The following is a 141935-nucleotide window of genomic DNA, read 5'->3' as shown; positions in this document are numbered from 1 at the left end:
ACAACATATTAGGCAGGTGGTCATAATGTTTTTGCTCATCAGTGCAAGGCTACATAAAACTATTTGAAATGGCCTGTTACAAAACTTATTTTGTTAAATCAATAAAAAAAATAAAAAAAATACACATACTGGGTCCTTTGTTCACTCAGGAAACACTTAAATTTTTGGTAGATGATCTGAGAACGTTGTGACAAATACAGTTCCCTCCACTAACATTGGCAGCCTTAGTAAATACGAGCAAAACTGCTGTGAAAAAAGTATTTATTGTTTAACTTTTTGCTTTTACATTCAAAAAATCTAACCTTTAATACAAGAACAAATATAAAAAAGGAAATTAAATATTCTTCTCCAAAACATGTCATAATTATTGGCACCCCTAGACATTATTATGAATAAAATCTGAAGTATTTTCCCATTCCCATTATTTTACAGTTAAGTGGCAAGCTATGACTTCTCGTTTCACTGGGGTATAAATATGCGGTGACACATGCCAAATTCCCATAGTGGTTCATCACCAGAGAATACAGTAATGATGTGCAACAGAAGGTTGTTCAGCTGCACAAATCAGGAAATGGCTATGAGTCAGTTGCTCTACTGTAATATACGGGGTAATATACGCTAGATCACAAGAGTAGGGGTTTCCACAATTCTCTCATCTTTTCACTTGACGTGTTTTTCAGTCTTCATCACCTACAGTGCGGCAAAAAATTATTTAGTCAGCCCCCAATTGTGCAAGTTCTCCCACTTAAAAAGATGAGAGGCCTGTCATTTTCATCATAGGTACACTTCAACTATGAGAGACAAAATGAAAAAAGAAATCGAGAAAATCACATTGTAGGATATTGGTAAATTCCTCTGTAAAATAAGTATTTAGTCACCTACAAACAAGCAAGATATGGCTCTCACAGACCTGTAACTTCTTCTTTAAGAGGCTCCTCTGTCCTCCACTCGTTACCTGTATTAATGGCACCTGTTTGAACTTGTTATCAGTATAAAAGACACCTGTCCACAACCTCAAACAGTCACACTCCAAACTCCACTATGGCCAAGACCAAAGAGCTGTCAAAGGACACCAGAAACAAAATTGTAGACCTACACCAGGCTGGGAAGACTGAATCTGCAATAGGTAAGCAGCTTGGTGTGAAGAAATCAACTGTGGGAGCAATTATAAGAAAATGGAAGACATACAAGACCACTGATAATCTCCCTCGATCCGTGGCTCCACGCAAGATCTCACCTTGTGGGGTCAAAATGATCATAAAAACGGTGAGCAAAAATCCCAGAACCACACGGGGGGACCGAGTGAATGACCTGCAGAGAGCTGGGACCAAAGTAACAAAGGGTACCATCAGTAACACACTACGCCGCCAGGGACTCAAATCCTGCAGTGCCAGACATGTCCCCACTGCTTAATGTCCAGGCCCGTCTGAGGTTTGCCAGAGAGCATTTGGATGGTCCAGAAGAGGATTGGGAGAATGTCATATGGTCAGATGAAACCAAAATAGAACTTTTTGGAAAAAACTCAACTGGTCGTGTTTGGAGGAGAAAGAATGCTGAGTTGCATCCAAAAAACACCATACCTACTGTGAAGCATGGGGGTGGAAACATCATGCTTTGGGGCTGTTTTTCTGCAAAGGGACCAGGACGACTGATCCGTGTAAAGGAAAGAATGAATGGGGCCATGTATCGTGAGATTTTGAGTGGAAACCTCCTTCCATCAGCAAGGGCATTGAGGATGAAACATGGCTGGGTCTTTCAGCATGACAATGATCCCAAACACACCACCCGGCAATGAAGGAGTGGCTTCTTAAGAAGCATTTCAAGGTCCCGGAGTGGCCTAGCCAGTCACCAGATCTCAACCCCATAGAAAATCTTTGGAGGGAGTTGAAAGTCTGTGTTGCCCAGCGACAGCCCCAAAACATCACTGCTCTAGAGGAGATCTGCATGGAGGAATGGGCCATAATACCAGCAACAGTGTCTGAAAACCTTGTGAAGACTTACAGAAAACACTTGACCTCTGTCATTGCCAACAAAGGGTATATAACAAAGTATTGATATTCACTTTTGTTATTGACCAAAAACTTATTTTCCACCATAATTTACCAATAAATTCAATGTGATTTTCTGGATTATTTTTCTCATTTTGTCTCTCATAGTTGAAGTGTACCTATGATGAAAATTACAGGCCTCTCTAATCTTTTTAAGTGGGAGAACTTGCACAATTGGTGGCTGACTAAATACTTTTTTGCCCCACTGTATATTGATAGTAATTGTATCATTGTCATTCACGAATGAAAGAAAAATGAACGTTGTTGTGCCATAAAGTGAAATAGCTTTGGTAGTGTAAATTTCATCTTCAGTCTCATTAGCAATTGCTTAATTATTTTGACTATTCCAAGTAGTAAGTTAGTAGATACTCGTAAGCCTTTTACTGGCTAATAAGTTGTTAAAATGGCCAGTGACAAAAGCCATACAGTTCATAGATGCTATTTGTGGTGGAGGTAAACTTAATAAGAAACGTTAGTCAGTTTAGCACAATGCTTAATGGTGTCTAGCAAAGTATTCAAACTTGGCGTAAGGTGTGACATTATGAGCTATTGTCGAGATGCTGTACCGACACTCGGCAAACGTGTAGTTCCGTGGCGTAGTTGTTAAAGACGCAGCTTCTCGTGTGGGATACCCAGGTTTGAATCCAGGGCAAAATAATTCATCACTTCTAATTGCGGTTTGGCTGAACTAGGCTTGCCTGGTTCCTTTAAAAATATATACTTTTATTAAGGGTTCAATATTTGTTAATATTTTGAATGAAAGATAAATTACATAATAAAAACATTTTCACAGCCCGTTTTGCTCATTTTTACCAAAGGTGCCCATATTAGTGGAGGGGAACTGTATACACAAATTTAGAAAATTTGGAGCTAAAATACTTTTTCATTGGGTTATTTGAAATGGTAATTTGATTCAGTTTTGCAGTAGCTCAGTGGTAGTTTTAATGAAATTAAAATCAAGACTATTTTCCTATGGGTAGCTTTAGTTAAACTTTTTTAACTGTGAAATAATTAGTAGCTTGGGAAACTATTATTCCAAAGTAGCTCACCCAGAACTGGATTTGTATTGAATGCAGCTATCATATCAAATACTAAGCATTCATGGTAATGATTGATACCATCAGTGTAACACGGCTGTTAGTGTGTTCAAACGCTCATGCTGTTATCTATCTCAACAGATCTGGGGGCTGCACTGCACAGACTGCAGCATTTTTCAATGTGAGCACTAATTGGCATTAAATGCGGGTGAATTCAGCCAAAGCCAACTGTCTTCTCAGCTTTAGCACACATCCCCAATCTGTCGGTCTAATGGAGAGGACTAAAACCACTCAAAACAATTACCCCCTTTACAATGTCAATTAACATCCCGTATAAATTATGAACTGCAAAGCACATGATGTCGATTGTTACCCATCGACAGATATTAATTCTAGAGCTGTTACCTATAAACAACATATTTATATCTCTGGAGGGAATTCTGGGGTCACAGGTCCATGGTTGATTCAGCATTTTTCTATTAAATTGATACAGAGTTACAGTATCGCTCACACACATTCAAAATCCACCAAGAGCAAACTAACAGTGCTGTGTTATTATTTTGACAAAACGCAAACTGCATTTGTGTTGGATTAAGTCGTCCTGAGCCTTGTGAGTAGTCTGAGAAACAATGTTTTGTTCCTGGGAAAAATCTAGATGATTACTGGTATTATTTACAGTAATTTATCTTCTGCTTCATTAACAGGGTTGATGGCATTAGATAATTGTTTGTCACCATTAAGTTAACACATTTTTTTATATATATTGTCATCTTACAGCATATTGCTCCTTTCATAGCATAACTATGTCATGTACATCTTCAAGGAGGATTGTGTCTACATGTTGAAGTATGCAATTAGTGGAGTGACTTGTGTGCTAATGTGATGGGTGACAATATTGAACATGCCTGACCGTGTGCACAGATTCTCATTACCATGCCAGCTGATGCACAGACCACTCATCTACACCACACTCCATTTACCACAAGACAAATAGCCCACAATGTTTTTTTTAGGATAGTATTTTTTGCTAATTCCTTTGCATGTGCATTTCAACAAACAACAACAATGAGGGAAGTGCTGCTTCAAATACGTGAACTGTATTTAATCGCTGAAGGCTGTATTTCTGTACAAAGAGAACACAGTACCGAAAAATGACTTTTTTCCAGGCTATTCTATTTGCTGTGCAGGGTGTGTGAAGAGAAAATAATGAATCGCACCCATCCCATATCTTAATTTGAACCTGTTTCACACAGCAGGGGAAGGAACCCTGCAGCAGCTGGAAATGTGAACCGTTATGTGGGTTATAATAAATGGATGTATTTTTGGTAGGGGGATAATTTTTTTCATTTTAAAATCTTGGACACACTACAAATTTTGAATTTTCTGCTGTTCAGGAAAGATCTTGCTAGAACCAGATGATCATATTAAGATATGGGATCTGTTACGGAACAAGCTGTGGGCGTCCAAACCTGTGGGTGCTCTGTAATGTCATGGTTAATACCACTGATTCAGTATACTTCTGAGGTCTTGTGAGCTGCTGTGGAATTTTCCTGCCTGCTTGTACATTCACTGTTCCACTCTGATCGATGGGGCTCAGCTCTCTATGTGGGCAGTGCTGTGTGACTTAAGAACTAAATGTGGAGTCATTTGAAAACGGAGGAGCAAAGAAACATGGATGTAAAGTGCCACGTAGTCTGAGGCGGTATCTGCGGATTATTCACTTCTCTGATGGTGTGCCAGTCAGATGTCATTGTTTTCACCACACCCTGCAAGAGAATAATTCATTAATTAGCTTGCCTGAGAGTCATATACTGCCACTGAAACCAACACGCATATTTAAGGTCAGAACTTGGCAGTATTTTTACCTCTTAGTCTAGCCTGGGGAGACAGGGAGGAGAACAGAGCCCCTGGCAATGCCCACACAGGATGAATTTTGAAGAGTTTCAGTTTGGCTCATTTCTGTCAATGGACAGCTAGCGCTTTTGATATCAGCTGCTGTGAACCCAACTGCTGAATGCTGGAGTGTCTTCCACTGTTCCGGAGTGTTTGGTTAAGAGGTTGATTGGAAATCTAGCACAGTGTGCAGTAATTAGTGAGGTTTGATTTTCTTTTCATGCAGCACTATTTTCACTAGATTTCACAAGATATAATTTCAATTGTGACATGAGCCCAAGGAGTAAAGATAAAACAGACCTAGGTGCAGCTCTAACCTACAGATAAGATTGTCATAGCAAGAGTAAGGAAGTTCACAGAGGTGTGAATAGATCTGCTGTGGCCTCTCAAACTACACGACTGAACTATACTGTATAATTCAGGATAATTCACAGAAGCTAAGCCAAACCAACCAGAGTGAACATAAAGTTAAAAAATGTTAAAAACAATGACAAAATGTATAGAGCCCTCCAGAAATACTTAGTGTTGCACTCAAAACATGAGTGACTAAACATTAATCGAAGTCAAATTGGTTGAATCTTGGGATCACAAACACTTCAATATTTCTGTACCCACCATCTAGTTGGGCATCCTGCCAGGAGAAAGCCTCTGCACTCATCAAGACAAAGATATGCCCCAGGAGTTTTCTAAACATCATTGGAACTGTAATAATGATAGAGCTTTTAGACTACAAACACCAGATGTGGAATTGTCTTCAAAAAGGGATGGTCATGCAGAAATTAACCAAATCCCTACTGTAAAGTGCTGGATATGTGATTTCGTGTTGCTGTTTAACTTCCAAAAGCCCATGGAACCTGGTAATCATACATGGTATCATGGACACTGTCATGTACCAGGAGATTCTTGGGAGGCTATGACTGGGTTTTTGTTGTATCTTCCAACAGAATAATGGTCCAACACATTGCTAAAAAGGCAAACAAAAATAACTTACCATAAAATCAAGCTTTTGCAATGACCAACCCAGTCACCAGACTTAAACATCTTTAAAAAGCTCATACAGACCAAACTAGAATTTGAGCTTTTGAGATCAAGAGAGTTCTATGAGGTTTTACAAGATTATCTTTCACCAGGCAATTTTTTTTGAATCAACACATTTCCACATTATTTCAACCAACATATTGTATTAGCAAAAATTGAAATGTGTTTTTTATCCAACAACATGACTTGTTGATTTTTAAATTCATTTTAAAGTAAATGAAAACTAGATTACCGTGGAGAGAACTATGAGTCTAAGAAAAAAAGGGATCTGTTGTCGATGACTGTGTCCCGAGAGTGCATTAAGAATGACAATGACTGTCCAAACATCGAAATGACATTACTTTGAGTAATTGGTTTGTGTCCATCCAGGCTCAAGTGAGTCCTATATGCTTTCACGTGATTGTGTAGAGCATCAGACCAAGTAATATAATACATTTCAGCAGGCCAACAAGATTCAACTATCCTCATGTTGTCAACCTAAAGTTAAGTTATTCACCATTATTTTTCCTAGATTATCAATTTACAGAGAACAACATAGCTGTCCAAATTAAGGAGCATGTGCAGAAGTCTAGCAACCATTTCACTATGTTTGTGTGCGCGTATACTTGTAATGAATTACCAGTTAGAACTAGGTTTGTTCAAAAGTCCTATTAAAAACTGACGAGTTAGGATCTTTTCTCTGGTCCTCATTTTAAGAAAGGAAATGTTTGTGTTAGGGTTAGGTCAAGATCTAGAGTGGAATAGGGTTCAAGTTATACAGTTAGGACTAAGGGTTCAGTTTAGGGTTAGGAGTTAGGATTAAGTTTAGGTTTAATTCAGGGTTAGAGGCTAAGGAAAATAGAATTGTCACTGTAAATCAGTTGTTACTCCCCTAGTAGGTTGTCATTAGCGATCCACTGCAAGTGTTTGTGTTTGCATATGTGTTGCAGATGTGAAGATGTGCACCGACACTGACTGCTGTTAATTCTGAAGCAGGCGCTGAAAGACTTCCACGCAGAATACATTTTAATTAATAGGAAGATGCTTGTTCACTATAGCTAAGACTTGATGGTAGATGGGGAACAGAAAGAGAGAGAGAGAGAGAGAGAGAGGATGGAGAGGAAGAGGAATCCACCAGCAGCACCGTGCAAAATGGTAATCTCCCGCTCGGCTATGTGTGACTCGTCCACAATTCCTACCCCAGGGATGCGGTTTCACACAGCCTGTCAACTGTCTGACAAAGATGGCCGTGGTCTTTAGTCAGATTCTGTTCAGAGCTGTCAACAGTTACTCTAATTTTTACACTAGTACTCCCCCTCAGAGAGATGAGTTTTTCTAAGTACTTACCTCTCTAATTGTCACCTAGTATTGGGTTTATTTTCCATCCACAGAACTCTGTGTGGTGCATGCAACACGGACAGTGAAGTATGACTGAGGATTGTATCTTAGAAATGCTAAAGATGCCTGAATGGTGTTCCAACTACCTACCGTTAACACAATAAAGAACTCATAACAGCGCATCGTTGATTTTTAGCACATGGCTTGTTTTGAGGGTAGATTCATAGTGGGTTTAGTTCAACGGTCTCAGGTGTGGAACCACAGGTGTGACTTCAAAGCACCCCTGAGGAGCACAGATGGATAGAGAGACTAGAATTGGAACGTTAAACTGCACAATACAACACAGAAGCACTTTATGTCTCTGGATGGGTAACAGATGTTGACACATTAGTCTTTTCATGATCCATACTGAAATACAACTGTGTCTGTCAGTGCGTGGTTCTGTGTGCTATGTGTATGAGGAGCGATAGGCGCCAAAAATAATCCTCAGCGAGCTACGCATGCGACTCCCTATGCCTGCGTGCGTTTGTGCATATTGTGTATGTGTGTTGGTGAATTTCCTGTGAAATCACCCGAAAGATTCCATGGTTTGTGTACATTGCAGCACGTTGCAATTATCCCTTCTGAGTCTGGTCCTGACAATACACATTAAGGAATTGAATAGACAAAACAAAGCATCTGACATCGATAAAAACAGTTTCACGTATTACCGAACCCGATATACCTGATCCGTCCTTAGAACTTTAAACATTGTGTCTACTGATTGGATGGCAGGAAGAGGAGGTGGAGAGGGGAGGAAGAAAAAAAAACATGATGTGTGATCATTTGTTCTGTGCTGCGCAGTGGTAGATCAGCAGCATGATGGCACCGTAGCACAGCTCCTAGTTTGATTGATTATATGATTTGAAAATAAGGAACATTGCTCTTCATGTCTGTCCATCTCTATCCATTTTCTATTCCTCTGCAGTACATTTCTGTGGTTCATTTTTGGCCTTTAACAAGTCATACGGGGGTAAGGTAAGGAGATTCATTAGTGGGTTAATAATCTTCACATCCAAACGCTCAGTCACAGACCGGCGCTGTTTAATTGTGTTCTGGCCTTTGAAAAGGTCGAGGGCAGGCCAAGTGCTCCGTCCCTGTTTGAAAAAAAGCACAATTTGCCAAAGCCTGCCTAAAAACATGCATAAAAGACCCGTTTAGCATCCTGTAGTGTTTTTAAAATGAGAGGAACTACAGGCTGGTTTAAGAGAGGTTTACTGGTCAATTTGCATTGATGACGGCCCTTGTATCTCAGCAGTTATGGATGTACTGAAAACTCAGAGGATTCCCACAGAGACACTGCATTATAACTACAACGGTAACCCATTTTTCCTCCAACGCAATCTGGCTTGTATTTTCTGCACAAATGCATTTGGTTTAAAACGTTTCATTGACCTCCTGCATATGTAATATGCACGCCAACTCAAGCGTGTTAGAAATAGAAAAGGAAAAAAACGATCCTACCATCCACCCTGGAGTCCCGTCCCTAGTTTGATTATGGAGATCCAGTGTTTACTAGGATTGACAAATCTTACGGAAAACTTACCTGATGCAGATTTTCTACATTCTCTTCTACATTGTCTTTTTCTTTTGTGTTTTTTACCCGCCACTGTGATTACATCTAGGTTGTTTTTGGAATAGTGATTAGAGCGGTCTTGTTCCAGTCGATCGGTGTATTATCCAATATTCATGGTCAGTGACTTTGGGTCCAAGAAAAGGCTCTCGGCACCCATCATGGGGCAGGAAAGCCTAATCAGGATCAGAGATCAGCGTCAGTGTCTCCATGCCAATACTCCTCTTTACTTAGGGGGGGGGGGAAACAACAGCCCAGCTTATTATCCAGGAGGTTTTCTCTGGATCCTTCTCTCTGTGCTGAAGTGGTCCGCTCTGTTACCCTGCTCTACGCTTCTCTCCCCCCACACAGCTTGCCGCGCTCCGCTCACTCCCCCCTGATTGGTGTAGCTGCGGGGCCGGGGGCTCGCCGTGCTTTTGCCGCGGTTGTCATGGTGTCGAGCGGAGTGTGATCGCGGCGGCGGCGGCGTTGGCAGCGGGTGCCCTTCTGCAACCCCGTTCTGTCTGGATGCGTCGTCAACACTGCCAGCTCTTCTGCTCCTCACATCAGAATCCCCGCTTTCTGCTCTCTCTCTTTCTCTCTCCCCTTTCTCCGCCCTCCCTCACTTTCCTTCCCCCTCCCCCCGTCTCCCCCGCTTTATCTCGTGCACAAGCCTCCTCCGTCCCATGTTCCCGGTGTCTGCCTGTTTGGTTGCTGCGAACGTCAGCTCTTTCCCTCTCTCGCTCCCCAAATTGCAGGTGTTATTCGTCATCCAAGGCTAATCAAGCATCAGGGGATTTGACAGAGCTCCCTCCCGCCCGCTGCCTCCAAATCCTGCAGAGCTTTGGCTATATTGCTGCGGCTTTCAATTCCCATGTGTAATCAATACATGGACCTGCACAGAGCACTGCGTAACCTTGTGCTGCGTTTAACCAAACCTAATTGTCTTAGTAGAAAGAGGTATTCTCTACACATGGATCCAGTCTCACACAGGGCAGTGAGAGGAGCACCGTTGGAATGACGAGATGAGAGGGGATGCGTGCCGGCGGTGGGCTCAGCCTTGTGGCCTCATTCTTCTCAGACAGATGGCATTATATACCCAGTATGGCAGTCTTGTGGCACTGCAGACGACACACACACACACCGTAGACAAGGAATGCCTTTGGCAAGCACACGCGTCCGCACACGAACACGCACCGTCACGGACACATGTCGGCACAGGCTCATGCACACTCATGGAAGAATCTGGTTTAATGCCAGTACGAAAGAAAATAACAGGTCAATTCAGTTGCAGTTGGCTGCTGGTCATTATCAGTCTCTACTGTTGAAATACATGATCAGTCTTCTAGAAGAATCCAAATGAGCTGCCAGCAGGTATTCACAACATGAAAAGATCTAAGGACATTGCCTAAAGCCGTGGTTGATTACCCTATATTTACCATTATCATTGAATATCTATATTATATGATAATCCTGAAATAACAAACATAATGCTATACATTCACTGCCTTAGTGATAGGCTCCCTTGATTCTGTAAATAAATAAATAATTGTATATAATAAATAATTCAATTACTGAGCTATATAGTATGCTCAACTAATTGGGAAAATGCTGATTTGTTCTAATAACGGAATTGCTTATGGAGTGTAATTTTGTTTAACAAGTAAACCCTCCCCTTTCAAGAAAAATGACTTCAAGCAATTTTATAACGTTTTATTAGTTGGAGAACACACTGGAAGGGATTTTATAAAATTCCTTTGTACAGAATCTTTCCAGATCCTTGATTTTTTTTTCTGTTATTATGGATTATGGATAATCTTTAATTCAAAAACAGATTTTAAAAGATGACCAGGAACTGAGATAGCCATAGCTATATGTTGAAATTGTTGTAAATTAACTATTTATTGGTGCATTTGGGGTACTGTCTTGCTGGAAGATCCCCTGGGAAGTTTCAACCCTGAATTTTCTCATGATGTCATCTGACCCTAACTAGGGCCCTAGAACCAATAACAGCAAAACATCAAACCATATTTTAGAGTTGGTATGAAGTTCAGTTTAACATATGTACTTGTATTGTCAATGCTAACCCCAGTACTGGTGTGTCTTCTCGAATAAATCTTTCATGTCATTTGACAAAAGCAGTATTTCCAAGTACCAATGCCAGTTGGCAAATATCCGCCAGTTCTATGATCAGATAGAACACATCAAAATCCACATTTTAAAATGTCTATCTCAGTCTGCATTAAACCAGCAACCAGGCAAGCCTAGTTCAGCTGGCCCGCAATAAAAGGTGTTGTCCTCTCGAGATACAAACCTGGGTCGCCCACATGAAATGCAGTATCGTTAACCACTACACCACGGAACTAAACACTTTGCGGTTGTCAGTATAGTCTTTTGTGTTTATCGTGTACAAATCATTGATACAGTTAAACTGACTAACTTTTCTTAATAAGTTTACCTCCGCCGTTTTAACAGCGTATTAGCCAGTAATAGGCTTTACTGGTATCTACTAACTTACTGGAATAGTCATAAGCATTCAGCAATTACTAGTGAGTCTGCCAAAGCTATTTCATTTCATGTCATAAGAACATATTTTTTCTTTCATGGCATAACAAAGTACTTTTTTCTTTCATTCGTGAATGACATTTATACAGTAACTATCAATAAATGCGACGATAACTAACCTTATCATCAAGTAAAAAGACAAGAGAATCGTGGAATCCACTGGAAATAATTAATAAATGTCGTTGCTCTCAACAGATTTGAACATATGTCTTCCACATGAGAAACACTGTCCTTAACCACTACGCCACTACACGTTTTAGCAGTTGCTAGACTCCTTTGAGGATTGTGTTAATCTGACTAACATTTCTTATTATGTTCATCTCTAACATAGCGTCTGTGGACTGTATTGCTTTTGTCACTGGATGTTTTAACAGCTTATTAGCCAGTAATTGGCATACCAGTATCCACTAACTTCCTAGGAATAATCATAAGAATTGAGCAATTGCTAGCGAGACTGAAGATGAACTTTTCCATGCCAGAAACAGTTGCAATATGTGTATATATTTTGTAGCCAGCAAATGTGTTTGTCTATTCTGACCCAAAATGCATGCACGGATGCGTACTTTGAAAATCCACCAGAAACAGTCGCAATATAACCGTAAACTGTTTTATTAAAGGGTTACTATAATGTACATACTGACGGTTTTAGCCAGCAAAGTTTTCGTCTATAGGGAATAAATCATAACACCTACTTCGCTTTGCCTGCGAGGAGATACGAACATACGAAATCTAATTCCTTAACCACTACGCTATTTAAGAAGGGACAGTTGGGTGGTCGGCCGGTCAGTCAGGCGGGTGAGCAAGCGAGTGACATTCGCTCATCTTGGCCGTGCAGTGTCCAATTTTTCCAGGTGAAAAATTCTATACAGAGGAATGTTCTACGATGCCACCAAATTGATTCTCTAATCTCAAACATTCTACGTGTATATGTTTAAATCTGACCTACTGCTCTTTCAGCAGAAACTTTACTCTAGAGCCATTTTAACATCAGCAGTTGTCACAAAGTGCATTTACAAACACCCTGCTCAAAACCCCAAAGAGCAAGCAACAACAGGGTTAATGTACAGTGGCTAGCAAAAATCCTTAATAGGGTCAGAACTTAGGAAGAAACCTAGAGAAGAACCAGACTCTTAGGGTTGGCCAGTCCTCTTCTGGCAGTGCCGGGTGAAGATTTTAAGTGGACAAATGGAAATAATTAATAAATGCATGTGGGATGTGTCCAGAGTCTGTAAAACATAATCCAAATCAGCTGCTTGACCAGGTGAACAAGGACTGGACGATTCAGGCGGGGTGAGAGGAGTGGCAGCCAGAATCGTCAGGCAGCATCTTGATCTGCAACACAACCAGGAGGACTTTGGACAGGGACAGCTACTAGTCATTCGGGCCTGGTAGTCCTGAGGTATGGTTCAAGGGTACATGTCCTCCTAAGTTTAAACAGAACCGGCCACAAGGAAAATTAGACACCCTACTCACCCTGCACAATAATATAGCAGTGTAAAAACCTTGGGGCTGAGACAGGGTTGTCCAGTGACACTTTGGTTCTATCCGAGCATAACCCTGGACAGTGCCCAACAGACGGGAAGTAACTCCACCCATTTTGCCAAGCATCTAGTCATTTTTGGTCATCTATCAATATTGGTGGTTAGCAAGCAATCCAGCCTACCTCACCCAGTCAATAGATTAATGATGAATTTAATAATTTTTTGATTTTGAAAATTAGGAATAGGAGATGTTGTTTAATTATCAAAACAACATGCACCCTGCCTTGTGGAAAAGCTATCTTCCCACTGGTGCTTTTTTCTAATGAATATCTGCTGCTTGACGGCTTGTGGGTTTGGACATTCATAATGTATGGGTCTGTTCTGTAATTGTATTCCTGTAGCAATAAATCCTGCATGATGTGACTTTCAGTAACTCTGTTTGTCTGAAGCAGGAAAGAAGTGATTTGATAGTAAACGCCTTTGTTTCTGTTGTTTCTTCAACTTCCGCATGTTTTAATTATACACATTTGATTATTTTATTAGTTTAATAGTTACATGAACTTGTAACAAGATGGAATTTATATATACAGTATTTCACAAAAGTGAGTACACCCCTCACATTTTTGTAAATATTTGATTATATCTTTTCATATAACAACACTGAAGAAATGACACTTTACTAGTGAGTGTAGTGAGTGTACAGCTTGTATAACAGTGTACATTTGCTGTCCCCTCAAAATAACTCTACGCACAGCCATTCATGTCTAAACTGCTGGCAACAAAAGTGTCAATATTTTGTGTGGCCTCCATTATTTTCCAGCACTGCCTTAACCCTCTTGGGCATGGAGTTCACCAGAGCTTCACAGGTTGCCAGTGGAGTCCTCTTTCACTCCTCCATGACGACATCACAGAGCTGGTGGATGTTAGAGACCTTGTGCACCTCCAACTTGTGTTTGATGATGCCCAACAGATGCTCAATAGGGTTTAGGTCTGGAGACATGCTTGGCCAGTCCCTACCTTTACCCTCAGCTTCTTTAACAAGGCAGTGGTGTGTTTGGGATCGTTATCCTGTTGGAACACTGTCCTGCGGCCCAGTCTCTGAAGGGAGGGGATCATGCTCTGCTTCAGTATGTCACAGTACATGTTGGCATTCATGGTTCCCATAATTAACTGTAGCTCCCCAATGCCGGCAGCACTCATGCAGCCCCAGACCATGACACTCCCACCACCATGCTTGACTGTAGGCAAAAACACACTTGTCTTTGTACTCCTCACCTGGTTGCCGCCACACACGCTTGACACCATCTGAACCAAATAAGTTTATCTTGCTCTCATCAGACCACAGGACACGGTTCCAGTAATCCATGTCCTTAGTCTGCTTGTATTCAGCAAACTGTTTGCAGGCTTTCTTGTGCATCATCTTTAGAAGAGGCTTCCTTCTGGGATGACAGCCATGCAGACCAATTTGACGCAGTGTGCGGCGTATGGTCTGAGCACTGACAGGCTGAACCCCCACCCCTTCAACCTCTGCAGCAATGCTGGTAGCACTCATACGTCTCTTTCCCAAAGACAACCTCTGGATATCACGCTGAGCATGTGCACTCAACTTCTGTGGTTGTCCTTGGCGAGGCCTGTTCTGAGTGGAACCTGTCCTGTTAAACCGCTGTATGGTCTTGGCCAACGTGCTGCAGTTCAGTTTCAGGGTCTTTGCTATCTTCTTATAGCCTAGGCCATCTTTATGTAGAGTAACAATTATTTTTTTCAGATCCTCAGCGAGTTCTTTGCCATGAGGTGCCATGTTGAACTTCCAGTGACCAGTATGAGGGAGTGTGAGAGCGATAAAACCAAATTTAACACACCTACTCCCCATTCCCACCTGAGTCCTTGTAACAAGAACGAGTCACATGAGGGAAAATTGCTAATTCGGCCCAATTTGGACATTTTCACTTAGGGGTGTACTCACTTTTGTTGCCAGCAGGTTTACACATTAATGGCTTTGTGTTGAGTTATTTTGAGGGGACAGCAAATTTACACTGTTATACAAGCTGTACACTCACAACTTTACATTGTAGCAAAGTGTCATTTCTTCAGTGTTGTCACATGAAAAGATCAAATCTAATATTTGCTAAAATGTGAGGGGTGTACTCACTTTTGTGAGATACTGTATATATATTCTCAGTAAAATATAAAGACAGGTATTTAAATTAGCACCAATTATTTGGGGAATGAAATAGAGAAGGACAAAAAAACTGGCGAGATAGAGGGAGAAAAGAGGAAAAGAGCAAGGGCTCTGTTTAGTTTAAATGGGTGTGTGTTTGGAGGGTGGGGGGGGGCAAATGATCTAACTGTGACATACTGCGACAATTGGCTTATGCTGTCATGGCTGCATAAAGGCTTTCCGCTTCTCTGCCTTCCCTCTATTCTACCCGTGTTTAGAGTAGTTGGTGTATCTGAGAATATTAAGCAGCTTCTGGCTCAGAGCAGAACACTCACACACAGATTTGAGACAGATTAAATTAAAGGATAACTCCACCCAAACCCACCCCCATCCTCCAGTCACTTTTTCAATGATAACTTACTTCATATCTTGGACAAAGAGCTCTATGTTAATGGTGACCTAGCATGGCTTAGTCTGAAACCATTAGGTTTATAAGTTCTGTCCCCATGTGTGAGCATTGTACATTTAACTACACCCCGACAAAGAGCAGCATTTCCATGAAGTCATATGTGTGATGTAACCATATACAATATAAATGCGCTAGGTAGGTCACAGCACTGCCACTGGCTAAATATATGCGAGAACATTCCACCTGACACTCCATCTTGTTGATTTATGATCAACCGATTCGAGGGTGCTCTTTTAGAGCCTGCTGATATAATAAAATTGTGAAGGTAGTGATGAAGGATTTCGGGGGCTGGAGGAGCAGAGGGGGTTCAACGGGGAGGAAATAAATTGAAACAGAATGGCGGGAATGATGGTTCTGTTTGGTTTGTAGTTGTATTTGTGTTCTGCAGCAACTAACTGCTGTGATGACATGCAGTGAAGCAAATGGACAATGACTGTGCCATTCAGCAGCACTTGTCCCCTCACTGTAGAGCCTTTGTTGTCGAGATACTATACTTCCGACCCCATATTCAACGCAAAGTCGCTGGTGCTCGCTATGACACGTCCTCTTGAAGGACCTGGCCATGCCATGGAAAAGTGATGCTTTTGCATATTGGCTTGAAGCCAAAATCAACAGACCTGAACAGTCACAGTGAAGGTTCAAAATGGCATTTGAAGTGTGATGTGCAGTGGTTACCCTACTTAAAAATACAACGGGAACAACTGTAACATGTGGCTCTGCATTCTGTACAGTATAAGCATTTTCTCCTAGAGTGTGTTAAAGAACCCAAACTTCTCGTGTCAAAGCACGCAATTCTATGTCTCGTTGCAGTCAGTAAAAGCAGCCTACCAAGAGAGTTCAACTTGATTCCAGGTCCTTTACTCACAATGTCCTTTAGAAATGGTGTAGTATTGCTTTGGGGATTGTGTTGTGCAAGTGTTTGTATGCGCCATATAGTTCGGTAGATACATGACTGTGTACTCACCCAATAGGCCCTCAAGGAGTACGGAAGGATACCCAGGCAATCTGGGACGATAATGACCGAGGCAAGGCAGCGACACCGGACTAGAAATCAATAAAGCCATTACACAGCCAGGGCAGCAGCTAGCGGAGTGCAGCTGTCTAACTCTGACCGCCTCAGGGCACAAGCATCTAACGAAACAGCAACGGCTTTCAGAAATCGTCAGTATGTTTAGATATTATCCGACCTGATGGCGTGGGTCGAGAGAAGAGAAAATTGATTACTAAGGTCTGCTTTTGGGTGTGGGGGGGGGGTCTTTTGTTCAAGTTTTGTCATCTGATGGTCGAAATAGGCTTTTGATAAAAGTAGTTTTAATTATGTCATATTTAATACATCTCATCTTTAGAGGGGTCATATTTCATATAAGTGACCCTGAATACTGTCTGAACAAACAAAGTCTATTACAGCTTTTCTTGATTGCTTGAGTTCTTTTTGGCAAAGCAGAATTTAAGTTTAAAAAAAATAACACGTCAAAATTGAAGCGTTGCATTCCAAAATGTCATTTCAGATCTTCCATCCATTCATAGACACTCAAAACATAAATACATTACTCTGAATATAAAACATATATACATTACTCAAAATACAAAACATTAATACATTACTCAGAATCGAGCACTTACATGAAAACTTACATATTATTGAATTAAAATTATTTGTAATAAATACCAAATAAATACTAACTACAAATACAAACATACCCTAATATGATGAAACATATTTTATATTTATGTGCCAGGCTGTACTTATTCTCCCTGAACATTTTACTGAAGACCAGTGAAAAATGTCACTGAAGAACATAAATATCCAGAAAGCCTTTTCAGTTTTCTCTTTTCCAAATTAAATTATGCAACAGAAAAGAAAAAGAAAATACACCAAGCTAACAAATCACTGCAAAATCAAATGACATTTTATACACATATATTGTACTCAATACTGTGTAGTATTGCAATGTAATTTATCTATTGTCATTCTTTAGTATTCTTTCAAGTGATGCCACAGTTTGACTGGATCCACTGCCCATCCACTATTATAGAAAGGCTATGATTTGACTGGGTCCGCTGCCCATCCACTATCATAGAAAGGTCAATAATTGTGGCCCAAATGTAATTTTAAACTAGTTCTTGGTATTCTACTTTGAGCTGCTCCACCACCAGACATCTGAACCCCACTTCCCTTCCCCATGCTTTGTCCATTATTGCTAATAGCAACTAATGTGACCTCTTTTATCAATGATTAAGGACTTATTGTTGATTGAAGGATTAAAGCAAAAAACTTTCAGTTGTTTGTATGAGCTGTGACCTGATTTTTCTTTCAGATGATTTACTCAACTGGGTTTTGCTTCTTCGAGATCTGATCATTACAGGCCTAAACTAAACGAGAAGCTTTGTCACACAACCAAATCATTGCAAATACATAAAGTTTTGTGTTATATAATGTTTTACATTTTGTGTGGACACCAGGAAGAGGAGAGCCGAATGAGATCCTAACTGTTGGGTAAATTTTTAAGAAAATAAGCATTTCATTCCATAGTCACCACCAGTGACCAATCACCATTTGTTACAGTAACAATGCTCTGTCCCAACCTGCTCACAATGTGTGCAGCATCTTATCGAACTGGTGGTTAGATCAAATTGGATTATTTAACACATTCTTGAGAATGTCATCAAAGTTCTCCTCAGAGTCCCAATCTGGATGATGTGTTATCCTAATACACTTTCCAGTAGTCAGTTTATTGTAACAGAGAGACATTTTGTCCCCTTAAATGGAGGCAGGGCTTATCAGCCTGTAAAAGTTATTTTTGCTTTGTTAGGCCATTAGTGACACGGCTAGAGGTGACACACAGATCCTTGAGAGAACAGTGAACACTGTCAGGTATGGTTTGTCATTGTTTAACTCTGATATTAATTTATTAAGGTGCTGAAGCACTGAAGACGTAAACTAGTTTCTACCCTCCATAAGATCTGTATCACTGAAGTGTTTTCTTGTAGCTTTAGGCTACTTCTCCTATCACAGAAAAATACTTACCAAGCCTCTGGTTTATCAATTTCCAAGAAACGTTTCCCGCCACTGAAGGCAAATCTATCATTCAGAATTATTGAGGCATTCCAGATTATAGATTAATATTTGGTGACGTGAAACTTTCTGGGAATTAGGCAAACTAAAAGGCTGTTCTTTTTTGGGATATGAAGTAGCCTTGAGCAACAGGAGAGATATTTCATGCTAAAAATGTTGCGGACAAAAAGATACAGAACTACTTTGGGACTATTTACTAAACGATACATGAATTTAAAGATGCAGTCCAGGACTTAGGAAAATAAACTTTTAATGTAATCCTGCCAGAGGGTTGGATGTGTAACATGTTGTTAATATGTGCATTATCTATTAACATAATCACTATCATATCTTTTTCCTGAAATAGAGAGTGGTTTTGATGACATTGCACATATACAGTTGTGCTCTTAAGTTTGCATACCCTGGCAGAAATGTTGGCATTGATTTTGAAAATATGACTGATCATGCAAAAGGATAGTGACTGATCTTTTTTTAAGGATAGTGATCATATGAAGCCATTTATTAACACATAGTTGTTTGGCTCCTATTTAAATCATAATGATACAGAAATCACCCAAATTGCCCTGATCAAAAGTTTACATCCCCTTGAATGTTTGGCCTTGTTACAGGTTACACACAGGTGAAAATGGCAATTAAAGGTGAATTTCCAATTTAAATTGCAATTAGTGTATAAATAGTCAATGAGTTTGCTAGCTCTCACGTGGATGCACTGAGCAGGGGAGCAGAAATGACTGTCAAAAGACCTGCGTAACAGGTCTTTTAATGGAACTTTAAAAAGCTGGAAAAGGACATAAAAAGATAACCAAAGCCTTGCAAATGCCAGTCAGTACTGTTCAATCACTTATTAAGAAGTGGAAAATGTGGGGATCTCTTGATACCAAGCCAAGGTTAGGTCTGGTACACCAAGAAAGATTTTAGCCAATACTGCCAGAATCATTGTTTGGGATAGAAAGAAAAACCCACAGGTAACCTCAGGAGAAAAACAAGCTGTTCTGGAAAAAGACTGTGTGGTTGTTTCAAGGAGCACAATACAACGATACTTAAACCAAAATGAGCTGCATGGTCGAGTTGCCAGAAAGAAGCCTTTCTTCTGCATTGCCAATGCCAAGTTGATCCTCCAGTGGTTACAGCATAAAAAGGTGTAGGTTCTGGAGTGGCCATCACAGTCTCCTGACCTTAATATCATTGAGCCACTCTGGGGAGATCTCAAATGTGCAGACGACCAAAGACTTCATATGGCCTGGAGGCATTTTGCCCAGACGAATGGGCAGCTATACCACCTGCAAGAATACCACGGCGCCTCATAGACAACTATTACAAAATACTGCAAGCTGTCATTGATGCTAAAGGGATCAATACACAGTATTAAGAACTAAGGGTATGCAGACTTTTGAGCAGGGGTCAGTTTTTTTTTTCTTTGTGCCATGTTTTGTTTTATGATCATGCCATTCTGTTATGACCTACAGTTGAATGTGAATCCCATAAGAAATAAAAGACGTGTTTTGCCTGCTCACTCATGTTTTCTTTACAAATGGTACATATATTACAAATTATCCAAGGGTATGCAATATTTTGAGCGCAACTGTATTGGCACATTAAACGTTATGTGAGCTGCACTGGTTAGCATCATCCCTAAGCCAAATAGCATCATCATTAATTAAGAATGCTGTCTTTTAATCCTTGTTGGTCCGCAAAGTCTTTGTCGGTGCAACATGTTCCCTTTGCAATTGTACAAAGGAAAGTGTATTTACATACTATGTTAGTGTTATTTTAATTGATACGTTATCTAGGTAAATGTTGTTAGCGTGAATAGGCAATTTGAGTCGAGAGCATCATGTCTTATAATTCCTATCAAAAACATCTCTAATTGGGAAAAGCTTCCCCCACTAAATGATGACATGCATGAATATTTTAATACATAATGATATGAGCAAAAGGCATCTGGGAGGTTGACGTGACATGGCTTTTTTTAGACCTGACATTTAAATGTATCAAAAAACCTTTTATACTGTTCGGAAAATGCTTCTTTATGTGAGAATACTGAACATCTGTATGTGGTAGTGACATGGAACAGGTGTACGTAATACTGAGTGAGTCCGAGTGATGCTGAGTATGGCATTGCATAGGAGTGTCTGGGGAGCTGAACAGGCAAAAGAGTGTTGAATATGACTTGCCCGAGAGACTGGTGGTTAGTAGACCAGGGAGCATGACTTTCTTGCAAAATCAAATGAGAACGTTCCAGACGTGAAAACATTCAAGCAATCCATCACCTTTTCTAGAAATTTCAAGCAAACATGAAAAACCCATATGGTCTGACTGTCCCAAGCGTTTCACAAAGTTTAAACTTGAATAAAACGAAGGAAAATAAATACAACTGTCCTTAATAAAGTACAGAATGAAAACACAGATGTCTATTTGTTAGTCCGATATTTTCAGACTTCAGGCATACTATTTTGAGTCAGCTATGATCAAAAAGATTTTGTTCCAGAAAAGGATATCATATGGTGTGATACTATATTGGGATGTTTAAATGGTCAACTATTCGTAGACCTTTGTGGAGGAGGGATCTTTGTTCAACCAGGAAGTACAGAAAACCTCTCCATAGGACATGGAAGGGTTGCAAAGTGAGTTGTCTCTTGTCATTTTTTCAATAAATATTATCATTTAGGCACTCCCACATACGTACTTTTATGTTAATATTACTTTTAAAACTATGTTACCATGTTGCAATGGGTATGCTGCTTGGATGCTAGCGCCTAACCACATGAAAGGGAACTAGGCTGAAGCCTAGTTTTATTGCTGGGCCGGCCTTGAATGCCTTGCTAATCTCATCCAATCATCATTTATTTGTGATATTCAGTTGTTGTTTAACTAATATACTAACATGGACATATGCCCTGTATTCATTTAATGTTTTCAATGAATGATTATGAAATCAGAAATAACCTCACTCAAATAACCTAACCTTGTTTTATATGACAGATTTACTTAGTTAGTAGTTAGGGTAGTTATGGGTAGTTATGAGAAATCAATACACTGCCTGGCCAAAAAAACTGTTGCGCACACAAATATATTTTTGGATTGCCTTTAGCTTTGATTATGGTGTGCAATTGCCGTGGCATTGTTACAACCACCTTAGGCAACATCACAACATTGATTTCCTTCCAGAGTTGCTTTAATTTTTGGGCGAGATCTTTGACGATGGGAGAGTCAAATCACTCCGTCAAGTCTTCTCCAGCACATCCCAAAAACTATCATTGGGGCTCTGTGGTGGCCAATTCATGTGTGAAAATGATTATACCACATTTGCACAATTTGAGCCCGATGAATCCTGGCATTGTTGTCCTGGAATACACCTGTGCCAAGAAAAAGTCCATTGACGGTTGACCTGGTGACTTCATTTTATTGCCATATAATGTTGCTGAGCCTAGACCCAATTGAAGCAACCCCAGATCATAACACTGCCTCCTGAGGCTTGTACAGTGGGCACTATGCATGATGGGGGCATTGCTTCATGCACTTCCCTCATTACCCTGACGCACCCATTGCTCTGGAACTGGGTAAAGATTGGACTAAAGATTGGAAAAGGGTAATGTGGTCTGATGAGTCCAGATTTACCTAGAAAAATGTAAGGAAACAAGTGGTCCTTGTGGTCTCACAGATGTTTAATCCCAATCCTGTGACTTCTCATTGCATTGTGCTCTTACTTTCTCTATTAAACATGGCCATGAGTTCTACTGTAATATTTTTACAATTCACCAAGCGTTTAAGTGATCTCTGATTCAAGATTTGTTTTCCGATCACATTTATTCTGGAAAGTTGACGACTCACCACTGTCCTTCCATGTTTTAGTAATGCGTTGGACAGTTCTTAACCCAATTCCAGTAATTTCAGCAATCTCCTTGGTTGTTTTCTTTGCTTAATGCAGGCCAATAATTTCACCCTTCTGGAACACAGTAGTGCTTCGAGTAAGGGAACATGTAATCACAGTATAACACCAAGTCAGTTAACCTTCAGGGATATTAATTTGTCTAGTTAGGAAGCATAAGCGATTGTCACCTGTTTTGGTGCAAATGAAAGTGACAACAGGTGCACTGGAGGTGCAACATCAAGACAACCCTGAAAAAGGGAATGGTTTTGCAGGTGGTGTCAATTGCTCTTTCCTTATCATTCCTGACTGATTCTTCTTTAGTTTTGCATTTTGCTAGTGTGCTTGTCACAACTGGTACCATGAGGCGGTACCTGCAGCCCATTCAGTTTGCACAGGTAGTCCTGCTCCTCCAGGATAGCAGATCCATACGTCGCAAGAAGGTTTGCTGTGTCTCCGAGAACTGTCTCAAGAGCATGGAGGAGATACCAGGAGATGGGCCGTTACACACGGAGAGCTGAACAGAAGGAGCACTGCCAGAGCCCTACAAAATGACCTCCAGCAGGTTACTGCTGTGCATGTTTCTGACCAAACTGTGAGAAACAGACTCCACGAGGGTGGCATGAGAGCCCGATGTCCTCTAGTGGGACCTGTGCTCACAGCCCAGCACAGTGCAGCTCGATTGGCATTCGCCAGAGAACACCAGAGTTGTCAGGTCTGCCATTGGTGCCCTGTTCTCTTCACAGATGACAGCAGGTTCACACTGAGCACGTGACAGACGTGAAAGAGTCTGGAGATGCTGTGGTGATGCCTGCAACATCATCCAGCATGACCGGTTTGGTGATGGGTCAGTGATGGTCTGGGGAGGTATATCCTTGGAGGGTCGCACAGACCCCCACATGCTAGCAAACGGTACCCTGACTGCTGTTAGGTGCTAGGATGAAATCCTCAGAACTTACGCTGGTGCAGTGGGTCCTGGGTTCCTTCTGGTGCAGGACAATGCCCAGCCTCATGTGGCCACAGTGTGTAGGCAGTTCCTGGATGACAAAGGTATTGATGCCATTGACTGGCCCTCACATTTCCCAGACCTGAATCCAATTGAGAACCTCTGGAATGTTATATATCGGTGGATCTGACGCTGTCAAGTAGTGCCACAGAAACTGGACACAACCTACAGAAGGTGGGACCAGAAACATAGAGGTGGCTACAAAAACACACAGGCAGGACTAAGAACAAGAACCTCACCATTTGCTTATATAGATCCAAACATTTACTATTTATGGCCAGGCAGTGTACTTACAAGTAATTAATATTCAACAGGCTTAAATGTAAACAATGACTCGTGATTGTTAGCTTCTGTCCACTTTTGATCCATGAACAGTCTTTAAACAAACAAGTCAGGGGAGAATCTTTCATGAGCATGAGTCCAGATGTGTTAATCTGGATACTCATGCTCTTTTAACTGACTTGTTCTTTCAGATCTGGTTTGACTCACCATCAGATTGCAAATTCCAACTATCCGTACTCACAGCACCATGTAAGAATACTTTTGTTTAATGATGTAGTTATACGACTCACTGTTCAGTTGTTTTCAGCAACCAATACTACTTCTTTGCAATTTCAAAATGAGCCCCTTAGCTCTAAAGTCATTTTTTTAAAAGAAATTTCGCAATTGCAAAATGAGCCGCTTAGCTCTACAGTATTTTCAGCAAAATCAGTAAAACCTATCCATCCGAGTTGCAGCACCATGTTAGCTTCTGTCCACTTTTGATCCGTGAACAGAGTCTTTAAACAAACAAGTCAGGGGAGAATCTTTCATGAGTCCAAAATGTTGATCTTCCATAGTTCTTCCATGTTCTCCAATAATTACAAAGTTAACAGTCTTTTATACCAGGACACATACAGTGGGGAGAACAAGTATTTGATACACTGGTTTTCCCACTTACAAAACATGTAAAAGTCTGTAATTTATCATAGGTACTCTTCAACTGTGAGTGACTGAATCTAAAACAAAAATTCTGAATCACATTGTATGATTTATTGCATGACATAAGTATTTGATACATCAGAAAAGCAGAACTTAATATTTGGTACAGAAACCTTTGTTTGCAATTACAGAGATCATACATTTCCTGTAGTTCTTGACCAGGTTTGCACACACTGCAGCAGGGATTTTGGCCCACTCCTCCATACAGACCTTCTCCAGATCCTTCAGGTTTCAGGTCTGGAGACTGGCTAGGCCACTCCAGGACCTTGAGATGCTTCTTACTGAGCCACTCTTTAGTTGCCCTGGCTATGTGTTTCGGGTCGTTGTCATGCTGGAAGACCCAGCCACGAGGGAAGGAGGTTGTTGGCCAAGATCTTGCGATACATGGCCCCATCCATCCTCCCCTCAATACGGTGCAGTCGTCCTGTCCCCTTTGCAGAAAAGCATCCCCAAAGAATTGTTTCCACCTCCATGCTTCACGGTTGGGATGGTGTTCTTGGGGTTGTATTCATCCTTCTTCTTCCCCCAAACATGGCGAGGGGAGTTTAAGTTCAAACAGGTGCAGTTAATACAGGTAATGAGTGGAGAACAGGAGGGCTTCTTAAAGAAAAACTAACAGGTCTGTGAGAGCCGGAATTCTTACTGGTTGGTAGGTGATCAAATACTTATGTCATGCAATAAAATGCAAATTAATTATTTAAATATCATACAATGTGATTTTCTGGATTTTTGATTTTTTCTGTCTCTCACAGTTGAAGTGTACTGATGATAAAAATGACAGACCTCTCTACATGCTTTGTTAGTAGGAAAACCTGCAAAATCGGCAGTGTATCAAATACTTGTTCTCCCCACTGTACGAGGTGGTCAGTGTTCATAGCCAACCATTACACCGACTATTATAAGAAATAGTTTATCCTACAAAATACCCTTGTATGGTATATTCCAACCTATGACCCAAGGGTCTATTCAGGGAGTCCTATGGCAGTCACATACACAGTTCCTAGCAGGTGGTATGGACAGGGTGTTTGGGACCCATCAGTAATGGGGCATTACATTTCCTACCTAGTGTCCTTCGTACAGAGATTGTTGGTACTCTAATACAGTGTGTCAAGCTTAATTCAGTTTCTTTTTATGCCCAACATCTATCATGACAATTGTTTATTAGTGTGTTCCTCACTAGAAATATGTTTCTTAACTAGTCCAAGTGGTATGCAATGTTTAGTTGCACAATGTTTCACACCTTTGTGTGACTGTTCTTAAACAGTTTTTGTTTGAATGTTAAATGCATATAATACATATTTTTAATATTGACAAATTGTAGTGTTATGTGGTTCATCCTATGATGTGACAATATAATTTGGTGTGACATACAGAATTGTGACAAAAAATGCTTTGTTAGTGATGAATCATAAAAATCTCAATGGAACACGTAAAATTGTATCAGCCACATACACAAGCATTTTGTTAGATTTATAACAGGGTTTGTCAGAATTTATCTAAAATACATTGAAAGATTGAGAATAAATGTCTGACTTTGGTTGTTGATTATGAATAATAATACAAGATGTAATGTAAAGAAATGCTGGTTCTCAAGATTGTAATGATGAAGAATTATGATAAGTGAGTTGTTTAAGAAAAGTATACCACATTTTCATTTTATATACAATAACCTTCATGTCACACCATATGACAATTTTAGCCACTAATACAACATATTGGTGAATAAATTCAGATTCCAATAGAAAATCTTAAAGACCACATTTATGTTTGGAAATCTAAGAGTGAGTATAACACAACTCAATAGTTTTCATGCCTAATATTTGAAGTAAAAAAAATGCAGGCTTATATGTCAACCACCCATGTACAGAGATTAGAATGAATCTATTGGGGTAAGGTGAATGACTTGGACACTGTCTGCTGCTGGGTTGTTGATTGATCAGAACGTATTAATTCTCTCTGGAAACTGCTCAGCATGTAGTCTGCAGACAAGTGCTGTAATCGGTAATCACAATCCAAACCTCAAAGTATAATATTCTACACACTTTCATCGTCTTAAAATTAAAAAGCCTAAAAGTCTGGTCTGTGCAAAGCAATTCTGAGTTTGTGTTTCTGTCCCAACCCGTTTCCCCTTTCAAATAGAAATGTTAATAGGCTGCTGTGATGGATTATGGTATCATATTTAATGCACTGTGAATTTTCAGCATCACAGACCAAGATTTTCATGTTGTATTGTTCTTATCACAAAATGGAAACAATGCCATCACTGTCACCCGGGATGCCAATAAGTTTTGCAATACTTTGTTGTTTTGCTAGTGTAATCTTCAAGAGCAACATTTAAATGATTTCCAATCTCACAATGATTCAATGCAAACTGACCTGGCAGTCCCTGGCTGACAAATATAGAATAGTCTCTGTTATGGTGGAGCAGAGAATATCACCAGCTTTATATTCATAACCTTCCCTCCTACATGAACCAGCTATCCTTTTCACAGGTGAGAAAGTCATTTCTAAGTGTATCAATGAGACTTTCTTCATACAACTTCTGTTAGGTAAAAGATCACATTGGCACCGCCAAGGCTCTGTGGCTGAGTATCCCAAGGGCACAAACAGTTTATACTGCTGAACAATGGAGGGGGAGACATTTGCAGCAGAGGTGATAAGGAAGCCCATTAAGGGATGTGGTCATGAGCTACGGCCTGGATCAAAGAGGATTTTTTAATACAATAACTTAAGACTTGGGAATATGGACCAGAATAAGTATTGTACGTCTCCTATCATTAATAGTTTAATTGTCTAGTACTCATTACCAATTTCACTGTAAGATTAGGTATTATTTCATGGATGACAGTAAAAACAAAGCAACTCAATGTTCACAAATTCCTATGCCTACCTGTCAGTTTTCAAGAATAGCCTTAATGTTGAGTGTCATGCACAACTCGTATCACTCCTTCTCTCGTCACATAATCACATTGAAGCTTTTGGGCAGCATTAACCTCCCTCTGCCTTTTCCAGGCCCTCTCGCTTCGACATGGAGAATGAACATGACATCAAGCTTATGTAATACACCGCATAATTTGCCTGTCTCTCCGGAGCTGCAGCAGACTACAACATGGCTCTGACTTTGGGCTGCAGTCTGCCGGGGCAGCTCGGACACCCTCTGTCCTGGTGCAGTCATATCAATTCAACTGACACAACCTGACAATGGTATATTATATGCATATATGTTATCTTTTAATGAAGCCCATGTCTAATTTTTGCAATTACTACTAAAACATTGTCTGGCTGACAGTGGACATTGATGTCATATCCCACCTTTCCTTGTGCTAAAACAATAAAATTGAGTTCACCCAGAGGATGACTTTCTTTTCCATTTAGCATTGAATAGTTTAATATGGGCGACAGTATAAAGTGCTGTATTTGAACAGTGACCCACGCTTTGTCTTTTAGGCCGAGTATTCCTACACTTTGCTGATACAGTGACAGTGGGGTGAAAAGTCAGACTGTCAGCTTTAATTTAACAGCATATTCTATATCTATATCAAATTTACCTTTTTGAAATAAAAGCATGTTTTGTTTGCACGTTATGTACGCAGTACACAATAGTATTATGATCGTTGGCTTCACATCTGTGTCCTGTAAGTCTGGTGTGTTTGTTTGCATGATTAGTCCATGCACAAGGGAGCTGTCAATGTCTAGTCTCGATTCAAGTCTTTGCATTTGGAGTCAGTTGCTGGTGTCTGACAACAGGACGATCAAAGAAGTGTCAATGCGAATCAAGCTGGCCATCATGATGTACAACCCCATTTCCAAAAAAGTTGGGACGCTCCGTAAAATGCAAACAAAAGCAGAATGCAATGATGTGCAAATCATTTAATCTCTATATTTAATTCACAATAGTACAAAGACAACATTTCAAATGTTGAAACAGATATATTGTTGTTTCAAATACTTGGAAAGCATTGTATATTAGTTCATGTATGTACAGTACAAAGCAGGAATATGACATTATTCTGGTGAAAAGATATATAGTGTCTGAACACCCCTAAAGAAATACTTGGTTCAACTTGAGCACTGTTTGAATTGATGGAGCAAGATGATTCCCTCCTGATGATTCCTCCCTATAGTATGCTTGCCAATTTCCCATGGGGCTTCCCAGCCATTAAGTGCATAAACAAGTTTCAAAGCTTGTTTTTTTACATTTGTGTACTCTCACTGTAAATGGTATGTATCAGTGGGTTGGGTGAATTTTATTCAACTAAGTTGTTGAATAAACTGTCTCTACCAGTCTGTCAATAAGTGATTACTGTGCATTTATGCAGCTTTCTGAAAAATGTTGTATGACTTGTGGAACAAAGTGTTCAATACTCTGATCGCTGTGCCATAACCTGAAACCATCACTCATTTTCCTTTTGCCACACCACACTGTTGAAATTGTTAGCCATGTTTCCATATTGAACCTATAGTTAATCTGGGTAAAAACATGCAAGTCGTGTTGGACGGCTAGTATAGGGCACTCTCCCATCTGGTCTTAATACCAAATTTCATTGGCATTAAAGAGGACATTGCCCTAAATAGGGTTCAACTGGTGTCCTGACTCTCTGTGGTTACCTAAGAGCGCATGGCATTTACAGTGGGGAGAACAAGTATTTGATACACTGCCGATTTTGCAGGTTTTCCCACTTACAAAGAGTTTAGACCAAAAAGCTCTATTTTTGTCTCATCAGACCACATGACCTTCTCCAATTCCTCCTCTGGATCATCCAGATGGTCATTGGCAAACTTCAGACGGGCCTGGACATGCGCTGGCTTGAGCAGAGGGACCTTGCGTGTGCTGCAGGATTTTAATCCATGACGGCGTAGTGTGTTACTAATGGTTTTCTTTGAGACTGTGGTCCCAGCTCTCTTCAGGTCATTGACCAGGTCCTGCCGTGTAGTTCTGGGCTGATCCCTCACCTTCCTCATGATCATTGATGCCCCACGTGGTGAGATCTTGCATGGAGCCCCAGACCGAGGGAGATTGACCGTCATCTTGAACTTCTTCCATTTTCTAATAATTGCGCCAACAGTTGTTGCCTTCTCACCAAGCTGCTTGCCTATTGTCCTGTAGCCCATCCCAGCCTTGTGCAAGACTGCAATTTTATCCCTGATGTCCTTACACAGCTCTCTGGTCTTGGCCATTGTGGAGAGGTTGGAGTCTGTTTCATTGAGTGTGTGGACAGGTGTCTTTTATACAGGTAACGAGTTCAAACAGGTGCAGTTAATACAGGTAATGAGTGGAGAACAGGAGGGCTTCTTAAAGAAAAACTAACAGGTCTGTGAGGGCTGGAATTCTTACTGGTTGGTAGGTGATCAAATACTTATGTATTAATATTAATAAAATGCTAATTAATTATTTTAAAATCATACAATGTGATTTTCTGGATTTTTACACCGATAACATTATGACCACTGACAGGTAACGTGAATAACATTGATAATCTCGTTATCATGGCACCTGTCAGTGGGTGGGATATATTAGACAGCAAGTGAACATTCTGTCCTCAAAGTTAATGTGTTAGAAGCAGGAAAAATCTGATCTGAGCTACTTTGACAAGGGCCAAATTTTGATGGCTAGATGACTGGATCAGATTATCTCCAAAACTGCAACCCTTGTGGGATGTTCCTGCAGTGGTCAGTACCTATCAAAAGTGGTCCAAAGAAGGAAAATTGGTGAACCGGCGACAGGGTCATGGGCGGCCAAGGCTCACTGATGCACATGGGGAGCGATGGCTGGCCTGTGTGGTCCAATCCAATAGACGACCTACTGTAGCTCAAATTGCTGAAAAAGTAAATGCTGGTACTGATAGAAAGGTGTCATAACACACAATGCATCCCAGTTTGTTGTGTATGGGCTGTGTAGCTGCAGACTAGTCAGGGTGCCCATGCTGACTCCTGTCTATTGCCAAAAGCGCCTACAATGGGCATGTGAGCATCAGAACTGGACCAAGGATCAATGGAAGAAGGTGGCCTGGTCTGATGAATCATGTTTTCTTTTACATCACATGGATGGCTGGGGGCATGTGGGTTCACTTACCTGGAAAACAAATGGCACCAGGATGCATTATCGGAAGGATGCAAGCCGACAGAGGCAATGTGATGATTTGGGCAATGTTCTACTGGGAAACCTTGGGTCCTGCCATTCATGTGGATGTTACTTTGACATGTACCACCTACCTAAGTATTGTTGCAGACCATGTGCACCCTTTCATGGCAACGGTATTCCCTGATGTCATTGGCCACTTTCAGCAGGATAATGTGCCCTGCCACAAAGTGAAAATGGTTCAGGAATGGTTTGAGGAACACAACAACAAGTTCAAGGTGTTGACTTGGCCTCCAAATTCCTCAGATCTCCATCCAATCGAGCATCTGTGGGAGATGCTGGACAAATAAGTCAGATCCATGGAAGCCCCACCTCACAACTTACAGGACTTAAAGGATCTGCTGCTAACGTCTTGGTGCCAGATACCACAGCAAACCTTCAGAGGTCTAGTGGAGTCCATGCCTCGATGGGTTTGGGCTGTTTTGGTGGCAAAAGGGGGAGCTACACAATATTAGGCAGGTGGTCATAATGTTATGGCTGATCGGTGTATGTTTTCCATAGTCCTCACATAAAACACTTGGTGTTGACAATAGACCCTTTTGTGAAATGGCTAAAGGAAATGTCAGAGCATTTTGAAGAAACAGGGCAAGGTCAAGACAGAAACGCGAGTGTAAGACACAAAACACTGTCTACATTTGATGAATAGTACTTAAAGGTCACTTCCTCAAGTGGCCGAAGGAAATCCAGTGAAGTGTTTAGAATTATTCAGTGTCATCCGACATCAAAATAAATGTTCTGACCATGATAAGAAGTTTAACAATTAACACCCACAATGACTGGCAAAAACGTTTCCTTCAACAAGGAGCCCTAAACACCCTGCAAATACAATTAAGACCTAGTGAGAGTGTAAGTCTGCAGGTGGAACGCTCACAGTATTACCTTTACTACTTAAGAGCCCCAACCTCAACCAAATTTAAGCTGTCTGGGATCCAGAGCTGGGCACCAAAATGTTTATCCGTTAATCGTTAATTAACTAAGTTAGCATTTTCATTAACGATTTAACATTTAAATTAACTGTGAAAATCATAAAATATTTCATAAATATTTGGGAATGAGACCAAATCCAATGCTTGCTGTGCTGATTATTTCTCTGCAGTATAAGATTGCGCGCTTGTCTCAAGTCTTGAGTATGAAGGTCAAGAGTGAAAAAAACACTTGAGAACCCTCATATATCTTGTGAGCAGCTATTCTTGTGTTGTAAACATCATCAGTGATTGGCCAACAAAGAATGGCTCTCTAGTATCTGTGAAATGGATTGGCTATTCAATGTTGCTGGAGAGAGACCTTCCAAAAAATTTGTAACATCCACGTCACTTTACGTTGCATTGCCTTGATGGAATAGGACGAACATAATGTAATTTGACTTTGTCAGGAAGTCAGGATTCCAATGAAAATGTGAGCTTCTAGCACGTACAGTAAAAAAAAATTATAATAACTAATAATAATTAAGCCCTCAAATTAAGCCCTCAAAAAAGCTTCTTTTTTTTTTCACAGTTAGATGTTTTTAGAGCGAAATATGTTTTTGTTATAAAAATTAACGTTAACGTTTATTGCTAACTTCCATTATATTTGTAACAATTTAACTGATTAATGGTTATCGAAGTTAACTTTTCGATTAACTCTACCCAGCTATGGGTAGAGTTTGGACAGGGGATAAAAAAGCTGAAGTCTCAAGAAGAGTTATGGAAAATCGTGCAATTTTCTTTCTAAAAAGACTACCAAGGGAGAGAAATAGAATAAAGACAACAAAATACAAAGTTACACACCACAATAACAAAACTTGTTGAGCCACATTTACATTGAGGGAACCTCAGTCTTTTACCTAAACATATTAATTTGCTGTTGTGGTCTAAAATAGTGCTTTGCTGTAGATACACTTTTCACACCTGTCAGGGAGACTGGTTAGACAAAGTCCAAGGCACCTCTATGCATCCATGGAATATTCTTTGTGATGACAATAAACTTTATTACCATTCAATCTTCCTGTTTTCCCTGAGATAAATTCTAACCTTAACCATAAATCCTATACACCTTAACAAAATGGCCTTTTTCCTCATAGTGACCAGAAAGTTCCCTCAGGTTTTTACTATACCTGTGGGGATTGTTGGTCCTAAAGCAGGATAGTACAGCCTGTATACACACCTAAAGCAGGATAGTACAGCGTGTATACACACGCACACACGAGAGACAGACAAACAGTCAGACACAAACAGTCAGAGACAAACAGACAGAAAGGCAAAGACAGAAAGGACTCCCTCTGCTGGACATATTTTACTCGACATCTCAAAAATGTATGGAGATTCTAACACTCAAGAAAACTACAAATGCTTACATTATAAAATAAACGTGTTTCATGATTATTCTTGTTTTTACTGATTAATCTATCTATCCAGAAATCTAGTTTTGAATCTCTTCCAAATTTCAAACTTGGTGGACAATGTATGAACTTAGAATAAACTGAATAATATTATGTCCTGGGCTTTCACTGTCAGCTAAAAACATCTGACAACTGCTGTGTATGCTGAGAAAGAGCTTTGAACAGGCTGTAGAGTTTGAACATTCAACTGAAAAACAGAGATAAAAAATTCAATACAATACATTACCTAACATTAATTTACATCAAGTTTGGATAACATTGCAATCCTCAAAACAACATGTTGATTTCCATTAAAAACATAACTCTGGCATGATTAAAGAGTTATTTTGTTATGTAATATATACACATATTATTACATTTACAAATATATACAGTAAATACATAGATATTTTAAGCTGCTCATGTTTTACTAGTTGACTACTGACAACACATCTTGTCAGAAATAGTGTGATGTGTGTCTTAGATTAGTGGGTGGAATGTTTGTTGCTGGAGTGTGTAGATTCCATTGATTATACACTGACTCATCGAGGTCACTGGCTGGACATTGGACTGATTGACCTAGCAAAAAAACATGATTCAACACAAATTAAAAATATTGTTTTTAAACAGCCAGTCCAATTTAATTTGCAAACCTCAGGCTTCCTATGACCTCAGCCTGTAGATGTGTGGTTGAGGAGAGTTCTTCTGATCCACTCATAAGACAGGAATAGAGCTCCGTTGGAGGGGAAGGCACGAAGAACAGTAGGGATTAGACCAGCGTACAGAGCAGGAACACCTGAAACAATCATAAATTGCACCATGTGTCCTGACATTAAGGCCTCATTTGTGAAATTTGAGAACAACAAACTGCAAAGATGTGACACTGATAATTCTATGACTACAATAACACAAACAGTGCATACTGCTCAAGCGTATCACATTAAAATGTAGGGACATGGAAACCTTATCTTCTGTAGCTAGTGAGTTAATTAATTTGTTATCTGGAATAGAAAGCTGCTGAAAGCTCATCTGCATAAGCAAATGGTGGGCACCGTTAACTCAATCATAATAGACTGACATGTTTAAGCGTTTAAATGATGTGCTAAACAAAGTACATGTAGGGTCAAGTTTCTCTTAAAGAATGTGGTAGGGTACACTCAGTAGCCATTTTATTAGTTACACTTATCTAGTGTCAGACGGCACCCTGTTTTGCCTCCAGAACAGCCTGAATTATTTGCCGTATAGGATCAGCAATGTGTTGGCAATATTCCTTAGGGGTTTTGGTCCATGCTGACTCATGCCATCCCTGAAGATTGTCAGTCTGTCGATTTCTTTTGCTATGCACCTCCCATTTCATCTCATCCCAAAGGTTCTAAAGTACTCCAATCTGGGGACTGTGCAGGTCATTGGAATAGACAAGTCATTGTTATGTGCATGGAACCAGCTTCAGATGTGTGCTCTGTGACATGAAGCATTATCTTGCTGAAAGGATCCATTTAAAAACAGGTAAACTGTGGCCTTAAAAGGATTCATATGGTCAGAAACAATGCCTAGCTACGCTGTGGCATTCAAATTATGCTCAATTGGTATTAAGAGCCCCAACGTGTATCAAGAAAATATTCACCTCCACTAATATTTTATACTGTTAACACAAGGCAGGATGGATCCATGAACTTATGTAGCTTGTGCCAAATTCTGAATGTACCATCTGCATATCAGTGATCATGTATGCACTATACTGTAGCCTCCTGCTCTCAGCTGACAGGAGTGGAACCTGGCGTTTTCTTCTGCTGCTGTAGCATGTCCACATCAAGGTTTGATGCACTGTGCGTTCAGAGATTTCTTTCTGCACACCACTGTTGCAAATAGTGTTAATTTGAGTATTTGTTGCCTTTGTCAGCTTGAGCAAGTCTGGCCATGCTCCTTTAACCCCTCTCATTAACAAGGTGTTTTCACTCACGTGACTGCCATTCGCTAGATGTTGTTTTTGACAACTTTCTCTGTAAACTCTATAGACTGTATTGTGTGAAAGTCCCAGGGGGTCAGCTGTTTCTGAGACATTGGAACCACCATGTTGGGCACCAACAACCATATTTTTTCTAACAGAGATCGGCAAAGCATGTCCTTATTCCTCTGGGGAACACTTGTGTAAGAAAATTATTTGCCATCACTTTTTATTATAATTTTTTACAATATCTATATAATATCTAACATAGTGAATACATTTCACGTAGTCATAGCATGACCACCAAGCAATGTTTTTATTATTTTATGATACATTATAGCTATTGGAAACAATTACATGATTAAAAGGAAATATATTGTATTTGGCCTACGTTTTGAAATAAAAAACAGCCTATTATAAAATAAACCATTTAGGTTGGAGGGTCCTTACTCAAACAGGCATGACCAGGAGGTGACCTTTTGATTATACTTATAAAAGTATATAATTGTTTTCATAATATTGAAAATATTTAGACCCTCACACATTAGCACCTATTTTTCGGTGACACGTTTTACATGGAAATGGAAAATAAATCAAATGCTTTGTTTAAAAATGACCTTTCATGTAACACCAAAGGACACTGCTGTCAAACCATGGGAAAAGGTTTCATTTTCTGACATGCCCATTCCCTAAATAATAATTATGGCTTTGAGAATTTAAATTTTATATTTTTATTATTATTTAATGGAAAAAAAGCAGGCACACATACACAAAAATTACGGTCCAGGGAATCATATCAGATAGTTTTCTTTTTGTCCGTTGGAGACAGAAGATATGTCAAGTGCAGACAGAACACAGAGATACAGTGGGGAGAACAAGTATTTGACACACTGCCGATTTTGCAGGTTTTCCTACTTACAAAGCATGTAGAGGTCTGTAATTTTTATCATAGGTACTCTTCAACTGTGAGTGACAGAATGTGACAAAAATCCAGAAAATCACAATGTATGATTTTTAAGTAATTAATTAGCATTTTATTGCATGACATAAGTATTTGATACATCAGAAAAGCAGAACTTAATATTTGGTACAGAAACCTTTGTTCGCAATTACAGAGATCATACGTTTCCTGTAGTTCTTGGCCAGGTTTGCACTCACTGCAGCAGGGATTTTGGCCCACTCCTCCATACAGACCTTCTCCAGATCCTTCAGGTTTCAGGTCTGGAGACTGGCTAGGCCACTCCAGGACCTTGAGATGCTTCTAACGGAGCCCCTCCTTAGTTGCCCTGACTATGTGTTTCGGGTCGTTGTCTTGCTGGAAGACCCAGCCACGACCCTTCAATGCTCTTACTGAGGGAAGGAGGTTGTTGGCCAAGATCTCGAGATACATGGCCCCATCCATCCTCCCCTCAATACGGTGCAGTCGTCCTGTCCCCTTTGCAGAAAAGCATCCCCAAAGAATGATGTTTCCACCTCCATGCTTCACGGTTGGGATGGTGTTCTTGGGGTTGTACTCATTCTTCTTCTTCCTCCAAACACGGCGAGTGGAGTTTAGACCAAAAAGCTCTATTTTTGTCTCATCAGACAACATGACCTTCTCCAATTCCTCCTCTGGCAAACTTCAGACGGAACTGGACATGCGCTGGCTTGAGCAGGGGGACTTTGCGTGCGCTGCAGGATTTTAATCCATGACGGCGTAGTGTGTTACTAATGGTTTTCTTTGAGAATTTGGTCCCAGCTCTCTTCAGGTCATTGATCAGGTCCTGCCGTGTAGTTCTTGGCTGATCACTCACCTTCCTCATGATCATTGATGCCCCACAAGGTGAGATCTTGCATGGAGCCCCAGACCGAGGGAGATTGACCGTCATCTTGAACTTCTTCCATTTTCTAATTATTACGCCAACAGTTGTTGCCTTCTCACCAAGCTGCTTGCCTATTGTCCTGTAGCCCATCCCAGCCTTGTGCAGGTCTACAATTTTATCCCTGATGTCCTTGCACAACTCTCCGGCCTTGGCCATTGTGGAGAGGTTGGAGTCTGTTTCATTGAGTGTGTGGACTGGTGTCTTTTATACAGGGAACGAATTCAAACAGGTGCAGTTAATACAGGTAATGAGTGGAGAACAGGAGGGCTTCTTAAAGAAAAACTAACAGGTCTGTGAGAGCCAGAATTCTTACTGGTTGGTAGGTGATCAAATACTTAAAAAAGGTGATCAAATACTTTAAAATCATACAATGTGATTTTCTGGATTTTGTTTTAGATTCCGTCTCTCACAGTTGAAGTGTACTGATGATAAAAATGACAGACCTCTACATGCTTTGTTAGTAGGAAAACCTGCAAAATCGGCAGTGTATCAAATACTTGTTCTCCCCACTGTACGAGGTGGTCAGTGTTCATAGCCAACCATTACACCGACTATTATAAGAAATAGTTCATCCTACAAAATACCCTTGTATGGTATATTCCAACCTATGACCCAAGGGTCTATTCAGGGAGTCCTATGGCAGTCACATACACAGTTCCTAGCAGGTGGTATGGACAGGGTGTTTGGGACCCATCAGTAATGGGGCATTACATTTCCTACCTAGTGTCCTTTTGTACAGAGATAGTTAGTACTCTAATACATTGTGTCAAGCTTAATTCAGTTTCTTTTTATGCCCAATATCTATCATGATACAATTTTTATTAGTGTGTTCCTCACTAGAAATATATTTCTTAACTAGTCCTGTGTCTGATAACCAAGTGGTATGCAATGTTTAGTTGCACAATCTTTCACACCTTTGTGTGTGGACAGGTGTCTTTTATACAGGTAACAAGTTCAAACAGGTGCAGTTTATACAGGTAATGAGTGGAGATCAGGAGGGCTTCTTAAAGAAAAACTAACAGGTCTGTGAGAGCCGGAATTCTTACTGGTTGGTGGGTGATCAAACACTTATGTCATGCAATAAAATGCAAATTAATTATTTAAAAATCATACAATGTGATTTTCTGGATTTTGTTGAAGTGTATCTATGATAAAAATGACAGACCTCTACATGCTTTGTAAGTAGGAAAACCTGCAAAATCGGCAGTGTATCAAATACTTGTTCTCCCCACTGTACATGGAGCGACTAAAAGCTGATCCTAAGCAGAGAGGTGCTGAGTGTAATATATTGTAATACAAACACAAAATATAGTAAAACGAGTAAATGAAATACAGAAGCTTGATAGTATAACATACTTTAAAGTTGTTATTTGTTGTGAATCTAAATTATTTTCCTAATTGAATTAGTCCTACTTTTTAGCTTGTTTATTTTTCTCCTTTCCCCTCTTCACAGATACCCTACATGGCCAAAAGTAGGTGGACACCACTACAACAGATGAATAAAATCAAGCACACAATCATGCAATCTCCATAGACAAACATTGCCAGTAGAATGGCCTATTCTGAAGAGCTCAGGGGACATTCAAAGGTGTTGCCTTTTCAACAAATCGGTTTCTCCATTTTCAGCCCTTTTAAGAGCTGTCCCGGTCATCTGTAAGTGCTGTTATTGTGAAGTTGAAATGTCTAGCAGCAGCAACAGCATAGCCATGAACTGGCAGGCCAGACCTGCTCACAGAATCTAGTTCTAAACCGCCTCTGAAAGCAGCATCAGGACAAAAACTGTTTGTTGCAAGCTTCATGGAATGGGTTTCCTTGGCCAAGCCCACAAAACTAAAATCATCATGTGCAATGGCAAGAATGAGGTAGAATGGTAAAAAGCTTGTCACCATTGGATACTGGAGCAAGGAAAACACATTCTCTGGAGTGATAAATCAAGCTTCACAACTGTGTGTGGCAATCTGACAAATTTGGTTTTGGAGGATGGCATGAAAGTGGTAACTGCCCAAACGCATAGTGCTAACGGTAAAGATTTGTTGAGGAGGAATAATGGTCTAAGCTCCTTAGTTCCAGTGAAGGGTACTCTTAGCATACAATGACATTCTAGATGATTCTGTGCTGTCAAATATTGAGGCAACAATTTGAGGAAAGCCATTTCCTTTTTCGGCAAGGCAATGCCCCGGTATACAAAACAAGGTTGAGTTAGAAATGGTTTGGAGATGTTTGACGAGTAGATATCCACATACTGTTGGCTATTATATCATCAGAGGAAATCCAAGGGGAAGGTTGAAAGTATAATAAAAATATTTGCAACCATCACATAGAAAAGCTTATGGAAAAATAGAGAAACTCAAAGAAGAGCAGTAGAAAAGAGAAGTTGTTAATGCTCCATTAATTTTTAGATAAATTATTTCATTTGTTTTTTTGCATGAACACTAAAGAGCATGAGAATGATTTACAAGTTTTTAAGATTATTCCATTTATTTTAACTGGTGATTTTACACTGCTCCAAAAAATTAAGCGAACATTTAAATCACACATCGGGTCTCGATGAACTAAATATATTAAAGATCTAAATCTTTACTGTACATAACATGGTGTAATTCAATGAAAACTAAATGACATAACAACAGTCAATGGAAACCAAATCACCAACAGATTGAGGGCTGGATTCAAATTCACACTGAAATTCTAAGTAAAAAGTTTAAATCACATACTGTTTCATCACTGCAACTCCTATTGTAATTCAGTTGTGTGTATGGTCCCCCCTGTGCCTGTATGCATGACAGCGTCTGGGCATGCTCCTGAAGAGACAGTAGATGGTGTTCTGGGGGATCTCCTCCCAGACCAGGATCAGTACATCAGTGAGCTCCTGGACAGTCTGTGGTGCTACTTGGCAGCGTTAGATGCACCGATACATAACATCCCAGATGTTCTCAATTGGATTCAGGTCTGGGGAACGTGAGGGCCAGTCAACGGCATCAATGCTTTCATCATCCAGGAACTACCTACACACTCTGGCCACATGAGACCGGGCATTGTCCTGCACCTGGAGGAACCCAGGACCCACTGCACCAGCGTAAGTTCTGAAGATTTCTTTCTGGCACCTAACAGCAGTTAGGGTATCGTTGGCTAGCATGTGGGGGTCTGTGCGACCCTCCAAGGATATGCCTCCCAGACCATCACTGACCCACAGACAAACCGGTCATGCTGGATGATGTTGCAGGCAGCATAACGTTCACCACAGCGTCTCCAGACTCTTTCACGTCTGTCACATGTGCTCAGTGTGAACCTGCTCTCATCTGTGAAGAGAACGGGGTGCAGAAGGCGGACGTGCCAATTCTGGTGTTCTCTGGCGAATGCCGGGCATGCACACCAATAGCCCGCAGTAGGTAATTTTGTAGGGCTCTGGCAGTGCTCCTCCTGTTCCTCCTTGCACAAAGGAGCAGATACCTGTCCTGCCGCTGGGATGATGCCCTTCTACGGCCCTGTCCAGCTCTCCTCATGTGACAGCCCGTCTCCTGGTATCTCCTCCATGCTCTTGAGAGTGTACTGGTAGACACAGCAAACCTTGCGACGGCACGTATGGATGTGCCATCTTGGAGTAGCTGGACTACTTGTGCACACTGAATGGGCTGCAGGTACACAATCGCTTATTCTTCCTAATTGGACAGATTGATATTCCTGAAGGTTATTTGACAGGGTGTTATACTGTTATGATTTCGTGTTCCCTTGATTTTTTTGAGCAGTGTATTAACACCAGAATGTTCTTCACTAGTGCTGCCTCCTTAATAACTATGATCATTAACATTGTAGAGAACAATATGGCTTCATGGAGCAATGTTCTTATTTTTAAGTGTTATATTTTAAGCACTTTATTTTATTCAATCGCATTTCTTGGAAATTGTACATATTATACTTTATGTACAATTTTATACTTAATGTACAAGTTTAATAGTCAGACTGCTTGTTTTCCTTTGTCCTATTTTACATTATAAATAAGAGAATTAAGGGTGTTTCTCCTTGGGAAAACTGAGAAATTCCCCATTCTAATATTTGGCCAGATGTTTGAAAAGATTTAATCTCCAGACAATGTCTGAATGCTTTATATATTGACTTGCAGCCACACGATTGTGTGTTTGGCTTTTGTGTTAACAAGCAGGTGTACTCAATATAGTGGTACTCACCTTCTGTCCTGATGATACAGAGCATTGTTCTGAAGAATCCAGACTGCTTGCCTGTCATGGATAGAACCTGGATTCTGGATTTGACTGAATCAATGGGGTAAACTGCCAACCAGAAGGCAGACCCCCCAACTCCCCCACTAATTAACAGTGGGATAGCATCTATCAAAGACAGAAACAGACAACACTTGCTGCATAAGATAATTTATTTTAAGCTGTACCACACTCATCTTCTCTAAATCTCAGTTAGCTGAATAGCTTGATGAGACGTTGAATCCCTTTGGTGGACCAACACAGGCTGGACTTACCCAACTCATCCTTGGACTGTCCTGGCTTTGTAAAGAGAGTTCTGGAGATCTCATAACCCCCAAAAAAGAAGAAGTATCCAGGCACCTCTCTGAGCCAGGTGCTAGTCATGCCTTGGAAGAGGCCTTGAGGACCATCTGTCTTTAATATGTTCCTCACCACTGACCAGGTTGAACTGAGGATACACACACACACGCACACACACAATATTTTAACATTACTAATTTTATGTGTGCATTCAACTGTTTTTAATACACTGTCAAGAATAAACCAAAGTAATATGGTTGAATTGCATTCATAAAGCAAATAGTTTTTAACTGGGTTTGAGGATGAAGCTGCTGGAGAATAGTTTCAATGATTACCTGTGTGACAACGGACAGACTTTCCCTACTGTCCTCATCTCACGAACGGCCTGCATTCGACACTTCACCAGCTCTGTAGGACACAATACCAGCGAGGAGAAGACAGATGCCAGGGTTCCAGCCAAGGCATTCTGCAGGTCACTATGACAGGCACAAAATTACAAGGAGAGGGGTTACAGGAGAAAGACGCTAAGAAATTAAGAAAGCCAAAGGATCCCCTACTGCTAACCTGAGGTCAGACACGTTCTCCAGGCCAAAAACTCTACTGGTGACTTGTTGGCAGGTTCCATAGCAGGCGAAGAGCACAGCGTTCTCAGCTGCATTGGCCAGAAGAGCAGGCACTGTGCCGTGGTAGAACCCTCGTAGTCCGTCGTGATGGTACGTCTTCAGGGAACAGTCCAGGAAGCCACGATACAAGCTGGGGAACGTCTGCATCTTTACCTTGACCGTGTCAAAGGGCTGGCCGCTGAGCACGCATGCAACACCCCCTGTGTTAGGGGATATATCCCTTGGGTCATCAGGAAGGACCTTCCAGAAACCGTTATCTTTTTCTCCACTCTTCATTTTCATAGCTAACATTTTCTGAAAACAACCATCCTGTCTAGTTGAATCATTCACAAGATTCGGGGTCCAAATTTGAACTTGTTACCTTGTATAAAAGACACCTGTTCATACACTCAATCAAACAGACTCCAACCTCTCCACAATGGCCAGACCAGAGAGCTGTGTAAGGACATCAGGGATAAAATTGTAGACCTGCACAAGGCTGGGATTGGCTACCGGACAATAGGCAAGCAGCTTGGTGAGAAGGCAACAACTGTTGGCGCAATTATTAGAAAATGGAAGAAGTTCAGGATGACGGTCAATCTCCCTCGGTCTGGGGCTCCATGCAAGATCTCACCTCGTGGGGCATCAATGATCATGAGGAAGGTGAGGGATCAGCCCAGAACTACAAGGCAGGACCTGGTCAATGACCTGAAGAGAGTTGGGACCACAGTCTCAAAGAAAACCATTAGTAACACACTACGCCGTCATGGATTAAAATCCTGCAGCGCACGCAAGGTCCCCTTGCTCAAGCCAGCGCATGTCCAGGCCCGTCTGAAATTTGCCAATGACCATATGGATGATCCAGAGGAGGAATGGGAGGAATGGTCTGATAAGACACAAATAAAGCTTTTTGGTCTAAACTCCACTCGCCGTGTTTGGAGGAAGAAGAAGGATGAGGACAACCCCAAGAACACCATCCCAACCGTGAACCATGGAGGTGGAAACATCATTCTTTGGGGATGCTTTTCTGCAAAGGGGACAGGACGACTGCACCGTATTGAGGGGAGGATGGATGGGGCCATGTATCGCAAGATCTTGGCCAACAACCTCCTTCCCTCAATAAGAGCATTGAAGATGGGTCGTGTCTGGGTCTTCCAGCATGACAACGACCCGAAAAAAACACAGCCAGGGCAACTAAGGAGTGGCTCCATAAGAAGCATATCAAGGTCCTGGAGTGGCCTAGCCAGTCTCCAGACCTGAACCCAATAGAAAATCTTTGGAGGGAGCTGAAAGTCTGTATTGCCCAGCGACAGCCCCCAAACCTGAAGGATCTGGAGAAGGTCTGTATGGAGGAGTGGGCCAAAATCCCTGCTGCTGTGTGTGCAAACCTGGTCAAGAACTACAGGAAACATATGATCTCTGTAACTGCGAACAAAGGTTTCTGTACCAAATATTAAGTTCTGCTTTTCTGATGTATCAAATACTTATGTCATGCAATAAAATGCAAATTACTTAAAAATCATACAATGTGATTTTCAGAATTTTTGTTTTGTTTTAGATTCCGTTACTCACAGTTGAAGAGTACCTATGATACATATTACAGACTTCTATGTGCTTTGTGGGAAAACCTGCAAAATCAGCAGTGTATCAAATACTTGTTCTCCCCACTGTAGGTGGTGAATAAAATAATGTATAAATATTTTATATACAACCCCATTTCCCATAAAGTTGGGACTCTGCGTAAAAAGTAAATAAAAACATGCAATAATGCAATTGTGTGCAAATCATTTATTCGTATATATAATTGAAAATATTACAAAGACAACATATCAAATGTTGAAACTGAGAAATTGTATTTGTTTTGGAAAAATTATTAATTTGATTCCAGCAACATGTTTCAAAAGAGTTGGGACAGGGGCATGTTTACCACTGTGTTGCATCACCTCTTCTTTTAACAACACTCTGTAAGTGTTTGAGAACTGAGACCAATTGCTGTAGTTTCGAAAGTGAAATGTTTTCCTGTTCTATCTTGATATAGGATTTCTGCTGCTCAACAGTTCGGAGTCTCCTTTGTCATATTTTTCATTTCATAATGCGCCAGATTTTCTCAGTGGGTGACAGGTCTGGACTTCAGGCAGGCTAGTTTAGCATAAACTCTTTTACTACAGAGCCATGCTGTTGTGATACATGCAGAATGTGGTTTGGCATTGACCTTCCCTGAAAAGAAAATCAGGATGGCAGCATATTTTGCTCTGAAACCTGCATATATTGTTCAGCATTAATGGTGCCTTCAGAGATATGCAAGTCACCCATGCCATGTGATTCATCAGACCACCCGACAGTTTTCCACTTTGCCTCAGTCCATCTTAAATGAGCTTGGGCCCAGAGAATGCAGCAACATACTGTGTTCACAGACAATGATGTCCACTACAGAATTGTGTCCTTTTTATACCCAATCATGTTACTGACCTGTTGCCAATTTACCTAATTAGATTTTTTTAAGCATTAGACAATATTTGCATTATTTTGTTGCCCCTGTCCCAGCCCTTTCTTTTTCTATGTGTTGTTTGCCTCAAACTGGGCATATCTTTTACAAGAAACAACATTTCAGTTTCAACATTTGATATGTTGTCTTTGTAATATTCTCTAATCAATATAGGGTTTAAATGATTTGCACATTATTGCATTGTTTTTTACATTTTACACAGCGTCCCCCTTTTTTGGAAACGGGATTGTACTTCAAATGAATAATGAAATCAAAACTTTGTAGAAATGATAGTTTCCAGCTGGATTATAACCGAAATGAAAGCAGTCCGGTAGGACAGAAAATTAATTTTAGTAAGAAAATGTACAATGGTATAATTATTCCGACCTCATTGAAGATTGAATGCAGGGCAAAATGTTTGACACTTCTGCAATAGCGGTTTACCAATTACAAAACAGTTAACAGGTTCAGTCTTTACTCTAGGTATTTTAATGACAGGAATGAAATGTACTTGCCTGCTGCCCCAGCAATGAGGTTGATGACGGTCTCAGTCATAGGGTTTAATGTATATTCTTCACCCACAGACAGTGGGTCTGAGTCAGAAATGCTTGTTTACCGTCGTTGAAGAATATGATGGTCTTCAACGTTTCAAGCACACGTTTTGGGGATTATAAAATAATCCACAAGAGGAACATTTTGGTAGAACTACTGATGCATTTGATTCACTGCTATTTGGTAAAAGGTGGCTTGACAGTTATAGTGTCAAGACTCAAGGGGTGGAGCCCCTTGGTTTTACAGTTGTGTAACCAAGAAGATTGATCTTGAAGACTAAGGTATCAATCAATTGAAGTTAGTTGCTAACCAGATAAACACTTTTGGGTCCCATATGAATGCACTTTATGGATGACAACATTCTTCAAATTCTGATTGGTGCCATTTTCCTGCTATCGTGTAAATAATTCAAAAAGTAACTGATCCACATATGCATGGTGAAAAGAAAACAAGACTGCAAGTATAGTACACTTTACCTATACAGAAAGACCCCAATAAATGTAACGGATGTAGTCATTTAAATCAGAGAGGAAGTCAATGTGTATCCACACAAAACATAAAAATCTATTTTTTATTTATTTTAAATGACAAGCATCCTAAACATACAAAACAAGTTGCAGGTGCAAAGGAAAACTCTCAGCTTGTCCAGATGTAGTATTGCCACAGTTCAAGCAGGAGAGAAATCACCACATTTAAAATGTGATTCCACTTATCCAAACAAACAAAAGAAAACAAAACCCATTTCACAATCATTCCTTTCAGCCATAAAATTGAGATGGACCCATCCTGATTCAAACACATGACATAATGGACCAGGCCAAGATAGACATCAATACCTGGTTGCCAGATTGGACATTAGCCTCAAATCTATGCATGTCTAGAAAGATGACAAATCCAGTTCAATTCTCTCAAAAGCAAAATTACAATTCCATGAAATGTCTGGGTCAGAGTAAAATAGAAAAATAAAATCTAAAATAAATCTATTTCAATAGCCATATAGTAGAACATACATATCACCGTACACATCTTAAGGGTTAAAGGGAATGAACCCTATGCTATCACTTTAAATTGGTTTGTTCAACTTGAGAAAACAGTGAAAGGATCAGGTCAACACCAGACAGCAAGGCGTCAAAGTACCAGATGAAAACCAGAAAAGGTTTCAGGACTATTGGACTAGATTAAATCTGCTGATCCAATTGGTACTGGAGGTGTGGTCACAAATACCTGCCAGTGTCTTAACCAATCACAACATAATTTGATAAATCATAGAGGATTAGTCATCATCCTCATCGTCGTCATCATCCTCTTCATCATCTTCCTCATCCTCGTCATCCTCGTCATCATTTTCAGCCTTTTTTGGTTTAGAGGCTCCTGCCCCACCCGGTTTTCCTGTTCCTCTTTTGTAATCTGCCACATCCTAAACAGTAAGCAAAGGCAAATTTACTTAAACAGGGCAACAAAAAAAATACATCTAATAAAAAATAAACACACCAACAGCTAGCTATTCAGATCAGTCAGTGTATACTTCCATCGCTAAAAAGCAATGTCTATATTTGAGTTCCCCTGAGCTCACAATTTCTGTGGACTGGCAACTAAAGTATTTGAGGAAAATGAATAGGAGAAAACCTGAAAGACAGCAAATCTACTCAATGTGAATACACAGACAATAAACCGTTTGGGGAGTACTCAATTTTAAACATCTGTTATCCAATGTTTGGAATATTAAGACTTTGTCCGATGACATTACCTTCCGGTACTTTTCCTTGAGTTTGTTGGCTTTGGCCAGATATGGCTGCTTACTGGAGTCTGTCAAGTTGTTCCATGCCTCTCCCAACTTTTTGGCCACATCCCCAATGCCAAAGCTTGGGTGTTGAGCTTTGATCTTGGGGCGCTGCTCAGCACAGAAAACAAAGAATCCAGATCTGTATGAAAAAAAGTGAAGCAATTAATGGTGGAGTAGACTGAAAATGAAATACACCTTGGAGAACTGTCTACAATTAGCAGCCTAACAATATCACTTTCAGTGAAATTACTTTGAGTCAAACAACTCAATCTAGTCCCATAAAAATGACAAGATTGATTTTTGTTAATTAGTTAAACTATGTAGATACTAATACTAAGACGGACATACGGAGGTCTTTTTGGAGCATTAGGATCCTTCTTTGCCTTCTTTCCTCTCTTCCCAGGTGGACCATAACTAGTCATTTCTGATTCATAGCGAGCTTTGTCCTGGTTGGCCTGATCCTCAAACTTTGACTTCTCCTTTGGCGACATTGTCTGGAAAACAAACAGAAGCCCAAATGCAATGTTGAACTTAAACTGGTGTAGGCATGGATAGAATTGCCATACTATATTGCCCTTTAGGTAAAATAATTGTCATGTCATTCAATCCACACAGAAAGCCTTATTCAACTGTCCATGCTGCTCCTATAATCAAAGGATTATATTTTTTTTTTTAAAGTGACATTCCAGTTCATTCACAAAGAAATCTCTCATCCAATATTAAAACATGTTTTAGTGTGATTCTGCTTAAAAACCTACATCCTCTTACCTTCCATCTTCCAGCACACTTCTTAGAGAACTCTGAAAAGTTAACGGGGATCTCTGGATTCTTCTTTTTGTGTTCTTCTCTGCATGTCTGAACAAAGTAAGCATAGGCAGACATCTTGCCCTTTGGCTTACGAGCATCACCTTTGGCCATCCTGAAATACGGCCGAGGTTCTCTTGCACCAACAGAAAATATAGTCTACCTACAAGACAAACACGATATTAAAGGTTAACTTCATGAAAAAGTCTAATAACAGAATACCATACCAAATAGGCACAGCATACAGCAACAAGGTTCAAGCTGACCCAGTTTATTTCATGAACTGGTCTAATACCTTGCACAATGACTGAGAAAGATCCTAGTCAAGATCTATACTTTCCACTGCATAGAGAAATGATTGCATGGCAGTCATTTCATTCTGGGAGCTTGTGATTCACAGTCTAAATGCATTCTGCTATACATTTACAGACATGAATGAGATATGAATGAGATATTGGCTCTACTTCTGTGGAGACTGCTTCCCTGTTGCAAGTTGTAAATAAAGCTGTATATTTGAGGTGTAATTGAACGTAATGGACATTTCTACTGTCTGCATTCTTTATTTTATACTCCCATTTTAAATGTAGATAATGTCTTTGTAATGTACTTGTATATTAATGTTTTTTTATTATGACGTTAAACCATTCGGTTTTCTCAACATGTATCAATTTCATCCTAATCTACTTAATGTTACATAACATAGGTTATTTGTTCAGTGATGTGTTTCTGTGACATTCAGAAAAAGAGAACCCATCAAAATCTGACATAACTGTACAACCTATGACAACCCCGGATAAAGGTGAGTGACTTACAGGCACCATTAGTACAATCAACTGTTTTGCATACAACACTATGGACTATCAACTCAGTTCCAACTGCATTTGAAAAGATGATACTCTTAACTGGACAGAAAGACAACCACTTGAATTCAAGTATGTATTTAAGTTAATAGGTTAATTTTGTTATAATGGCTGCCATGTTTCCCAGGGCCAAATCTGGGACAGGCCCATATCTATTGCTTGTCAGGGTTTACTTTAAGCTATAATATTATATTTGCTGCTCTCTGCATTTTCTTAAGTGATATCAAAAACCAAACGTAAATAAAAATCCATTTGAAGAAAAAAAAAAATTGCTGAATTTTTTTATTATTAAATGTGATTGACCTCCAAAACAGCTAAGTTGAAGAATTACATTTTTGTGGGTGTGATGGTGTTGCAACTTACAGTACAACTATTAATGCGTGCCAATGAGAATCTTCATCAAGGATAATTCATCATCCATTTTGTGAATCGCTTTCTCATGACAGAAAGTGTCCTTTAATTTTAACATATTTCTGTCTTTTGTCCTTTTCTGCTTGACAAATACACGCATTAACCATGTATCACAAACATTTCTAAGGTGCTTCTATGACTATTTGGTACCGAATGAAGAAGGGTACATCTGCTTATAGGAGTCCATTGACTAAAATGGCCTCTGTTCCGTAGCTAGGAAAGGCTTAGTAACAAAGCCATTCGCACACAGCCTCGGATTACAAATGTCGCGGGAGTAATATTCGCAACAACAAAACAAATCTACATTACAATGTCAATAGTTTGATTACCATATAAGCCTTGTTTTAAATCCCACATTGGTCAATGCAAACATTCCCAAAGCAGACATTACATCAGTTTATCAAAGTTCTCCAAGCACCGCCCGGCGCACAGCAGAGCTGTCAGTAACAAAGGCTGTACAAGCCAGCCATGACTGGTATAGAGATTGCTGCACCGAGTCAAACGGCAAACTCCAACCAGCAAAAAGCAATACTAAAAACGACAATATGTTCGAAATAGACGGAACTCAAATGTATCTAGACTGAAACGAAACGGTTTAGTTTAATTTGATTTATTTTTAAAATTATTTAAAAGATGTGGTAGCCCATTTCTCGCTGTTTTAAATAGAAACAATTGTACTACACTTTTAAATCATTATATTCAATAAAACAAATTATCCTCTGTATTAGTCCTGTAAAAAAAAGGTACATAATCTACACAAAAGAACTAGAGATTCGCTTATTTTTCAATAGATCCCTATAGGCTAATTCAATTTGTTTGTTAATAGAAAATGCGAACATTGTTAATAGAATATTCAGAATTATATTTCATAACACTGCGATATAGGCCTCTGTATTACGGGCAGCGAATATATATATATATTCTAACAATGGCTATAATAGACCGTTTAGTCTGCTTACCTGTGTTGTTTGTTTAAGCGCAGTCAGTCACACGATCTCAACGTCGGTTCCCTTTAATAGCCGAGTACACAGCCTCGCGCTAGCTCACTACGAGACCGGTCTGATTGGATAGTTGTTTCGCCGATTTAAAATAACCTCCACTGGTATTGATTGGTTAGCACCTTGGCGACCACAGCAAAAATATTCATGACGTTAGCCTACAAACTGAATTGGACCAATCGCTAAATGTGATGCCAAACGCAGGTATATGTTTTCTTACAGTGTGTAACAATGCGCAATATTCTGAGTGAAACATGTTTCCTTCAGTAAGCTAAACAAATAGTATTATGCAGGATATATTAATGTGCAACAATGTGCATTGTAAAATATAATAGTTCCAGAAGAAAGACCATTTACCCAAATCCCATTAAATAATTTGTGTTTGTAAATAAAATATATTTCATTCAACCATTTATGCACAACCCTACAGACACATCTTTATAAAGCACAATTACCACCATGTTATCATGCAGACAAACCTGCCATTCAATATACCAAACAGAAGTCATCGCAATTCTTAAACTCTCAAATCATATTTGTGGGGTATAAACACTGACAAGCATAGTTAACAAGCAGTCAAGATGTTGGCATTAATAAAAAGCGGATGACAACATCAGAGACAGGAAGAGTAAGTATGAGAAGTGGACAAGGGAAAGGCAGAACTAACATTTATTTTTAGGAATATAACCCCATATCTGTGTAAAACCACTTTTCACTCGTCTTCCAAGTGTTGGTGAGTTACAGTGCAAACCTCCTGAATAATGGAATGTATGTAAACTTTCTAGACAGACTCCACACTCTATCATGCAAACTACACAGATATTTCACCTTATGATTATTGATTCATTCATAAATTGTTATAATATAATTTAATTCCGCTTAGCAGTGTGCAATGGATTTTCTGCAGTGTCATTGTATTTGATGCATTTGTGTGGTGTCTGAAAAGAAAGTGTCATTTATATAACAGATTGATTGTTAAGTTAGCCTTAGTAATGAAATATAAGAGGCTACAATTAAAAACCACCCCAAATATATTCTGAAGCTAGTAGAAAGCAGAGAAAATTAGACAGGAATCTTCTGTGGATGATTTGTTTTATATTGTTTCCTAATTATATCAATTAACTTGTGTTGCTTATCTTTCCAAACAAAAGAATGGCTTTACCTGTCACATTGCTCATAAAACCCAACAAGATAGCACACATGTCTGTGTTACATAAACCTATTAATTTTGAAAGTACAGAACGTTTGGACTCACCTACTCATTGAGAGGTATTTCTTTAGTTTTACTATTTTCCACATTGTAAAATACTAGTGAAGACATCCAAACTGAGATGACACATATGGAACCATGTAGCAAACAAAAAAAAGTGTTTAACAGAATGCACCACCAGCCACAGCGCTGGCTTTACCTCCCAGGCTGATCTTGGTCCTCAGAGAAATGTCTGGGGAGTTGCAGATGCAGAAGGATGCCCAAGCACCTCAGCTGCTCCACACCTACTTTAACACACTGTGTTTTGGCTACAGGGATGGCACTCCCAAAGGGCTTTACCTCCCATAGTACCGACAATTCAGACAACTCCCATTCTCTCCACAGACACATTTAGATTCATAATAAAAGACCTATCTCAATAAAGCTACAGTGTTAATACATTTTAGACATAAAAAATATACAACCACCAAGTTGTCAGTACTTTAGTATATTGGTCATTTATTGCATCTTAAAGCGTGTGTCATATAAACATGTTGTCCTCCTAATACGATGGATGTCAGTACAAAATTAGTGGAAATAATTTGAATATGACAACTCTACACAGATGGCAGTAATTGTACTGGGATATCTACTGTCCATATGTCTTTGTGACCTCTTGCATAGAGGGGTTCTTTGAGCCAGCGTGGGTTTGACAGCTGTGTGAGGTATTTCTCTGTGAGCCCAGTGAGCACGGCTGCTTTCTCCAGCTCCCTCAGATCCTCCTCTGGCACACTGTCAGAGCAGCACCAGGTCTCGCCCACCTCCACCAAACCTAATGAAATGTCATGACACAGGCTGGAGATTTGCCTGCAGAACAACTTTACAATACCAAATGTACACTACCATTCAAAAGTTTGGAATCACTTAGAAATGTCCTCACAAAACAAAAGCACATTTTTGTCATTTGTTAAAATAACATCAAATTGATGAGAAATAGTGTGGACATTGTTAATGTTGTAAATTACTACTGCAGCTGGAAATGGGTGATTTTTAATGGAATATTTACATAGCCATACAGAGGCCCATTATCAGCAATGATCAATCCTGTGTTCCAATGGCACATTGTGTTTGCTAATCCAAGTTTATCATTTTAAAAGGCTATGTGATCATTAGAAAACTCTTTTGCAATGATGTCAGCACAGCTGAAAACTGTTGTGCTAATTACAGAAGCAATAAAATGGGCCTTCTTCAGAGTAGTTGATTATCTGAAGCATCAGCAATTGTGCATTCGATTACAAGCTAAAAATGGCCAGAAACAAATAATTTTTTTCTGAAAGTCTTAGGTCTATTCTTGTTCTGAGAAATTATGGCAATTCCATGCGTGAAATTCCCAAGAAACTGAAGATCTCGTACAATGCTGTGTACTACTCCCTTCACAGAACAGTGCAAACTAATCATTATAGAAAGAGGAGTGGGAGGCCCCTGTGCAGAACTGGACAAGAATATAAATATATTAGAGTGTCTAGTTTGAGAAAGACACCCCACCAATTCCCAACTGGCAGACTCATTAAATAGTACCTTCAAAAACCCAGTCTCAAAGTCAACAGTGAAGAGGCGACTGTGATGCTGGCCTTCTAGACAGAGTTGCAAAGAAAAAGCCATATCTCAGACTGGATAATGAAAAGAAAAGATTTAGATGGGCAAAACAACAAAGACACTGAACAGATGAAGACTGGAGAAGTGTTATGGACAGACAAATCTAAGTTTGAGGTGTTCGGATCACAAAGAACAAAATTCAGGAGACGCAGACCAAATGAAAAGATTCAGGAGTGCTTGACACCATCTGTCAAGAATGGTGGAGGCAATGTGATGGTATTGGGGTGCTTTGGTCGTGGTAAAGTGGGAGATTTGTACAGGGTAAAAGGGATCTTAAAGAAGGATGACAATCACTCCATTTTGTAATGTCATGCCATACCCTGTGGACAATGTTTGATTTGGAGCCAATTTCCTCCTACAACAGGACAATGACCCAAAGCACAGCTCCAAACTATGCAATAACTATTTAGGGAAGAAGCAGTCAGCTGGTATTCTGTCTATAATGGAGTGGCCAACACAGTCACCCTATTGCGATTCTGTGGGAGCAGCTTGACTGTATGGTACGTAAGAAGTCCCCATCAAGCCAATCCAAATTGCGGGAGGTGCTTCAGGAAGCATGGGGTGAAATATCTTCAGATTACCACAACAAACTGACAACTAAATTGAGAAAAGTCTCCAAGGCTATAATTGCTGCAAATGGATCATTCTTTGATGAAAGCACAATTATTATTTCAATTAAAATCATTATTTCTAACCCTGTCAATTACTATATTTCCTATTAATTTTGCTATATGTCCAATTCAAACTAATTTCATGTTTGAATTGGAAAACTAATTTAATGGAAAACAAGGACATTTCTAAGTGACCCCAAACTTTTGAACAGTAGTACAATTTAAATCAATCCTGAGATATGTTTTGGTTCTTTGCCACTTGATAAGTCATGCAAAAGTACTGGTTTACCTGCCACGACTCCTCGGCCAAATCTGTCCCCTGATGACAAAAGCTCCTCTATTTGCACGTCACTAAGTCCCAGAGTATGGGACAGGATCTCTCTCCACTGGTCTCCCTCCCAGTCCTTCTGTGCAATATGAATAGCTAGAGTGCAGTTCTCCATTGAGGACAACAGAGGGCGCCAACGAGTCTCAATACTTTTTACACCATCCAATACTAACCCTGCGTACGGCTGCCTGAACGATAAGCAGCCCACCTGGAGGGTCATTTTTACTAAATGCGAATGTTACAACCAAGGTTTTTGATAACCCCTGACCACTCCTTAGATAATGAGATAATAAAAAAATAAGGCCGTTGCACACATCACGCAGATATAATCGGATATATAATAAATATCTAGCTGTCTCTGTTACGTGAATAACTGACTGGCTAGTTACACGTATTCGATTATAATTATAGCAACGCAATGGATGAGCTGGATTTCTATAGATTTCTATCGCCCATCTAGGTAGACAAATGCAATTTACCCGGCCGGTTTGCGAGACAACGTAAATGTAATCTTTCGGATAGGCCAGCGACAAGAATTTCTTAACATTCTTAAAAACCTTACACACTTCCTGTTTATATCCAACAAAGACGTTTTAACAAGAAGGTAATGGAGTTCGGACATGTTTATAATGGGAGCATAGTGCCATCTAGTGACTGACGAATGGGAACTAACCACTCCCTCGTTTATTCCCATAGTACTGTGTACATAATGTTATACACACAGACATATGTAATCCTAGATTTTTCATGAAAACGTTTGTTGGATAATGAATAACATACAAAAGAGTACGGTTTGTGTTGAAATACAGAGGATTTTGAGTCTGTGTGGGGGAAAAGGTGGATTTAATCAACACCCTTCAAAATGTGTTTTTTGAGTCACCGTTTGTCTAAGATACATTTTGAAGAATAAGGCCATGATTAATTGAAATGCAGACAATAGCTATCCCGATAATTCTGTGGTGCAGTAATATTTTATATGTGTATACCTCATGTGACCAATGTAATGCTATGCAAATGTATAACAAATTATATTCTAAATAAACTGTCTCTGAAGACAGAAGGAACAGGAGTAATGTTGGCAGTCAACATAAATCTTTGAATTGATTGAAAGAAAATGCATGTACTTCCCATCGAAAAATAAATGACCATTCAAACAAGGCATAGGAATAAACAACAACATCATACTTATAACAAGGCATTGTTAATCTAAGCATGAAGAGAGAGGGTAGAGAAAGACAGTGGAAGTATGAGAGGTCCATTATGTAATGAGAGAGAGATGAATGGAGGGCGAGAAGGACAGTGGAAGAGAGTGCAATTCACCACAGCAGGCAGCAAACGGGAAATACAAAGACCAATTGATCCTAAATCCTAAAGCAGCAAAGTTGTTGGCTTACTAGCATTATTGTAAACCAATCTTTCAACCAGATACCCAAACCGCAGGATGTAAAGACAGCAGGGCCAGGTTTTATTCAGACATTTTCTGCTGTTAAGTGGAACTATTTGTCTAAAAGTCACCACTGCCATCCACAGCAGTTACAACAATGGCATCAATATACTGTCAAGTCAAGAAACTCCAATAAATTCCATAATATTTAAAGGGGCACTCTGGTAAGTGATCCATTGACTCTAAAAGAATATAACTTAAAGATGTCTCATGAGCTTAATTTAACTACTGCACCCAATCAGAACCCAAAATATCAGCTTGTTTTATTTGTAAATACAAATGAACACTATACAGCCTCAAAATCTGGTATAAACAAAATGTTGACATCATTAATGATCAGTTCTCCATCGATAGCTCTGACTATGAATTTCAGATTGCATACCTGTCATACCACATGACATGGTACTCAATTTCCAGGGACCCATTTTTGTTTTTGCAACACCACTTCTGCAACGATTGGCGAGTTATAAGTCAGTACAATATCAAGAATGATCATAGGTAAATTCTGTTGGTCGGCCCGACACAATAGGCAACCCGTTTAAGGAATCAGGATAACACTGGAGATTAAAGTGTTAAGACCCAAAGTATAAGTAAGCATTCTATTATCATCAACCTCAATGTCATTGTTGTTATTGTCCTCATTATCACTGTTTTCAGTCCTTTTTGAATATAGTGCCTCCTCCCTGTCTAGTTTTTCTCCCATGCCCTCTTCTAGATATGCAGTCCTAGGATCCTTCTTCACTTTCTTGCTTCCCTTTCCAAGAAGACCATAGTTACTTCTGAGTCATTGTATGCTTTGTCCAGCTTGGCCTGATCCTCAACTGAACTGAACTCTCCCTCGACTGGCTTATTCAACTCTCCATGCTGCTCTGAAATTTAAAGTAGAAAATGATCTGAAGAGACATTCATCTCATAATTTTTTTGTTGTTGATGAAACTAAAGTTGACCGACATCCTCTTAGCTTTTATGTCCCAGTGCAATTCCTGCTAAATTCTGACAAGATACCTGGAATATCTGGATTGTTCTTTATACTGTATGTTCTTCTTGGCAGGTTTAAAAAAAGTTGACATGGGAAAAAGCTTAATCCGCTCCTACACGTCAGAATGCACAGAGACCATGAAGTACTGAATCAGTGAACTAAATAAATGAAATAAGAAACCATTTAGAAAGTGTTTATTTAACATGTACATTTTGTGTTACTGTTACACACCTAGGAAGTAAAGCCATGTATCCATATCATTTGTATCATTGGCAAATCATGTTTTTTTCATTACTGAGTTCATAGAAACAAGACCTGAAAACAAATTGTCTGCAAAATTAAAAAGAAGCCATAAATCAAGCTATGATTAATGCTCAAATGCTTGAGTTTTTGTGCAGGTACAGCCAAATAGTGAATTTTTTTTTACAATGCCGGCAAAATGATACAATATATTGTCAAACACCATATGAAACAAAATAAAATTCCCCATCAGTAGTTCTTTACAGACTATAACCTTTCCCTTTTTATTTAGACCACTGCTCAGGGAACGCAGAGCATGGATCCTGGGAAATTTGTGAAGTTTTTCAGAGGAAAAGAAATGGGATGCGGATAAACACAAGGCCCAATCTACATTAATTACTAAATAAGAATATAGTGAAAAGGTGGCCAGCAGATATCAATACACTACCGTTCAAAAGTTTGGGGTCACACAGAAATGTCCTTGTTTTCCATGAGGACATATATTAAAATAGTTTGAATAGGAAATACAGCAAAATAAATAGGAAATATAGTAATGGACAAAGTTAGAATTTTTTATTATTTTTATTGAAATAATAATTGTGTCCTTAAAACTTAAGCAATTACAGCCTTGCAGACCATTGGCATTTTTGTTGTCAATTTGTTGAGGTTATCTGAAGAGATTTCACTTTCACCCCGCTCACTAGTTGGATCGGCTTGAGAGGCACTTCTTATGTACCATACGGTCAAGCTGCTCCCACAGAAGCTCAGTAAGGTTGAGATCCAGTGCTGGCCACTCCATTATAGACAGAATAGTCTATTCCATGAATAGTTATTAAATATTTTGGAGTTGTTCTTTGGGTCATTGTCCTGTTGGAGGAAATTGTCTCCAAACAATTGCCGTCCACAGGGTCTGGCATAGTGTTGCAAATATGGAGTGATAGCCTTCCTTTTTCAAGATCCCTTTTACCCTGTACAAATCTCCCACTTTAAGCACCCCAATACCATCACATTTCCTCCACCATGCTTGCCAAATGGCATCAGGCACTCCTCCAGCATCTTTTCATTTGGTCTGCGTTTCATGAATGTTCTTCTTTGTGATCCGGACAACTCAAACTTAGATTTGTCTATCCATAACACTTATTTCCAATCTTCCAATGTCCAGTTTCTATGTTCTTTTGACATCATAATCTTTTCTTTTTGTTGGCTAGTCTGAGATATGGCTTATTCTTTGCAACTCTACCTAGAAGGCCAGCATCCCAGAGTGGCCTCTTCCCTGTTGAGGTTGAGACTGGTGTTTTGCGGGTACTATTTAATGCAGCTGCCAGTTGAGGCCCTGTGAGGCTCCAGTTTTATTGCATCTTTAATCAGGATAACAATTTTCAGCTGTGCTAATATATTTGCAAAATAGTTTTCTAATGATCACATAGCCTTTTAAATAATAAACTTGGATTAGCAAACACAATGTTCCATTTGAACACAGGACTGAAGGTTGCAAATAATGGGCCTCTGGAATATCTACTCCTATTGTAGATATTCCAATAAAAAACAGCCGTTTCCAGCTACAACGGGCATTTACAACATTACAACAAGGAAATATATGAATGACCCCAAACTTTTGAAAGGTAGTGTACAAACCCCAATTCCCCCAATGCTGTGGCGAAAAATAGTGGAGCAATATCAGAAAGGAGTATCTCAGAGAAAAATTGCAAAGAGTTTGAAGTTATCATCATCTACAGTGCATAATATCATCTCTGTGCGTAAGGGTCAAGGCCGGAAAACCATACTGGATGCCTGTGATCTTCGGGCCCTCAGACGGCACTGCATCACATACAGGAATGATACTGTAATGGAAATCACAACATGGGCTCAGGAATACTTCCAGAAAACATTGTCTGTGAACACAATCCACCGTGCCAATTGGCCATTGCCGGCTAAAACTCTATAGGTAAAAAAAGAAGCTGTATCTGAACACAATCCAGAAGCAACTTGAGCAACTTGTCTCCTCAGTCCCCAGACGTTTGCAGTCTGTTATAAAAAGAAGAGGGGATGCCACACAGTGGTAAACATGGCCTTGTCCCAACTTTTTTGAGATGTGTTGATGCCATGAAATTTTAAATCAACTTATTTTTCCCTAAAAGTGATACATTGTCTCAGTTTAAACATCTGATATGTCATCTATGTTGTATTCTGAAAAAAATATTGAATTCTGTTTTTATTCACAATTGTACAGTGTCCTAACTTTTTTGGAATCGGGTTTGTATGTTATAAAATCTCTGACACAACTTGAAAATTGCTGTCTTGCTTGTAAGTCCAACTTGTGGTTGAATACCTCTGTAATCCATTTGATATTAATCAAAGGTCTGAGTTCCACATCGTGTAGAACTGTAGCATAGTGACATATAGACAAGTCAAGGGAAACTCTTACTCATGTACTCACCTCAAATTGCACAAGCAGAATTATCCCAAAAGTTCTAAGTTTTAATCAAAATAATGACCAGATCATATTTTAAATCACTTTATTGGTTGTTGTTAGTTATCAGCCACTTAAAATCTTTTTATGCAAGTGCCATCCAGAAAAAGCGGGGGAAAAACTATATTGCAAAAGAATTGCTATGTTGAAAGCTTAAAAACAGCATACAATGCAGAGGGAACGTAAAGTATTGGTCCATCCCCAGTCAAATTAGTATTGCTTATCTCTCAGGCCAGCTGAGTGGTAACAAAGCAAACCAGTCAAAACACTAAAGGATACATTAAGTTAAAAGTGAGATGGGGACACCATTTTGCATGGTGAGAATGTTATTAATGAAACATTTTACAGAGGTATAATACAGAAGCTGCACTACAGTGTTTTTTCCTTTACTCAATACTCTATTGACTTGGCAAGGTAAAATAGGAAAGCAGGTGGTTTACCCAGAAAACTGATTAATTGAAAACCAGCATATAATGTAGGCTGTCAATAACAGCCTGCCATATACAGGGCAACTTGAGCAGTGATTCTCAAGCATTTTGGGGTTAGTGACCCCATTATATGTAATCTAAAGCATTCATAATCAAACATCAAACCCAACTGAGGTAAAACTAGCATATACAGAGTATTACTTTGACATAAGTGATATTTAAATGTATTCAGTTGGAATTCTGGAGATGATTTTTGAGGGACAGAAACAGGCAATTCTAATAACACCCATAATTAGTTAGCATCTGACCAGTAACCAAAAGTTTGCAAGATCAACTCCCCAAGCCAGCAAGGGAAAAAAAAAACCTGCCACTGAACTTTGACCCAGCCTGTACTCCAAACAAAGTTGACAGTAAGCACTTGCCCTAGCCACTTTCCCTCAGGGTAATCCCCATCAAAACCGGATTTAGGTTTGGTTGTCATCTGAAGTGCCAGTCCAAGAGCTGCCCCCCCACCCCCACCGCTGATTTAGCTTCAGGGGGCAATTAAACGACTTTACTCACTTGCAGTGTTGATATCACCCACAATGCAAACTGCAGTCAGGTATCTAACACTGTTGACCACAATGTCACATTTAATCAACACAACCACATTTTGTATTAAACTCAAACTTCAATGGTCAGCATCCTCGTGAGGTGCATATGTTGTGAGCTCACTCAGAACATCTCTCTCTGGTTGGGCAAAAGCACTTGAAAGGGCACTCAGATGTGACGATGTAAAACATAATTCAACAACTGAGGGTTTAGGGAGACAACCACGACTTTGTCTTTTGAGTCCAGTGTTCAATTGACAACTAGGTGAATTATATATTTAACTCTCTGAAATCTGCATATTTATATTTTACAACCACTAACAAAATGTGGATCATATTTATTTTCTCTCTCTTGAAAAGAAATGGATGAATATACAATTAAAAAAAATATTTCAATTATCTTTATCAAAAACATCCCACAATTAAAATAAAACAGTGGCAGACATTTTTATTTTGGTCATACCATAACAGCGATTTTGAATACCGCTGATTACTACACTTTATGTAATGGGTTAGAGAGATTTGTTCTTGTAGATTTAAAGCTGCTATCCTGCAAGTCTACACGTTTTGACAGTGGCTGAGAGAAACATTTGAATTAAAAATAAATCTCACCAAATGACCCCCTGCTGTACCTTCAAAGGATCCAATCTCAGCTTGAAAACCACCACACTAATGGAACAGTTTTGTAAACATAAATACAAATAATATGGAGTGGACAGAGATCAGGGTATGGACATAATTCAGGAAAAGAAAACAAAATCATCCAAATAGCTGTTGGGGTATAATATACACTATATTACATGTTCCCCCAATTCAGAATCCTTAAATTATTTAATAAAACAAAAATATATATCCCTAGTACAAAGCTAATCTTAGCCTAACTACAATAATCTAGGTTTAATGCGGACACTGTAATTAGGTTTCACAGAGATTCAGTGTTTTTGCAAACAAAAGTTTCTTCCGCTGGAATAATGTGAAAGATGAATATGGAGAATGAAAGCTTCAGGGATATTTTGTTTCATTGCAAGGAAAATAGAAAGTACTGTACAGTATATCACATGGATCAATGAAATGAAACTCTTTTCACTGTCAACAGAACAGAAAAACCCTGTCGATTAAGAGTGCCTTTTGTTCCACGTTCTCTCCCATGTTCTCTCGTTTTCACTAAAAACCCACGTCCAAATCCCCCGTCCAACCAGGTCCCATCGCTCACAAGGAGTGAGTTGCTGTACATGGAAAATGCCTCTTCTTGACATGGGAGGTCAGTGCACCACAGGAGTCTGGTGCCTGAAGTCACTCAAAGCTCTGGAGCCGTGGTCGCTAAGCTTTGATTTAGTCTGGCATGTCAATGCACAGTTTCGGAGGAGGCACAAAGTATTTCCCTGGACTCTGTGTGATTACCACGCCAGTCTTTTTGCGAAACATGGGGGCTATTTTTGGTGGGTCGTGTGCTGGCATCTCCTCGGACACCTCAGGGTCCTCGTGGTGCAGGTCGTAGGAAACGTTGCCATACTCCCGCAGGAAAGGAAAGAGCTCAAGAAGAAACTGGCAGAAGTCCTTTCGGATGCCAAACCACCCTGGAACAGAAAAAGCCCAAATCAGACAAATGTAGTTTGGACCCCGAAGAATTACACATCCAGATTCTCAGATAAATAAGGCTTTCTTAATTGAGATGGAACGTAGCGTGATTTCCGCTGTGCTGCCCTCCCTGCATGAGGAACTACTCACAGTGGTTGCCTCCTTTCTGGCCAAAGGTGGTGGCCATCAGAGTTATCAGCGACACCCAGAGGGGCACGAACACCGACACGTAGCTGGAGCCATAGTGGCCGTCCAGTTTGTGAACCAGCAGGATCTGAGGAGCCAGAGACACGGAGAGCCTTAAAGACACAGCAAACGCAGTGGACCAAACCCTGCCACCCCCGGCTCCCCGCCCCGCCCTGCGCGGCCACGGACCTCGAAGGTGAGCAGGGGCACGACGATGGTCATCCAACTGACGGCCATGGTAATGTGGGTGCGCCGTTGCTCTGCGATGACGTCCATGGAGCGCAGGAAGAGGACCGACCACACGATGTAGTAGAGCACCACCAGGCACAGGAAGGACATGAGGATCCACAGAGGCACGCAGACCACCTGAGGAAACCAAACCCGCCCCCCGGTTCCATTCCAACTCACTGGAAATTGCAACACAACTCAACACTCAAAGAAATGAACATAAATATTAGGCAGGTTGTTCAGTTTACCAGCCAGGGCCAACTGATGATTTTATCCAGTCGCAGGGCAATGAAGATAAACTGGAGAATGTTGACCGAGCACAAGATCTCCAGCTAACGTGGGACGAGATGGGGAAGAAGCAAGCACACACACACACACACACAAAACAAGCAAGTTAGTAGAGAAATCCTTATTCACTAAACCTTGCCTACAGACATCCTTTTAAAAGATGAAATGTCAAGTTGAAAGACCTCCAGTGAGCGATCGTGGCGGAAACCCCAGACACAGGCTGCAACAGACACAGGAGAGACAAAGAACAGGGGCATGAAGACCAGCAGCCAGAAGTGGGTGCCCCTCTCCACGCGGTCGCACACCAGCACCTCAAAGGTGAGCAGGAGTAAGTGGATTCCCACAGCGATCAGCATGGCCTTGAACTCAACACAGGTCTCTCCCTCAGCCCTGCATAGTCAGCATGACAGTAACCGGGACAAGAACATTAGACAGATCTGACCAGTAAGGTGTGATAGCTGTGTCAACTAGACAGCAGACTGAAAATTTGAAAAGTCACTCTGGATAAGACTGTCTGCTAAATTACTCAAATGTAAACATACAAAATTATATAAGACAGATATGTGACGAAAAATATCAAAAAAGAAGGAAGGCCTTTGGGTTTAGAAGCACACCTGTATTGTGGGTTGTGAGCCCAGACGCCTGTGCCCACTGACGCACCGATAATGACCATGAGTTTCCATAGCCATATGGGGGCAAACACGGCCCAATAGCTCCATTGGATGACGCCATCCAAACGCAGGGACAGCAGAACAGAGAACAGCAGCAGGCAGGCATAAATGAGGAATTTACTGAGACCGGAGGAGAAAAAAACAATTTCATCAACCTTTAATCTAGTCAGCAACCAATTCAGCTTCTTAATTACAAAACTCATCAGACTTAATGCAGTGCTGGTTAAAAAATGTGAACCCCATGCAATTCCAGAACAAGCAAGTTGAGTTCAACAGAGTTACGCTAGCTTGTAATGGCTCGGGGAGTCAGTAATTTAGACTTATTCACTTGGTTCGGTAACTAATTCTGGGCGACTGACAGCAACAAAACAACCGCTTTCTAACAATTGTTTGCTAAATTAACTGACATTACTAATGCTGTCACTTCCCAATACTGCATAGTTGCTAGCGGTGCTACAATCCTAGCTGACGTTCTCAGTAGCTACTCTTTAGTGACTAAAGATACAGGTCATTTAACGTGAGCTGATGGTTAGCTAGTTCGTTGTGTCAAGAACGCATGATTCACCAGTACAGACAGCTAATGAAGTTACGTACAAAGATTTGTGCAAACCCTTTTCTGTCAGTTAGCTAGCCTGATCTCTAATGTTAACATATACACATTACCTAGCTAGCATAGCTAAAGTTACCAGTTAGATTAATTTGTACGTTACCTGGGGTTGAAATCTTGAAAGAATCCCCGAAGATTCATGACTAGATCTTAACTATACTCTTCTAAACCATTATTTGGCTTAATGCAATCACACATCAAGATGATTTGGTTTTTATTAGTCAAAATGTTAGCTAGTTCTCAGACGTGAATGGTTCAAGCAAATTATGGAATGTTTGTGGCACGCACTCAGCAGCGTAGCCACTAGGGGCAACGCGCACAATTTTTTTTGTAGAGTTGTCGTAGACACTTGTAACAATGTTACATTTTGACTGTCACAGATGCAGTGTAGTCTAGCAAGCATGCACGTACGTAAACATCAAACCGGCACGTTGTTTTCAGCATCAAGACGATGCCATAACAATGATTTATGAAAAACGACAAAAACCAGAGTGCAATGTAATATTTTGACGTCTACTACTACACTTGGTTTCGTTATCGTAAGACAAGGGTTTTTGGTAGATGTAGTTTATAATTACTTCAAACGTTATTATTTGTCATGAACGACAAAAGCATTTGAACTACATTACCCAAGAGGTAATAATCCTGATCCGTATGTTTGTATCCTGCCTTTTAACACCGATGACAGCTGGAGGATGGAGGCTGGTAAAGCCCCTAAAATTATACTTTATTAACTTATTATGAGCCTTTCAATTTCTCAGTTAAATGCGTTTTCAAATCGTCCTGCTATTGAGCCAATAATGTGTTTTCTAATTATGTCGGTTATGTTACAAACTTGTCCTTACAAAAAGCCATAGCTGATGTGCAAGTTTAGCCATTGTTGTTTCTTTGGTGGCCCGTTTCGCTCACCGGCGGCATTCATTATATTTTGAGCGGGGTATTGTCAGTGGAAAGTACTCCTGAATTGCGATTATATGTATTTCTTCTCAGTGTTATGGTAATTGGTCAAATACAGCATTTTAATGTAATGTAGGGGCCAGGCAGTTAGGCTATGTCAGTGTGTAATCAGACAGTGTAATAAAACGCATTATTAATTCCACCATTATAATATAATTTTACGGCTACGTTTGAACACATTGGCTAATCAAAACATTTGCTGGTGTATACACTTTATGAATCTCATCCTATGTTTTTTGTGTCTCACATTATCCATGTCTCGTTTCAGTATTAGCCAAGTATGAAAACCAGATAAATGTTTTTTCTGAGTACCTTGAAGACTTGCCTGACACTGATGAACCTGTTTGGATTTTAGGAGAGTGTTACAATGCTAAAACAGGTAGGTTGGCATCTTCTGACTTATTGGAATGTATAGGTAATAAAGACTAACCTTTTGATAGTCTTTCTTGTTGCGTGTTCACAGAAAAAACAGAGCTGCTATCAGACGTCCACTCGCGTTTATGGTTCACATACAGAAAGAAATTCTCTCCCATAGGTGAGTAACACAAGCCATGCAGATATTATTGTGATATCTAGTTAGTGGCCAATTATTTTGATTGTCAACGGTCAATTCTTGTTTGGTCTGTAGGGGGAACAGGCCCCTCTTCGGATGCAGGCTGGGGATGCATGCTACGGTGCGGGCAGATGATCCTTGCACAGGCCCTGGTATGCTCCCAGCTTGGACGAGGTGAGGATTAGACAAGTGATGTCTCGAGCCGTGTACATAGTTCTGTAGGGTTGGGATGTATGGAACTGCGACAGAAAATAGATTCTATGTTAATCACTCATTTGAGAGAGAGATTCTGAAGGGCTGTAACATGTCATGATTTGTATATTACCATGTAATAAGTTAAACAGCGAGGTAGACAAAGGGGTTTTATCAGACAGGATATGTGAATGGTCCAGTGACTGTGGCCTGTTTGCTTGTTGTAGCCTGGCGTTGGAAGGCAGATGCTGGACAGCCTGAGGAGTACCAGCGTATCCTCCAATGTTTCCTGGACCGGAAAGACAGCTGTTACTCAATACACCAAATGGGTAAGAACTGAGAGTTGATTGCTCCGCTAAGAGAGCAAGACAGGCATGGCCTGACCACATCTACTGTACACAGAGTCATCAGATGCAAAACATCTTTCTCATCTGGAAGACAGGTCCTGAAATAAAGAAGGAATACATGTCAGGTACAAGAAGCTAATGATTGAAAGTGGGTAAGAAAGAGGGTAGAACTTTTGAGCAAATTCATTCTCTTTCTTCATCTGCTTTTAGCCCAGATGGGAGTTGGCGAAGGGAAGTCGGTGGGAGAGTGGTACGGCCCCAACACAGTGGCCCAGGTGCTCAAGTAAGCAGTGGATATTCATGTTAGGACACTGATCTATTCACTTCAGAGAATTTGGTTATTTCAGATTGAAAATGTCCATAGTAAGTGCCCTTGTGGACATCAGGACCTCTAGCAAAGAGAAGTAAAACAAGAAAATGGTTATCTCTCCTCAGGAAGTTGGCACTGTTTGATGACTGGAACTCCCTGGCTGTGTACGTGTCAATGGACAACACTGTGGTGATCGAGGACATCAGTAAGCTAAGTCCTGTTTCGTTATGCTTTCTTAAGGGGATGGTGCGATGCTAGAGATACAAAATGTTCTTTCCGTGTCTTCCACAGAGAAACAGTGCCGCCAGGAGAGCCGAGGGAGCAGACTGCGTCCAAGGCCCTGCGGCTGGGGAGAACCCTTCGCTTCTGGGGTGACACCAGAACAAGCCTGTTCTAACACTCATGGGAACCGAGCCACGACATGTCCACTCTCCCAATCTCAACTGCTTTCCGACTGGAGGCCCCTGTTGCTTGTGATACCTCTCCGCATGGGAATCAACCACATCAACCCTGTCTACATTCAGGCTCTCAAGGTACTAAGGCACAAATAGTTTTTTGTGACGGAAAAATGTGTTACATTTTCAACAAAATATTTAAACTGGTTTAAACTGCTGCTGTATTCATTGCCGCCTTTAAATAGTTCTACAGTTCTAACTCCATTCGTTCTCCTGTTCAGGAGTGTTTTAAAATGCCACAATCCTGCGGCGTTTTGGGTGGGAAACCCAACCTGGCCTATTACTTCATTGGATTTGTAGGTATGTCCAACATTTGGAAAGGAACATTGTCCCCCGGAGGATCCCAATCGGGAAAGAAAAGAAAGCTGAACCTGTGAGTTGTCTAGCTGCTGTATTCATCCAGGCCTGTCTGTGTCTTCCAGGAGAAGAGCTGATCTACCTGGACCCCCACACCACCCAGTCTGCCTTGGAGTCAGAGGCTGGCAGTGGAGTGGACGACCTGACCTACCACTGTCTTAGGAGTCCACGGCGCATGAAGATAACGAACCTCGACCCCTCTGTGGCCCTGGTGAGCGCTTAGCTCCCCAAAACCCACATACCACCAGTTACAAAATCTTTAAATGGCTACAGTTAGGACGTCTGTGCTGTTTCGTATGAAAATCCAATCACTGAGGGAGGTATCGGAAATTTAACACACAGAGTAAAGGGATGCTCTTGCCTTTCCACTAGCACAAATATATTTTCTTTCCAAAAACAATTAATTTTGCATAAGCATACATTTCTAGCCTGTTTACCCAAAACTATGATTTGTTGTGAGACTTGTTCATCTGAAGAAAACTCTGTGGTATTTTTCCCCCTCCATTTACGAATGTGCGAGTAAACCTAGCATTGTTACCAGACCAAGGTCTGGCAATACAACACCACACCACCACTACAACCTGATACAACACTAAGCCTCTTATCCCCTGGTTCATGGTTAAAATAGTGTTTTCCGAAAGTGCACGATGGCAATCAATGTTCTAAAGCCTTACTGTTCCAATATACATTTTGTGTACCATGTTGATGATTTAGCCACCTGTTTACCAATACCAATTGTGTCTCTTTTTGTCAAGGGATTTTTTTGTAAGAGCGAGGAGGACTTTGACGGTTGGTGTAACCTGGTCCAGCAGGTAAGTCTCAAGTCACAGGTCAATGCAGAGGGAAGGCAGTTATTCTCCTTACACTGAGATCCATGTTGTTGTCCTTTTAAGGAGATCCAGTTGAAGAGAAACCTGCGGATGTTTGAGCTGGTGGAGAATCACCCATCCCACTGGCCCCCCTTTGTTCCCCCCAGTAAACCAGATGTTCAGACCACAGGGGCAGGTAATGTGTTAAATCAACAGACATATACAGACATAATACACCAGTATAAGTAGTATAAGCAATCCTGGCTGCAAATAGTCATGGGGATAATCAGCTTCTTCCTCCTTTTTTCTTGAAATTGTTTTGAAATTATAGTATGGGTAATTTCATTGTAAGTGCAATCAAAAAATTGGACACACCTATTCCTTTAAGGGTATATTCCTTTAAGGGTATATTCCTTTAAGGGTATTTTCCAATGTTCCACATTGTCGAATAGTATTGAAGATGTCAAATCTACATAACACATATGGAATCATATAGCAACCAGAAGTGTTTAACAGATCAAAATACATGTAATATTGTAGATTCTTAAAAGTAGCCACCCTTTGCCTTGATGATAGCTTTGCACACTCTTGGCATTTGCTCAACTAGCTTCATGCGGTAGTCACCTGGAATGCATTTCAATTAGCAGGTGTTCCTTGTTAAAAGTGAATTTGTGAATTAATGTGTTTGAGCCGATCAGTTATGTTGTGACCAGGTAGGATGAGAATACAGAAGACCATCATTATGCCTGTACTGTAGTAGTCCATATTATATCAAGAACAGCTCAAATAAATAAACAACAGTAACATTATTACTTTAAGAAAGTCAGTCAATCCGGAAAACAAAGAACTTTGAAGGTTTCTTCAAGTGCAGTCACAAAAACCATCAAGCGCTATGATGAAACTAGCTCCCATGAGAACCACCACAGGAAAGGAATACCCGGTGTTACCTCTGTTGCAGAGGATAAGTTCATTAGAGTAACAGCCACAGAAATAAACAATTAACTACACCTCAGGTTTCAGCCCAAACAAATCCTTCACAGAGTTCAAGTAACAGACACCTCACAACGTGTATCAGGCCTTTATGTTACTGCTAAGAAAACTCTACTGAAGGACACAAATAAGAAACATAGTTGAGAAATAGACCTAAAACTGGTGCAAATCTGTCCTGGTCTGATAAGTCCACATTTTATGTTTTTCGTTTCTTTGTGAGAAACAGAGTGGGTTAATGGATGATCTCTGCATGCGTGGTTCCCACCGTGAAGCATGGAGGAGGAGGTGTGATGGTGTGGAGGGGCTTTGCTGCTGACACTGTCAGTGATTTATTTAGAGTCCAAGGCACAGCATTCTGCAGAGATACATCATTCCATCTGGTTTGCACTTGATGGGACTGTCATTTGTATTCCAACAGGACAATGACCCCAAACACACCTCCAGGTTATGTAACGGTTACTTGACCAAGGACATTGATGGAGTGCTGCATCAGATTAATTGGCCTCCCCAATCACCCAACCTCAACATAATTGTGATGGTTTAGGATGAGTTGGACTGCAGAGTGAAGGAAAAGTAGCCAACAAGTGCTCAGCATATGTGGGAACTCCTTCAAGACTTTTGTAAAAGCATTCCAAGTGACTACCTCATGAAGCTGGTTGAGGGGATGCCATTAGTTTGCAAAGCTATCATTAAGGCAAAGGGCTTCTACTTTAAATAATTTTTTATTACAAATGTGTTTTGTTCAACATTTCTTTGGTTACTATATGATTCCATATGCGTTAATTTATTGTTTTGATGCATTCAGTATTATACAGTGTGGAAAATAGTACAAAATAAAGAAATACCCTTGAATGAGTGCATGACCAGACTTTTGACTGGTAGGCTACTGTATGTATAGTCAACTCAATAATTTTTGGTCAACACGAACTATGAGTCATATTTTGGCCTCAAACATGAGCAGTATATTTTCATTGAAACACAAAACATTTCATGTTGTTTGAGGTCATTGTCTTGTTGAAAGGTCCATCTACAGCCAAGTCTCAATCTTCTGACGGAGGCAATCAGGTTTTATGCTAACATTTCCTGATACTTGGAATAGTGGAATTCATTATCCCATCAATCTCAGCAAGAGCCCCTAAACCACTAGAAGCAAAACAGCCCAAAGCATTAATGATTCACCACCATATTTTACTGTGGGTAACAGCTGCAATTCCTTGTATGCAGTCCCCTTTTGTCACCAAACATGTGTCTCCTGGAGACTGAGGCCATCTAAAAAGTATAGAATTATACTTCTCAATAACATGTTTTGTGTTTGAGAAATTAGTAATTTTTTGCCAATACTTCTTCTTGAGGTGACTTATTATTTGAACCTCCTTGGAACTTGTTCAGCATGAACATAAAATAAATTTAAATTGCAATGTGTTAAACTGATTCCAGTTGTGTTTCTTCTCCGTGCAGAGTTTATTGAATCAACTGACAAGCTGTTTGAGTCGGAAGAGGAGTTTGAGATTCTCAATGTGTGACCAGCTTTCCATCCCGTCCTCCCAGTCCGGTGGATCATGGCAAATAAGTTGATTCCCTCGGCTTACCATGTTCCATACTGTGCTCTAGAAGTGCCTCAGAACAATACCCAAGCAAAAACTGCTTACCACTTTGCAAAAAAAAACAATACTGTATGAAGAAAGAAGGGTGGACAACCACTTGAGACAAAGTGAAAAAAATGAAGGCAAGAAAACAGCATGTACAGTTAAAGAAAAACCTTTTTTTTCTCACTTTGATGTTTTAACCAGGATATGAAGCCAGGGATATCACATTCACCCCTCATATAAAACAGGCTTTCTTTGGAAGTCTGTGTTAAAGACTTGTTTGGCAATTAAGAGAGCGGAAAGCTGTGTAGATGCATGAACTGCATACAACTGCAAGAGGTACAGTCAGACTTCATATCACACGCCTCTTCCCAAAAGAGCAAGAGGACCTAGCTGAAGAGACAAATGGATGATATCTGAAGCCATCTCCTCAGCACACACCACCTCCTGATGCCAGGAAACAGGAAATATGCAGACATCTTTCAGTGTTAAAATAAAACATTCAAGTAGCTTTTTTTTTTTTTAAAGAAAAGTGCCTCTGAAATATATTTATGTTCTTCGATGGCTGGGGTAAGGGTTTTTCTGAGGTTTTGGACAGGTGATGTGGAACACCCCTGTACACTCATGTAAATATGCCTGACAATAAAGATATTTAAACACTTTTCTCAGCTGTAACACTATCTTTTTCATCTGACATCTTCAGATGGGAGCTCAAATAGCCTGATGTGTGGTAAAGAAACGGGTCAGCAGGCAGCCTAGCTGAGTTACCAAAAAGTTGCTAGATCAAATCCCAAAGCCAGCAAGGTGAAAAATCCTTTTCACAGTTAACCATAATGGCTTCTGAAATTCACTCTGGAATATACCATCTACTAAATAAGAAAATATTTAATACTAAAATGTAATGGGCTGACTAGAACTCTAAAACAATTATTAACAACACTGGCTTGTATGTGGTGAACCAAGCCTACCCATTTTACCTGCAATAATTTTTCCACTGCTGAATTGCACTAAGGTGGTTATGGTCCTATTTTCAAGCCTATTGTATTAGTTAGGACAATGATCAATCTGAAATAGTACTTCTGTGATGAAAAATTTGTTATACTGCCTAGGACCTGTGGAACATTTAACCAAGCAAATGGACAAGATTTAATTAAATGCATTCATTTTAATTTCATAATCCACTACCAAGCATAGAAATGTGGAATCACTGGGGCATGAAAATCCAACACAAATCAATGCCCGTGGTGTTATTTTTTTTCATAAACCAAAAGTGGACTTTAAAGGTACAGAACAAACAGAATAAATGTGAAAATAAGAAATGTATTAACCATCCTTTGTTAATTCATAGAAAAGACAAATACTGTAAATTAGACCAATATTCATGATATTCTTTAAATGACCAACCAAGTGTAGCAACACCCACTGAAAGAACATAAATACAACAGATATTTCCAGTATAAACTATTCAACCAAGATAACTAACTTGCTAATTTATTTTCTAATTATGAACCCATACAAAAACAGTAAATAAACAACTGACATTTTCAATATGAAAATTCGATCTGAGAACCGATCACTTCGTCTTTTCAAATTCTGAACCCGTACAAAACAAGGCTGTGTATTCCCAATCTGATTGATCCTAAATGTATCAATTGAAAAGCATCACTGACAAAACTATAACAGTCCTGTTACTCACTGTTGTCCGTATTGAGACAAAATGGGAGACACAAACGGAGCCAACGTCTGGTGGTAGCATTTTGCCCAGGTGATTCACAGAGCTCTGTGACAGTGTAGGACTCAGGGCAACTCTCTTGGAGACTGGTACTTCTTCCATTAGGGAAGGTGGCATCGCCAGTAGGCAAGTGGGCATCACAGGTGACACAGTGACCACCCAGAGCAACATTATCAAGACGATTTGAATTTAAAATGAGCTCAGTTGTCGTGAGCTGGTCGCCTTCCAATATCAACCCGTGCCGCTCCAAGGATTGACCATTGACGTTAAACGCATGCAAATCCGATATGTCCAGCTGAACATCACTGCTCGGATGAGAAGTCTGACGTGGTGAGCTACGGAAAAGTCTTCTTCTGGTCCCTTCAACTGAGTGGCCTACAGGATGGCACATGGGAACATAGTCATCACGTTCATTCTTCCTCTGTAAGGGTGCCTGGCGTGTTCTAGGTGGAGTGCAAGAGGATCTGCAGAGCTTAAGAGCTTCAGGGGAGTCATCTGCATCCTCTTCCATGGTGCTCCGTAGAAACATGGTGACATACTCGTCAGGCGATGACGGATCGACTTCGCCGAGGCTATCCTTCACTTTCAAACTACTACGTGGGAACATCGTCATGCACCCGTAAGGCCTTGCCAGGTCTAAGGGCAAAGAGGTAGCCCCTGGGGTTTTAGGAGGAGTGGGGGGCAGAGAGACTTCTGAAGGAGTACCATCTGCACCGTGAGGCACTGGGCCAGGCGTCATTGGCATATAACCATCTTTCACTGCAAATTCACTCCGGCGACAGAGGGGGGGGGGTTTGGAGGAGAGGTATTTTTCACGTTTTGGAGTGCACAAAGTGTTTCGGTGGTATTCTCCGGAATGTTCCGTAGTGGACTTTTCCACAGCAATGCTCTCTCCTTGGCTGTGGTCTTCTAGGTGTGTTGTGTTGCATAGTGTGGCAGTGGTGTTACTATTGGAAACCTGAAAGATGCACCTCTCAGAGCTCAAAACCACAGAAATTATAGGGCGTTGGTCGCAGGCAGAACTGCAGACAGAGGTGTCATGGTGCCGGGTGTATTTATCAATGCCACGGCCACTGCTGCTGGACCCATTGACTGGGCCTCCAGTAGAAATGCAGGCACAGTGACTGAGGCTCTCCTCAAAGCTTTTATTGATGCAGAAATCACAGAAAGCCAGGGTGCCATTACCGGGCCTGGTTCGTTGGTTGATTGTCCTCTCTACTTGCCTAGAGGTCTTTTTAGCGGAGAGGCCTTCGTCTCCTTCACTTTTCTTTGAGGAATGTTTGCGCACAACACTTCCAGCCTTTGAGGAACACCGTAGTCCGGTCTGGCTAGGTGGCAGGTTGCCATGAGGATGACGGCGTGTGTGAACTGCAGCGCAGGGGTTCGATGGGCACGACTGACTGGTGCTCCGCTGGCGGAAATCAGGGATGGCCCTTAGTGCCCTCATGGCCTCCAGGATGGTCTCGTGGATGATCTGAGCCTGCGCAGGGTCAGCTGAGTCCACCTGCATCCAGATCTCCCCGGGCCCGGTGGAGGACGAACGGCCCACCTCGATGAAGAAGAAGCTCTCGGAGTGACCGCAGCGACGGATGTTAACCAGGGGCAGGTTCACAGAGGGCGTGTCCAAACTCGCCTTCACCAGGCGGATGGTCTTGGCGGAGAGACAGAGACGACACACCCCAGCCAGGTTCTTGGTTTGGCCTAAACCTTTGGGCTTTACTATCACCTGCCACACATCCTTGAAGATGGAGCCAGGAGAGAGGGTCCAGTATCCATCATCCAAGTCCTCAGCATCCGGGCGCTCCTTTTTCTCTTCGATCATCAGTTCATTCAAAGCCAGACACCAATCCTCTTGCTCCTTCTCACTCTCTGCGATCATGACAAAGTACTCATCCTTAGTGTACAGGGCTATTAGGTGCCTATGTTTAGAATCAGCCCTCTTGCTAATGGTGAGGCACTGATGGAGATAAATGATCTTCTTCGGAGAACTAACTGCATTGGTAGGTTTAGAAGATGTCATTCTATTCCTGAATTTCTTCTCACTATCATAGTATTCTAAGCGACTGGGGCCTGTGTTACTTGGCCCTCTCAAGACAAAAAATCTCTGGTTGCTAGGTTTCAGCTTTCTCAGGTATCCACATTTCCATACATCTTTTGCCTCAATACCAGGGGTAGTGACATTTACTGCCATTGCAGAAACAGACAGGTGGTGTGTAAGGTCAACATGTGCTCCACTGACACAGGAAGATGAAAACTGGTGCACCATGTTGTCCAGAGAATTCTCAGGTAACAGATCATGGCCATCGCTATTGTCCTTATTATAATGCCTTCTCAGCTGTAGAATTTCACGGGGCAGTGGTGTTGTTTCCAGTTGAAGGTATGCACTGGTGGGGTGAGAGGAAGATGGTGATGATGAACGTCTTGGGGCAGGTGAATCGTAGCTTTGCGAACCGTCACCTCCGCTGTCCATACCACATTAATCAGGGGTTTTCCGTGTATTGAAAACACCTTCCCTGGTAAATGAAAACGAGAATTTCTCAATAGTTTATGCACGTTTAAAATGTTCATGTAATTATTCATTTTTGGTTATTTCCTCACCTGAACAGGTAATCACCAGATATTTCGCGACAAAAAGCAACAACAATAATTGCGGTGTACTTGCAGCTTCGTAGCACATATTCAACTAATTAACTTATTTACAAGGCAATCTGCTGTTCGGTAAAACGAAAACAACACTTTGGCAGATCTGCAATTCGATTTGTCAAGCTGTATAGTTGACCAGAACAGACAACTTGACAGCCAATGAGAACGAGGGGCAATTAAAACGAGTACACGGATATGTTCTCCACGAACTACTACAAAAAGGTGTATGGTATTTTTTACAGTCATATGTGAACAAGCTTGCTGGAGTGACACTTGTGATAATCTAAGTTGGCCCATGTTTAAGCAATAATTAAGACACGAGTGGCGTGGTGCTACAGTAGCTAACAGGCTAAGGCTGTTCTAAATCATGACGCAACGTGGAGTGCTTAGCAAGGCTATTAGCGGTTGACAAAACCCCATAGAACCTGTTAATATAAACTGGTTATCAACCGAATTAGAATAGTATAAATAATTGGTAGCAGTAAAAAATAATACTAGTATAGGTATATACCTTTTTCAGCCAACCACCTGCTTTATAATGTATTTTATTAACTAATGAATGTGGTTGTCATTTTGTGGGGTTTGAATTTTGATTGTTTGATTTTCAAACAAATGTGTGCAAGATACCAAAGTGGAGTAGCACTTAATTTGTCTCTCAGCGTTTTAACTACTCACTTCTCTGATAATGGAAGGATTGTAATCCTTCATGTCCTTCTTAATTTGGATAAGATGTTTAGGATTATGTGTGATGCTGTGCAGCCTTCTTTTAACATCCATTTGGTGTACCTACCCTTTCAGCCTTAGGGGGGCAATGTACTTTAGTCTGGCGGACGCCACCTACTCACGTCTATAGGATGTACAGGGCTGGTGTCAGCCAGACTGGCAATGTAGGGCGTACTGGGCTGGAGCTCACATGAAAACACTGACATCTTTAAACACCCAGATTCTGGTACTCAATTAATACTTTGTCCACTGGACAATTGATACAAAAGGAAGATTGATGTTTTATTTCCTTTATTTGTCTACACAGCCTTTTATTGCATCACAAGATACTGTACCTGCAGGTCCTGTCATCCTCAAATACATTGTGACTCGATCAAGTATTGGCATTTCCATTTCAGGTAAAACACATTTTTAACTCATGCCAAGGACTGCAGGGATACGAATAACTTTCAGACGGCTGAAAAGAGCCAGCTACAATCACATAATGGTTTAAACAGAAACAAATAGATCCAGTTGCAAAACACTATCATATTTTCTGTACAGGTCAATACTATATACATGCAATCCCTATGGGAAACGTTGTATGTAATTACATACTTGCACCATTTTTCTCTGTTCATTTGGGAACATGAGAATTACGCATGCTTCAGAGATGATCACAACTGCATGTCATGCCTCCACCAGACTATGTCAAAATCATTTGTTTGGTTTGTTTTCACCAAGAAAACAAGTGTCTTCTTTCTCAGGTATCAATGACTTATCTGCTGTGTGCTTCCAGAAAAGGAAATCTGTGGTGAGGGGCAGATGAGGATTGTTATCCCTCTACAGCTCAGTGATTAATTATTTCCATATGCTATTTATATCTCCTCCAGAGACAAATTATTTTTGAAGAGCTTATCAAATTCTCTAGTGTCCTTGGACTTAGGACTAACCGGCCTGACAACCTATAGCCGACCCTGCCCATCACTGTCCACAGCCCACCTGGTCATCCCTGTTTTTGTCCACCTAGTTGTGCAGCTGATCTGGATTCCATCTAATGACTCACAGCCCACCTGGTCGTCCCTGTTTTTGTCCACCTAGTTGTGCAGCTGATCTGGATTCCATCTAATGACTCACAGCCCACCTGGTTTTCTTGACCCGTTGGTCATCTGAACATGCATAAATATTGATGTGTCCCCAAAACTCTGATGTACTATTATCTCACCCGGCACAGCCAGGAGAGGACAGGCCACACCTCAGAGTCTGGCTCCTCTTTAGGTTTCTTCCTAGGTTCCTACTCACTGTACATCAATTTCTTGTTGCTCGCTCTTTGGGATTTTTAGTCTATATAAGCACTTTGTGAAAATTGCAGATTGCAGAATTATCTCATGCATTGTGTTGTATTGTGATATATCCACTGAAAACAGTATTATGTCCAGCAGTACAATCTCACATTGTCCCAGAGAAACATTGTTGTCTTTTTATTTTTGAAATGTCCATTGATTAGGATCCGCTCATAGCTCCACACAGACAGTTGTCCATTTCCTGCTCACGTACAAAGTCTTATGGTGGCAGTGACTTTTCAAACTAATTTCTATACGAGTACTGAGCCATGGTTGGAAGAAGACCTTCACTGCCACAATGGCAAATACAAATGCAGAGAAAGTATCCTGTTTTCATCTGTTGAGAGGTATCCTTATCTGCTTGTGTTGTTTTTTTGAAAAGAGACATTGCAATGATGATATATCATCATACTGTTGTCCTCGTCCAAACCTCCCACAATCCGAGTCACTGTCCGCACAGTTGAGAGCCTCCTAACTGCTCTCTGCAGGAGAAGCTTTAAGTCCGCTGTCTTCATTCTGAAAGACAGCAAGAAGGATGCGGGACGTCAGTTCATGAAGTCTGTGGTCTTTTTTCCCCCTTCAACTCTCATTGCTGTGTCCTTAGCAGGAATTCTAAAGAGCGAGTCCCACTTGCACTCCGGGTTAAGTTTGAAAGAACATAAAGTTAGTCAGGTGTTAGTAAGATCTTCAGAGATCTTCATGCAGGGCAGAAAAAGTCCAGAAAGAGTAAATGGCAGTGTACAAAATGAGAAGTGTCAGTGATTGAGTACAGTAGCCGTAAGCACCTCAGAATATTCTATATTTTTCATGCGTACAGTATCTCACAAAAGTGAGTACACCCCTCACATTTGAGTAAATATTTGATTATATCTTTTCATGTGACAACAATGAAGAAAGGACGCTTTGCTACAATGTAAAGTAGTGAGTGTACAGCTTGTATAACAGTGTAAATTTGCTGTCCCCTCAAAATAACACAACACACAGCCATTAATGTCTTAAACCGCTGGCAACAAAAGTGAGTACACCCCTAAGTGAAAATTCATGGTTCCCTCAATATGAACTGTAGCTCCCCAGTGCCGGCAGCACTCATGCAGACCCCAGATCATGACAAAGTTTATGTTCCGACCACAGGATATGGTTCCAGTAATCCATGTCCTTAGTCTGCTTGTCTTCAGCAAACTGTTTGCAGGCTTTCTTGTGCATCATCTTTAGAAGAGGCTTACTTCTGGGACGACAGCCATGCAGACCAATTTGATGCAGTGTGCGGCGTATGGTCTGGGCGCGGACAGGCTGACCCCTCACCCTATCAACCTCTGCAGCAATGCTGGCAGCACTCGTACGTCTATTTCCCAAAGACAACCTCTGGATATGACGCTGAGCACGTGCACTAAACTTCTTTGGTTGACTATGGCGATGCCTGTTCTGAGTGGAACCTGTCCTGTTAAACCGCTGTATGGTCTTGGCCACCATGCTGCAGCTCAGCTTCAGGGTCTTGGCAATCTTCTTATAGCTTAGACCATCTTTATGTAGAGCAACAATAATTTTTTTCAGATCCTCAGAGAGTTCTTTGCCATGAGGTGCCACATTGAACTTCCAGTGACCAGTATGAGGGAGTGTGAGAGCGATAACACCACATTTAACACACCTGCTCCCCATTCACACCTGAAACCTTGTAACACTAACGAGTCACATGACACCGGGGAGGGAAAATTGGTAATTGGGCCCAATTTAGACATTTTCACTTAGGGGTATACTCACTTTTGTTGCCAGCGGTTTAGACATTAATGGCTGTGTGTTGAGTTATTTTGAGGGTACAGCAAATTTACACTGTTATACAAGCTGTACACTCACTACTTTACATTGTAGCAAAGTGTCATTTCTTCAGTGTTATCACATGAAAAGATATAATCAAATATTTGCCAAAATGTGAGGGTGTACTCACTTTTGTGAGATACTGTAAGTCTATTTATTCTTCTTTGCTAGTTGCTGTTGCTCTGCTTTTTTCCGCTTGTATCTGGCGATCTCCTCCATCTGCAGGCCATGAGCCATTTGCCTGCAACAAACATCGGAGAGATGAGGCCAATGCAGCACAGGGGATCTTAAAGAAGCCTTCCGGGATGGTATGCCTTCTCAATTTGTAATATATGTCACTAATTGGATTCATAACGAATCATACTAAATCATTTGAAATATTATTTATTTGTATTATTTTGCACATTGTAACATATCGTATGAACTGTAGTACACAATTGGATGACGCAGAGCTCAAAAAGCAGTGACACGTTTTGGCTTATGAGCATCACTTCCACAACTGCAGGCTGAAATACCGGAGTGCACCTTTAAGACCAGGGGTTGACAATCCCCCATGATGTATTGCATATATATTCTTTAACTTGTATTGATAGCTTTTTTTATTATCTGCCCGTATAGAGCAGTTTGTTTACACAGGATACACAGTTTGAATCAAGGATTACTCTCATAACAACAGTCATTCCTGTATAGGACTTTGCTTTGACTATCCTTACCCAGACTTCAGCTGAGGTGGGACAGGCAGGGGTTTGGTGAAATTGTTTCTTCCAACCAGCCAGTAGGTCTCCTCCATGCCTTTTCCCTGTGGAGACGTGGCACATATCCAAGGTCATGACGTATTAAAGATAAGTCATCTATGTCATCCGGTTGGATGATTTACTTCAAAGCTAATGGAATTGTCAGAGACAGACCTTGCTCTCTGTCTTTCCACGAAGTTCAACCTTGTAGCCTTCTCTCAGATCCACCAGAATCTTTGCTGTACTGTGGCTCAGATGGATTCGATATGCTGTGAACAACAACAGTTTTTTCCCCTCAGTGATTCCTAAAACTCAGCAAATAATTTCTTTCTCCAGCAAATAATTGGACTTTCTGGGGAAATTTGAGAAGACTCACGCATCCCTGTAGATTCCATCCTGGAGGCCGTGTTTACAGTGTCCCCAAACAGACAGTACCTGGGCATGGTGAGACCCACCACCCCAGCGACACAGGGGCCTACACACACACACACACGGACACGGACACACACACACACAGACACGGACACAGACAGACAGCAGATGTCATACATATCCTTACGAGACATCAAACGGTGACGCGGAAATAGAGATGCAAACTGCACACCTATGTAATATAAAAATACATCCATCTTATGAAATGAATGGGTATCTAGCACCACACATCATGCGTGGTGTTAAAGACAAATAGTTAGATCATGCAGAGATTATTAAATGAAGACCCAGACCTGAGTGAAGCCCAATGCGTATGCGGACCGGTACATCTGGCATGTGTCTCATCTTGAAGGTGCCGACGGCACTCAGGATGTCCAGAGCCATGTTGGATATCTCTGCAGCGTGACGGTTGCCATTGGGAACAGGTAGGCCGGATGCCACCATGTACGCATCGCCTATCGTTTCCACCTACCGTCCAATATAAGGCATCTTTACAGGGTTAAAATGGTGAACAACACAATGAATCAATACTAGATGATTCATTTAAGAGTAAGCAAAATGGTCACCTTGTACACATCATGATTGCCAATGATGGCGTCGAATATAGTATAGAGGTCGTTGAGGAGGTCCACCACTTCAATAGGCTCGCTGTTGGCAGAGATTGTGGTAAAACCTACTATGTCGCTGAAGTAAAGGGTTACATTCTCAAAATGTTCCGGTTCCACAGTACCGCCAATCTTCAGGGCGTCTGCAACCGATCTGAAAACAGAAGAACACAATTGAACCTGTCAAGGGTTTGCTTTTGCCCCTATGATTTTGCCTATGGATTGCTGTAAATTCTACTTTGCCCATGAGACCAGTGACTTGAGGCAATTTCAGAAGATGCCAAGATGGCCGGTTTCTTTCATTAACTCTTTGACTCTGTGTCAATGTCTACTACTCACGGAGGCAGCATCTGCGTGAGCAGTTTCTCAGTCTTCTGTTTCTCTATCTCCAGCTCCTCTGTCCTCTCTCTGATCAGTTCCTCCAGGTTAGATGAGTACTGCTCCAGCATCCGCAGCATGGAGTCGATAATGTTGGTCTTCCTTCCTTTGTTTATGTTCTTGAACTGGAATCGATTGACAGGGTGTAATTAAAGGAGATTGTGAACTTTCAATGACAGAGGGGTTCTGATTTTCAGGAGGAAAAAGAAGTGATTGTGCGTCAGCGTTGTGTCAAACTTCAATCTCAGTCTTAGGTACCTGGTCAAAGATGTCTTCAAAGTATGGCCGCTTATCTGCCTGTTCATTCCAACACTGTTTCATGAGCTGGACGCACTCCATGGGAGCATGGTCCGGTGACACCACAGGACGGCATAAGGGAGGAGGGTTCCTCACCTTCTGAATGATTTCTGACCAACAGGAAGAGAGCACTGGGACAATGCGTACAACACAGAACATGCTTGCGTGCATTCAAATGAAGTCTTACTCACTCATGTATATACGTTTGAATACATGAGTGAGAATGAAATGTAGACACTCAGTGTAGTAAATTGCTCTGTATAGGAGAGTATTGACTTAAGCGTAGTGTACTGTTAACTGTGTCTATGCTACTTGGGATGTGTTGTAGATGGTACCTGGGGTTGTTAGTGGATGAGTGTTTTAGACGGTACCTGGGGTTGTTAGTGGATGAGTGTTTTAGATGGTATCTGGGGTTATCATTGGATGAGTGTTTTAGATGGTATCTGGGGTTGTTATTGGATGACTGTTTTAGATGGTATCTGGGGTTGTTATTGGATGACTGTTTTAGATGGTATCTGGGGTTGTTATTGGATGAGGGTTTTAGTTGGTAATTAGGGTTGTTTTTGGATGAGTGCTTTAGATGGTACCAGGGGTTGTTTTTGGATGAGTGTTCCCTACCTTCAGCAGACAGCTCCAGCATACAGTAGGGAGCCCCCCGCAGCACCACCTCCTGCATGATGATGGCAAAGCTGTAGACGTCTCCAAGCCGGGTGCCATACAACCCGGGATGAGGGGCCCGCAGAATCTCAGGAGCTGTCCACAGCAGCTCTGCACAACCATTCAGGCAAGTACGCACGCGCACACACACACACACACACACACACAGCATATTATTGGGTAGGCACACACAGTTCATGAATATTATTATTCTGATACAGAATAACTAATATCACAGGTTAGTAGACTGAGGACCCACCTTCTGCGGAGGGATCTTGGTATGGAATCTTTTGGGCTATCAGAATCTCGTTATAGCTGTAGTCTGTCAGCTTGAGCACAAAGCGGCCATCTACCACGCAGTTCCGAGACTTGAGTCGTCCGTGACAAACCCCTCGATGGTGGAGGTACCTCATGCCCTATATAACACGCAGTAAAGATGGTGTCACGCCAGACAGAACTTACTTGGATACTTGCAGCTATGCACTAATACAGTGGAGAGAACAAGTATTTGATACACTGCCGATTTTGCAGGTTTTCCTACTTACAAAGCATGTAGAAGTCTGTAATTTTTATCATAGGTACACTTCAACTGTGAGAGACGGAATCTAAAATAGAATCCTGAAAATTACATAGTATGATTTTTAAATAATTAATTTGCATTTTATTGCATGACATGAGAATTTGATCACCTACCAACCAGTAAGAATTCCAGCTCTCACAGATCTGTTAGTTTTTCTTTAAGAAGCCCTCCTGTTCTCCACTCATTACCTGTATTAACTGCACCTGTTTGAACTGGTTACCTGAATAAAAAACACCTGTCCACACACTCAATGAAACAGACTCCAACCTCTCCACAATGGCCAAGACCAGAGAGCTGTGTAAGGACATCAGGGATAGAATTGTAGACCTGCACAAGGCTGGGATGGGCTACAGGACAATAGGCAAGTGGCTTGGTGAGGAGGCAACAACTGTTGGCGCAATTATTAGAAAATGGAAGAAGTTCAGGATGACGGTCAATCTCCCTCGGTCTGGGCCTCCATGCAAGATCTCACCTCATGGGGCATCAATGATCATGAAGAAGGTGAGGGATCAGCCCAGAACTACATGGCAGGACCTGGTCAATGACCTGAAGAGAGCTGGGACCACAGTCTCAAAGAAAACCATTAGTAACACACTACGCCGTCATGGATTAAAATCCTGCAGCGCACGCAAGGTCCCCCTACTGAAGCCAGCGCATGTCCAGGCCCGTCTGAAGTTTGCCAATGACCATCTGGATAATACAGAGGAGGAATTGGAGAAGGTCATGTGGTCTGATGAGACAAAAATATAGCTTTTTGGTCTAAACTCCACTCTCCATGTTTGGAGGAAGAAGAAGGATGAGGACAACCCCAAGAACACCAACCCAACCCTGAAGCATGGAGGTGGAAACATCATTCTTTGGGGATGCTTTTCCACAAAGTGGACAGGACGACGTATTGAGAGGAGGATGGATGGGGCCATGTATTGCGAGATCTTGGCCAACAACTTCCTTCCCTCAGTAAGAGCATTGAAGATTGGTCGTGGCTGGGTCTTCCAGCATGACAATGACCCGAAGCACACAGCCAGGGCAACTAAGGAGTGGCTCCATAAGAAGCATCTCAAGGTCCTGGAGTGGCCTAGCAAGTCTCCAGACCTGAACTCAATTGAAAATCTTTGGAGGGAGCTGAAAGTCCGTATTGCCCAGCAACAACCCCGAAACCTGAAGGATCTGGAGAAGGTCTGTATGGAGGAGTGGGCCAAAATCCCTGCTGCAGTGTGTGCAAACCTGGTCAAGAACTACAGGAAACATAGGATTGGTACAGAAACAAAGGTTTCTCATCATCATCATCATCTTCCACTTATCCGGGTCGTGGGGGCAGCAGTCTAAGCAGGGATGCCCAGACTTCCCTCTCCCTAGACACTTCCTCCAGCTCTTCCGGGGGGACACCGAGGCGTTCCCAGGCCAGCCGGGAGACATAGTCCCTCCAGTGTGTCCTAGGTCTTCCCCGGGGTCTCCTCCCGGTGGGACGGGACCGGAACACCTTCCCAGGAAGGTGTTCCGGAGGCATCTGAAACAGATGCCCAAGCCACCTCAGCTGACCCCTCTCGATGTGGAGGAGCAGCGGCTCTACTCTGAGCTCCTCCCGGGCGACCGAGCTTCTCACCCTATCTCTAAGGTATTGCCCAGCCACCCTGTGGAGAAAGCTCATTTCGGCCTTTCGGTCATGAGTCAAAGCTCATGACCATAGGTGAGAGTAGGAACGTATGTTGACCGGTAAATCGAGAGCTTCGCCTTGCGGCTCAGCTCTTTCTTCACCATGACAGACCGATACATCGACCGCATTACTGCAGAAGCTGCACCGATCCGTCTGTCAATCTCCCGTTCCATCCTTCCCTCACTCGTGAACAAGACCCCTAGATACTTAAACTCCTCCACTTGAGGCAGGCACTTTCCACCAACCTGAAGTGGGCAAGCCACCCTTTTCCGATGAACTGCCACCTTAACGTGGTGGAGGGGTTTGAGTACCCGAGTGACCCTAGGAGCTATGTTGTCTGGGGCTATATGCCCCTGGTAGTGTCTCCCAAGGCAAACAGGTCTTAGGCGACGGGTCAGACTAAGAGCGGTTCAAAACCCCTTAATGATGATAAAAATGTAGAGGTCCGTGACATCGCCCGGTATGGCGCAGCCGGGGCCCCACCCTGGAGCCAGGCCCGGGGTTGGGGCTCGTACGCGAGCGCCTGGTGGCCGGGCCTTTCCCCATGGAGAGATGTGGGGCCGCCTTCCTGTGGGCTCAACACCTACAGGAGGGACCATAAGGGGCCGGTGCGGATCCCTGGACACGGAAACGAAGGTTTCTGTACCAAATATTAAGTTCTGCTTTTCTGATGTGTCAAATACTTATGTCATGCAATAAAATGCTAATTAATTACTTAAAAATCATACAATGTGATTTTCTGGATTAGTTAGATACAGACTTCTACATGCTTTGTAAGTGGGAAAACCTGCAAAGTTGGCAGTGTATCAAATACTTGTTCTCCCCACTGTATATCTGTAATGTGAAATGATTTTGAAGCACATTGGTGTAGGATTGTAAGTGTATCTGGGAAGATTCTGACAACACACTCCCTCACAGTGATCACCTTGATAAGGTCCAGTAACAAGGAGGACTTGAACATCCAGTCCAGCTTAACATCACTATTTCTTAGCAGGTCATGCAAGCTGTTACGTGAGCAGTATTCCGTCACAATGCCTAAAACACCGTAGTCAAGGAAAAAGCCAAGGAAGAGGTTGACGTTCTCGTGGCGTATGTCCTTAATCTGAAATCACAGTCAGAATCAACTTAATCACCAAGCAGATGTACACATACAAGAACAGAATCGACCAAATCTACATCAAATTGTGAAGAACAGTTCCATGACCATAGACTTGCTTTTGGTGGACGATAATACTTCTTTCAGTTATAGTTAACTAGAAAGAGCAACACGTCTTCTTAGATCAGCAGTATATTTGAAAGTAAAAACTCACCAACTCAAAGACATCACTGGTCTGGGGTGTAATGGCTCTAACGTTTCCAGACGGAAGTCTTTTCATCCAAGCCCAGTCTCCCTGTAGGCAAGGAGAGAGTTCTCTCAATAGAACTCCCTGAATTGTTTCGAGGGCAGAAGAGCCATTGAACTTGGACTCTTGACTTACCTCGAAGATGGCTATGTTGGAGTTTTCATAGGTTGCCGGGGTGATGGTGGAGATTGTGGAGGGTGTAGATGGGCTCTGACAAATGGTGTCTGAGGGCTTCCTGCTCGTATCGCTTACTTTGTTTTCATCTATACTGATCTTCTGAAAAAGAAAATGGATGTTAACAAAGGAGTTGCAGGCAAAATCAAATACGTGAACAATAAAATCTGTAGATATGATTGCGAATATTTTCAGTAGCCCAACACATTAATCAATCACATATTATAATGCAACCCTAAAAAAAAAATGGGACGCTGCTTAAAATGTAAAAAAAACAGAATGCAGTGATGTGCCAATCATTTAAATTCTGTATTCAATAGGGAATAGTAACATTGCAAAGACAACATATCAATTGTTGAAACTTATATTTTATTGTTTCTGGAAAAATGTATGCCCATTTTGATGCCAGCAACACATCTCAAAAAGGTTGGGACAGAGGCAACAAAAGACTGGAAAGGTTATGTAATGCTTAAAAACTAAACCTGGCGGAATATCACACAACAGATTAGGCCAATTGACAACAGGTCAGTAACATGAATGGGTATTAAAAATTACTCCAGGAGGGATGGGTCTGTCAGAAATTAGGATGGGGAGGGATTCACCACTCTGTGAGAGACTGTGTGGGCAAATAGTGCAACAATTTAAGAATAATGTTTCTCAATGTAAAATTGCAATGAGTTTGGGGATCTCATAATTTACAGAATGTAATGTACAGAATATCTTTAAAAGATTCAGAGAATCCAGAGAAATCTCTGTATGCATGGGAGAAGGTCGAAAACCAATATTGAATGGCTGTGATCTTTGGGCCCTCAGACAGCAATGCATTAAAAACAGACATGATTCTGTAGTGGACATCACTGCATGGGCTCAGGAACACTTCCAAAAACCATTTGCATCCAGAAATGCAAATTAAAACTCTACCATGCAAAGAAGAAACCCTTTATAAACAATATCCAGAACCGCCACAACCTTCTCTTGGCCCAAGCTCATTTAAGATGGACTGAGGCGACGTGGAAAACTGTCCTGTGGTCTGACAAATCAAAATGTGAATTATTTTTGAGAATCATGGATGCCGCGTCCTCCGGACTAAAGAGGAGAGGGACCATCTGGCATCTTATCAGTTCAAAAGCCAGTACCCATGATGTTATGGGGGTGCATTAGCGCACATGGCATGGGTGACTTCCACATCTATGAATGCACTATTAATGCTGAACCTCAGCTGACCCCTCTCGATGTGGAGGAGCAACGGCTCTACTCTGAGCTCCTCCCGGGTGACCGAGCTTCTCACCCTATCTCTAAGGGATCGCCCAGCCACCCTGCGGAGAAAACTCATTTCGGCCGCCTGTATCCGGGATCTTGTCCTTTCGGTCATGACCCAAAGCTCATGACCATAGGTGAGAGTAGGAACGTAGATTGACTGGTAAATCGAGAGCTTCGCCTTGCGGCTCAGCTCTTTCTTCACCACGACAGACCGATACATCGACTGCATTACTGCAGAAGCTGCACCGATCCGTCTGTCAATCTCCCGTTCCATCCTTCCCTCACTCGTGAACAAGACCCCTAGATACTTAAACTCCTCCACTTGAGGCAGGCACTCTCCACCAACCTGAAGTGGGCAAGCCACCCTTTTCCGACTGAGGACCATGGCCTCGGATTTGGAGGTACTGATTTTCATCCCCACCGCTTCACACTCGGCTGCAAACCGTCCCAGTGCATGCTGAAGGTCCTGGTTAGAAGGGGCCAACACGACAACATCATCTGCAAAGAGCAGAGACGAAATCGTGTGGTCCCCAAACCTGACACCCTCCGGCCCCTGGCTGCGCCTAGAAATTCTGTCCATAAAAATTACAAACAGAACCGGTGACAAAGGGCAGCCCTGCCGGAGTCCAACATGCACTGGGAACAAGTCTGACTTACTGCCGGCAATGCGGACCAAGCTCCTGCTTCGGTTGTATAGGGACCTGACAGCCCTTAGCAAAGGACCCAGGACCCCATATTCCCCAAGCACCCTCCACAAGATGCCGCGAGGGACACAGTCGAATGCCTTCTCCAAATCCACAAAACACATGTGGATTGGTTGGGCAAACTCCCATGAACCCTCCAACACCCCGTAGAGGGTATAGAGCTGGTCCAGTGTTCCACGGCCCGGACGAAAACCACACTGTTCCTCCAGAATCCGAGGTTCTACTATCGGCCGTATTCTCCTCTCCAGAACCCTGGCATAGACTTTCCCGGGGAGGCTGAGAAGTGTGATCCCCCTATAGTTGGAACACACCCTCCGGTCCCCCTTCTTAAAAAGAGGGACCACCACCCCGGTCTGCCATCCCAGAGGCACTGTCCCCGACCGCCACGCGATGTTGCACAGGCGTGTCAACCAAGACAGCCCCACAACATCCAGAGACTTGAGGTACTCAGGGCGGATCTCATCCACCCCCGGTGCCTTGCCACCGAGGAGTTTCTTGACCACCTCTGTGACTTCAGCCCGGGTGATGGACGAGTCCACCACTGAGCCCTCATCCTCTGCTTCCTCAATGGAAGACATGTCAGCGGGATTGAGGAGATCCTCGAAGTACTCCTTCCACCGCCCGACGACATCCTCAGTTGAGGTCAACAGCTGCCCACCTCTACTGTAAACAGCGTTGGTAGGGCACTGTTTCCCTCTCCTGAGGCGCCGGATGGTTTGCCAGAATCTCTTCGAGGCCAGCCGATAGTCCTTCTCCATGGCCTCACCGAACTCCTCCCAGGCCCGAGTTTTTGCCTCCACAACCACCCGGGCTGCAGCCCGCTTGGCCTGTCGGTACCCGTCAGCTGCCTCAGGAGTCCCACAAGCCAACCAGGCCTGATAGGACTCCTTCTTCAGCTTGACGGCATCCCTTACTTCCGGTGTCCACCACCGGGTTCGGGGATTGCCGCCTCGACAGGCACCGGAGACCTTACGGCCACAGCTCCGAGCGGCCGCTTCGACAATGGCGGTGGAGAACATGGTCCACTCGGACTCAATATCTCCAACCTCCCTCGGGATCCAGTCGAAGCTCTGCCGGAGGTGGGAGTTAAAGATCTCTCTGACAGGAGACTCGGCCAGACGTTCCCAGCAGACCCTTACAGTACGCTTGGGCCTGCCGAGTCTGTCCAGCTTCCTCCCCCGCCATCGGATCCAACTCACCACCAGGTGGTGATCAGTTGACAGCTCCGCCCCTCTCTTCACCCGAGTGTCCAAGACATACGGCCGCAGGTCAGATGAGACGACAACAAAGTCGATCATCGACCTGCGGCCTAGGGTGTCCTGGTGCCACGTGCACTGATGGACACCCTTATGCTTGAACATGGTGTTCGTTATGGACAAACTGTGACTAGCACAGAAGTCCAATAACTGAACACCACTCGGGTTCAGATCAGGGGGGCCGTTCCTCCCAATCACGCCCCTCCAGGTGTCACTGTCGTTGCCCACGTGGGCGTTGAAGTCCCCCAGTAGAACAATAGAGTCCCCAGTCGGAGCACTTTCCAGCACCCCTCCCAGAGACTCCAAGAAGGTCGGGTACTCTGCACTGCGGTTCGGCCCGTAGGCACAAACAACAGTGAGAGACCTATCCCCGACCCTTAGGCGCAGGGAAACGACCCTCTCGTTCACCGGGGTAAACTCCAACACATGGCGGCAGAGCTGGGGAGCTATGAGCAAACCCACACCAGCCCGCCGCCTCTCACCATGGGCAACTCCAGAGTGGTGAAGAGTCCATCCTCTCTCAAGGAGTGTGGTTCCAGAGCCCAAGCCGTGCGTAGAGGTGATCCCGACTACCTCTAATCGGAACCTCTCAACCTCACGCACTAACTCAGGCTCCTTCCCCGCCAGCGAGGTGACATTCCACGTCCCTAGAGCCAGTTTCTGTGTCCAGAGATCGGGTTGTCTAGGCCCCTGCCTTCGACTGCCGCCCGATCCTCTTTGCACCGGCCCCTTATGGTCCCTCCATGGGGGAAGGCCCGGCCACCAGGCGCTCGCATTCGAGCCCCAACCCCGGGCCTGGCTCCGGGGTGGGGCCCCGGCTGCGCCATACCGGGCGACGTCACGGTACTCAAAATTGTATTCTTCATTAAGGGGTTTTGAACCGCTCTTAGTCTGACCCGTCGCCTAAGACCTGTTTGCCTTGGGAGACCCTACCAGGGGCATATAGCCCCAGACAACATAGCTCCTAGGGTCACTCGGGTACTCAAACCCCTCCACCACGTTAAGGTGGCAGTTCTTGGAGGGGTCCAGACCTGTCGCCCACTGAAAACATTTGGCACATTATGAAACAAAAAATACAACAAAGGAGACCCTGAGCTGTTGAGCAGCTGAAATCCTATATCAAGCAAGAATGGGAATACATTTCACTTTCAGAACTACAGCAGTTGGTTTCCTCAGTTCCCAAGCACGTATAGAGTGTTGTTAAAAGGTGATGCAACACAGTGGTAAACATGGCCCTGTCCTACCTTTTTTGATACGTGCTGCAGGCATCAAATTCAAAATGGGCATGTATTTTTCCAAAAACAAAATTTCTCAGTTTTAACATTTGATACATTATCTTTATACTACATTCAATTTAATACAGGGATGAATGATTGGCACATCATTGCATTCTGTTTTTATTTGCATTTTACACAGCATCCCAACTTTTTTGGAAACAGGGTTGTACAAATATTACAAATGACACCTAGACTTAAAAGTTTTGGGGACCTGACCTTATGACTGAGGGAGGGGTTAATGAACGTCACATCTGCCAGGGTGAGCATGATCTTGTCAGGACCACTGAGCAAACGAATCTGGTTGATGCGCCTCCTGAAGGTGAAAGGTGAGGAGGGTTTGACAGTCGGTCAGGAGAAAGTGCCTAAACATCCGTGAGGACATGCACAAATGTTGCCGCTATTACCTCAAAAAAGTTCTGAATGCGGGAGTTTTTGGGTTGTTTTGTACCTTATGCAATAATAAAATCCAGTAGAGACGATGATCGTCAAAGGGATGCACAGGAGGACTATTAAAAGATGGAATGGATCCACTCCTCCTGAGCCCTCAAACAGGACAATAGAAGAAGAAACAAAAAGGATCATGTTGGAGCGCCAAATAATTGTCCTGGATGTTTCTGCTCACCACCACGCCCGGTTCTAACTGTCTGATCCCCTTTGGAGAGAAGACATACATCCTCTCAATGGACAGATGGTAACCCTCAAACTGTTCGCAACTGTTTGCTTGCACAAATGTGAGCATTAGTGCGTTGTTCTATGTGCGTTTAGCCACTGTATCTTGTTTAATGCTTATTATCGTTTGTTGTTCTACCTTCTCTCACCTCCTTTGCATAACATGCCTGGAACGAACCAGCAGCTGGAGTCTGGACTTGGCTGGGCACCCCCTGGAAAGTGGATGCTTCGGCCCAGAGACCTGACGGTCCCGGCATCCATGTCCACGCGGTGGGTAGGAAGCAGATGCCAGGACTTCCCGTCTGTGTCCAGCACCACGTAATCCTGCAGGCTAACCCCGGAGCCGTTGGTGCGGAAGCGTTGGCTGAACCCGTAGAAAGCCATGTTCCTGGAGTGGTGCACCAGGTTGGCTCCGGACATCCTACTCCCTATGTCGCGCAAATTCTGCATAGCATTCGCCATGAAAAGGATGGAGCTGTAGATGGTGCCAAACAGAGGGGAAATCTGGGAAAATAAATAAGCACACACCGATGAGCTCATAGATGGGGTTATAAAAAACAAATTATTTGAAACCATGGACTCTAATGACGGACATCGAAACGATGACACTGTTCATGAAAAACCGATAGGCAGTTTTTCCTCATAGAAATCTGTCTGTACCTGATGGAGCTTTATGTGTCTAGGCACCAGGCCAACATTAACAGCTTTCTGGTATGCATTGTAGAAGGAGTTCTCCTCCGAGTCCATGGTGACGGTCAGGACAGCGTCGTAGGCTCTCCGCAGCTTGCCGTTGTTCATGAGGGCTGGGTAACGGACGTCCTTGTGGGGCAGGCTGTAGAGCAGTGTGTCGTAAGGAATGAACACCAGAGTGCCGTCTGTCAGGTGCATGTCCAGAGCCGTCTCCAACAGCAGTCTCTGGGTGTTCCCTCCAATCAGCACAGAGTGCATGCAAAGGATCACCACTGATGATTACAAACACAGAAAACAGGAGACGTGAGTTCAGTACTAGTAGTGGTAGAGGTAGTAGTAGAATTTATCGATTCTCTCCTCCACAAAGTAGTATATTGTTGCATTAGTTGTGATAGAATAAGTTGTAGTAAACGTTGTATTATAGTTGTTGTAGTGGTAGTATTATAGCTGCAGTAGTAGTAGTAGTACTAGTATTGTGGTAGTAGTTATGTATGTGGTAGTTATAGTTCAGTCCAATGCGTAGTACTCACTGCGGATATTTTCTGCCCTCTTGATCCTACTGAGAGCCAGTCGTATGCTGGTGTGGTCCTGGTCTGTGGACACCACAGTGGTGACGGGGAGGTTGTAGCTCCGCAGGGAGTTGGCCACCTTAATGCCCATGTCCACCCACACATCCTCGGCCGAGGTGATGATCCCTATGTGTGCCCAGCGGAAGTGTCTCGCCAGGCTGAGCAGCACCCAGGCAGGCGAGGGCACCGTTCGGGCAAAGGTGAGATGCCGACCTCTGTCGTCCAGCTCGTGGTTCACGCAGGCCCAAGAGAACAGGGCCTTGTTCCAGTTCTTGGCCAGCAAGGATGCTGCGTCACAGTAGCCAGGGTTGGCCGGTCCCAGGTAGGCATTAGCCAGCGTGTAGTGGCCCAGGAATCCCTTGAGGGCCGCGGATGTCTGACAGTCCTCATCAATTATGACATACTCGAAAGTGGCTCCTAGGGAGAGCGAAGGGTCGTTGTTGATCCTGTCCACCGCTAGCCTGGCGGCAGTCTGGGGAAGGGCTTTAGCGAACAGAGGGTCACATTTCCATGGTCCCATTATCCCTACTTTGAACACAGTAGAATGGACCACACTGGGCAGGCTCAGGGAGGCCAGCAGGATCCACAGCAGCCGGGTTCCATGCGGAGGATGGGGGAACTTGGCTTCTTCCAGGACTGGTGTTGCCCTATAGGTCGAGGCATCCAGTGAAGTGTGAAGCTTCCGAAGCATCGCAAGACCCCTCCTCCTGCTGGAGACCCCAGTCCACTATCCTTCAAATGGTGCCCTTGACCCAAAAGCCCCAATGTCCTGTTAAATAGAAAGTTACGATGACAGATAAGGCAAGGTTCATTTGCTTCAATGGAATGATTATTCACTGTGTGTGTTGGATAATCCAATCAAGGCAGACAGGGAGTGAAGATAAATATCGTCCTCTGTCTGCCCCCATCGTACCGGACTAATAAGCCTGTCACAATCAGCTTTCTAATCCTAAAATAACCATACTTCTTTAATCAAGATTTGTGACTAGAGAGACAATTAAACAAACTTCTCATTTTTAACCTTGCTTGTTTAATAAATAGGATAGTTTGTGTGGCATATATATGACAACTTGTTAATTATCCTTTTGAAAGCCTTTGTAAAACACTGTTAATCCGACAGTCTCACATATTAGCTGTATTTGGAATTAACCTATATTTACCTAATGAACAGTTATACTATAGGAGCAAGTACACATGTATAACTGTTGTGAGACGTTTTTTCTAATACTACTAGTACTAGTATCAATAGTACAATTACTATTACTACACAACAAAACATTTAAATATCATTCAATGATGTTACTTTAACAAAACATTTAAATAGCATTAATTGATTTATAATAGTATAGATGTTTACCAGTCCATAAAAGCTCTCCTATCCAAAGTATTACAGCAATTTGCCAACATTCTAATATTTGACAGGTGCTTCATTGCCTAGAGTCAGCTTAAGCTCTTACCATTTCATCAGACATTTTCCCCTTCTTGAACATTGTCTCTTATGCCCAATGATGTTCCCCCTATAAACAAGAAAACAGAACTAAACCGGAAAACCATGTTGAAATTGAACCCTCAGAGGTTAGAATGAAGTAGAGAATCCTAGTAATCCAGTCAGTCCCATAGTATTGGAAGAAGTGACACATCACAAATCTTGAGCCTGTCATCTGTGGATTATATTAAATCCTCTCCACAGTAACTTTCTTTAACACTCATAGTAAATACCAATATTTGGCATGCACATTTTGTGATGCCCACTTTCAAGCGGTTATGAAGTAAGATGTTCTTTAATAACTTGAATTGCTCTTTCACAAACCTATTAGGTCCAAAGGGCAAGGTCTGGACAAAATCTGGGCAAAACCGATTTAGGGTCCTTGAACCTATTTACAGTGGGTATAGATATTCACCAACCCCTTTCAAAATGTTCACCTTTAGTTGCCTACAGCTTCAAATGACAACACATAACTCTGAAAATGAATTAAAATTAAAACAGTAAATTGCCTTATTTGGAGAAGTGAACAACCCCTTGAGTTAATACTTGGTGGAACCACCTTTTGCTGGAATTACAGCCATGAGTTTAACTAACTTTTTACACCTAGACTGTGTAATATTTGTCCATTCATTCTTGCAGAATTGTTCAAGCTCAGTCAAATGGCATGCATGATCGCTTATGGACTGCACTCTTCAAGTCATTCCATAGATTCTCTATGGGCTATAGGTCGGGGCTCTGACTAGGCCACTTAAAGACATTCACCTTCTTGTCCTTCAGCCACTGTATGGTTGCTTTGGCGTTGTGCTTTTTCATGTTAAAACATGAACCGTCTTCCCATTTTCAACTTCCTTGCAGAGGGTTGCAGGTTCTCCTCACGAATCTGTCGGTATTTTGCTCTGTCCATTTTCCCTAGCCTGACATGTTCTCTAGGCCCTGCTGATGAGAAACACCTCAATAAACAGGATGCTGCCACTGCTGTGCTTTATTGTAGGCATGGTGTTCTTTTGGTGGAAAGATTTATTGGGTTTTCACCAGTTATGTCTTTTTCTAGGAGTGATTGTTTTTCCTGCCACCCTCCCATAGATGCGAGATTTGTGGCACGCTTGTTATATTGTGGAGAAATGCACACATTGACCTGTGTAACTGTTTTAAGGGGGGGGGGGGGGGGGGTTGGGGAATTTAACTGTTTTAAGGGGGGGTGTATTTAACTGTTCTGGTGGGGGGGGTTGTAATTTGATATTTATCAGTTTTAAAATAGTTTTATAGATTTTTTTTATTGAATATTGCAGGTTACTCTACTATGTTTAAATAAAGCCTTGAAAAGTCATATTCTATGTGTTTTCATTTCAGGCAGTAATGCAACAAAAGTTGAACATTTTGAAAGGGCGTGGTGACTTTCTTAACCTACTGTATATCAATGAAATATTCCTAACACTGGAGGAACTATTAATTGATGAAAAGCCTGTTAATTAAACTGCAATCACAAACACCTGTTACTTTGACAGAATGAATAAGGGCATCCGGTAACAGTGGGTTAAGTCCGACGCATACTAATGATGTCACAGACACACAAGCAGCTTTGTTTTATTTCTGAGCAATACATGACCAAAAGCACAAAATGTTGGCAGCTCAAAAAACGTAATGCTATTGGCTTCACAACTCGATGCTATAAAAATGGATTGACATGATAGATTGTCTCAGTTCAAAAGCAACACACAGCTGGCCAAATTGGTGTAATATACAGTTGAATTTGATGCCTAGAAGCTGTATTGCCATCACAAAAACAAGTCACTGGTGTAGCACGTGAAGCCATGAAAACAATAGACATTTCCCCCCTTCGTCCTTGATTGTCCACGATTATTCATGCAGTACACTGAGAAACACAAACGTCGGATCTGTTTGATGCTCTACGGTTGACCAGCCAACGGTTTAGTACTCTTGAGCAGTTCAGCTGCTGACAGTCTCTCCCCAGAGCTGGCTTTATTACTCCTCCGCCTCTGCAGAAAAGCCATGAAGTTGTCATTTTTGGAGCTTGACTTCTGGACAATACCCTGGGTGCCTTTACTGGGTGATCCATAACCCTGTCTGTTCCCAGCCATTTCAGCTGCTTCTTTACGACCGAGTAGTTTCTTCTTGGACCTTAATAGAAAATGAGCCAAGAGAGTCATAATTTAACAACCTTGTAATAAAGATGAAACAACATTTAGAAACAACAGAAAGTTTAAAATAATTAAAATAATAAGACAATTTGGTTGAATTACTGTTAATGTTGGTATTTGTATAAATCATTTTCAATATATAATTGAGTCTATTAATTTTAATTAAAGTTGAAACTCCACAAATTCCTCTAACTAATACGATTTAAAATCAGAAGTCTTCAAAGGTCAATAGCAGTTGGTTATGACGATTTATTTGGTTTCACAGGAGCAAGTCAATTGCATGTCAGACTCTGAAGATACATTAACTGCAGGATGGGTTGCTCTAAGTCAGGGCTGCCCAACCCTGTTCCTGGAGATCTAGTGTCCTGTAGATTTTCTCTAGAGCTCTGCTTTAAGTCTTATGGCTACAGGGAGCTATATATACTCTTGATGAAAAGGTTGAATCATTGTTACAAAAGGTTTGAAAACAGAAGATGACTGGCGCTAAATGCTATGGCCATCTTCCTTTGCTTTCTCCAAAAATGAAACAAAAAAACGGGGATTGCAACATTTACATTTACTCAATTAGTTTCACCACGATTAAACATTATGTCTTGCTTCTCATGTATCACCAGATATCCAGGAAAACATTGACAAACTACGCAAATGCAAGAGTATAATCTGACCTTCAGTCTGGCTAATTTCAATCAATGTAGTCTTGGTAAGCAGCCATTCATATCTTATGGTTGTTCTGGATAGTTTAACAGTATGGGAAATAACCTTGATAAGATTACAGAATTGAGTCTCTCATAATGCCCCAAGTTAGGCTTCTGTAACAATGGGGGGGTATTGGACAGACCAAAACTGTGGTATTAACATTAACTTATGTAACATGAGGTTGTTTTTGCGCGTGTTTGTGACTTTTTTGGGGAAAAGTCGATATGTCACTACCTGTGTATGATGGTGAACAGGTCCTCAGTAGTTGGCTGTGAGGAGATTTGGTCGAACTCCTCCTGCTCTCTGAGGCACAGTGTTCTCACTTCAGACATTATCCTCATCTCTTCTTGGTTCTCATCGAGGAAAAATCCTGTCAGGAAAGAAATAAGCCTGTATTATTTCAATTTGGAATGGCAACACCATCAGGACATTTCCAAATTATTTATAAATGTTTCCACAACATGTGATAAATATTGACACAGGTGATGGTAACATTTTAAGAGTTCAAAACACTTTGTGAATACTTTTTTTTAAATGTAAGAATACCTTCTTTTATTGTGTGATGGTTGAGATCCTGCCCAGTAAAGTCTCTGTCTTGGTCAATGCTGGCAGGAGACTGGTACACCCCACTGGACCCAGACCAGACGTAGCCCCTGGAGCCCTCCTCCTCCAGTGACGTGACTGGGGGCACGAACACGACATCGGGCTTCTTTGCAACTGGAGGGGGAACTGGCTTTTTCTTTTTATCCAGTTCATCTCTGAGAGATTCGGTCCTTCTTACGTCCATGGTCTCTTGGTGGCAGAACGGGTGAACAACTTTGTAGGCATGCCCGTCCAGAGGTGGCTGCCTCTGCACCGGAACGCAGTCGCTGGCACATTGAGGGGGCTGGTGCCACCTCTTAGGTTTGGCTCTCCTTTCGACCACACACACGTCCCCCTGGCTCTCCGTCTGTGAGGCCGGAGGGGTCTCCGCGAAATGGGATGAGGCTGAGGACGACTTGACCATGTGCATCGGCAGCCATTTGTGTGCAGGCGGCTTGGCAGCTACGGGTGGTTTTGCCTTAGGGCTCTGTTGGACCGGTGGACACGCCTCCAGCTCCTCATCCGGCTCCTCCTCCCGGATGACTTCCGGCGAGCCGTCCAGGCCTTTGTCGGAGTCAGAGCTGCTGACAGAACGCAAACGCACGTTGCTGAGATCCTCCTGGGTCACCACAGGCATAACTAGCATGCTAGTGGTCAGCCGCTGTCTGGGTCGGGCAGCACCGGAGGATCCGGAGGACTCCGAGTGGCGGCGGGTTACTTTGGGTTTGACCGCCGCCGGGTCCGGGAGAGGGACGACCGCCGGTAATTCGAGGGACAGCCGCAGCCTGCCGCTCCTGGCCCTGGGCGAGGTGGGCGATGTGGAGGACTTAGAACGCATCTTGCACCCCAGGGGGTCCGGTCCCAGGATGGAAGATGTGAGGACGACAGAGGGCGGAGTCTGAGAGCTGGACTGGCCACCAGACGGGGAGACTGGGGCGGATTGCTGGAATGTGGATGGTTTACTAATTAATGTCGGTGGACGTCGCATGGGGAGAGGGGGTCTGACCGATTCGGACCTGCCATTCAACACGGGACAGTGAAGGTCGGTCGTTCTGGTGCCCGGTGGCCCAACCGGAGCATGGCCAGACTGAGCGGAGGAATGTTCCTGGTCCTCCTCTGTCCTGGGCTTGGAGACGAGGATGAGGTCAGGCAGGAAGGAGTCCTTGGGGACATCGTCCCTGTCGATGTAAAGGCTCTTGGTTTTCTTGTCTCTGAGCTGGGAGGCAGAGTCTCTCCTGAGCGAAACACTACGGGCTGGCGGTGCGGGCCTCCTCTTCGTCTTCCTCAGGATGATGCTGCGGGACCGTGACCGCAGGCCGCTGTGCTCAGGGGAGGCGTTCGGGCTCAAGCGGGAAGTGCCGCTGTCATCGACATCTTGGCTAGTGTCCCGTGGGCTGTCGTCGGGGCAAGGCCGGACGTAGCTGTCACACCTCCGTCTGGGAGCGATCGGGTTTGAGCCGCTGGCTGCGGAGAAGGAGCGTCCGCGGACCTCGGGGATGTAAGCAGGCAGGACTGTGTCCTCGTTCCAAACGCGCTCCCTTTCAACTCTTCTGTCGGCAGCGTTGGCCGCAGCAGACCAGCCAGAGGACGTTGAGGCGTTGGGGCTGGTCAGCTGGGACTGGGAGGTCACAGAGGAGATTCTGGTGTGGGCTGGGTTGGCAGCATGTTGGCATGGGGACTTGACCACGTCTGGACAAGGTGACATCATGACGGTCGGTTGGCGGGAAGGGGTGTCCCAGCTGGGGGAGAAGGTGGAGCCCTCTGGGCCCTTCCAGGGCTGACTAGTGCACATCAGGGCCCTGTGCTCCATGGCAACGGAGGCGGGCCTGAGCAACCAGGCAGATCACAGCCTGTGTGACTGAGGGGTGATGGCGCCTTGGCGAAATGGCTCCCCTTTTTTAATGGACAGGGGTTTCAGCGGGATCGTTCGGCTTGATGCGACCTAGAGTGATAAGAAAAGAGAAGAGTCAAGTATGAGTGATATGAAGGCACCACCTGTCGTTCTATCATTGTTCATCTTCCTCTTGAAAAAAGCAACAGTCCTTTGAGTATAAGGAAAAGCCTGCTGCGTTAGATGAACTGGAGAGAGTGAAAGAGCTATAGAGATAGAGGGCCAGAGTGGGAGAGAGTCACAGAGAGAAAAAGAGATGTAGAGAGAGAGCAGGTGAGATAGAGACGAATAGAGAGGAAGGCTTATAGAGTGAGGGAAAGAGAGAAAGAGAGGAATGGAGAGAGGGAGACAGTGAGAGATGTGGCTGAAGGAAGGACGTTGGGAAACATTTCTGCCCGTCTTGGTCTTGTGCTAGATAAAGAAAGAGTGGGTGTTTGCCATGGCAACTGCTACCTGTTCATCCATAGTCAGAGGACGAAATCATTTCCAGATGACATCTATATAGTGGATGCTGTCTGGTTTCCCACTATTCATACTGCATTGAATGAATGAGCTATGCAGGCAAGCCTGAAAGATTGAAAATGTTGTTTAAGTGGGTGATCAGGCCAAAAGTAAAAGCCATGACCATTGATAAAAAGGAACGCTTGTGTCCAGAAAGATTGCAGTTATGTAGTGAACCAGACTCGGCAGGGGCATCGTTCCTGCCTTGAGGTGATAGTTTCAAGGCTGTTTTGTTGAGATCTACACTTTCAGCATTGGAGGTGATAGTTTCATTGATACAAAGTCCAAGTCAGAGAGAGTGCGGGTGAAGTTAGCCAATGAGGTTGTCTTTGAAATATGTATGCTCCGCTGCAGGACAAGGCATCTGCTTTTGGGATAATAAGTAGGGTACAGACTGTTGAATGCAGGTATTCATGGAATTACCACTTCCCCCCTTCATTTCTGTACTAAACTGTTTCATAAACCAAAATCCCTTTTTATTTTGCTCTGTCCTTTCCTTTCCCTCTTGACAACTGTCTGTACACTACACGGTGCATGGAATATGTAACGCTTTCTCTCTTTTAAACATGGGTTATGATCAGTGAGAGAAGACTTTCTCTGCTTGTGTCTGTATAACAAACACAACAGCCCTGAGCCATGGTTCCCTAGATGGAGGTAGCATCGGTCCTACTCCTTTTCCTATAACAAAACTGTTAGTTTTGGGCAGTGGTATTCAAATCTGGCCCCTTGAAGCTGGAGTTTAATTTAGACCAGGTGGGTGCAATTCATCTAAAGTCCCTGATTGCAATGGAAAAATTAAGTGGAATTGGTTTTGAGAAGCAGATTTGAATACCACTGCTCTAGTGGTTAGAAAACCAAATCAGTACCCAAAAGGTTGCTAGATTGAATCCCTGAGATGGCAAGGTGAAAAATCTGTTGTTCTGTCCTTAGGCAAGACAGTTGACCCTAATTATTTTGGTAAGTCACTCTAGATCAGCATGTCTGCTTTACGACTTCAATGTAAAAAGTGCATAAAAAAAAAACATTGATATGCACTTAACACCAACACCAGACCCATCAATACTCACCCCCACACAGAGGCATACTTTCATATACACTCAGATTGGCAAGCACAGATGCACTTACATCTTCAAACAGACGTGCACGCACTATCACAACACACGCAAACACACTAACAACACACTCCAACCAACACTAACAATGTACACACACTAACAACACACAATAACAACACTCTCTAACCAACACTAAGAACACACACTCTGCTCTAACATGCCCTAACAACACATACTAACAACACACTCTAAATCAACCAAAAAGCTCACATACACAAACAACAAACTAACAACACACAGAAAATAACAACACACACTAACAACAAACACACTAACAACACACTCTAACAAAAGACACACCCTAACAACAGACACACAAACAACACACTTTAAGCAACACTGACAACACACTCTAAAAAAATACACACCCTAACAACGGACACACAAACAACACCCTTTAAGCAACACTGACAACACACACATACTAACAACACCCACCAACAACACTCTAACAGCACAATCTAACAACACACTCTAAAAAAACACAGTAAAAACACACACAACACAAACATTAACAGAACACATAATAAAAAACACTAACGACACATGCTAACATCACACCCTCTAACAAATACTAACAACCCACACTAACAACAAAAACACTCTAACAACACACGCAATCGACTCACATACTTTAACAACACACACACACTCTAACCCCACACTCCAACACCCTACACTAACAACACACACTAACAACAAAATAAAATAAAGAGCTTGCTGACACAGCCACACCAACGTTAACACCTTTCTAGGTGTGAATGGAGCGAGACAGAGACGGACAGGATGTACCGACAGACAGACACTCAGTTCACCCACATGAATGCATACTGATTCGAGCAACACGAAATGAGAATACTTCACGAGCCAGCCTATACTGTCTGCCTGTCGACATACACCAAGTCCCCCCCCACACGATAAAATAATACGTTACAGAAAGAACAGGCAGCAATGCCGCATGGCCGTCTCCACCTTCCTGTAAAAACACAACCTGATCAACATGTACGTAACCCCCCCCCCCAAAGCCCCCGTTCCGGCCACCTTCATACCTCACAGCTGGCTCAGAAGGCTGAGCGGTGGCTTCCAATGCAGCACTCGTACGTCTCTCCTACAGTCTTCTCCTACGGCCGGGTGCATTCACATGCTGTTGCCATGACAATTGGAAGTGGGCTGCCGCTCGTTCTAAGTTGGGTGGAGGCTGAGCGAGGGAGAGGATGGAGAGGTAGGAAAAGAGAGAGAGATAGAGAGAGAGAGGGAGAACTGAGGATGGACATGAATTGTTTCCTGGTCGGCGTACGGAGCTGGGTATGCCTTTGAGGAACTAGGAGGGTGTCGAGTAGTTTCAAAGAGGCTGGGACATCAAAATAGTTCAGTTGCCTCAAGACAACTGCAGTCTGACAGGACCTGACAACAGGCTTAACTTAATATTCCTAGCATGACTTAGGCGGTTTGCACCAAGGAGCCTGGTTCTTTCCACCTCTGCTTCAACAACTGGGCACCTTGCAGTGCTGCATGCGAGTCGTCCCCCGGGTGTTTCCACCTGACAAAGTGAGACGGTCTGAACTCCATGTCAACCCGGTTACGTTGAAGTCACCCCGATGTTGTTTTTCTCAATGGGTGTGTTCCCAGGGCCACTTCCATGCATGGCTGCCCGATTTCGACACTTCAGAAAGATATGTGTTATTCCGGGGGGGTGTTCACAATCAACACGATAACTGATGCGTGACACAGCAGCTTGCCGACTAAAATAACTGAGGTGAAAGATGCCAGAGCAGAGAAAGTGAGGCAACCCTCTTCTGCCAACATTGAGACAGGTCGGGTTAACCGGCGCTTTAAAGACCCGCGGGAAACATCCTCCACACTGTGTGGAGTTGGAAGCAGGTTGCTGTACGGAATGTCTGTTTTTCAATTGAAAGAGTACTGCAGATTGCCTACTGTAGGTAGACACCTGTTGGATGGCTGTCTGAAGAGAGGGCTTTCTGAGCCCGTTGCTGACCCCCGTGCTGACAATCAGGACAATAAAGAATGGTTGATGTTGAAAATGGAAAGAAACCAGTTGATAAAGCAAGAGAAGTAGACACAATACAATAGAGAGTGAATGACCTGGAATGCGAGGATCTAGCAGTTGGCTGTGTCAGTTGTAGTCTTGATCAAAGTCAATGTGAGTCCTTGAAATTAAAAAGCTGTGGTTTGTTCATGAAAGGCTTCATAAAATGCATTATTTCAACAGAATATTTACACATTTACCGAATTGAGTTAAGAACAGTAAAAGATACCACATACGTCTTCATGTCTGATTTTATGGGGATACCTCAAGGAGTTTCTACTCACCCAGAGTTTGAGGAACTCCTAGACATAGCTCTGGGTATCATTACGGCAAGTCCCAATATGACCCTTGGTTCCTCAAATGTAATTTATAAATCAACCCCTCCCTTAGAAAACAGGAAGTGGTCGTGTACCAGGCGTTGTGACAGGAAACTAGAGGAGGGTGGTTACAGCTGGGATGGTTCAAATAAGGGCCAAGTGAAGGGTATATATTGACCGTTGGATATACGCAACAAATCCCTTTCTGTTCGGTGGCACCCTACAAGTGTGTTTCTGTGGAGAGTGTAAAACATTACTGGTTAAAGTTAATGGTCTTCATGTCTCCAGTGGAATAAAATTACAATACTGTTTTCATTAATTTTTGTTTGTCAGCAATAGGGGGGCAGGTAGGGCATCATGACATTAGAGCATCTGACCAGAATTGGAAGGTTGTTAGGTTGAACCTCTGAGACAGCAAAGTGGAAAATCTGTGATTCCGTCCCTAAGCAATGAAGTTAACCCTGACTGCTCCCAGGTCAATGCTGAAAATGATACAGTGTTGCCAGTAACCCCTGGTTCAATGACCAGTAAGAAAAAAGTAACAAGTTAGCCTAATCACAAGTTTCAGGACCAAACATTTTTCAGCAGCCATGAGCAGAATGACAATGCATTTCATTTAAGGCTAAAGCTTTGCAGTAGTTTTCACTAAATTATAGACTTACCAAAATGTCATTGACAACCAGGTCTTTGAAGTTAAAAGCAGTTTTTCCTCTCCTCTTTTAGGTGACGTTATGGGTTATACTGCCACCCACAGGTTCCAGGTTGATAAACAGTCGTGCATATTCTTGAGGGGGAGGGGGTCTGTCTACGTACGCTGTCAGGACGTCAGTGAGAATTGTGCTTTGAACTTAAAACACACTCAATAAGACAATAAGATGCTGGACCGATTCTCATCCGTGGAGATGAACGAGATGCAAGACAACCCATAGAATTCTTGTGAACATATTTACCACACAGTTAGGGATGAATACAATCCCAAAAAAAATCGACTAAATGCATAGACGCTAGATACACCTGAAGTATTATGCATTTATTTCTGAAATTCTGTGCTGTGTGTCACCATATTTTGCAAGCTCTGAATCACACATCGAATGAAGAATGAAGAGGGAGCACTTGACGTCAGTTGAAGATTCATCCACAGGACCAATAGGATACAAACAAGCAAGAGTCAATGCCAGCGAATTGCCAACATCATTAGTGGCGTGTCACCCATGTCTTAACGTCCTCCTGTGAGAAGTCGATTCAGAAAAGATTGTGTTACAGTAACGGAAAAAGAATACAGACTGGTTGAAATTACACATCGGCACAGACGGTAACTTGTTCTAGTCTACACCCGCGCGTTCCACCTCTCCATCTTCCTGGTGACCAACTGTCAAGGAATGCGTCCAGATAAACCTCTACCAGCCGTCAGAAGACCATTTGATTGAGGGATTGTGACACGCATGGATGCTCTGGTTAGTGATGAACTTATCTGTTGTGCCCGTGTTTAGAGTTCAGACAAATGATAGCCGAGAACTCCTTTCTCAACGAAATGACATCATTAGATTTTTGACCTTTGAAGTCCTTTATAATAACTGAAGAGTGTACAAATAGCTTCAATGAACATTGGCAAGTCATAAGTGAAACAAATCATATTGAATGCCTGGACATCCGATTACTAATCAAAATGGCATTGAGCTAAAATTAGATCAAAGACAACCCATTCATTTCCATTTTTACCCTTTCTATAAATTTCTGCTCAGACAGCCAATGCGTGATGCCAATAGTCCCTACTGAGCGGCTCTCATTTGAATTTAACTCTTTATAGTAACCTGTGTTTGGAAGCAACAGAAGAAACCACAAGGACACTGATAATATTACCGGTATGACTGGACTCATTTGGATACTTCGTTTAATATAATCCGTCCGTAAAATGCGGTATTTTGGCCATGCATTCATTTGGTGTACGATAGTCGAATCAAATGTTTTAACTGGAAATATATACGGTAAATACACCCTTGATTGAACACAAATGCATTTACACAGTGTATTTCCCCGGTGAACACTGAAATAGTTTCTAACTCGTGCCCCCTCCCCTTCTCCGTTTTTCTCAGTGATGATTCACTCTCTGCCGCAGCAATGAGTTACCAAAACACCTCTTCCTCAGCCTGGGATGTTCAAGAAGGAGGAAATTCCACGCTAACTCCAACATTCCCATTCGAGTTGGAGCCCGTGGCCGTCAGTGTCAACCCCTGGGATATCGTCCTGTGTGTCACGGGGACCCTAATGTCCTGTGAAAATGCAATCGTCCTTGCCTTAATTATTTACACGCCCACTCTGAAAGCGCCCATGTTCGTGTTGATAGGGAGCCTGGCTTTCGCGGATCTACTGGCTGGGCTGGGCTTGATAGTGAATTTCACCATCACCTATATCTTTGATACGGGGTTCGTGACGCTGCTATCAGCTGGACTGCTTATAACTGCCTTTTCGGCCTCCGTTCTCAATATCCTGGCAATCACTGTGGATAGATATCTTTCATTGTACAACGCACTGACTTACCACACGGAGCGAACGGTGATTTTTACCATCGTGACACTGGTGCTCATCTGGGTGACTAGCATCACCCTGGGTGCGCTGCCCGTGATGGGATGGAACTGCCTGGAGGACGAGTCGACGTGCAGCATTTGTGCACCAATAGATAAAAACCACGCGGCTGCGCTGGCGGTGACTTTTCTTTTTGTATTCGCACTCATTTTGCAACTATACCTACAGATTTGCAAGATTGCTTTTCGACACGCGCAGCAAATCGCCGTGCAGCAGCAGTTCATGAACGCTTCCCACTCCACCTCCACGACCAAAGGGGTATCCACCCTCTCCACTATCCTTGGAACGTTTGCGTTGTGCTGGATCCCTTTCGCCTTGTACTCTCTAGTAGCAGACATTGGATACCCCCGCGTCTATACCTACGTCACTGCTCTCCCGGCCATATGTCACTCTATGATAAACCCCATCATATATGCCTTCAGAAATCCCGATGTACAGAAATCGATGAGACTGGCTTGTTGTTGTGTGTCTTCCAACTTCTCTCTTCGACCAAGGACACCAAGTGATGTCTAGGCAATGTTTTCTGGTCAGGCCTATAGCCTTTCAAGTAGTTACAAGCACATAGCAATCTTATGCGAAAAGCTTTGTGTTTTGTTTTGCATTTCATCTGTATTGAATTACATTACTCCTGGTGGTATATTTTACTGATCATAGCAATAGGATATCTGTTCCAAAAATAGCCGTTCAAATTTGAAAGTGTCTTGTGTCAGAGCTTTTAGTCCATTGATGCGCCTTTAATATAGAGGAAGCCTTCACAATACAAGTAAAGGCCTCATATTACACCATTTCGATTATAATGGATGTTTTATACGTGCGCATCTTGCCATGTACAATGGTGACATGATATTCCTACAACATTTAGAGGAGCCTGGCAGACAGAATATGGGCAAATACCTGTTCTGTGTCAGTACAATATGGAGGAAATAAAGGACTCATTTTGTTAAATGCTGATTCATTTAATAGGCAATAATGTTAGGCCTATTCTTCGGTGGTTGAATGTTTATCAGAATGCTACCTAGACGATGTATTGCCTATTTCAAAGCAATGTTAAAACTGACTCCCCAGTCGGTAAAATGTTGGGGCTCGTTAAAGTGAGCCGAGTTTAGATTAACGAAAGTTGTATCACCAAGGAAGTTTGAGCTTAATCCACGCCGGCAGTTTCAGCACTATGCAGGTGGACAGCAAAACGTGAACCATCGCCCGTTCAGTGCGCCAGTTGTGTGAGCTCTTTTGCGTTATCTTCCAGATATAATACAATAATAGTGGAGAATACAACTCACTTGTGTGCATATTGAAATCAACATAAAGATAAAAAAAATAAAAAAAACAGTGTTAGCCAAAGTCTTCCAAACGAACTCGTCCAGATAGTATCAATTATTCCCAGTGTAACGAGGCACTAACCGGGAAACGTCTTAAATTCTACACGCACGACTTCATTAGAACTACAGTAATCCACGTGGAACAACTATATGCCTATGGCTTGCTTACACACCCTGGGTAGTCCTTACACATACACAGGTGATTAACTAATATCGTCACACCTTTTTATTTCTTATAACATCGGCCATTTCTCATGTTTTAACAACATGTATGTCTAGAACAAATAGGTGTATGCAATTGGTTGTATAGAATAGTTGTGTATCATTTAAGAAATTACTAAATTATGCAAATCGTAACGTTTTGTTCTGCTGTGACTGCACTTATTTCAATGATTGGTTTAAAAAAGAACACCTCTATTTTCTATAGAATGTTTTAATTGTTTTTTTGTCTAACTGTGTCACTGGCAATAATGTATAACTTGTGTTCAGTGATAAACCGAATGACATGACATCATTGGTACCTTATAGAAAGTGAAGAACAGTATATGAGGATTAGCCACGTACAAATAACTGATTGTATGGTGTCGTATGATTTCAATAATGTGTGGTGTACAGGACTTGAATGATTAACGCAACGTCTGTTGTTTAAAATGTGCGTGGATAACTCAAACTGTATGTCATCTGCTTCTTATATACCCGTAGTAGTTCAGCCAAAGAGCTGCAATAAGCAACCCACAACCAGATCCCTTCATTTGCTATTCTGTGATTTCAAAGTCGGCGAGAGTTCTGCAAATAGGCTCAGTGCAATTGAATTGAATGCTATTTCTGTGTGTGCTTCAAAGCTTGGCTTTTGGTGATAACGTCTGAATTGTGTCGTGTGATTTTAATGATTGTCCCAGACATCTTCACTGATCCCGTCTGCCATCAACACCGTCAGCCCGGTGCATGAATGATTGTGCAATGCAATATCTAATCTCACAGGGTTTAAATGTTCATAAGGTCTTATCATATTGATATAAAGCTATATTTTTATATATTGACTGAAACAAATGTGTTTAGTTTGTAACTGTTGTTCGTGTTCATCGTTCATTATTCATTTTATTGTCTGGAAACCACTTCAAAGTGTTTTGTTCAGACACATTTTCAAGAAAATATTGTTTTAATTAATGACTCCAAATTATTGCAGAAACTTGTCGGTCAATTTTGTTTGCTTTCTCAAGTTCCTATAGCTGTCTGTGATTTATTTCTGTTTGAAACACCTCACAATATCCATGACCAGGTTTTAGCTTGGGTTTTCTAGTAAAAGCAATAAACCAAAATGGTACCAAACCAGTTCTGTGGAAAAGGCCAATAAATGTTTGCTTACCACTCCTCTGTGTGGTCACTATTGGTTCCTGGCACATTGCAACCTGGGACGAACAGAGGCTCACTTACCACTGCCTAGTAGGATGCCACTATCATTAAGAGGGAGCAGAAACTCTAACATGAGCCAACAACTTGTATCTGTCGGGTGTAAAAGACAACACTGAACTAAGACAGGCATGGAGGGCGATTTCCAAAAACAGTGTTTCACTGGAAGGATTCTGGTATCTTTTGAATTCCTGAAAGAAATGCTGAAACCGAAACAGACAATACGCATCTTTCTTGTGACTTGGTATGGCAGTACGTAACGCGACTCTCTCACACTCGCGAATACCTAAATGCGTCGGTTGATTGGTACAATTATGTAAGAGCGGTGCCGCGCCCAGCGGCGTTTTACCTGTACTTCCTAAAATACCGTCCTCTGGAGGCGGCAGTACGACTGGACGAGATGCCACGTGACTCCTCTGGGCTTAGAGTGAGCGGTTCCCTGCCTTGCCTATGAGTTCAACGGCCTCTCCGCCCTTCCGTTCTTCACAGATGACCAGATGGCCTAGCCCGGTAGGTGGTAGTCACTGTACATGAAGAAATTACGTACAAAATGTCTCTCTGAAGCTGCACATTCATTTTTCATCTTCAAGTGAACAAGGTGCAACAGAGACCAAAATAAGGCACCATAACACTTATTTAATTTTATTAACTATTCATACATGCACTAGTTCTAGGTTCGATCACTGTGATAGTCATTTCATATTTAGATACCCAAATTGATTTAACAAGTAGTGTTACAAAAAATCGATATAACAATGAATTGTAAAGCACGTTCGTAGTTATATAAACATATGACTTACTAAAACATAGGATCAGTATGTTTGATACATTGCTATGACCCCTTTCTCCTGTTCCAGGGGAACATTAATCAAGATGGACCACAAGCTCACAAGCATTCATCTACTATCCCAGGCCCTGGAAGTGAGTCAGAAAATAATAAACAGCAAGGCAATGAGATATCATTTTTCCCTGACACACACACACACACCCTAAATAATAAACCCCTAAATAATTGGCAAGTTAAAGTCTGTGTTACACAGGAGTCATTAGTCAACCAGCAAATAATGTAAACCAAAAAAACAGCAACTGGTGTTACACACTGCTGGTAAGACTAGAAATACTAAAGCACATCACTGTAAACTATTGAACAACGTGACATAAACAATGTCCCTAAAGAGAACAGAAACGTGTGATGATGACACAGTTACGGCTACAGTACCATATGTTCAATAATGATCAAACGATACACTTAATCTGTCTTCTTCATATGCACAGTAATTACAAACAGTACAACCAAAATGGAAAATTCCTCTTCAAATAATACTTTAAATGAACAAAACATTTAAGTGCATTAAGTAAAAAATCTGATGAGTTTTAAGACATCCTTAGCGTGCATCTTCACCTAGAAAACAAAAATTGTGGTTTTTGGTCAGGCTCATTTACAGGGGAAGGATTTGAAAATCCAAATGCATCTGAAACCACAAATAATATTCAAACTTCAATATCAGGACTCATGAAAAAAACACTTTTATACTGGACCATGAGTAATATATGATACTATATTATTTAATATACTGTATATATAGTTATGAGCGAGCTGTCCTTGGTTTCAACAGACCCCGCCCCCTCAGCCACAGTTCCACTGTCGCGTCCTTCACACCCCCCTCTTTATCAGCCCCGATCAGATTAGATAATGAATACTGTCGTACTGTCTCTACTTTCTCATCTAATGTCTCAAACCAGAGGTCTACGGAGACGTAGTACGTGAGGACTGTGTGTGCGCGAGTTGGTGTGCGTGAGTGTGTGTGTGTTTGAGTGTGTGTATCCTGGTACTGGAATAGCAGCAGTGTGTAGAAGGACTATAGTGAGACGCTGGCTCTGCTCCGCCCCCTTTTCTCCTTGTCCTTCCCCTCAGTCTGACCATTCGTTCTCCTCGGGCTCCGAGTCCTCGTCTGATTCGCTGTACTCCACGGCAATGCGCCTCGACAGGATGGTGGCCACGTCGTTGCCCACTGGCTCCTTCTTGGCTTCCTGTTCCCTCTGTTCCTGAACCTTTCTCAGCTGTATACCTGAGGAACGCAACACAGAGGTCAGAGATCAACCATTGCATTGACTGCGCTTACAGTGACTGTTTTGTAACTGATACTGTTTTCCCTACTGGAAATCCCTGTTGCTAGGTAGCCAGTATATGTTTACGTGAAGTCCTGAGTCTTCCACCTGGTTGATCAGCGTCTCACCTCTGCGGATGGCGGACAGCAGGTCGCTGCGCGCGTCGCTTATCGGGATGCCCAGCACCTTGCCCTTCCTCGGCAGCGTGCCCCCGGGCGGGTGCGTGGCGTGCGCTGGAGAGGCAGCGAACGTCGGAGGCCCAGCTGGCGGGGGTGGAGGAGGGGCTGCGGGGGGTCCCCCGGCACTGGGGTGGGAGGGGGAGGGGACATAGCCGGTGGGCGGGGGCGGAGGGGGCGAGGGGCTGTAGGGGCGCGACAAGGCGGCCACCGTGCCTGGGGCAAGGCCGGGAGGCCCCGTGGCGCTGTCGAATGCTGTCTGGGCCGAGGGGATAATGGGAGGAGGCGGAGGCGGGGCCGGAGGGATGAAGTGCTCGGGCATCTGGTGGCCACTGTGGAACAATGATAAGAAACCAACCGAGCCGATCGGTATTACCGTTAGCCTCAAACAGATCCCGGCGATGCTTGTCGTAGCAACAATTTCAATCAGCTGGAATACAACAACCAAAACAAAAGAGACAGAGAAGGAGAGATGAGAGAGGTCACTGGCTACACACCTGGCATCCTTTGCGGTTGCGGGCCCGGGTCCGTTCAGGGACGGGTCAGCGGTTCCAGGATGGGGCTGCACACGACCCAGGGAATGCTGGCGGCCTTGGCCGGCAGCAGTGGTGGCAGCTGGGGGACGGTAGGCCCGATCCAGTGACTGGGTCTGGTTGGGGCCTGTCAGGTGCTCTTTCCCATCCGGGCCCAGTACGGCTCCCTCCTGAGGCAGGTGGTTTGGGCTGGCGGGGTAGGACATCTCATCCGACATGCCGGACCTGAAGCATTTTAAGGGGAACAACAGTCGCATGAACATCCATCAGGTATCTCCTTCAAGCTGAAAGTTCAACAATTAATTGGTGACAAAATAAGAGGAACAACCAATGCTACTGACACCGACAGAGGAGTCAACGCACACACGTTATTGGCTGTTCAGGTCCTATATAGCAGAAACATGTCCCTTTGTATGGGTGAATGATCTCTGGCAAAACAAAGGCATGATTTTGAGACCACTTTTGTTTAGACTATATATACAATGTCAACTTTCACTGCTATGCAGAAGCCACACAGTTGTACATTTCAATAAAACCTGGCAAAGCCTCAAAATTGCCTACTCTAGAAGCATGTGTTTTAGCAGATGACCCAATATTTTATACTTTTAATCTATGAACTGAAATAATAATTTCCCATGAAACTAAGAGATGTGCTGTCAGATCTCAATGAACCTGGACAGTTGTAAAAAAAAAACGAGGGACCTTGGCTTTACTCCGGAACCCTGATCAGTCCTTAGTTTTATGCTGCAATAGTTTGTGCGGGAGGACTAAGGTCAGTTTCTCCTGTCTCAGTCCCAATTTTTTACATAGCTTTAGTTTGTCAGTCTGAATTATGTGCTGAGGTATCCTTTTGGATCCCAGGAATGCTCCCTCTAATTATTCTGGTGTCGTGTTAGAATCATAGGAGGACCTGTGCCCTTGGAACACGCCTCAGGACTACCTGGCCAAATGACTTTATCCAGGAACTCAGGGTTGCATCGTACCTACAGTAACAACAGACCATAGGCTGCTATATTAACCCATCCCCTTGTTCCTTAATAAAACTACAGGTAGAGGTTGACAATGACCAAGGCCTATCACCAGAGACTTTCAAAGTCATGTTTACTGTATCTTGGCCTGTTACTGGTTAGATGTCCTCACTGCTAGGCCACCTGCCAAACATTGACCTGTCTGGAGAGAGAGATCCCTCTGAGGACATGCCATGGTAGGGTGAGGGCGTCAGGCGGGTGTCTGGTCGGAACTCCTTATCGTAAGCCATCATGTTCCACTCCTGACGACGGTTCCGGGCCTTTCTCACTTTCTTCACCTCCCGGCTGGGGTCCTCGACCTGTTTCTGTTCCTGGAAGAAACCAGCGTATAAGAATGTTACTGCAGATGAAATACAGAAATGCTGACTAAACCAAAGAAAGCCCTCTCAAAACCTCAGCATGAAACAAAACATCCCAAACTACAGCATTCAGTGACAAATAAACATCATATGGTAAAAGCAAATATCTTATGTATAACATATTCAATGCTAAAGCTCCCTAGTCATGGAAGTTCGTCAGTCTTACTTCATAAATAATCATGTTCCCTCTAATCAAGTAAATTATAGCATTACAGATTATTAGAATTGTCAGATTTTTTCATCTTGCTAAACTTAAAGGACATGGCTGATCACTAACCACATCTTTCCTGCTCTGTCCCTCGCCCCCTAAGCCCTCATTCTCTCTTCCTTCTCATAGCCTAAGTCTGCCTAAATACTTGTCCACACCCGCAGGGTTTTAGGCTTGTGCACCAGACACGTCTTAAAAGAGTAACGAGCTAATCCTGACAGGCCTGATGTCAAACGGTGGAGGGTCAGAGAGGGAGAACAGCCGACAGTCGTAAGAAGATAGAGGATGAGAGAGAAAGAAAGAGCTGGCAGCAAAATACGGAATGACTGTGTGAGAGTGGTGATTCATCACAGACACACACGTAGAGACACACACAAATAAACTCGCTCACCTTGTCACCTGCCTTCTGCCTCCTCTTCTCCTTGCGCTTATTTTCCGTAGCCTGGAGCATTTTTTCCTTCCACAGATTGAAGAAGTAGGAAGGATCTGTGTAGAACTTGAGGCCATCCTTTTTATCATCCCTATATGACAGAAACATCTGGAACTGTAACTTTAGCAAGGCAATTAGCGGCTACATTTTGTTGCTGATGCATTATATAACTCTTACACTATGAAACGCAAACATGGCCCATCCCATTGCTTAACACTGTAACCTGTACCTCGGAGGAAAATAATACTGGCAATGACTGGGGTTTAAGTAAACTGTAACGTGATTGGTTGTGTGCTGACCTATAGGGGCTAAGGATGTTGAGAGGCGGAGGTTTGTCACAGCGATGGTACATCTCCATGACTGGGTTTAGGATGGAGTTCCTGGACACCACCTGCTGGTCCTGTATGGTGGAGCTCTTGAAGGCCTTCCTCATGTTGATGTCCTGCAGTGAAACTGTGACCAGAATGCCAAGGATGACAATGAATGGACATTCGATCAATGGTCAACTATGAAAGTTAATGCCGAATCATTTTGCATTACGATGTTTCAAATTGTGGAATGTTCAGCAAGGAAACAAATCACATTCATGCCTCTCTTTCTCTCACAATTTCATTGTGCATAATTCTGAAACTTAAAAAAGACTCTGGCCCCCGTCCTCCAAAACATGCCCCGTCAAATTTGATAGTACAACAAATAGAGGGTCCCTGTTAAGATAGTAAAAGTATTTTAATAGTATCTAATAGCCCAGCCATTATTGTGGAAGTCCATGTATCGGTAATTGCAGCTGAAGGGATACTGAGGCTCAGCTGGTGGGCCCTAAGCTCTGGCGAAACCCTTATGAATTATGCAATTGTTTGTTTTACTACGCTAATTAGCACGGTGCTCTTAATTCAGTGTTCATTCACGCTCTGATAGCATATGCCATTCTGTAAATTATAGTGTTTTCCATATATGTCATGATGCCTCCCCCGGCTGATTTTGCCACGCCTTTTCCCGACCCCCGACACACTGCGCCCCTGTCCATCCGTGACCCGCGCTGCATCCACCTACCCTCCTCCACCGTGGAATCCAGCTGGGTGACTTTAACAGCCAGCAAGTCCACCCTCTCCTGGAGGCTGTTCATCCTCATGTAGAAGCTATTGGCCTCGTTGAACAGCTCGCCGAATATGTCCTCTGCATGTCGACCTGCATTCATGGAACACAATGTACATCATGCATAAACAGGTCAGGGGATAGTTATGAGAATTTACCTGTAAAATAATCTATTACAATTAATCAATTGATTAAAGTAACTGCCCAGTGAAAATATCACCTTCTAAAGTAATTTTTTTTTTTTTATTAGCAACTAACCGTACACCTGAAGTGAAATAACAGGGAGAGAGAAAAAAAATGAAAATATTCTACACACTGGTAATGCTTACACATGTTATGCCTTAATGAAGTTCTTTGACTGAAATGTTGCTGACTTTTAATACATTATAACACGTGAAAGCATTACCAGTGTTCTGGAATATTTTATTTTGAGAATACTAATTATAAAAAAATCTTTCTCAATTCAATTGTTTTGCCCATGAGACCTCATTGACCTCATCGTGTTCTGTTAGAAACTCTGTGTGTTTGTGGTAGAGATTTTCTATTACTGTCTCCAAATTACTTGTGGATATAAGGCATGTATTCATGTATTGCATCCATTAAGGCTTGTTGTTGAATGCAATTTTTTGAGTATCTGGAAAATGAGGATGAGCTTGCCAATCAGCAATCTACTCCTATAAATATCTCCAATGACCGGTATATGCCCACACCATTTCAAAAAAAGAAAAGCATCTGTTCAACATACATTGGTTAACATTTTACAGAAGAAAAATGATTTTACACTGTAATTAAAGGTGTACTCTTAGATCTCCATCAGCAATCAGTGATATAGTCAGTTAGTCAGTCAGTTATCTAACCAGTGAATCAGTCAGTCATCTGGACAGTCAGTTAGACAGAAGGCCAATCAGCCATTCAGTGTCCATCTACCCATCAGGTGTGTAGACTTACTCAGGCCCCCCAGCTGTTTGATAATGGCTGCCAGGGTGCTGTTAGTGACACACTCCAGCTCGCTGGTAACCCCGTCCGGCACGGCTCCGCGGCACAGGTGCCGGGGCTCGATGCACCTCTTCACCAGCGGCATGGCGGCAGCGCCCTAAACGGCCAGACACTCACCTACGGAGAGTCAGAGGAACAGAACCAAATAAGTCAGTCTGAACTACCGAACTCTACAGTGAACCCATGTACCGTGACATCTCCATTAGTAGTACTGAATAAATGAGGAGTCAATAAGCCTGGGAGAGGGAAAGGAGAGAAGCCAAGGAAGAGAGAGATGAAATGAGAACACCTCAGCACTTTGTTTTCTGTCTCACACTCAAGGTCCAATGGACTAATGCTAAAAAGTGCGCAGGACAGAGACCCGGCGTTGTCCAAGAGGTGGAGAGAAATCACAGAACCAAAGGTCAAAGCGACATTGGTCGCCTCACAACAACAATTCGAAGGAAAGACGTGAACAATCAAAGGATGCTCATCACGAATGAGGATTGAAAGGTTGGGTAGCACAGCTTAGCCCGGAGAACCAATGAAGGGTTAGCGCAGTACCGTGGCTTCTTGCATCACTGGTGGGTATCAGTGTGACAGTGAGTAGGTTCGGTGTGTGTGTGTGTGTGCGTACTTACGGACCCTGTGCTCATTCCATCAGGGTAATGGGTAGTGACCATTTAGCCTGGCGTCCTCCCCACACAGCCCTAATGTGGACTGGCATCCCCACACACAGACGCCCCTCGCATTCCTTTATGTGATCCAGCGCCTACTGATCAGCACCCGTTTTGGAGACAACGGGATGAAACCACTCATCCCCTGGCCTTCATCCCTCTTTCTCTTCCAACGTTCTCCCTGCTCTCTCTCACTCACTCTTGCTCAGTTTAATAACAGTATTTATAGGCCTTTATATGTCTGGCCTCTTTCAAACACTGGTCTATAAAAAGACTGTAAAAATAAGCAGTACAAAAATAACCAAATAAGTATATGACAGTGAGCTTGGCTCAAAAAGAGAATGGGCTTTCATGTTGTTTTGACGTTTGGGCATGTCAAGTTTAAAAGAATAAACTACAGTAAGCTTAACAAAGCACTAATAACACAAACACAGTGGCAGAAACAGTACGGCCAATATAGTATGAAATATAGAAGGAAAGCTAATCAGTCTATGTCTATGTCCAGAATAACTAGAATTTTCATATACTATCAATATGAGGCTTCGGCGTAATTCATTCTGTGGTCATGTACAATGAGGTGTCTTGCATTGGGAGAGGGGATACTGTGAGCGGCGGGAGGTGGAGGTGTAGTGGACTTAGGAGGAGCTCTAATATATTGGAACTAGAGCCTAGGGCCGTCACCATGGCAACCTCCCCATGCCTTCCCTTATGCTCTGCTGCCCATCACTATATGATAAAAGGAAGTACAGATGAAAGAAATGGAACAAAGCAATTTATGTATATTTATCCATATACAGCCTAGTGTTCACTATAAATATATAGTGAAATATAGGCTGTTTATGGAAACAGTGCCATTGCATATAAAATACATTATAGGCTGTCAGTAGAAACACAGCACAGACATCATAAACAGCATATCAATGACCACAGAGACATAGAACAATATTATTTCCCCCTACATCAGCATGCCATGTATTGGAATGTCAGACTTTAATTATATTTTCATGTCAAAGAAATAGGACAACACGTGCCCCAAAGCTAGAGTTATTTTTCGCAGCTGTCAGAATTTCAATAAATTGGCACAAAGCAAAATAATTAAACCGGCGTAAACAACCTAAAGGGGAACGTCTCGTGGGAAAGCAAAGAGATGGCGCACGTGACTCCAAACCCCATGAACCGAGGCTAGCCCACAGAGACAGGCTCATGACATTCTCTGGAGAATGGGAGAGGTCCTTTTAACGTCTGCTCTCTGGCTCCTAGCTAACCCTACTCCGCTCCAAACGTTGTTCAAACCTAGACTTCATTCAGTTCAAGTGCGGCTGTTTCTCAAATTCATTTTTCCATCAGATTCCAGCATCCGAAAGGTTGAGACGGGATGATAAAACGTTTCAACTTCTCTGGTTCGCGGAGAAACGAACACGTGTAGGCGGATCACGTCGCTGTTAAACGCTTTAAGGTGATTTAAGCCTGCTAATAACAGAGACCCTGCTACTCACATTTAACATAACAAATAAGACTGGTACACCAATAGAAGTATCTCCAAATCCATCGCAGCTGTCTCTGTCCATAAGATTAACTCCTTATTAGGGTGAACTATCTTCTGAATTACCTATTGCTGAGATCACAGAATCTTCCAACAGCTTTGTTTGTGTTCTTACATCATATTCAAATAGGAATTAGTGACCTTATTTATTATTCATTACTGCAGTAATGCATTTTTTAATGAATGATTACTTTCAGGCCAGACACTGCTGCCCTCTGCCATCTTTTGGCCTCCAGCCTGTCAGTGCCTGGCATCTGGTAACTGTTATAATCTAGTCCAATTTTTTTGCCATCCTCTTCATTGCCTTTCAGTGTCTCTTTCTAGTTGGCATAGTCGCTATTCAATCTAAGAGACTCTTAGAATCCATGTAAATACTACCGTTGATCCAAGAACATCTAGTTGGACGTCTTTTCTTTCATCTTTGATTCTTGTCTTGTCTAGCGCAGAAAGTGTAACGTGCCGCCTAGCTTCCACAGCCATGAGAAAATGCCTGATTAATGAATGGAAACCATAGCAACACTTCCACCATTCTGCTCGCATGACACTGGCTCCAGGCTGCCGTTTACATAATCTATGTTCAGAACAAAATAGTAGAAACTCATGGGTCAACTGCGTTCCTCCCATCACAGACCAAGCTGTTCACTAAGAGCTGATCTATTAAAACTAGGTTAAAGCAAAGAGCAGTCAGGACCGCAGACATTTAAGTAGTATGAGCATACCGCTAGTAACCGAAAAGTTGTTGGTTTGAATCCCAGAGTTGACTAGTTGAAACAACCAGTCCTTCACCGTATTAACTCGTGTAAGTGCCTCTGGGTGAGAGTATTAAGTTATGACCCCGGTCCAAAAGTCCAGATGTTATGACACGTGCCGAAAAATAACCAGTTATGATACCCGCCGGAAACGATCAAAATCATGATTCAAAAAACGACAGAATTCGTGACACCATAACCAAAAACAATTACCTGAAATGTAACAGGTTGCAAACTTAAACCTAACCCTAACCCAACTCAGCAGTTCCGAACAAATGTTATGCCCTACCCTTTGTAATTGCGAAGTTAATCACCATTTTCATTTTATAATTTGAGTGGAGAAAACAACCAAGGATTACCTGACAAGGATACAAGGTCATAAACATGGTCATTAGTTACGAGGCCGCTCTCATATTTCTCACCTGCATGCTGTTTAGGCCTTTTGAAGGCAGAAATGTGCCTCTTTTCATAAGAAATGTTTGAAATGTGATGAAACATCAGGATGACATTCAAGACAACTGAAACCACTGTTAATGTTTTTGCGATGTATATAATCACAGGGAAGTACTTCCCTGAACTTTTCATCATTGATTAAATATACATGATGCTTTATTTGCATTTGGTAACACTTAATAGTGCAACAGTGCACAATCCATTTATGAAATTATTCATGTTCTGAGTAGAACGAATGACTGTAGTATTCACGCCTTTAGAAATGAGCCTGGTTTAGTGGGCCTAATTTCTTAAATCAGATAAATGTATTACATCTGAAAGCCTCGTGCTGATAGCCTTTACCTAAAATATACGACTGAAATTGGCATCCTTCACTGGATAACGACTGATTAGAAAAAAACTATGACATCAGTGAATTCATGCAGTTGTACTAATGATTACGTCATACTTCCAACCGTTGCTGCTTCGGCACAAGCATGTGATTTGTAAAGCAAAGGGAACAGGTGTTCGCTACAGACATGCGGATAGGGCTGCAGTGGATAACCAGCGTTCAACTACAACTGAAAACAGAATAACCATGAACGTGAAGAGCAAAACCAGTATACCGATTAGAAATTACCCGGGTAAATAAAATCGGGTGTCTTGATTTCATATCGAAAAGCGAGAGCGTCAATCTATGACAATATCGAGGCACCATATAAAAAAACGTTTCTTTCCCATGCAAGCATTTCTTATCATTCATTTTAGCCGTATTTCTTTTGTTTTTGGCTTAAAAATATTATGCGGTTACAAATACTTGTTGTCCAATGTAATATAATAAAGTCAATCAAGAACAGTGAAATGATACAGAAATCTTACCACTGGATGTTTTGCTTTTCCTTTTGTTTGCTTTTTATTTACCTCCTTTCGTTGTTTGTATTATTTGGCACCTATTTAGACACCGCGCATGGAATGCAACGAAGGCTGTGCGCATCCATCATTATCGTTGCATTATGGAAGTCATGGGAATGGAGGACGATGCTGAAATCTGGATTCCCTTATGTCTGCATGTGTTTCCTTGGCAGCGTCGGCTTTCCTCGGCGAACGCTCTGCAGCAGCGAAACCACGGCGCATGCGTGCATGTGCTCGCTCACACACCCACAGAACAGGGAAAAAACGAAAAAGTGACATCCATGCTTAGTCAAACAACAAATAACAAAATACGTGAATTGAATGACATGGCTTTGGCAATAGCTTCATCCGATACGTATGGTCTAATCTGTGTGTGTTCATGGCATGTTCTATTCATCAGACTGGGATGAGGGGCAGACAGCGACAATGTGCTAATGCTGTGGAATTTGTGGGAATGGGGATTTGGGAATACACAAGGGGCTGTTATTGTCGAGGGTGAGAACCGTGAGTGTGTGCGTGTATGAGTGTGTACACAATTCAAGCCTATTAAAGTGGAAAGAAGTTTCCCCATTTGCTGATGCAAAATTATCTACAAGCTTGGTTGAAACACACACTAAAGAAAATAAAAGGTTAAGGATAAAACATACATACAGAGTACAATACATATTACAGATTTATTACAGTACTATCTACAGAACATTGTAAGGGCAACATGATTATTTGGGATTTCAATGTACTATACCTAAATGTTCACCCAAAAATATTTAAACAAATGTATTTAGACAAAAGGGACAAGGGTGTTTTAGATGCTTTATTCTTGATACTCAGGATATGCTAATGAGGGACCTTTGGAACATTTGAGCTCTTTGCTGCTGCAGGCATAATATAGTTTCCAGTAAAGAGCAAACCAAGCTTAAACACAAGACTAATGTATGAGTGGATGACAACGACACCCAACATCTACAACAATATTATGTGCATGATTGTTTGCACCAAGGCAATGCCAGACAATTCTGTGGTTAGACCGTGACATTTGACCGTTACATTAGACCGTGACATTAGACCGTTACATTAGACCGTGACATTCGACTGTTACATTAGACCGTTACATTAGACCATGACATTAGACCGTTACATTAGACCGTGACATTAGATCGTGACATTTGACTGTTACATTAGACCGTGACAATAGAACGTTACATTAGACCGTGACATTAGACCGTTACATTAGACCGTTACATTCGACCGTGACATTAGATCGTGACATTAGACTGTTACATTAGACCGTTACATTAGACCGTGACATTAACTCCACAAAATCTGAAAACCAGAAAAGGAATTGGCCTCATTCATTCATCCAAAGCCAATGGTAATCTCTATATGAATTGTCTTGTAATTGCACATTTAAATATATATATATAAGACATACTTATAATTTAATTGTTTTTATTGACATAGAAAAATTGGGAGAGATAGATGAGAGTGTGCTGAAATAGCAGTAGGCATAAATCAAAGCCAATCTGCTGCAGTACATACAGCAGCATGGGAGACAGCTGCTTAGATCGCTGGATCACCCCAGGCCCAATTATTTAAACAACAGTTTAGAATTAAGGAAAAACAATAGAGATCATTACATACAATTCAGAAATATTAAACTAGTGACAGTTTTGAGGCAATTAAATGAAATACTATGAGGTTCTGTTTCTAAAGGCAACCTGTTGGGGACAGGAAGTCGAAGTTCACCTTGAATTTTCATGCAACATGCACAGCAATTGCCTTTACATGCTAATCTTATAGGCCAAGCAAGCTTGATAAATGTGCACTAGATAATGCCCATTACTCCCATTATTTTCAGGTCAAATGGACAGACCTGTCAGAGATTCCATCCCATTCTGCACCTTTTACAATTAAGCAGTAAGGTACAAGAGGGAAGTGATATATTGGCGATATACCATGACTAAGAGATGTGTTCTGGCACTCTGCATTGCCTAGGAACAGCTATGAGCCGTGATTTATTGGCCATATACCACCACCCTAGTGCCTTACTGCTTACATGTACCACTGCTATTTTCAGGTTATGTTATGTCCTGTACCCAATACTGGAGGATCTCTATAAATTGTGATAAGGTTCCTATTACTATAAATTGTGATAAGGTTCCTGTCTCTATAAATTGTGATAAGGTTTCTATCTCTATAAATTGTGATATGGTTTGATGTGATAATCTCTTGAGACCTTGAATTTCTGGAAGACAAAGAGCTTGTTGTTGACTGCACATTTAAAACCTTGGTTTCATAATAGGTAAAACTTAGATATGTCATGTATATAAATTCTGTAAAAGTCAACCAATCAATGACAAATTACGTAGAAGTTATAATTTCCTTGGAGAATACTGCTGATTTCTATAGTCAAGGTTTGTACCCAGGTACCCGTGTTTATGAATAAGCACATCTTGAAGCACATCTTGATTATCAATTGTCTGACACTCTACATTCAGTGACAGAAACAACTTTTATATCCTTCTCTAACCCAGCTACACAGTATATTATTTTCACTAATTGGTCTTTTAACCAGTAGGAGCAAATCTTTTCATTTCATATTTGTGAGATGAAAAGTGGATTTGATTGCTCATAAGACCATATAGTGAAAAAAGACCAGAATTGGGCTGCTTGTGGAAATCTAGCAATAAATAAACAAGTAAGAAATTACATGTTTATGTGTTGTACTGTAGATGTCCACATGGTGGCACTGAGATTCTAGGATTAAAAAGATATGAGTCACATTTGTTTGTAAGCCCTTTTTGACCTTCCCAAAGCCCTCTTATGAGAGGAAAACACCTTTTTGATCAATCAGCAGTGCAGTTGACATTCCTTTAAAAGGAACACAATGAGAATTTACTTACTCTGCAAAGTTAATACAAGTATTAACCTCTGACAAATACAGATTCAATATCTGTCTGTCACATTCTTCAGTCTTAACACTTTTTCTTTCAGGCCTACAGAGTCTCTCGTCTCTTTAGCGCACCACGAAACACTGAAAAGGTTCTTCTCCTGTTCATTGCATCTGATGAACACTGTATTTAGCTTTGTCTGTCTCCTTAAAATGCTGTGTGTTTTGGCTTGTATTTTTTGTCATTTTCTTCGATTTCTTCAGCTTTGGATGTTAGAACAAAATAACGCTTTACAAAAGTATTGCGTTAGGATTACTTATCATTTTTACGGGTGCAAGCATTGATGATTTGTTTGAATAGGGAGTGGAGCAGGAGAATTCAAACCGTGACTGCAACGCCTTTTCACAACAATGCATTGTATGCAGAAGGAGATAGAGCTTTTAGGAGACAGGCTATAAGGCCAGCCAGCGAGATCAGACACAGCTGATATGCTCAACAGGGGCAGGACAGACACTCACCAACTTCTCTAACATTCCAGATCCTTCGTCCTCTCCCCTAAATCTAAGTCCATCCTTTAATGACATGCACTTTCCATTGTAGAGGTTACCATTGTTGGTACCTTCCCTGCTGAGTACAGGTGGGACACTGCAGACTGGAAATACGGGGTTGGCTGCGGAGCTCTTGGCTGTCGGGTTGACGTAGATACATTTTAGGTAACGTTGGAAGGCATGTCTGTAGGTTCTGTTGAACAGAGTGTAGACCAATGGGTTGACACCAGACGAGACATATCCCACCCAAACAAAAACCCTCAGGAGCACTGTCAAGGCAGACTTGTTGCACAGGCTTACTTCTGAGATTTCACATAATGCGCTGAGCACGTTGGTGATGAAGAATGGACACCACATAACCAGGAAGAGGAAAAACACCACACCCAGGACCTTGGATGCTCTTCTCTCATTTTTGATCGATTGAGCCATGCAAGGCCTCCCGGCAGATCCCCCCGGGTCCCGCCTCCCTTCTTGAGAGACGGAAACCTCTGAGGCGTCGACAGCTGTTGAGGACTCGGGACCACCAGAGTCCTGCTGGAGGAGGTTCAGGCAGTCTCCTTGGGGAGGCGGCGGGGTGATCCCGAGTAAGACAGGACGGCTGACGGAAGCCTGGTCTCCTCCATGCAGGAAAGCAGAGGCCTGACGCTGTAACACACGTATGGTCAGACAGTAGCTGACCACCATGATAATCAAAGGGATGAAGAAGGCCACAAAGGAGGCCACCAGGACAAAGCGTCTCTCGTTTAGTACGCAGGTCCTGTCGTCAAACACGTTCGAGTCATTATACAGGCCAATGACAGGGATGGGCAAGGAGATCACTGTCAGTGAGAGACAGAGACAAAGACATTGTGAGAGATATGGACATGGAATTACAACCCAAATGTTAGAATCACACGAAACGCATGACTATCAGCTGATCAGGTTTGAACGCTGGGCAAAGCAGTGGAATAGTGTGACATCTACAGTTTGACATTTTGTAACCTAAACAACAAGTATCAGTAACATAATTTAATGCAATCTGTGGAAAATCTTAAATTCTATAAGAAAAATTCTGGAGTTGAACAGGTGTTGAGCACTGAACAGGTATGAATGTTCTCAAAGCTATCCACAAAGTCTGCTATAGAAAATGCAGTGCTATAGTTTCTCCTCCCATTTTTCCTCTGATGAGGGTTGATTGAACAATTACAATTTTTCATATTGATAATAAACAGTAATATGGTCCAACATATGGATGGGGCATGTTTTGAGGCACCCATTATCCCTTGGTTGAAAATGTTTTAAATGCAGGTTCATGGTTTAGTTTATTTTATTTCTTAAGATATTTCTTCAATAGACCTAAAGTGAAAGTTTTTTCACTGAAGGCAACAATTAACACAGCTGGACTATCTTAGACCATGGATGAGGCTTTCTAACAAAGACTATAATCAGTAGGTATCAAAAAGTGTACAATATTTTTGGAAAGGTCATTGGTTTCCCTATATTTTAAATTAAAGTTGGCAAAAGCTTCTATGTAAACATCGCCAATGTTATAAATCTCCAAATCTCTCCATCGCTCAAAGGCATTATAAAGGTTGGAGAGGATGAGAATAGTTTGATTGGGAGCAGCAATGCCATTGGCCTAAGGTCAAAATTACTCGTAATGTACTAACAGACATGAGCAGTGCTATGCATACTGGGATTATGAAGTGATTTCTCCAGACCGACATGATGAAAGTGCCAACAAAGAAAGGGTGCCACACTCTTTTCTAAGCCAGCTGGATGACGCCAGTGTGACAGTACATATGTTAACGGCCTAATAGAAAGTCACGCTTTTTACCGATTTACTGTTCTTTATAATACCAGATTAATGCCTTGGTAATTATTAGAACTGTAGTAATTTTTTCCTCCTGTCCAAATCTCGCCATGTCATTAATGTGATGAAGGCCTTGCCAGCAGGTTACTGAGAGAAAAGGTGCCAAATGTGTTCTCAAATGCCTTACACAGGCCACAAAACACAATTGAGTTTGAAGGTACCCAGTATACAACAAGGAGATGCATGAGTACAACAAAACAAAGCTGTACTGTCTGACCTACACCTGAACCAATTTGCTTCTGCTGGACTACAATATTAAATTTCTTCGAGTCCAGGTTCTAGAACATTGTGTGTCTGCTTTCAGTTTGACTATCAGAGGGTATAATATTAAAAGGGAGTCACTTCATCTTCAATGGAAGATGTTCTGACCAAGTGCGATTACGCATCCATATGGGCATCAGCTTACTCTTATTCCAATTGATTTTCTTTCCAAAGAACATACCAAACAAATTAACCAACTTAAGTAGGACTGGGATACTAGATTGCGGTTACACAGATGAAAATGTCATCATTCTTGTAGAGAACTTTTATGTTTTTAACAATACATTTCTACATGTTTTGTTAATAACATACAATTATTTCTTATTTCTTGAGCGAGAAGCTTCATGCTAGAAGGAACAGCAGTTGCAGAAGTGTACAACCCTGTCTCAACCCTCCATGGAGGACATCCTGGAGAGACAGTGATTGGTTGGTGAATATTCTAGTGGATGGGCTCCTGTGTACAGTAGAAGTTGGATAGTACATTTACGAAGTTATCCACAATGTTACGTTGCTTTGGGACTGCAATTAAATAGGGCCATACTACATGATTAAAGCGTGAAGAGATATAATAGCAAAGGAGTCCATCTGCGGAAAGGACAAAGGTTCTCTAAAACGTGCCTGGGAGGCCCTGTTGCCTCAGAGGAGGTTGTTTAAGTTCAGGTTAAAGTATTTTTCCAAATCAGCCAATTAAATTAAAATATCAGCTCTCATGTGGATGCACTGAGCAGGCTAGATACGCAGCCATGGGAAGCAGAAAATAACTGTCATAAGTAACAAGGTAATGGAACTTTCTTGTCATGGCGAGGTTGAGTGGAGGAACCAGGCGCAGCATGGGGAATCTGGTCTAAAAGCATGGGGAATCTTGTGAAAATTGATGGCAAGATGAATGCATTGTGTTATCAGAAAATACTGGCAGACAATTTGCATTCTTCTGCACGACCAAAGACTTTGCATGACCTGGAGGCATTTTACCAAGACGAATGGACAGCTATACCACCAGCAAGAATTCAGGGCCTCACAGACAACTATTACACAAGACTGCACGCTGTCACTAGATGTTAAAGGGGGCAATACACAGTATTATCTAAGGGTATGACTTTTGAACAGGGGTCAGTTCATTTTTTCCTTTGTTGCCATGTTCTGTTTTATGATGGTGCCTTTCTGTTTTGACCTACAGTTGAATGTGAATCCCATAAGAAATTAAAGACGTGTTCTAGAGTCCCCTCCCCTATTTCACTGTTGGGGACAACTGTTGGAATCAAAATGTTGAGTTTTGAAACCAACACTGATTAGACACAATATTGTCCATTGTCAGCATTTTGTATGCGTGATAACACAGGCTCAGTGGGCTGTTTCCTAATGAATTTGTACTTTTGCTTTCACTTAGATGTCTTGTGTTTTAATTGATTCATGTTAATAATGTACATCTTATCAACAGCAAGCTGAAAATGTGTGGCAGATGACCATATTTGCTCATGTAAGTATTGTACGTTTAGATAAGAGCTTTTGCTAAATCAATAAGCTATAAAATGTCAGTAACATGAAATTATTGACAATGAAAATGGTGGGAATCAAATTTACTGTATTTATAGCATTAAAATATTTTCCAGTTAACATTTTGGCAATAAAAAACTTGCAATGGCGTCCTGGCAAACTGTAGAAAAAAACTCAAATATTATTTTCATGAAATGCTCAACCACTAGCGACGGGGCTAGGCCAGGGACTTGGGGTGCTGATCTCTCGGGGGAGGCAATCAATCAGATACTGCTGTTTGGACTCGAGTCAAATGTGTCTCATCCAAGAATTATCTCAACAGCCGCTTGTCACCTTCATAGGCAGTCAGTTGACAGATGGACGTCGGCTAAAGGATGCCGGTTGACTCATTCCTAAATTATTCTTTGGGGTGCTTATGCCTGTGGTGCTTTAGGCCCGCCAATATGCGCTGCAGATAGACAAGCTTGCTATGACTCCTATAATAATTGTATTATTGAGGTTTCTGGTTTAAACTTTTTTTCAGTTCAGATGTACAATAACTACATCCACAGGAACTCACATATGGAGAGGGTCCAGACCAGGGCGATCTTAACCTTGGCCTTGAAGAGGGAGTTGGAGCGGGTGTATTTGATGGGGTTACAGATGCCCACATAGCGGTCCAGTGAGATGGCGCACAGGTGCATGATGGATGCTGTGGAGAGCAACACGTCTAGGAAGATCCAGATGGGACAGAGGAGTTTGGGGAAGTGCCACACGTAGTCTGAGGAATGGACAGGCACACAATCAGAGTAAACAACTACTGTGTTTTCATTATCAAAGGTCATTTTATGGTGTGGTCTCATGAACAATTAAATAATTGAATAGATGTATAGAATATAACTAGAAACAGACCTGGTTGATGCATTCTCTGCTGTAGTTTACTGAAAATATGGCATTTTGGTAAAAATATGAACTGTCCATTTATCCTTGTCTATGAACATTTTTGTAAACACATTAACTGTCCCTTTATCCTTGTCTGTGTGTCTTTTACTAAAATTGTGATCTGCTGATTTACAGTGATGAGAAGAAGTATTTGATCCCCTGCTGATTTTGTATGTTTGCCCACTGACAAAGAATTGATCAGTCTATAATTTTAATGGTAGGTTTATTTGAACAGTGAGAGACAGAATAACAACAAAACAAGGCAAGCCTAGTTCAGCAGGCCCGCAACAGAATATAGTCACATCTTGAGATTCAAACCCAGGTCGCCCACGTCAAAGGCTGCATCATTAACCACTACATCAGGGAGCTGTATTTTTGCTGGGTGTCAGTATAGCCTCTTGTCTCTATCTTGAACAAATCCTCTCTTTGCCACTGGACGTTTTAATAGTTAATTGGCCATTCGTGTGTGACACTGATACAGTTAAACTGACTAACGTTTCTTACTAAGTTTACCTCCACCACAGATAGTTTCTATGTAAGGCGTTTGCCACTGGCCATTTTAACAGCGTATTAGCCAGTAATAAGCTTTACCGGTATCTACTAACAAACTGGAACAGTCATAAGAAATGAGCAATTGTTAGCGAGTCTCCCAAAGCTATTTCATTTCACGACATAGGAACATCTTTTTTTCTTTCATGGCAAAACAATATACTTTTTTCTTTCATTTGTGAATGACATTTATACAATAACTATTAATAAAGGCAATGATAACTAACTTTTTCATCAAGTGAAAAGACGAGAGAATCGTGGAATCTACCAGAAATAATTCAATAATGTCGTTGCTCTCAATAGATTCGAACTTAGGTCTTCCACAAGAGAGTCACTATATCTTTAACTACGACACCACAGCATTACACATTTCAGTAGTCGCTAGACTCCATTGAGGATTGAGTAAAACTGACTAACGTTTCTTATTAAGTTTACCTCCTCCACAAATAGCGTCTATGAACTGTATTGCTTTTGCCACTGGCCGTTTTAACAGCTTATTAGCCAGTAATAGGCTTACTAGTATCTACTAACTTCCTAAGAAGAATCATTAGAATTGAGAAATTTCTAGCGAGACTGAAGATGAACTATTCCATGCCAGAAACAGTTGCAAAATAACCATATACAGTTTCAGCCAGCAAGGTTTTCGTCAATACAGAATAATTAACAATGCGTACTTCGCTTCGCCTGCGAGGAGATACAAACTCAGGACCTACAGTTCACAAGTCTGCTTTTCTAACCGCTATGATATTTGACAAGGGTCAGTCAGTCAGTAACTCACTCAGTAAGAGACTTTCGCTCTTCTTAGCCAGCTCCGCATGTCAGAAAAACGCATGTCAAAAATGTTATAAATTGATTAGCATTTTAATGAGTTAAATAAATATTCGACCCCTCTGCAAAACATGACTTAGTACTTGGTTGCAAAACCCTTGTTGGTGATCACAAAAGTCAGACGTTTCTTGTAGTTGGCCACCAGGTTAGCACACATCTCAGGAGGGATTTTGTCCCACTCCTCTTTGCAGATCTTCTCCAAGTCATTAAGGTTTTGAGGCTGACGTTTAGCAACTCAAACCTTCAGCTCTCACCACAGATTTGCTATGGGATTAAGGTCTGGAGACTGGCTAGACCACTCCAGTTCCTTAATGTGCTTCTTCTTGAGATGTTCCTATGTTGCCATGGCCGTGTGTTTTGGGTCATTGTCATGCTGGAATACCCATCCACGACCCATTTTCAATGCCCTGGCTGAGGGAAGGAGGTTCTCACCCAAGATTTGACGGTACATGGCCCCGTCCATCGTCCCTCTGATGCGGTGAAGTTGTCCTGTCTCCTTAGCAGAAAAACACCCCCAAAGCATAATGTTTCCACCTCCATGTTTGACAGTGGGGATGATTTTCTTGGGGTCATAGGCAGCATTCCTCCTCCTCCAAACACGGTGAGTAGAGATGATGCCAAAGAGCTTGATTTTGGTCTCATCTGACCCACAACACTTTCACCCAGTTCTCCTCTGAATCATTCAGATGTTTATTGGCACTTGGAACTTCAGACGGGCCTGTACATATGCTTTCTTGAGCAGGGGGACCTTGCGGGCGCTGCAGGATTTCAGTCCTTCACAGCTTTGCGTGTTACCAGTGGTTTTCTTGGTGGAGCCCCAGACCGAGGGAGATAGACAGCTCCAAAGGGTTTTTTTATCCATTTGCAAATAATCGCACCAACTGTTGTCACCTTCTCACCAAGCTGCTTGGCGATGGCCCATTCCAGCCTTGTGTAGGTCTACAATCTTGTCCCTGACATCCTTGGACAGCTCTTTGTTCTTGGCCATGGTGGAGAGTTTGGAATCTGATTGATTGATTGCTTCTGTGGACAAGTGTCTTTTATACAGGTAACAAGCTGAGATTAGAAGCACTCCCTTTAAGAGTGAGACACCTGGGCACCAGAAATCTTTTTGATTGAGAGGGGATCAAATACTTATTTGACTAATTAAAATGCAAATCAATTTATAACATTTCTAACATGCGTTTTATGTTTATTTTTAAAATATTTCATTCTGTCTCTTACTGTTCAAATAAACCTACCATTAAAATTATAGACTGATAATTTCTTTGTCTCTGGGCAAACGTACAAAATCAGCAGGGGATCAAATACTTTATTCCCTCACCGTAACCTTGTATATGGGGCTTGGTCAATTACACCAACTGATATAGAAATATGACTACAGAATCAATTACACAGCATCTTTCCCTTTTTTCTTTGTCATCCAGTCTAACATCACCTCACAGTAGAGACAGTTATCCCCAGCTGCTTCCAAGAGCTCCTTACCCAGTAGGTAAAACATACACGTGCTTCACATTGCATTTTAAATAATTCACTACTACCTACCACAGAAAATGTTAATGAGTGAGACCGGCATGACAAGAAACCCCACTAGCATGTCTGCCACGGCCAGGGAACGCAGGAAGAAGCTGGTGGCATTCTGCAGCTTCTTCTCAAGAGACACAGCCAGAATTAGCAGGGTGTTGCCCGCCACAGTGATGAAAATGACCACAACGATGAGCAGAGCAGCCCAGTTCTCCACCTTGACAGTCTCCGGTCTGGGGTCTGAATGATTGGCCTCTATGGGGATGCTCAGATTAAAGAGCTCCCTATTTCTCAATGGCAGAGACATCGGGTCACAGAGACATCGGGTCACAGAGACATCGGGTCACAAAGTCAGAGGTTCAAACATTTGACTCCCTGCTATGTCAACCAAGATTTAATTTGTTATGTTCAATGAGGACTCTTGGATGTTCCGGTTATCATAATGATTATTTTAAAGCAAATCTGCAAAAGAAAGTGAAACATGCAGGCGTTAGTCACATTTCCAATAACATATTCCCACCGTAGGCTGAATAACATTGAAATTAAAAACATTCCAGCTAGATCAACCTCTGATTGTATATCCCACTTCTGCCAAAGACAAGTCAGACCTGCTCACAAATTCCACTGAAATGCTATGCATATGTAGCATGAAATTCTCAGCAGCTACTGTAACTGTTACAATAATCTACTGATTCAAAAGCAAATAGATGAGTGATATACTACAGCAATACATTTACTTTATTATAACCGTAAAAGAAGAAATACCTATTGCATCACAGCTTTTGTTATCGCAAGATTTTGCAAACAATCATTTTAACTGTACTTGTACATTGTTTACTTTTCTTCAAGGCAACAGCTAGTTAATGGGTATAAATTTTTTCATGAAATAATGCACTACTGGACAGGAAGTGATGTAAGAATGTCCATATTGTTCAACCAGAAGTGGGTAGTGGTTATAATCTAATTGCACAGTTCCAAGTCTAGTGTTCTTGTCCAATGGGTTTGGTGTTCTGGGCTCTAAGCTTTTACAAATGACAATTAGCAGGGAGTGACCACTTTCTGGGCATGGATCAGATTCCAGATCTTAACCACTGAATCAAGGAACAGCTGGAGCACCGCAGAAATCACACAAAGGAGAAACTCAACTGGGTTGACCAGACACCTTGATCTCCAAGTGTAAAACAGAATCTAATTGAATATAGAGCAAAGGAAATCTAATTAAAACATGCACAAGTTCAAGAATGAAAAGATATATAAAAAAGCTTAAGCAGAAAATATGACTAAACCCAATGCCAAGACGGGATACAGACTTGAAACAGCCCTAGGCCATGACCCCAAATGGCACTGCATGCGGTGCTACTCTATGAACAGCTAAGTGCAGGGGTGTATCACATCTGTCTCTGCATCACATCGGGGGGCTGGGTGTGTGGAATAGGCAGACAAAAATCCAGATATCAATAAATAAAATAAAAAAAATAAAACATGATTTATAAAACAGTCAATGATTAAAAAAAAGTACATAAAAATTGATTTATTTAAATCGACCTGCGAATACATGAAGGTTGATTGGTAAAAAAACACAACAAGATGAATAGATAACAAGAAACCAGGCAAGCCTAGTTCAGCCGGCCCGCAATAAAAACTGTGCAATTGCTAGCGAGACTGAAGATGAACTTTTCCATGCCAGAAACAGACGCAAAATAACCATATGCAGTTTCAGCCAGCGAGGTTTTCGTCAATACAGAATAATTCACAATGCGTACTTCGCTTTGCCTGCGAGGAGATACGAACTTGAGACCTATAGTTCTCATCTCTGCTTCTCTAACCACTATACTATTTAACAAAGGGTGGTCAGCCAGGCACTCAATCACTCGGTCACTCAGTAAGGGACATTCACTCTTCTTAGCCAGCTCAGCTTACGCGGTCCGGCAAAAAGACATAGGAATCAGACGATACAAAACGTGTCGATAGATAAATCAGGAAGATCAACAGATACAAAAGATTGATAGAGATAAAACTGAGAATAATAGAGAAAAAACTAAGAGCTTGAAACATTTAAAAAACTGATATTGATGAATATTGATATTGACATATATGTATTTTTTAAAAGTCTTGGTGAATATATGTATATAAACATAGAGGTCACATTACCCTTATTTTTCCTTTTGGTTTACAGGCACAATCATTCCATAAAAAAATATTTATATATAGATCAATAGAAAAACACATACATTTATGAAAAACGATGTTCTATAGGTGACATATATACAAACACAGAGATTGATTTGTTTAAACATACTAGAGGGACAAATACTAGATACGAGATAAGAAATAGATTTGAAAAAACATTGAAATTGATTAAAGATTTAAAGCCTCCTAGGTGAAAGCATAGAATAAATTAGATCTGATTTGAAAATGTCACAGATTCAACACATTTTCTTTTGGTCACATTTAATCTGCCTAAGAAAAAAAAGCATCATAAACTGCATGAGCGATGGAAAGGATGGAAAGTCCATGTATGGTTTAGAAACATACAACAAAAGGTGTCACCAAACGCATAAACAAGCTCAAGAATTCTTTCCATTGTAAAAGTATGTCAATATAAAGTTATTACACAAGCATTAAACACACTCAGACTGGGTCAATATAATGTTATTACACAAGCATTAAACACACTCAGACTGTGTCAATATAATGTTATTACACAAGCATTAAACACACTCAGACTGGGTCAATATAATGTTATTATACAAGCATTAAACACACTCAGACTGGGTCAATATAATGTTATTACACAAGCATTAAACACACTCCGACTGGGTCAATATAATGTTATTACACAAGCATTAAACACACTCAGACAAAACCCAGACTGGGTCTGAGGAGCTGCCATAGGGATTAACATTTCCAGGAAGGACTCCAGTGAGATATGTTCACTTACAATAAGTGTTATTAAAGGGACTGTAATTAGGATCTTTTTGGCTTTTTAGAGGCAAGTGGAAAACAGATACACACAGACAATTACAGACTGAACTAAAGAGACCATTCAGAGAAGAATTAAGAACTTGGGAATGATGGGAAATGCATTTGTCTGAAACATGAACTTATATTATTTAAGCAGCAACATGTCCCACATGCTAAATATCCACTGAACTCGGATGTAACACTTCATTAACAGTTTATTTATGCGTTATTTCCTATTACCAGCTGCTGCATTGAAACAAAGAACAGAACACATAGTTGTTACACCAGTTATTGTCTCATTAGCATCTGACCAAAACATGAGATGACTGAGTTCTGGGGGAAAAAAGAATACTAGATTAAATTAATATTACAGAAATTATATAATAAGTTAAAAGAATAAAGTATTTCATTTGGTCTCAGTAAACTGTCTATTAGGCACGGATCCTAATACAACCGGTTTATTTAAGTAACTTCTTTCTGAAGAGACAGTGACATGTGGTAGTGTTTAGGCATGACGTGCTGTTCAGTGCTTTTCATATAAAAGCCATGTTTGGTAATGTTATGCTGAGATAACAGCCAGTCTGCAGTCTCCAGTTCCAGACAGAATAGATTATCATATTTTGATTCCAGGAAAATGTTTGGTTTCACTGAAACTTGTGGAGATGCTCATACAGCAAACATTTGGACCTGAATGACAAAACATCAGGAGATAGAGAAGTTCAGATTTTACCTCTTTTGCATACTCCACCTTACCATGTGACAAACGTTTCTTCATTACTGGAAAGGATAAACTGGAAAATTTATCAATTCACATTTTAAGACTGTTTTGTGATTCAGAATGTCAAACTGTTTTATGATTTATTGAAAACAATGGATGGGTTCATGACAAAAAACTGGCCCTGCCAGCAGGCTCAGTGGAGCCAAAGTATACAGGGTGGCTGATGTCGCAGATAAAGCCAGCTTTTAACCTCAATCAATAACCAGAGTCACCCTACATGCCAAAAACCTCATAACAAACTCCTCAGAAATTACATTTCCAAAATTATTTTAAGAAGACATTTGTAAAGAGATGAAAAAGGATCACTTGACTGAGAAATATATTTTGAGCTTGAACCAAAATTTATTATTAAACGGGCAATAATATAGAATATTCAAAGAAAATATGATGCTATTAACAGAACCATTTTTAGATCTCCAAATAACTATAGGGACCCAGAGCCTTATTTGACCACTAGAAAATGTAAATGTGGGAAGGCCAAAAAGAGTGGATGTATGGAAAGCAAATAAGCTGATTGGCTGGATTCTTTGCCTTTCAAGGCAATTTTTTTGGCCACAGCAATAGGAAATAAATTGGGGTGAATCACAGTTGTGTTATATCAAGGTGTCAACATTTTTTCCCAGTGGGCAGAGAGATAATGCTGCCGTATTCCATGATGTAATTCAAGTTCAGGATGTCAAGTAGGTTAGCAGTCTAAACAAGAAATACCAAGTGCTGGTATTCATCTAAGTGCCATTTTGGTTTACAATACAGTCTACTGTTTAGAGGCAAGTAGAGCGGGAGGGCATGAGTGGAAACAAAACTCCCTTCCCACAATAGTGGCCAATAGTAGGAAATATCAGGGAGACAGTCACAATCAGCACACGCTTACAAGCAACATGAAACTCCTTTTTGCGACACAGGAGACCCAGATCAATCTAAACCCACCCTTTTCCTTTTGACATACCCACTCCTTTCTCTTTGTCTTCTACAACCCTGTTTCCAAAAATGTTGGGATGCTGCATGAATGTAAATAAAAACAGAATGCAATGATGTGCAAATCATTTAAACCCCACATTCAATAGAAAATAGTACAAAGACAACATATCAAATGATGAAACTGAGACATTTTATTGTTTCTTGAAACATATATGCTCACTTTGAATTTGATGCCAGCAATACATTTCAAAAAAGTTGGGACAGAGGCCACAAAAGACTGGAAAAGTTGTGTAATGCTAAAAAACTAAATCTGGTGGAGTATCACACAACTAATAAAATCAATTGGCAACAGGTGAGTACCATGATTGGGTATTAAAAGATCAATCCAGAGAGGAGGGGTCGGTCAGAAGTGAGGATGGGGAGGATTGACCACTCTGTGAAAGAATGCACAGGCAAAGAGTGCAAACATTTTATAACAATGTTTCTCAATGTAAAATTACAAAGGGTTTGGGGATCTCATGATATACGGTACACAATATAATTAAAAGATTCAGAGAATCCAGAGAAATCTCGGTATGCATGGGACAAGGCTGAAAAACAATATTGGATGGCTATGATCTTCGGGCCCTCAGACGGTACTGCATTAAAAAAAGACACAATTCTGTAGTGGACATCACTGCATGGGCTTAGGAACACTTCCAAAAACCATTGTCTGTGAACACAGTATGTCGCTGGATCCACAAATGCAAGTTAAAACTCTACCATGCAAAGAAGAAACCATATGTAAACAAGATCCAGAACCGTCGTCGCCTTTTCTGGGCCTGAGCTAATTTAAGATGATGATGACCAAGGCGAAGTGGAAAACCGTCTTGTGGTCTGATTAATCAAAATTCTACTTTTTTTTTTATCATGGATGCTGCGTCCTCCGGACTAAAAAGGAGAGGGACCATCCAACTTGTTATCAGGGCACAGTTCAAAAGCCAACATCCGTGATGGTATGGGGGTGTATTTGTGCACATGGCATGGGTGAATTGCACATCTGTGAAGGCACCATTAATGCTGAACAGCATATAACATATGCTGCCATTTAAGAGAAGGCCTTGCTTATTTCAGCAAGACAATGCCAAACCACATCCTGCATGTATCACAATAGCATGGCTCCATAGTAAAAGAGTCTGCCTGCCTGCAGTTCAGACCTGTCACCCACTGAAACCATTTTGCGCATTATGTAACAAAAAATACGACAAAGGAGACCCTGAACTGTTGAGCTGCTGAAATATCAAGAAAGAATGGGAATACATTTCACTTTCAAAACTACAGCAATTGGTCTCCTCAGTTCCCAAACACTTGCATAATATTGTTAAGAGGCGATGCAACACAGTGGTAAACATGCCCTAGTCCCAACTTCTTTTAAACGTGTTGCCACCAAATACAAAATGGGAATGTATTTTTCCAAGAACAGTAACATTTCTCTGTTTCAACATTTAATGTATTGTTGTCTTTTTACTATTTGCACATCATTGCAGTCTGTTTTTATTTGCATTTTACACAACGTCCCAACTTTTTTGGAAATAGTTGTATTTGACACACCCACTCCTTTCCTTTTGACAGACATTCCCATTTGACTTTTTTTTTCTTCTATTTTACACCCATTACTTTTCTGTTCGACACACCCAATTCTTTCTGTTTGACACACCCAATCCTTTCTGCTTGACACTCCTACTTGTCTTTATGTGACACACCCTCAACTTTGACACACCCACTCCTTTCAGTTTGACACGACCACTCATTTTGACACAGCCAATAATTTCTGACATATCCACTACTTTTCCTTTTGAATTTGTGATAAAGAAGCTTTCTTTGAGTGACAAGGAATATGGGACCAAATATAAACATTTGACTACACTATGAGTTAATTTGTCTAAATTCTAATCATTCTTTGATCGCCAAACAGTAAAACCAATATGTTTCCACAGCCGTAACCAAAAGCAGTGAATAAAAGTACAGTGCAAAACATGCCACATCTCTAAGTAGTGTTCAGCTAATGTATTTTCTTCCAGCTAATGTAGTGTGTAATTGCATAAGTAACTAAATATGTAGCTAATGCAAGCTAATGTTAGCTGCTTGGGTAGCGGGTAATAGCAATAACTTCAACTGCTTAGCAACTTCAATATCCATTCCAGGATATTGATATTCTTTTCGCAAAACATTTCTTGGTTGATTTGGATGTGTCGTTTAAATGATTATCAAGTTGAAAAGTGAAATTGGGCTTGCTCAATATCTTCGTATTTGGTGCTATTCATTGTCCCTTCTGTCCCGCAAAAGAGAAGCAGCCCAAAAGCATGATGCTGCTGCCACTATGATTTACATTAGGTACTGTATACTTTGGGATATGAGCCACATTGTCTTTGAATAAGTCCTTGATCTCCTCAGACCATAACACATTTCCCAACATGGTTTTGGGAGATCGAATGTGTCTTTTTGCAAAATGCGTACAGGCTTGGATGCTACTTGCTTCTGTCAACAATTTTGGAGGGATTTTTGTCCTGGTGTCCTGGTGATGCAATCTTGATTCCTCTACTTTTTAATGATGGTCTTCACAGTATTCCATGATACATATAATGCCTTTCGAAATCACTTTATATGCCTCTCCTGATTTGAAATAGCAAATAATTTAAGGTTGAATCAGAATCACTTCAGTTACCTTTGTACATGATTTGGAATGTGATTGGTTGAATCTGAACTCTGTTACAACCCATATTATAAAGGGTGTGCACACTTTATGCAGCCAAGACAATGTCAGTTTTTATTTTATTGAGTTTTTCACCTAAATATTGTTAGGCACAATATCTTATTGAGGTGACAAAGATGTGACAGGATTAGTTTATTCAGTGTTTACATTAACAAAATCTGCATTTGTAATTGATATCCTCTGTACCCATTGTCTGTTGATGTACTTAAAAAGCTAGCTCCTCTGTCTTATCCCATCAAAACCCAAATTATGAGGTTGGTTTTCTTATGTTGTACTTCATAATGCTGAAACCAATCAATTTGATATATTGATCCATGCATCAATTGACCTGTCTACAAGATCCTGACCAACATATGTTAGAAGCAGGTAAATTGGTCCCTCCCAAAGAACAATTTGCAAAAGATAAAAGGTGTCCCCTGAAATACCAAAATCTCTCCTATACTCCCTTGCTTATCTGTACATAAATCAAGGGTGGTTTGAATGAAATCTGTATTTTAAAAATGCAAACTTACTGCTTTTCAATTGTCACTGACATACAGAATATTGATAATAGAATAAAAGACACGATTCTGTAGTGGAAATCACTGCATGGGCTTAGGAACACTTCCAAAAACTATTTAAAAAACATTTATTCCCTTTTGTCAATTCCTTGTCAACGGTTATTAACTGTGAATACTTAACATATTCATAAATCCTTATACTGTAGTCTTGTAAGCCCCCCACCACGAGCTCATGAACTGTTCATTTCAGTTGCCATAAAAATATGCTGTGAAATGTCAGTTTGAAATCCTACAACAGTGGATAGAAATTAATGTTTAAAAAACATTCATAAAAAAAAAAAACAGATTTTCAAAATAAAAATCAACACTTCCGCTAAGATTTCTGGAAAACATGGGAACTTCGGCAGAGTTTTGCAACGCTACCCACAAGGTACTGGCTTGCAAAGGAATGTATAATTCCTATTGGAACCAGGGAATCTGCTACAAAGATGGATATTTTATGTAATTTTTACAATCATTTCAGTAGTGGGTGCAAAATGTATGTTTGGCTAAATGATTGGATGACATTAGACAAATGTATGTGTTTGATGTTTGTGTAGTTAATATTAATTAATCAGTCAAAGCACATGCAAAAAAGGATAATAAAATAATATCAAGTTGAAGCAGAGCATGCTGGGAACATTTTCATTATAAACTTATAAAAATGGAGTAAAAGTCAGTAAAACAAACTTTCTAAGTTATTGGGAAGATTAATCTTACTTTGAGTTACACTTAGTAGAAACATTTGAGTAAGAAATACGTTAGGGTTTACAGTGTGTATTTAAATGTATTTTGGGACATTATTTCATTCTAAATCAACTGAAGCTTATTGCTGTGCCACCATAGCTTTACTGTAATTCATAGAGTGTAAATAGATATTCGACATTATGCATATTTTGTTTCCATTAAATAACAGTTAAATAAAAAGGAAAATGTTTGTGATTTTTGGGATTTTAAATGTTTTTTATTTGTTGGGAAATTTACCAGGTCAAACGTTCTGAAACTAGTCCATTATTTAAAAGGCTATGTTTCAATGGGCTGTAAATGTGTAAAACCTATGTGATCTCTTGTCACGAAAGTAATTCAGAGCTCCATATCATGTCATTTGATAATGTTTATATCTCCATTAGCCACATTCATCAGCTTTAAGATAGCAAAGTGCCTATAAGATTCTATTTAAAAGATGAATAAATTATTGCGGCTTTATTAAGTGATCATATATATGTTATAATCGTTAAACTGTGTGTGTAGTAATAACCGAAGTTATGCAAATTAATTCACACCCTGTGCTTGACGTGAGCCTGAACGGTTATAATTCTAGGCAAACAGCCTTAAGGTTGATTTTTTTATGCAAAAGCGATTGTTTTGGCCTTACTGGAACAAGCCTTAACACATACATTTTGATGAACATAGTCTAATTTGGCAGTTCCTGCACTTACTTTAGCCCAATTCAAGCGCTGTTCACACTCTAACAAAATAGGTACGACTGTGTAGCGCGCTTAGACTATAGCTCTTTCATGTCTTTAAACAGTAACTTATCAATTTAAAGAAAAACTTTATAACCTACCGCAGATAATAGTGTCAGATCTTCTGCGCGTACTTCTCATTTGTCTCATGTATTTCAGCCTCCCTCTACAGAAGGACAGCAGTATGAGCAAAATATATGGCAGTTATAGCGGTGTATCCACTGACTTAGAGTCTAGGTCCATACTGTTGTAAATCCACGCCTCCCATCCAACAACAGATGCTGCTCAATTCCTTTGATCGTCAATTCCTCATCAACGAAACCAGCCATAAACACAGCTATTACATATTCTTCATCTGCTGGCGACAGCGAAAAAGCAAACCTCCCAGTTTTCTCTGTTGCGTTCAATTTTGAAAAGACAACATTACAGTCATGTCCATGTCTATGACCAGAGACGTTGTTAGGATCACAATACATTTGGGGCTTAGCCCCTCCCCCCCGGGACAGAATGTAAAGCGCGATCGGAATTATACACGAATAGATCAAGGGCTATTTCTAATTCCTTTATTTTTGGTCAATTTGAGATCCGGGGCTATTCATAAAATATGTAAAGTATGACATTTTTATTTTTTTTACTGACAAATGCCAATTGCATTGCAACCAAAAAAACATATACCAATCAAAACAAACGAAGAGCTCAGAATTCGGTGCCCTAACATTTACATGATTATTGTTTTGTATTATTAAACAAGTCAAGGTAAAAAATACTTTTAAACCACTGATATGGCTTCAGGGACAGCTGCTCTATCATCGGCATCCTTTATTTTGGCAATTTGTTGAATTGTTAATAGTTTTAAAGCTATTTTCCATGAAAAAAATGCTAAATTGCTCGGACCCAATAAAACCAATATGGAAATAATCAACTGATATAGCTTCAGGGACAGCTGCTCTACCATCAAAATCCTTTATTTTGTCAATTTTCCAATACATTTTTAACAAAAATGCTCAATAGCTAAATGCTCAAAGATCTATTAAGCTATATTGGTTGGTTTTTTATAACATGACCAGATAATGGTGCACTTTTAAGACGGTGCCTTAACCCTCGTATCGTTGTAAAATAGTTTCTCACGTTCTTTTCGACTCTGAAAGATGAATATAAAACCGAAAAAACAAGGGGTGTTGCATGTTCACAATCGTGAGCTGATTCGGAAAGTGTCATTTGTATCTTTCTTGCATATTTCGTTGATGAGGTATTGACGTTCAAAGTCCGAATCTTGAATATAAAGCTAACTTCACCGCAGTGGTTTTCACCATCCAATTCATAGTTTTCAGTCACGTGGTTGCTCTGACAGTCTGGAGGGCAAAACGTTTGTTAAAACATGGCGTCTAACACTGGGAATTATACACTCACCTAAAGGATTATTAGGAACACCATACTAATACTGTGTTTGACCCCCTTTCGCCTTCAGAACTGCCTTAACTCTAAGCAGCATTGATTCAACAAGGTGCTGAAAGCATTCTTTAGAAATGTTGGCCCATATTGATAGGATAGCATCTTGCAGTTGATGGAGATTTGTGGGATGCACATCCAGGACACGAAGTTCCCGTTCCACCACATCCCAAAGATGTTCTATTGGGTTCAGATCTGGTGACTGTGGGGGCCATTTCAGTACAGTGAACTCATTGTCATGTTCAAGAAACCAATTTGAAATGATACAAGCTTTGTGACATGGTGCATTATCCTGCTGGAAGTAGCCATCAGAGGATGGGTACCTGGTGGTCATAAAGGGATGGACATGGTCAGAAACAATGCTCAGGTAGGCCGTGGCATTTAAACAATGCCCAATTGGCACTAAAGTGTGCCAAGAAAACATCCCCCTCAACATTACACCAGCAGCCTGCATAGTGGCAACAAGGCATGATGGATCCATGTTCTCATTCTGTTTACGCCATCTGAATGTCTCAACAGAAATCGAGACTCATCAGACCAGGCAACATTCTTCCAGTCTTCAACTGTCCAATTTTGGTGAGCTTGTGCAAATTGTAGCCTCTTTTCCCTATTTGTAGTGGAGATGAGTGGTACCCGGTGGGGTCTTCTGCTGTTGTAGCCCATCCGCCTCAAGGTTGTGCATGTTGTGGCTTCACAAATGCTTTGCTGCATACCTCGGTTGTAACAAGTGGTTATTTCAGTCAAAGTTGCTCTTCTATCAGCTTGAATCAGTCGGCCCATTCTCCTCTGACCTCTAGCATCAACAAGGCATTTTCGCCCACAGGACTGCCGCATACTGGATGCTTTTCACACCATTCTTTGTAAATCCTAGAAATGGTTGTGCGTGAAAATCCCAGTAACTGAGCAGACTGTGAAATACTCAGACCGGCCCGTCTGGCACCAACAACCATGCCACGCTCAAAATTGCTTAATCACCTTTCTTTCCCATTCTGACATTCAGTTTGGAGTTCAGGAGATTGTCTTGACCAGAACCACACCCCTATATCCATTGAAGCAACTGCCATGTGATTGGTTGATTAGATAATAGTATTAATGAAAAATTTAACAGGTGTTCCTAATAATCCTTTAGGTGAGTGTAAATCAAAATAAATATAATAATTTGTTACAAGAATTTTCTTGTTTTGTTCAAAATATTGACTGATATGTTTTGAGATGAGACAAGAGGCTATACTGACACCATGCAAATGCTCAGCTCCGAGGTGTAGTGGTAAAAGACACAGCCTTTCATGTGGGCGACCCAGGGTCTAATTTTGAGATGGCAACACATTCTATTGTGGGCCGGCTGAACTAGGCTTGGTTGGTTTCTTGTTTTTTAAAAGCCACTGTAACTTTGATATGTGAGACAGGCAGACAAAACGTTCAACTAACATCAATGTTAAGAAATGGTATTGTCCACCTTTTTTATTAAACCTTTAT

At 41.6% G+C, this 141935-nt stretch overlaps 12 protein-coding genes across 22 annotated transcripts in view; 2 read left to right on the top strand and 10 right to left on the bottom strand.

Annotated features, from left to right (window-relative positions):
- The window catches only part of LOC105024647 (short transient receptor potential channel 5), a 53011-nt gene extending 36405 nt beyond the window's left edge, over positions 1-16606 (bottom strand). The window contains exon 1 of one of the 2 annotated variants that reach the window (XM_020047826.2): positions 16562-16606. The gene's annotated coding sequence lies outside the window, so the exon portion shown is untranslated. Of the gene's footprint in view, positions 1-8918; positions 9505-16561 lie in introns of those variants that run through there. The other variant, XM_010894716.4, reaches the window with a different exon arrangement.
- A 15978-nt stretch (positions 16607-32584) lies between these two features.
- LOC105024670 (mitochondrial ornithine transporter 1-like) lies at positions 32585-42163 on the bottom strand. Its single transcript, XM_020048123.3, has 6 exons — positions 41909-42163; positions 41680-41820; positions 41320-41492; positions 41015-41173; positions 33677-33819; positions 32585-33231 (listed from the first exon to the last, which is right to left on the bottom strand). The coding sequence occupies exons 1-5, from the start codon at positions 42112-42114 to the stop codon at positions 33695-33697; spliced, it is 804 nt and encodes a 267-aa protein (XP_019903682.3). The 5' UTR covers positions 42115-42163; the 3' UTR covers positions 32585-33231; positions 33677-33694.
- Positions 42164-45540: 3377 nt separating this feature from the next.
- Positions 45541-49829, bottom strand: hmgb3b (high mobility group box 3b). Of its 2 annotated transcripts, none has more exons than XM_020047703.3 (5): positions 49171-49191; positions 47535-47733; positions 47115-47260; positions 46731-46905; positions 45541-46400 (listed from the first exon to the last, which is right to left on the bottom strand). In XM_020047703.3, the coding sequence occupies exons 2-5, from the start codon at positions 47682-47684 to the stop codon at positions 46257-46259; spliced, it is 615 nt and encodes a 204-aa protein (XP_019903262.2). In that variant the 5' UTR covers positions 47685-47733; positions 49171-49191; the 3' UTR covers positions 45541-46256.
- Positions 49830-51523: 1694 nt separating this feature from the next.
- On the bottom strand, positions 51524-54216 carry zgc:110222 (ASCH domain-containing protein). The gene is made up of 2 exons (XM_010894719.4): positions 53585-54216; positions 51524-51860 (listed from the first exon to the last, which is right to left on the bottom strand). Exons 1-2 carry the CDS (start codon positions 53841-53843, stop codon positions 51646-51648), a joined length of 474 nt encoding a protein of 157 aa, XP_010893021.1. The 5' UTR covers positions 53844-54216; the 3' UTR covers positions 51524-51645.
- Positions 54217-60273: 6057 nt separating this feature from the next.
- Positions 60274-63611, bottom strand: tmem185 (transmembrane protein 185). The gene is made up of 7 exons (XM_010894720.4): positions 63436-63611; positions 62669-62845; positions 62237-62444; positions 62015-62098; positions 61728-61904; positions 61503-61626; positions 60274-61351 (listed from the first exon to the last, which is right to left on the bottom strand). Exons 1-7 carry the CDS (start codon positions 63471-63473, stop codon positions 61107-61109), a joined length of 1053 nt encoding a protein of 350 aa, XP_010893022.1. The 5' UTR covers positions 63474-63611; the 3' UTR covers positions 60274-61106.
- A 244-nt stretch (positions 63612-63855) lies between these two features.
- atg4a (autophagy related 4A, cysteine peptidase) lies at positions 63856-70552 on the top strand. The gene is made up of 13 exons (XM_010894721.5): positions 63856-64037; positions 64558-64668; positions 64753-64824; positions 64918-65016; positions 65262-65363; positions 65592-65664; positions 65817-65896; positions 65983-66224; positions 66368-66446; positions 66569-66714; positions 67259-67315; positions 67397-67508; positions 69761-70552. The coding sequence occupies exons 1-13, from the start codon at positions 64028-64030 to the stop codon at positions 69823-69825; spliced, it is 1248 nt and encodes a 415-aa protein (XP_010893023.2). The 5' UTR covers positions 63856-64027; the 3' UTR covers positions 69826-70552.
- A 500-nt stretch (positions 70553-71052) lies between these two features.
- LOC105024652 (insulin receptor substrate 2-A-like) lies at positions 71053-74372 on the bottom strand. The gene is made up of 2 exons (XM_010894722.4): positions 74219-74372; positions 71053-74133 (listed from the first exon to the last, which is right to left on the bottom strand). Exon 2 carries the CDS (start codon positions 74088-74090, stop codon positions 71577-71579), a length of 2514 nt encoding a protein of 837 aa, XP_010893024.2. The 5' UTR covers positions 74091-74133; positions 74219-74372; the 3' UTR covers positions 71053-71576.
- Positions 74373-76431: 2059 nt separating this feature from the next.
- LOC105024671 (retinal guanylyl cyclase 2) lies at positions 76432-94000 on the bottom strand. Of its 3 annotated transcripts, XM_010894750.4 has the most exons (20): positions 92857-93998; positions 91361-92168; positions 90801-91102; positions 90290-90644; positions 89920-90007; positions 89688-89784; positions 84936-85076; positions 84768-84848; positions 84383-84559; positions 81483-81639; positions 81185-81334; positions 80528-80676; positions 80231-80394; positions 79853-80045; positions 79580-79754; positions 79231-79329; positions 79029-79123; positions 78834-78919; positions 78251-78361; positions 76728-76824 (listed from the first exon to the last, which is right to left on the bottom strand). In XM_010894750.4, exons 2-19 carry the CDS (start codon positions 92088-92090, stop codon positions 78271-78273), a joined length of 3330 nt encoding a protein of 1109 aa, XP_010893052.2. In that variant the 5' UTR covers positions 92091-92168; positions 92857-93998; the 3' UTR covers positions 76728-76824; positions 78251-78270. The 3 variants fall into 3 exon arrangements, with proteins under 3 accessions (XP_034149181.1, XP_010893052.2, XP_034149182.1); XM_034293290.1 differs by lacking the exon at positions 78251-78361 and having other exon boundaries at positions 76432-76824; positions 92857-93997; XM_034293291.1 differs by lacking the exons at positions 76728-76824; positions 78251-78361; positions 78834-78919; positions 79029-79123; positions 79231-79329 and having other exon boundaries at positions 79640-79754; positions 79853-79934; positions 80017-80045; positions 92857-94000.
- Positions 94001-94251: 251 nt separating this feature from the next.
- si:ch73-362m14.2 (NHS-like protein 2) lies at positions 94252-102873 on the bottom strand. 5 transcript variants are annotated; one of them, XM_020047727.3, is made up of 5 exons: positions 102856-102873; positions 100879-101027; positions 96287-98264; positions 95975-96110; positions 94252-95024 (listed from the first exon to the last, which is right to left on the bottom strand). In XM_020047727.3, the coding sequence occupies exons 3-5, from the start codon at positions 98130-98132 to the stop codon at positions 94793-94795; spliced, it is 2214 nt and encodes a 737-aa protein (XP_019903286.2). In that variant the 5' UTR covers positions 98133-98264; positions 100879-101027; positions 102856-102873; the 3' UTR covers positions 94252-94792. The 5 variants fall into 5 exon arrangements, with proteins under 5 accessions (XP_019903286.2, XP_010893025.2, XP_019903285.2 ...); XM_010894723.4 differs by lacking the exon at positions 102856-102873 and adding an exon at positions 102161-102229; XM_020047726.3 differs by lacking the exon at positions 102856-102873 and adding an exon at positions 102161-102191 and having other exon boundaries at positions 100879-101997.
- Positions 102874-102877: 4 nt separating this feature from the next.
- On the top strand, positions 102878-107465 carry LOC105024654 (G-protein coupled receptor 12). Its single transcript, XM_010894724.4, has 2 exons — positions 102878-103647; positions 104287-107465. Exons 1-2 carry the CDS (start codon positions 103640-103642, stop codon positions 105287-105289), a joined length of 1011 nt encoding a protein of 336 aa, XP_010893026.1. The 5' UTR covers positions 102878-103639; the 3' UTR covers positions 105290-107465.
- Positions 107466-108121: 656 nt separating this feature from the next.
- si:ch73-362m14.4 (wiskott-Aldrich syndrome protein family member 3) lies at positions 108122-119058 on the bottom strand. Of its 3 annotated transcripts, none has more exons than XM_020047730.3 (9): positions 118738-119058; positions 114389-114553; positions 113399-113533; positions 112648-112801; positions 112310-112439; positions 111490-111662; positions 110288-110548; positions 109743-110122; positions 108122-109574 (listed from the first exon to the last, which is right to left on the bottom strand). In XM_020047730.3, exons 2-9 carry the CDS (start codon positions 114519-114521, stop codon positions 109417-109419), a joined length of 1524 nt encoding a protein of 507 aa, XP_019903289.2. In that variant the 5' UTR covers positions 114522-114553; positions 118738-119058; the 3' UTR covers positions 108122-109416. The 3 variants fall into 3 exon arrangements, with proteins under 3 accessions (XP_019903289.2, XP_028977111.1, XP_028977112.1); XM_029121278.2 differs by having other exon boundaries at positions 118696-119057; XM_029121279.2 differs by lacking the exon at positions 118738-119058 and adding an exon at positions 117014-117331.
- Positions 119059-121883: 2825 nt separating this feature from the next.
- On the bottom strand, positions 121884-139460 carry LOC105024655 (5-hydroxytryptamine receptor 2C). The gene is made up of 4 exons (XM_010894725.4): positions 139112-139460; positions 129615-130055; positions 126331-126531; positions 121884-122982 (listed from the first exon to the last, which is right to left on the bottom strand). Exons 2-4 carry the CDS (start codon positions 129898-129900, stop codon positions 122090-122092), a joined length of 1380 nt encoding a protein of 459 aa, XP_010893027.2. The 5' UTR covers positions 129901-130055; positions 139112-139460; the 3' UTR covers positions 121884-122089.
- Positions 139461-141935: the final 2475 nt, after the last annotated feature.

This window comes from Esox lucius, chromosome 7, assembly GCF_011004845.1.
Source record: "Esox lucius isolate fEsoLuc1 chromosome 7, fEsoLuc1.pri, whole genome shotgun sequence".
Taxonomy (NCBI): Eukaryota; Metazoa; Chordata; class Actinopteri; order Esociformes; family Esocidae; genus Esox; species Esox lucius.
This window is presented reverse-complemented; position numbering and strand designations above follow the sequence as displayed.

Excerpts from the sequence above, each read along its gene's own strand:
- LOC105024655 (XM_010894725.4), bottom strand. The coding sequence starts at position 129,900 with ATGTCTCTGCCATTGAGAAATAGGGAGCTCTTTAATCTGAGCATCCCC. Across the intron at positions 126,532-129,614 it reads ACTCATTAACATTTTCTGTG|ACTACGTGTGGCACTTCCCC; the intron begins GTAGGTAGTAGT and ends TCCATTCCTCAG. Across the intron at positions 122,983-126,330 it reads GGTCTGGACCCTCTCCATAT|TGATCTCCTTGCCCATCCCT; the intron begins GTGAGTTCCTGT and ends TCTCACTGACAG.
- LOC105024671 (XM_034293290.1), bottom strand. The coding sequence starts at position 92,090 with ATGCTTCGGAAGCTTCACACTTCACTGGATGCCTCGACCTATAGGGCA. Across the intron at positions 79,755-79,852 it reads GCAATCATGATGTGTACAAG|GTGGAAACGATAGGCGATGC; the intron begins GTGACCATTTTG and ends ATTGGACGGTAG. Across the intron at positions 79,124-79,230 it reads GATGGAATCTACAGGGATGC|CATATCGAATCCATCTGAGC; the intron begins GTGAGTCTTCTC and ends TGTTGTTCACAG.
- zgc:110222 (XM_010894719.4), bottom strand. The coding sequence starts at position 53,843 with ATGACCCTCCAGGTGGGCTGCTTATCGTTCAGGCAGCCGTACGCAGGG. Across the intron at positions 51,861-53,584 it reads TGGCCGAGGAGTCGTGGCAG|GTTTGGTGGAGGTGGGCGAG; the intron begins GTAAACCAGTAC and ends ACATTTCATTAG.
- atg4a (XM_010894721.5), top strand. Across the intron at positions 64,669-64,752 it reads GTGTTACAATGCTAAAACAG|AAAAAACAGAGCTGCTATCA; the intron begins GTAGGTTGGCAT and ends GCGTGTTCACAG. Across the intron at positions 64,825-64,917 it reads AAAGAAATTCTCTCCCATAG|GGGGAACAGGCCCCTCTTCG; the intron begins GTGAGTAACACA and ends TTTGGTCTGTAG.
- si:ch73-362m14.2 (XM_020047727.3), bottom strand. The coding sequence starts at position 98,132 with ATGGAGCACAGGGCCCTGATGTGCACTAGTCAGCCCTGGAAGGGCCCA. Across the intron at positions 96,111-96,286 it reads CCATCACACAATAAAAGAAG|GATTTTTCCTCGATGAGAAC; the intron begins GTATTCTTACAT and ends CTTTCCTGACAG. Across the intron at positions 95,025-95,974 it reads CTGTTCACCATCATACACAG|GTCCAAGAAGAAACTACTCG; the intron begins GTAGTGACATAT and ends TTTTCTATTAAG.
- si:ch73-362m14.4 (XM_020047730.3), bottom strand. The coding sequence starts at position 114,521 with ATGCCGCTGGTGAAGAGGTGCATCGAGCCCCGGCACCTGTGCCGCGGA. Across the intron at positions 112,440-112,647 it reads AACATCCTTAGCCCCTATAG|GGATGATAAAAAGGATGGCC; the intron begins GTCAGCACACAA and ends TCTGTCATATAG. Across the intron at positions 111,663-112,309 it reads GGCAGAAGGCAGGTGACAAG|GAACAGAAACAGGTCGAGGA; the intron begins GTGAGCGAGTTT and ends GGTTTCTTCCAG.
- hmgb3b (XM_020047703.3), bottom strand. The coding sequence starts at position 47,684 with ATGGCCAAAGGTGATGCTCGTAAGCCAAAGGGCAAGATGTCTGCCTAT. Across the intron at positions 47,261-47,534 it reads AGTGTGCTGGAAGATGGAAG|ACAATGTCGCCAAAGGAGAA; the intron begins GTAAGAGGATGT and ends TTTGTTTTCCAG. Across the intron at positions 46,401-46,730 it reads TCAAGGAAAAGTACCGGAAG|GATGTGGCAGATTACAAAAG; the intron begins GTAATGTCATCG and ends CTTACTGTTTAG.
- LOC105024670 (XM_020048123.3), bottom strand. The coding sequence starts at position 42,114 with ATGCAGACGTTCCCCAGCTTGTATCGTGGCTTCCTGGACTGTTCCCTG. Across the intron at positions 41,821-41,908 it reads GAGAACGTGTCTGACCTCAG|TGACCTGCAGAATGCCTTGG; the intron begins GTTAGCAGTAGG and ends TGCCTGTCATAG. Across the intron at positions 33,820-41,014 it reads CTGTATCATCAGGACAGAAG|GTGTTCCTGCTCTGTACGCT; the intron begins GTGAGTACCACT and ends TGATTGTTTCAG.
- tmem185 (XM_010894720.4), bottom strand. The coding sequence starts at position 63,473 with ATGAATCTTCGGGGATTCTTTCAAGATTTCAACCCCAG. Across the intron at positions 61,627-61,727 it reads TGCCCCTGCTCACCTTCGAG|ATCCTGCTGGTTCACAAACT; the intron begins GTCCGTGGCCGC and ends CTGGCTCCTCAG. Across the intron at positions 61,352-61,502 it reads CCAGAAAGGAGGCAACCACT|GGTGGTTTGGCATCCGAAAG; the intron begins GTGAGTAGTTCC and ends TTTCTGTTCCAG.
- LOC105024652 (XM_010894722.4), bottom strand. The coding sequence starts at position 74,090 with ATGGACAGCGGAGGTGACGGTTCGCAAAGCTACGATTCACCTGCCCCA.